Consider the following 121,410-nt stretch of genomic DNA (forward strand, 5'->3'; position numbering starts at 1 on the left):
AGTTAATATGTGGCGTTGTAAGATGCTTTGTTTTGGTAAAGCTCTTATAATATAAAAGCAAGAGAATGAGGTAGAAGTACTCCTTGTTAAGAGGTGATACATGGTGTTGTGTCATTTTCAGTGTGCTTTTAATAGAACCTCTGAGGTGACAGATCACATGCACGCAGGAGGAACAGATGGTCAAAATGCTCCAAAAGCTCATTTTGTACCGTGGCCTCATAGTGGTTTAATCAAGCCCTGTATTTAATACTACTATCTTTAAGCAGATGACTAATCACACACAAATACAGACCCATAGTAGGTTTTAAAGAGACTAAGAAGCAGCTAAATGCAGATATTATCATGTTGGCAGCGTTGTTTATCCCATGATAAACATTTTCACATTTAGGAAAAGTGCCATATGTTGTGAAATCTCTCTAATCAGATCAGACGATTACAACAGTTATGACAGAATTGTTGTCCAGCAGCAGTGGTCAAAGAGCACAAGCGTCACTACAACCATTCAGCTGATATAATTTGCTGGTGGATACTCTAGAGAGAGATAAACAGGCTGTGTAATTACTCTCCAGTGACAGTGTATCATTGTCACTGTCAGCTGGCCGTGTAATGGAACCTCAGAGCTATAAAACACACTGATTCACCCCACAATTCACTTTACACCACCAGGCTGCCAGCCTTTAACTCACAGCATCACTGTGGCGCTCTGTGGTTGCCTAGCAACTAAAGGAAATTGGAGGTGCCTTTGAATTAGAGAATTTTTAAGAGGTGATTTATATGAGGACCTTGATGATAAATGTGTCCATAAATCTGCTACCTTCTACCGGCCCTTTCTATTTGTACGTCATCGAGTTCTAATTCTGGTCACAGACACGGCAGCCGCAGAGCTGCAGATCTTTTCCCCGCTGTGGAAAGAGACGAGGTCTCTGTGCTGGATGCAGGGTACATTTTAATGTGATGGTGCAAGAAGCAGAGGAGGGGAACATGGCCTGTTTCCATGACACCATAAACAAGAAATGGGAAGGGTCCAGAGCAGCAAGAGGAATCAGCGTGGAAGTTACTGGAGAGGTCAGGACTTTCCCATAATGTGAGTTCATGTGCCCAAAGTGACTAAAACACACAATTACACGTATTTAAAAACATTAAAACACACCCAACTTAAAAAAATATGTTTATTAATCTGCCATCCTTAAATCTATTTCTGTCCCCACACTTCCCACTCCCTCTTTTGTCGTCCTGGGAATGAGAATAAGTGTTCCTCTCAGAAAGCAGGATTGAGGCTGCAGCAGTCCTTTTGGTGGCCTCCTCCATGCAGGTCCCATCTCCCGTGGTCACCATGCCAACCTGTGTGAGGAGGAGGCTTATCTGCCGGGCCCAAAGAGACTTGATGAGGTCCTGGGATAATTAACAGCTCATTATGGAGCCCAGTGAATGGACCAACGAGCTGGAGGAGCAACGAGGGAGAGTGCGGTGGAAAACACACAGGATCTGAGCACACACATCAAAGGGAAGCGCTCACTTCTTAGATCACATAATACAGCGGAGAGAGGGAAATATTGCCCTCTATTCACACCTACAAATATAGCCCATAATCCCCATTTTTAAGCCTATGTGTGTGTGTGTGTGTGTGTGTGTGTGTGTGTGTGTGTGTGTGTGTGTGTGTGTGTGTGTGTGTGTGTGTGTGTGTGTGTGTGTGTGTGTGTGAGTGGGTGGATGGGTGCATGTGTGTGTCAGTCATCTCTGCGTCACACAGATCCGACTGTTTTCGCTCCCCTAGAGGCCTTAGTTGCTCCACAAATGCGTGAAACACAGTTAGTCCTCCCACACACACACACACTCACACACACACAGAGAGACATATGTGCACATAACCTCACGATTACACTTTTAAAAGTTAATCTCTTATAAAGTATGGGAACACTGTGTGAGCACCAGAGATCCTCAGTTAAGCTATCTTTCTATCATCCTCGGTCTTGTTTCTGTATCTCTCTGTGCCTGTGTCTCTGTTTTGCATGCAGGCGGGCTCCAGTCACGCAGACTTAACCATGTACACCACTGTGCCAGGTGACCCATATTGCTGAGCAGCTGAGTCTAACAGTGCTTCATTTTGTGTGTATTTGTGTATCTGGATGCTGATATACTGCTACAGCGTGGAAGCTATTGTGTACAAATGATACTTTGCGTATTGTCCATTATCTGCAGGTGATATTTCCTGTGTAGTTTTGATGTGTCAAACAATTATTTTTTTTTGCTTCAGCATTAAGGGCATCAAAACCAACCCAGATATATCTCCAGAAAGCATTCCTGACCACAGCATGGAATAAAGTATGGCCTCAATTTTTAATCAGACTGGAAATATACAGAAATATGCAGCAACCATGCAAAAATGTGTTGAAAACTGTAGTTGCTGTTAAAGATGGAGGTAGTCTGTGACCTCCAGGGCTCCTAACGAGCCCATCAGTGAGAGCACTTGCCCTCATTGCACCCAGCTTGAGCTCATCAGCCTGGCTGCTCAATAAAAGGATCTCCTTTCCCTCAGTTAGAGAGAGGTGTGCAACAGAGAAGACAACACCTTCAGTTGTAACATTGCAATATTCACTTGTTACAACAGCAGAGGGCGCAATTCCTCCATATTTCTTATGATCTCACTGCCACAAGAAAGTGTTCTCTTCTCTGTGATGTCTTTTTGTTTCTGTGAAGTGGTAGCATTGATCATTTCAGAGTGGAAATGAATCATTTTCTTAAAAGGCATGCATAAAATCAGGTTGCAATGCAAAGGCACAGCAAGATGCAGCTTTTCTGTCACTGTTTTTCACCATTGTTTCTGCTTTGTCAACAGTGCAGCACCTACGCCCCCTAGTGATGGTAAAGGAAGGGATTTGTAGCAGCAAAAGTAGTAGTGAGTGTTGTTTTAATAGAGTGTGACTCAGAAACTGTATGCTTATTAAGTTTCTCTGAAGGGTTTTTGTTCTGAGCAAATGCCCCAAAGAAAAATAAAGAAGATAATCTGCAGTTTAAATAAGGTCATCAGCTCTTCAGCTGTAGTTTCCAAGACATAAACCTTTATCTATCTATTTTCCACTAGTGTCACTTTGTGTAGTCAATTTTTGATCTACTGTCTGTCGTCCACACTTTTTAAGACTTCAGTGCAGGAGTGTGCTGGGAAGAAAACTCATACCAAACAACTCTAACACCAGTCACAACTTGATTAAAAAGACGTGTTTAATTTAACAGAAACTGTCAGACAAAGGCACGTAATGCATGAATTTACAACTGATTGATCACATAGTGCACCAGAGAAAGAAAGAGAATGTAAACCTGATCTGTAGTTCTGCAGGTTCCTCCAGTAAGTCAAAACAGGAACAGAATATCATAATACAGTCAGTAGGACAAAAGAGAGACAACATACATGGTTTTATGGCAGACAAACATTAAAAAGTGGGCTGTAGCTTCACATGAGAGCCAGAAAGGCAATGTTCATAAGACAAAAAACAAGAAATACATTAGTCAGTCCAAAAAAAAGGCTCGTAGTTCATCACGCCGAGCCTGTGTTGTGCTCCTCTTTCATCATCAGAGCACTGAAGGCTGTTTGTTGCTCCTTTCAGGAAAGGAAATTGCATTTTTCCTTGGTTAAAGGCCTTGTATCACAGTATGATCCATCACTTCTCAATCACATTATTAGTAAAAAAAAAAAAATGACATAAGACATAAAAAGAGACTCTGCTGTTGTGTTGTTCTGGGTGTGTGCGTGCAGACATCCACTCTGGAGAACGTGTGTGTGTGTGTGTGTCTGTGTGTGTGTCTGTGTGTGTGAGTGTGGATATTAGCACGCTAACTGCAAGCTAATGCAGTGGGAATGAATTTTGGCCCTTGAGAGAGGAGACAGCTGGTCTTATCAGAGCCAAGCAGTGGCTTCAGTGGTTATGGATCTCTCAGGCCAAACAGTACTGACACATCCTCACCCACCCCCCACCCCCTCCTGCGCCCCCAGCACCAGCACCATGCTGCTGTAAAACATTGACGTCAAAGGCTCTCTCCGAAACAAAACATTTTAAAAACAGTGCTCTCACAAATCAAAGATATTGCACTTAAAACTTAAAGGAACAGTAAACAGAGAAACGTACAGAGATGACTGACCACAGGGAATGACAAGGCATTAAAGAAGAGAGAGAGGATAAACATTAAAAACGCAGGATGTCGCCTGCCTCTGTGCTGCAGTCTGGACATTAAAGGAATAGTTCAACATTTAGTGGATTGTGTTAATGTGTTTTTCTCAGTGTTAGAAAAGAAGATTGATACCACTTTTGTGTGCATATGCTTCATACAAAGCTGAACCAGAAGCTAGTTGGCTTCGTTTAGCACAAAGGCTACAAACAAAAGGAAACAGTTCGCCTGTTTTGTGCAAAGGTAACAAAATCCACTGAACAACACCTTTAGAGCTTCAGCGTGTCAAAGCTATGAGACACCATGCATGAGGTTTTGTTTGTGTGTGCATTCACATGCAAACATTTGAGAAATAATCAAGTCAAGTTGACCCTGCATGAGAACATACTGAATATTAATTTACCAAATTCTCATGTATTGAGTTCTTTTTCGCTGCATTGTAGTGATAAGGCAATTTTTTTTTAATTTAACTTCTCTTAAATTTACTTTTTGAGATGATTTCATAGTAATGAACAGGGGCCTAAGAACATTAACTGTTATATAAATATTATTTTAAAGGTTAATGAAAATTTTTAGCAACTCACATTCAAGTTCTAGACAAGAGAAAAATCACCAAAAGTAATTTCAGTCTGACTTTAAAAAACAACGACCTCTGTAAATGCATGGCGATCGTGTCTTATGACGATTGTACAACCAATCCTCTCAGACAGTCCTTTCCTGACACCTTACAGCGCCCATGTTTCGGCCATGTTGTTTTACACATGCACTGTTCACGATCAATCAGGCACCAGCAGGCGATCTAAGGCATACTGTAAACGGTCCCAGTTCTTCCAGAATATGGTCAAAAAACAAACTCCCAGGATGGTGGCGACCACATGGTGCCGGCTCTTCATCAGCGGAGCGGCAAACTTGGCAGCAGTGGAGACGCACACCAAGATGACGGTGATGATGGCCAGCATGATGTTGATGCTCTTCCCCAGCAGGACGCGGGCGTCACGGCTCTCGAGCTGCACCGTCTGCTGCTGCTGCTGCTGGAGCTCCAGCTTGGACACTCGTGTCTGGCACGACTCCAGAGCCTCCTGAGGATGAAGAGGGAGAGAGAGAGAGAGAAAATGTGTGAGTTTGGATGTTACCATGATGCTTAAGGAGCATAAAAATGCCCTCTTATTCCCTCAATTACCCACAATCCCCCAAAAGAGTCATTAGTTTACATCAGAGAGACATGGACAGAGGAGAGGCTCTTGGGCTCTGCAAAGTACTAACTTAATAACAATAAAAGTAGCCTTTATAGGAGCAATTCTATCAACTAGTCCATGCAAAGAAAGCTTACTGAACCCCAGTCCTCATTCTGATAGTAAAACTAAACAATATTGATCATTACTAGATAGAACCCATAAACAGATAGGGCTACCAGAAAAGCTTGAGTCCTTTTTCAAGGTTTTACTTGACTCACTATAAAATGAATTAAATGATACATTCATTTTCCTCACAGATTTTCATTTACTATGACATACCTGTATGTCCCGCGCCCTCTCGTGAGCCTGATATGTCACCCTCTCCTCGATGCTGGCCAGTTCCTGCTTCAGATTGGTCATCTCATGTTGGTGAAGCTCTGTCAAGTCATTCAATTGGTCCTCCAAACGTTCAAACCTGTAAGATAAAGCAGAGATGCCATCCAAGATTATTCTTGAAAGGCTGATTCCAACATGCTGTACACACAGATTTCTATTTCTTTATTTGTCCTGTCTTAATAAAATATGATGTAATAGAAACATACCTGTATCTCTCCTCCTGCAGTGCTTGGCTCACAATTCCAAACTCTCTCTTGAATTGAGTCTTAAGCTCCTCCATGTCTTCCTCCAGTTGGTTCTGGGCCTCTTTGATCTCCTTCACCTCCTCCAGGTTCAGGGCCAGTCTGCTCTGGGTGTCCCCCCCAGCCTGCTGCTGGCCCTGGCCTGTACCCGGCACCTGCCCTGCTGGGTTTCCGTTACTGTCCGCTGAAATGGATGCACTCCCCGAGGAGCACTCGTCATCGCTTGGGTACTTGGGCTTACCCACCATGGAGGTGCTGCTGCTCAGCCCTTTTCCTGCACCGTCTGTGGGCAGCTGTGCGGCGGAGTCTAGGCTGGTCTTGAGGTGGGCGATGTTATCTGCACTGCCGAACTTGTTCCTGATGATGTTGGCGAACTCTCTGGGTTTGCTGAAGAAGAAAGGAGGAGAGAGGGAAACTCCTGGTCCGATGGTTTTGATCTTGTCCATGGTCGGGTGTCTGCCTGAGCCTGTCATGTCCTTCAGCAGCTCTCTGGTGGACTCCCTGGGGATGGTGCTGTGTTTGACGGTGGACGTATGATGTGAAGGGCTATGGTGGACCTCACTGTCCTTCATCTTTTTATGATACTGCTCCAGTTTCTTCTGCATCTGGGCGATGTTCTGAGCCGACTTCTGGTTCTTCTTCTCAAACACCTGCTTGATACGACCCACCTGCAGCTTGTCCGCACTGTTCACCAGCTTCAGATACTCAGCCACGTTCTCCTCCTTCGCCGTCTGCTCGATCTTCAGCTGCTCTGTGACTTTAAGGATCTTCTGCTGGAGGTTGTCCATGCAAGACCGACTCCGCTGGACCTCACACCCCGGAGTAGGCTTAGGACCTCCATCGCACAGGTCCAGTTCCAGATTGTTCTCTGAAGAACCTCGACGCATGGACCCAGGGGGGCTCAGAAAACTCCCCTCAGTACTCTGGTCCTGCAAGAGGAAGAAAATAAAGATCAGATTCTGATACTGGATTAGATACGCAGCATTTGCTCTGTTTTTCCAGGAACTTTATAAATGTAATTTATGAGGAAAACAAGTCATGTGGAAAAATCAAATACAGCCTCCAGTTCTGGTTTCATGCATTTCAAAACAGAGTCTAAAGTTGAATTTCAAATCATCTCATATTGGATTCAGACTTCAGTAAACTCTGCCTTGCTTCATACATTCATTTCACCCTCTGAATCTTCTAAACATTTATACTTCTACTTAATGAGATCTTATCTCTGTTGTTCTGCCTCAGCTTTTTTTCTGCAGCCACTCTGGGACCATCTGGGTGTGAATGTAATGCTCTTATTTAGGACATCTGTTGTGTTGGTAGCAAGCAGAATTTAATCCTGTTTGTTTATGGTATAGCAAACACATGACGGATTACAAAATTCAGATAACGATATTAAAGTGTGAGGGAGAACTGGAGCGTGCACATTAAATGTAGGTCACTGAAAATGTCACAAAGATCAGGAAATCCCATTTTACAAAGATTGTCTCTTATCTCAACGGTACATTTACATCTCTCTGATAGAGACTCAACATGAGGCTCCATTTCTGATTTGTGTCAATAGTTCACTGCTGAGTTCTCTGCAATAGATTGGAGGAAGTGACACTGAATAAATATGGCCTAAGTAAGCAAGTTTATCTTCAGTAGTTTCCTCCAAAAAAGAGGAAACTGAGGCAAGTTGAGATGAGAGAACGTAATTAGGTGACAGGGCGGCTTTTTAGAAGCGGGGTGTCACTATAAGTGTTACAGCACAACAGTAACACTGGCCTAACGAGACACCAAAATCTTGCAAGCTGAACACCAGTGTACTGTTAGGAGGTATAAGCTGATAATGCAAAGTGTTGTACAATAAGCAGTATGGGCTTCACAAAGCTGCTCTAATCCTTCACGAATGTTACGCCGCTAGATTCAAGCAAATAAACAGATCACTGCTAACTTAGGCAGAGTTACAGCTCAGTCCTGCTTAGTATTTCTACACAAACACGTAACAGTTACATGCAAGTCAAGCACCTTCATGAATAAAACATGTGTGTAGAGCTCACCACATAGTGAAACTCCTCCATGCATGACTGTCGGGTGAAACTCGGATAGGACGATTATGTGTAACATATATTAGAGGACTAAAACAAAAACACATTCAGCACAATGATTCCAGTTTCAGACAGGCTGGATTTAACATATCCAGTTACACGTGCACATTCCCCACTGCTGTTGTAACTGTGATCTCATACTTAATGAACTAGTCAAACTTGTTTTTGAGGGCGACACTGAGCAAGAGTCACCTCTGCAATCACCGTTTATTTGAACAACACAGCCAAAATGCCACACAGAAACTGCTTTCCTTTTGTTGTTTGATTGCTAATGACATGGCTCAGGAAATGACACACTCGCTCTGTCAGTCCAACACGTTGGAAAAATATCTAAACACTGTTGCAAAAGGTTAGTTTTTTGTGGGTTTTTTTTCTGTCTGTCAGTTTGTTTTGTTTGTCTCATTGTCAGCAGGATTACAGAAATCCACTGACCCGATTCAATGAAACTGGGTGGACAGGCGTACACGTGCCAGGGAAGAACCCTATAAATTGTAGACATGAATAGGTCGCACTTACATACAAGCCATTTTCGATTTCATCTAATGTGAAAAAAGTCACAAATGTGTAAGAAAAGAGTAGCAAATCTGTGAGAAGAAAAGTTTGTCAGAGAACCTCTCCTTTTGTTTCTACAATGGCCCTAATACGCAGTTGTATTTAATATATTCAGATTATTAGTACACTATGGAGGTGGTGGCTGACAGGAGAATTATGGCCAAGCTGTCGTCTCTGATGGACATTTTTTTTTATATATATACTGTATATTCTTGTTGAAATTCTTGTACTGTACACCTTTTTGTTTGCTGCTGTGACTCCATGAATTTCCCCATTGTGGGACGAATAAAGGAGTATCTTATCTTATCTTATCTTATCTTATCTTATATATAAATCTATATGACTGCACAGCTGAAATGATGATACTTCAGCTGAGCACAGTCATGTTTTGACATGATCCTCATAGTTCTGAGATAGACATCCATGAATAAATAAAGATTGCACATGGAGATTTGTGCAGCATAAAAGTATTAATTACAGACCATGTCAGAATTTTGAGCACTCCAAGAGACCTTTTAGTTCTGCTATAGCATGCCCCATGTACATCGCAGTGGTCGCTGGTTCGACTTCCGGCCTCAACCATTTTCTACATGTCTCTACTCCCTGCATTTCCTTCCTCTCTTCAGCTGTCCTATCGAATAAATGTGAAAATGTAAATTGAAAGAAAAAAAAAGACTTACCTTTTTAATCTAGCTTTTAATTTGGAATAATCAATTTTTAGCACTGGACTGCATTATTATTTTAATTATTATTTTAATCATTATTATTTTTTTATCATTGCTTTAACATATATTTATCTTATTTAATTATTTATTTATCTATTTATATCTTGTATTCATCTTATCTTGTTAACTCTACCTTATTTTTAACTTTTCTTTCCACTATTACTTGTTTTATTAATTTTACTGTATTGATTTAATTAAATTTTTAATTATTTTATTTATAATCATGCCTTTTATAATTTTACCATTCCTGTTGTTTTCTGTCTTTGTTATTCTGTGAAGCACTTTGGGCTGCATGTCTTTATGTATGAAAGGTGCTATATAAATAAAGTTGAGTTGAGTTAAATCAGCTGTGAGCATTTCTGTAAACCTTGGTGTTGGTTTTACATGTTGCTTAAAAATTTGAGTCCCATTATTATTGCTCATTACAATAATGAACATTCATGATATGAATTATTAATGTATATTGTGTATCCAGACAGAGAATGCCATGTTTCTTTCTCCAAGCATGCCTTGGGTGCTTCAGCCTCTGTCCTCATCCCAACGTCTCCCCCCTCTCTGGCATCTGTCCTTCTTCCACACAGCAGGACTCTTTGTTTGCAGAGAAAAAAGCGCACTTTGTCATGTCCTACCTCTACTCTGTGCAGGACTCTGATGAGCAAGCCGCTGCATATGGATTCACTGGCCTGAGGTATAGCCTGAGGAGCCCTGTGGCCAATCACAACCCTCCTCCTCCCAGCAATATCTCTTGTCACAGTTGTAATTCATGCGTACACTGTCTGTTTACATGCATACAAACCTGTTTGACAAAAGAGAGAAAGAGGAGCCTAATATCCTCCTTCTCCCAACGGAACCGTTATGCAGTCTTGTGTAGGTTGCTCTTATTACCCAGACTTTTCAGTTTTCAAACCACAAACACAAAGAGCTGCCTGTTCGACCAGACAGCTTAGCCTCATGCTATTTCTGCAGCTCTGGAACTAAGCTAGCTCCTCAGGCGCTTTCTCCCCACACGCCTCGACTCTGAGATGTTCAATAACCTCTCCTGCAACCTGAGGAGCCAAACACACATGCACAGAAGTGCAGGATTATTGATACAAGGTGCTGTGATGTCACGGATACAGGATGAGAGGGTGACATAGATCAAATGGAGACCCAGCAACAATTGATGGATCATTGTTGAGGCCTGCAGGAAAAGCAGAGTCTCACAGGAGTGGGGGATGTTAGGAAAGAGTATTGATTCTGCTTCTATATTCACACATGCACCTGGAGTTGTGAGCGTCAAGCCAAAAATGTACTACACAGCTGTACTGATGGGTGGAAGCTTTTCTTCCAAAAACAAGACAGCTTCTGGCAGGATAAGGCCTGATTCATGAGAGCAGCTCACGTAACCCGAATAACACAACCCAGATGTTGCACACACACTTGAACCCCAAAATGAGCAGTACATCTGACTACTTCCTGATAAAAAAAAATTACATAAAAATTTCAAATGTAATCAGCCTACTTCCATAGCCGCTGCTGCTGCTACTCAAGATTTCTACCCACGCTGACTAACTGCTGGAGCAATCTGAGGGTCTCTCTGGATGAGTGGCTCCGCTAAATGAATTAGCCTCACACTGATGAAAATGTCCTCCCAAATCTGCTGAGGAGCTGGCCTACTTTTCACTTGGTTTCTCCCGAACACTTATGCAGGCGTTCCCCAGGGGTTGTTGAGGTAGGAGGGTGAAACAGGGCGAGGATATAAGGTCTTGGTTGGTTGGCTGGAGATGACCAGGGAGGGGGGTCAGAGCTCAGTAACAGGGGGAAAGCTGCTAGAACACAGCAGATGGCAAAGACTGTTAGTTAGGTGAAATGCCCTGAACTGAGAGGTTAACTATCTTTCAGCTTTTTAAATTATTTTATCTCGTCCAGAAGTCTTTCAAGGCATCTGAAAGGGTATGCAAGGACGCACATGCATGAGTGTGAGTGTCCATGCAGGCCCACATACCACAGAATTACGATAGAACCCATGTTTTATGAACGTTTTCGATCCCACAATTAGCTTACCCTTAGCATGTATTATACTTTATTAACATGATATACTTTATTATAAGACAAGAGATATCTCAATCCCCGCTTATATTTTATACCATGTTGAAAGATAATGTACACTTTTCAAAAAGACCTAAGGTACGTCAAAGTGTATTTGATTTCCTGATTACCGTTGAACTAAACAAATTGTTTCTAAAGTTTCCATGATATCACAATAAATGTTGTTATTTTTTATCTTTGATATATAGCCTTTTTGTCACATTTATTACAGTATTTGGCTCAGCAATGAAAAACTTGTGCTATTGTTATGGTTATTCTTGAAGCTCTTCCAAGGACTCTTCAGTTTGTGTCACCTTTGGCGACCCCTGTGGACAAACAAACTCAAGTGCAATATTTCCCCGATCTATTTTTAACGTGCAAAAATTACTTCATCTCAGTTCATACTTCTCTTCTTACATGTACAATACACCTTTCTACCCATCTTCCCAGTTCTGTTCTGTACATTGTTTATACTTAGGCTACAAGTCTGTGCACATTTTTCACCGCGTCAATGGTTTTGTAAATATTGTAAATTTACTTATTTAGTTGTGTATATACGTCGTAAGATATGCTTATTTTTACTTCTTTAATTTTAATTGCTAATAACTTTTTAATAATTGCTATTTTATAGGATCTTGTTTGCTTTATACTGTTTTGCACTGTCTACTTTGCTGCTGTAACACTTAAATTTCCCCGTTGTGGGACGAATAAAGGATATCTTATCTTATCTTATCTCTGATGATTTTGTCCCGCTAGTGCGAAAGTCATGTTTTTTTTACAAAATATTTCATCCTGCTTCCTTCTAACAATCAAACATATCAACTATACATCTTATCAAAGGGAAATAGAAAAGCTGGTAGGGCATTGTTTTGTTAATCCCTTTGTCTGATGCCTAGCCTGTGGTGGCAGTGGCAACAGTCAGTAATATTATCTACCTGTCATTGCCTCCCTGCCATCCACTTGTGCAGCAGCTGAGCTCAGCCTTTGGTATTGTTGATAGTTTTGGAGGTACAGACGGACCGGACCCTCTGCTCCCAATCAATTCACCAAGACTCACGCCAGCCCCTTCTGATGGTCACTTTTCAATCAAACCAGCACTCCACAAGATTTATTCACGTAACAGTATAGCACTGTTTTCTTTAAAAATGCATGATTACAACCTAATGAAGAAGAAAGTGTTGTCGACTGGTCCACCTTGTTATGTTTCCAGCATGCTTTGTGCAGTGAAGCAGTCTCTTGATTCTTCAAACGTTATTTCCAGGTTAAAATACTGTAACACAATTTAATACCAACAGTATACTCTTGCCAATTTTTGTTTTGTTTGCATTTATAGGCCATAAAGGAATCTGTATTTTTTCCATTCTGTTTCATGACCTGCTAAAAACTCCTCACAGGAGCCTGGAAGATATTTAAAGCTCTGCTGTTTGTAAGATCCATCTGTTTGTTCATATTAAAATCTGCTTCATCACTATTTATGTAAGAAAATGTTGTCTTTACAAATTAGTGAGCCAGACTTACTCCCACTGCTGTTTGACTCACAAGCTTAGTGTGTCAGTGGAGCAGAAAAACTGAGACAGGAAGAGAGAGAGAGTGATCCACAGAAACCAAAACAAGAGGATATGACAGAAAAGAACAAAAGGAGGATGCACCCAAACACATCACAACAGGGACACACTATCACAACAACAATATCACGGACCTACAGGACATTTTTATGCCCCCCAAAAATGCCTCTCTCACACCTCAGCCCTGCTTGAACCCCCTGTCCCCCCCACGCTGTCCTACATTAGCACGCAGCGTCTGTCCAACATCATGACCCATTTTAATAAGCCCTGACCTCGCCAGGCAGCATAACATAAAGAGCCCCCCTAGCATTAGCCTCAATCTTAACCAAACAAGGGAGAGCTGTGTGCACTGCTCTGCAGGAGAAATCCAAATCCCAAATCTTGGGGCTACATTTCAGGGGGAAGGGAGGGGGGGTGCAGATAGGAACTGCAGATGCTGCTTATCTTGCACTGCAGTGTGCTCTCTCCTGGATCAATGATCTAGTTAGGGATTCAGTTTTTCATGCAAAAGTAGACCTTATGCTGGTCTGTTTGCTGCAGCATCAGAGCAAGGCTGGAGAACTCGCATGAGGAAAAAGCACAAAAATGATTTAGATAGAATAGTTTAGAGAATAAATGTTGGTTAGTAGATTGTCCAGACACTGTCCCCATTTCTTGATAAACAGGCTGTCCCTCCCTTCTAGAGGGGGGGCGTTATTTAAAGCACGCACATTTTCTTATGCAAACAGGAAGGCATTGTCCCCGCTACGAGGAAGTAATGTTTGTAAGTACTCACAATCGCCGCTGTGATCTCGGGTGAAAGCACCGGTTCACAATGCAGGGTCAGGTCATGCAGCACCACTCAGCTACAAGCACAGGTGTTAGAAGTGATCTGAAGGAACTGTACCAGAATGAAGAGGCTGTAGACTTTCTGTGGTTCATAGGGTGGTGCTTATTTAGCCTTCTTTCTGTCATGGCCTCTGTGCACCCCCAAATAAACACACATACACACACACATACAGGGCAATCGAGCTGGCATCCTCATTGAGATGGAACAAAACCGTCCCTTCAGCAGAGAACAGAGCCACAGAGGGGAAGAAGCCTGCGGTGCTTATTGGTATTCCCTCCAGCTGATCCTCATGGATACAGACACTCTCCCACTCAGAGCTCACACAGGGAAATGGGAAGAAACCCAGAGGGGAGGGGTGGAATATCTTTGATTTTTGTCAGAAAGCTGACCCAACATCTCTTCCTTTTCATCTGCATCGCACAGCTGCCCTGTGGTCACAACTTTGATTGCAAAACATTTCTCTAGAGGCCAAACTAGTGCGCCATGACAAAATAAAAGAGTCAGAAACTGACGGAGGAGTTTGAAGTCTTGAGTTTCCTGAATGACTAATCACTGGGAGGTCAGTGGAATGAATTGCTTAAGACCTATTTGCGATTATCTCATAGATGAGCTGGTCCAAGACTGAATCAATAGCCCATTAACACTCCCAGTGTCCGCTCGCCCCCGTGGACTGGGAGAGTACTGAATGGGATGCAGTTAAAGATAAACGTGCATCTATATTCAATGTGATGATTCAAAGAGAGAGTACGAATAAAGCCAAGAAGAGAGAGAATAAAAAAGGGGAAGTAGCTACCGTGAAATGGTTCAGGGTGTACAGAACGAACACTTCTAAAGGCTGCTAATTATACTGGTGTGATGGCTCAAGTGTTTGACTTCAGTCTGCTGACACAGAGCCACCACGGGTAAAAGACAAGGTTCATGTGAGGACAGATGATTCAATGAGATATTACATGTAGATCTCAAAAGAATCAGCTTTCAATGAGGGTCAAAGACACTTTGTGGAAGTGAGCCACTCGAACAAAGGTATTGCATCATCTCTGGACTCTAACCCACTATATCTGCTTCACAATGGCTTTTTCAGAGACAAAACTGGAATGTCATTCGCAGCCAAAGAGAGGAGAAAAAGCATAATTACACAGCTCAGTGGTGACAGACCAGCCAAATCGACCAATATGTGGCTCCATTATATTGTGTTGGTGGTTACATTACGAGAATGTAATTGCTTACTTGAGAAGCTGGCTCAAATTATTTGTGTACACTTCTTTTGAGCTCCACTCTAGGGGAAAATGTATTGATTGCATTAATTCATAAGAGTTACATTTCAATCTAAAATATTTGCAAACCCGCACAAGATCTGAAGGGGAGTTTCAATAGAAGCTAAACAAGAGAGTGGATCCATACCTCCAGCTCCAGCTCTACCTTTGCAGGCTGCAGGTGACACAAGGAAGACAGCCTGGAGGCTCATGCATACACAAGGAAGAGAACCAACCTGCTGCACCAAACCTGACTGACTTTCTGGTTGCTCAAGACTGACGGTTGATGAAGCATTCCTCTCCTCGGTGTCACTGCGTCTGAGAGCAGCTGGACTCAGGCATGCTAAGCTCAAGCCTCAGCAACCTTTAGGGGATTTTTTCTCAACATCATACATTAGTATTACTGAATGATTGGATGGTTTCTCCTGAAACCTGTCAGAGGAAGGTTGGAGGGTTTCTGCGGGGGTTGATTTTGTTCTCATCAACATCTGAGGATAGAGGGAGCCGTGTGGTACAGAGTAGAAACGCCATGGGCAGATTTATTTTTTAGGATGTATAAATAACAATGTATGACCTGAGTTGGATTGCTCAATGCTACAATTTGGAGAACTGATGTAAACAAGTACGGTAAAAGGGCATTTAAGTAGCTGAGTTTAATCCCCTGTCTGCTTTGTGGTAAATACAGAGCATGTGATTAATTAGGTCTGATTAGCGCAGAGGATTCTTTTACAAATTATCTTCATAATAACATTTTATCACGGGAAAACCTTCAATGTTTAATGTGATCCTCCCCCAAATATCAGTGCCCAATGGTTAGCATAACTTTGTTAACCACCATCATATGTGCCAGATAAGATTTGGTCAGGGGATTTTATATTCTGAAAACATTGCACTTGATTGAGTGATCTGAAAAGCAAAAGTAAAACCATAAATACCAGGACTTTAAGGTGCCCTCTGTACATGTAGTTGTTGGATCCTATTGACTGACTGATAAAGGTTGAGGCTGTTTTATTTACTTCCCTTGGACTGTATTGTATCAGTTGGTTGATTAGCTGGAGGGGAAACTCCAAGAATCCATACAGTGTACAAACAATGCTGTAAAAACAAGCCTATATGGATTATTAACTAAGATATACAGTTTGAAAACACACAATTAACTGCATGGGAATACTGACCTGCACTATCATGAGAATGGTTAGTTTAATCTTCTTATATTTTATCTCATGTGGTGTTTAGTCACTGCCTGTAAAATCTCTTTAAAAGGTTTCACCACAGTTTGACAATGTGTTAAATTTGATTCCAGCCAAAACATTAATCAGGGCACAAAAGAATGATTTGAGTTGATTTTTAAGCCTCAATCCCCCAAAATACTCCAGATCCAAATCCTCCCGTGGGAAAATTGTACTTGTTTTTGGAACTTTGGAAGTGGGGCTTTGGTTTTAACACAACAAAAGACTTAAATGACAATTAGCCTACCTGAGATTTGAAAGCTTTTATTAGACAATCAGTGGTGGACAGAACCAAAGTAAATTTACTTGAGTACAGTACTTAAGTAAATTTTTTGAGTATCTGTACTTTACTTGAGTATTATTTTTTGGGGGTACTTATTACTTTTACTCCACTACATTCAGAAGACAATTATTGTACTTTTTACTCCACTACATTTCTATCAATGCTCTAGTTACTCACTACTTTTGCTTTGAAGTCAGCTCATGAATTTCCTTCTCTTTTCTGAAATCTGATCCCCTAAGACAGTAAAATGTGTTTGTGTAGTTCTGTTTGTCTCAGTGGTTTAGTCATACCTGTATATCGTGTGTCTCCACGGTTGAACGTGGAGCAAACACAGAGCATGTTTAACTCAGATCAGGCCGTTCATTTAGAGGTGGTAATGATGGATATAATTCTCCACCTGAGCATCCATGTCCATATCTTCAGCCCGTGTTAGAGGTTTTTAAAATGAAGAATGATATGTATCGTGTGAAATGTTCTCCCTGTTTCCCACTCTGCCCAAACATACATAAATTCACTGTCCAACCAAAGAAAGAGTAACATTTGTTTCATTCCAGATGAACATTTCAAACTAAGGTGTTTGTGCTTGGAGTAACTTAGTTTCTGTTTTTATTCCATGGAATAGTTTTTAGAGATTTCAAGTAATGGTTTCTAGATAAACATGATGTAACCGAATGTACTCCTGTGTATTCTTGACTGCAATTTTGTATTTTGAAAATACAACGTTTTGAGATTTTTTAAAGAAGTACTTTGAATACTTAAGTATTTTTAAAAGCAAGAACAACTTTCACTTGTATTGGAGTAATAGCCTATTTGACCAGGATGATCTATACTTTGACTTAAGTAATGAAGACATGTACTTTGTCCACCACTGGTGACAATATATAGACCTAACATGTAGAACAATGTGTAAACTCACCATTCAGATAACTCATATGGTACATAATTAGGGTTTGGAGACACTGTCAATGTAGACAAACAGATTATGTCCCGACTAGGGTTTGGTTTTTGGCACACAGGACTGAGTTTACAGTGACAGACGCTTGGAAGTTTTAGTAGATTTACAAAATCTGACTCAGACTCATTCCCCCGCTGTTTGCCTCTCAGGCTCTTTGTTAAGATGAAATGTGCAGCTCTACAGCAGCGCGTGCAGCTGTTGGTTTCACATGACGTGTTCATCAATAGACAACAATGTGTCGCTGGTACAGTCCGGGACGTGTATGACACAACGATGCTGCAACTGACTCACACTCACTGGGAGTACTCACCATCCGGCTGCCGAGGTATTTCTCTACTTCGGATAAACTTCGCACGGACACGGTGGCGCTGGGCATAATAATCCCGGTTCAATGCTTGATCCGGAGCAGGGACTTCAGTGCAGGACCTGGACTAGTCTAAAACTCACGCCCGATCTCGTATCCATGTTCCTCTCCCTCTTCTCTCTCTCTTTCTTTCTGCCCCTCATACACACACATTCACGCACACACACACATACTCGTACACTGGCTGCCCTCTCCAACATACAAAAAACTATGTGTGATCCTAAACTCCTCCTCTTTCAGCCTGCTGAGCAGGGAGGGGTTAACTCTTTCAACACACGTGCCTGTCAGAAGCAGAGGAGAAAACTGTCTCTTTAATTACTTTGTGATCCGAGATAAATTATGTTTCATTAAATGTGTTGAAGAGTGGTTTAATTCATAAGTAATAATTAATCACTTCAAAAACAATACCATAAATTATCGGTCAACCCATTTTTATCATCAAAGAAAAATACCAAAGTGACCCACTGACATGTTAAAGAATCAGGTCATTTCACAATTTCCATAATGTTGAGTCTCCTGAAGCTTTTTACTTTTTACTCTATGAGTGGGAATAAGAACTGAATGTTCTCCATGTCATTACACTCCTATTTTTATTTATTCATTTATTTATTTTTATATATTTTATTCTATGTATTTATTGTTATTTACAAATTTTGTATTTATTTTCTGCTATTATTATTATTATTATTTATTTTTTTTAAATATATTTTATTCTATGTATTTATTGTTATTTACAAATTTTATATTTATTTTCTGCTATTACAATTATTATTATTATTATTATTATTATTATTATTATTATTATTATTATTATTATTACTATTATAACATATATATATTATTTTTTACCTTTATTTTTCATTTTCCTGTCTGTTTTACAACCTCTGTTAGCTCTGAATTACTACAATATTAAAGCTGCTGTGAGGAACTTTTGTTTTGTATCGATTCTGGCACCCCTTGTGGACAAAGTGATACCTCTTATCTCTTGTCCTAAACATGCAAAAGTAGTGTTTTCAACAAAAAACTCATCCTGTTGTTTTTTTTTACTAGTCAACTTTATCAGGCAATGTGATTAGTTTCCATGAAAACAGTCAAATAAAGGCTTTTTCTGAAGCAAGATGTCCAGCATCTGGTCTGACACCTACCCCCTCAGGGCGGTTTCAGGCATTAAAAATGACAACAGAGAAGGTGTCAGTGTTGTTGCTGATGGTCTCGTTTGCTATTCAAGGTCATAAAGAGGCATCAGTATCATTTTCAGTCTGTTTCTCAGCCAGTTCAAAACTCCTCACTGGGCCTTTAAAGTACTGGTACATGAATAATAAAAATAAGTAATTTTGGATGTAACGGTGCATTCAAGTGTAGGCACAGTTTTGATTTGGGCCCAGATCTATAATACTACTAATAATAATAATAATAATAATGTCTTTATTTATATAGCACCTTTAAAAACAAATTTTTACAAAGTGCTTTGACAAACAAAGCATGGTTCAATAACATAGCAAACATTTCGAACAACAGGGAGGAGGAACTTTAACAATGCAAAACAAAATGCAACGCAAGAGGTTAAAGGGAATACACGTCAATTAAACAGAATGAAGTGGTAAGAAATAGACCAGTAAATTGTTGTTGAGAGGTTTTTCAAGGATAAATAAATAAAATAAATAAATAAAAATAAATAAATAAATACAAATGTACAAGTAAATAAAAGCATTAGTCTAGTTTGAATGTCAAATAACAAATTTGTAACATGTTCATTGTCCTTTTTTACTTGTATTACTTTCATGACCATTGTTTAAGCATCATTTTTATTCTATCTTATTCTATCTTCTTATTTTGTAATTATTTTATTTTATTATTCTGGTATTTATTTGATTTTATTCAATTTATTGATCACATTCTTCTATCTTGTTTTAGCCTTGTATCATTTTATCTGTTTCTTTTGTTTTCTGTCTGTTCTTTTGTGGAGCACTTTTGGCTGCCTGCTTGAATGTATGAAAGGTTCTTTACAAATAAAAATGAGTTGAGTTGTTCATTGGATGAAGTAGTTTCCTGCAGACACATAACTGCACTTGAAGAAAGAGTACAATATGTCCCTCTGAAACATGGCAGGGTGAATGTAAAAAGAGTCATAGCATATAAGTATTCCAGTTTAAGTACATTCAAATCCTTCAAAATAACAGTTCTTAGTGAATGTACCCATTTATATATACAACAGTAATCTAAAATAAGTGATTAGGAGTAAGATTAAGAATTTCAAAATAGAGCTACACACATTGACAAAAAACTATGTTTTGGGAACAAGACATCCTAACAGTAGTAATTGTGCAAACCATGAAGAATTAAATACTTTTTGTGAAATTTGAAAATGATAATCAGTACATTTATGCTGAAAAAAGGCAAAATACTGCATGTAACGCTGTAAGGACAATGTGATGTGTCACCATTTTTGAACAAATGTCTACATGTACAAAAGGAGGGTGTAATATTGTACAATTTTGTCCAATACACTTCATAACCATATCACAATGTGAGTCTGTTAGACTGTAGCTGTCGTCTATATCTTTTCATTTCTTTCTTTCACAATTATTTTTATTAATTTTGTAACTACAGTGCATGTGAGCATTGACAGTGTAGAAAAGTAGGTATAAAGAGTCTGTGCACCAATGACAGTATTTCAATACAACACAATACAACAATTTTACTGAACATCTTTTCATTTCATTGATTGAAAACCATCTATGTTGTGTCACTGTGTTCTTCAGTACTCCAGCTTTAATATGTGCATGATATCCTGAAAACACTGGAACCAGTTAATTAGGCTCTTTCTGCCGTTTTAATTTTATGCTCAGATGTATTAAAGTCATGTCTGCTTGAGTAAATTAGTCATTGTAAGACATCTGTCCTCTTGTTTTACAGCAACCTCACAATTATTTTACTCAAGCCGTCTAAGCCCAGAGAAAGGCCATGGGAACAATCCAACTGGCCCTTTCCCTCACATTCATTCAGCTTTGGAATGAGCTAATCCACCTAGCTGTGAACACAATAGCCTGTGTTGCATCACAAAACGCTTAACATTTACAGTTATGGACACAAAAAGCGAATTGTTCAGACTTGTGCCGTGAAGAGAGCCCTCTATTGTTCATACAGCGAGCGAGCCATACATTGGCGTACACTAAACTCTGTGGTTCAAAGAAGGCAAGACAAGGGATGTAAGAGTCACATAAAGAAGCTACTGGATACACTGGACTTCTAAAAACAGCAGCAGACAGAATCACTCATGTGGTCATCAAGTTTTAATGTTTCCATCAGTGCCTTTAATTAGCCGGACACATTCTCAGAGTTACTACAGTGAAGGAATGCTCACTGTCCTCTTTTCACCCAGATCCGCAGAGCCCTAATGAAAAATGGATCGCCCAATAACACACACTGTAAGTCTAGTCCCTTACAAAAGCACCCTGCGACAACTTCCACCTTCACGTCACCTGACACGAAACCCAGCAATAAGTCCCAGGGTTAGGATACAGATGTTGCATTATTAATTCAGAAGGGACATGTAAACAATCTGCTGTGTTTGAAGAAGTGTTTGTTACAAGCTGCATGCTTACACAGTGAATTATGGTTTATTTAAAGTCAGAGAAAGGAGTTTTACTTTGACATGTTATCCAGTTCCCCTGAACTCATCCTTAAATCATATGTTGGTGTGTTTGGGTCACTTTTGGTGCTACCAGGTTACTTAACTGGGTCAACAAACTCTACAGATTTAGTTCTCTCCGTCAGCGGGGTACAGAGAGGGGCTTTGCAGGACAAAGGTAAAAGGTGGATTAGCTGCCTGCGCCTTTAATGAACAGCTACTTATCCCCTTTAAACATTTTAAACACTGCTGTTGTATGTCTTAAAACTTCACAGATTACCTAGAACATAACTTAGACTTTTTTTACATTAATTTCCTTTTCTTAATCGATGCAGTTCCTCAGACCTGAAAGAAGATTGACCACTTAAACCACTTATATTTGATTCATTTCAATATATCTAGGGCTCCTCAGCTGCTGACATAAGAAAAAACAGTTGTACTTACTGTCAAGAAAACTTGCTTGCAGCATGAATCATCAATGTCCATCAAGAGGGTCGATTCCCTCCTACCAGGTTACTCTGTGCAGCTCAGCAAACTGTACTGATTCTGTTCTCTGTAAAGGAGGGAGCTTTGCTGGACAAAGGCCAAAGGTTGATTAGATTGTTGTGCTGGTCATGTAATTTCACTAACCCTTTCAATGTGTTGAAAAACACATTTTAAGTCTGTGTCCTCAAACAGTTCTCTCAATTCCAAAGTGATACTTTAATTTCACTGTTAGTGTTCATTTGTGGGAACTATTTTAAAAAATTGCTACTGCTCATTCTAGCAGCAGTCCACTTCATTCATCACCTCTTCTTTGGTGCAAACGAATGCAGCTTTTCACGTTACAACACAATCAATAATTATTAGAATGCTTGCTTGCTCTTTGAACCGTCAGTTTAAGTGAAATGTGTTAAAATTTGCTGACTTGTGACTATAGAGTAGACGTTCATTATATCAAAAACTGATACTTCAGCATTCTTCTTAATTTGATGTGGTGATATGGGAATTGGTTTCAGCTATTCTGACCGTGAATCATTACTGAAGTCAGCTGCATGAGTAAAGAAGAAACACGATTTAGAGAAGTGTTTTATTTTCAAATGACTTGACCATCATTTTCCATCCACATAACTCCATCCAAACATGGGATTCCTAAATTACCAGGTGCTGCCCATTTAAGCATTCTTGGTTCATTCTATACACAAATGTATGTACACGATTACTTTAGATCCACATGTCAAATATTAAACAAGTCGATGCTGCCGGATCCTTTGGATTGGCAAACAAAGAAGAAACAAAGGTTTTAACCTTTAGCAATAACAACATCTCACATACCATTTCATATTGACACGTTTTTTTCCTCATAATATTAAGAAAATAAAAAAGCATGACCATGTAATAAAGCAGTGAAAAACAAACCATCCTGTTTCTTTCAAAGTACAAACGAGATCCGCAGAAAAAGGAAAGGCTTGAAGGCGATGAAGCATAAAATACTATGTACAATAAAAAGCACAATCTACTATGTAGGCTTTAAGTTCATTCCTGATTGGGCATGTATTGTCCTGCTCGTTTGCCTCCGGAGGTGGTTTGATTCTTCCTGTTTTATGAGTCGTCTACTGACTGGGAACTGAGGAGTCAGAAGGAGCAAGGTAAGAGCGAAAAAGAGAGTTCCTGCAGAATGCCGTGTCTTTGATACAGTATGTCATGACCACTTGGTGATCGTTTTGAGAAGTCCTCTGATTGGTTCGCTTCAAAAGTTTTTCATAGTCCAATGTTGGGATGAGAAATGGCAAAGCGTCAGACCCCGGTGACCGCCTGGCTGTTATAGTCAGTGGACTCCATTTTTAGGATGTAAGGGATGATGCTGTCGATCTGCACGTTTCCAATGAGACCTGCGAAAAACAGCTCCTCGGTGACAGCTGCACTGATCAGCCTGAGGGCGGGGAGACGCAGCAACAGCTTGGACAACCTGAGAGTGATGAGACACCGAGTCAAAGCATGAGTATTATACACATACATGTATATCATCATCACAGATCAGTCTTGCAAATGTAAAAGCACGATACTGATAAACAAGCAACTCTATGATGTTTTGCACAACAGACTAAAGCCAACTAACCGATAGGAGTCTTCTGGGTATGTCCTGGTAACGTAGTCCTGCAGCTCCATGTAGGCCTTCTCTTGAAACCGCTCGATCTGCGGTGTGTTATCTATGCCCGGGTGATCTGGTGCAAAACAACATGAAAAAAGACAGATATTAGTCAATGCACTGTCAACCACTTTAAAACTCTGTAAGTATTCTACAAGAAATTGATATTGTACTGTAACGTTCTGTGTAAAATACTCCATAATTCAACACAAGTGACTGGACGTGAACGTGCGCCTTTCTGTAAACGTGACAACCTCTCCTCTGACTGTTTGCTGTTTGTTTTGTTAAGCCCATCAGCTGCTCAGACAGTGTCTGTGTCTGTGTCTGTGTGTGTGTGTGTGTGTGTGTGTGTGTGTGTGTGTGTGTATGTGTGTGTGTGTGTGTGTGCGTGTGTGCGTGTGTGTGTGCGTGTGTGTGTGCGTGTGTGTGTGCGCACATGCAACATAGAGCACAGTGACCATCATGGGAGCAGACGAGCTGGAGCATGACGAGCAAGCTGACTTTGAACTGGTGGCGAAAAAAAAACCTAACATCTGCTGTAGAGGAATATATTTGATCAGGTCTGGTGACCGGGAAAAAAGAAAGAAGTGCTGTGTAAAACCATAGACTGTATAAAATATGAACGTAATATCTGTGATGTCACCCATCTGTTCGGGAGTGCTGTTTTGAAGCCAATCTGCAGCAGCAGCCATATTGGAAATGCAGAAATCAACCAGGCATAGTGTGACGTAAAGGGGCGGAGTTTGAGCCTCTTCACCAACAGCTATGTGTATCTGTCCGGGAGGTCAGTCATGTCCTTATTTGGGCAAAAACTCGTAATCTTAATATCTTCTGAACTGTCGCAGTGTGTGCCGATAGAGAAACTAGCTACGTAGAGCGAAGTCATTTTTTGAACCAGGCTGTAAACATGTTTATTAATGCTGCATAGATTGTCTTTTTTGAATTGGTGTCTATGTGGTTTCCGGTGTTTCTGCAGCCAGCCTCAAGCAGATTCTCGATGAATTGCAGTTTATAACACTTCTGCATGGGCTTCATAGTTTGAGACCGGAGGTTGCCGCTTGCGTATAACATGCAAAGTTAAAGTCACTACTTCGTGTGATATCACGACCAATTTGTAACGACACCTGAGAAGTGTCACTGCTGTTGCATTGTGAGAGAGAATTCCTTTGTTAAGTTTACAGACTGACACTGTCTCTGTTTGCACTCTGCAGAAATGCCTTCATTTCTTAACAGGGCTGTGCAAACTTTGTGTTTACAGAAGACACACATTGCTGTTGTCGTTGCCCTTTGAAAAGAATGCTTTTATTTTCAGGGGGACAAAATGCATTAAAGTGTTCCAAAAGTATTAACTTAATATTTGTATTTGTGCTAACCAAAAAATGGACACACAATTCCATTTATCATACCGCAATCAGATATCATAATAGCATTATCCATTATAACTGCAATCGCACAATTTCACCACATCATGCAGCACTCGTCGTCTAATTGGTCGCTGGCAGTGCGTCCATCTGTACCTCACAGCTACAACTGCTACTGCTACTGAGCTCAACCACCATGCCAGTAGCTAGAAGGAAGGCGGACAGATGGTACTACACAGAGCTTCACAGCTGCACAGAAACTACAGAAAGACAGTTTCCTTCTGGAACACCCCCGAAATCAAACTGTGTCTTAAACACAATGAGACTTCTATTCTGGATGTTTTGGCGATTTAGATGTTATAAAAGAATAAAAGAAACAGAAAATTACACACCAGGACTGAAGAGAACAACGGCTTTGAGGTAGGCATATTCGTAAGAGTCTGGGGCCAGCTTGATCATGCTGTTACAGAACTCCTGCATCCTCCAGATGTGCTCCATCACAATTTTTACTCGATCTGCAGACAGCTTCTCTGCAGGAACAAAAGAGGAACGTTTAGAGGGATCAAAATTAGAACAGTATTTCAAACTATTGAAGACAAAATGTGCTTCAAAATAAACATGACAGATCTTAATGAGTGCATGGCAGAAAGTATTTATCACTTAGCAGATTTCAAATTCAAATTCAAATAGCTTTATTAGCATGAAAGTGAAAACACTATTGACAAAGCATAAACAAAATCACATCAAACTATATATACAATCACAAATAGAATCAACAAGAGTTTACAACAATTAATATCAAAGCTTATTAAAGTTGAAATAGTATATTCAATATATTTAACTATTAAAACAGAATGAAAACAATAGGATGATTACAGTGTTAAACAATAGAGAATAGGGTTAGAATCTCTCTGTGGTGTATGTACAGGTCTGAGATGATGGTGCAGGGATGTTCACGGGGGTTTGGAGCTATTGAACGCTCTCTTCCACTCTCAGCAGCTGATATAGCGTGCTGCAGTGGTACCTCACCCAGCAGGTACATCTGTTTGTGTTGGTTGTCAAAAGAATGAAATTCTTTGTATGTTTGTGAATTAGTGGAAAGAATGTGTCTCTGATGTCCTGGTATAGAGGACAGGTCGTTAAAAAGTAGAGCTCTGTCTCCACCTCATGCTGGGTGCAGAACTAAACACTTAAAGGGCTTCTGAAATTGTATGCATGTTACACCTTGCAGGCAACCACAGCAGAGGTCTCCTACCTTCCTGTAAGCTGGTCTGCAGATGGCTGATAATGGCACTTAAGATGGTACCAACATTCATAACGTTGGAGCACTGTGCCAGACCAAGGGCAAACAGCTCATTCCAGCAGGCTTTCATCAAGTTAATGTCGTTGTCCTGACCACTGTAAAAATTAAATTACATTAAAGTTTAATTCATTACATACAGTGAACTGTATGGGCCCACATGTAAAACCTTATTGGACATGCATTGTATAACTGACATGATGTGCTATGACACAGTCTAAAGCTACTTCTTAAAAAGATGTATTCATGAAACAGTAAAGACTTTGTGACGAAGGCTTACCCGAGGGTTTGAAAGGCAGGAATAGAGCGAGCCCAGTGCATAGAGAGGAAAAGTAGCCGGGAAGCTGATTCACAGATGTAGTTGACGTTGAGGTATTCTGGCACAGGCAAAGGCATCATTAGCTGCAGGTACACATTGTGGAGTGGAGGGAGAAAACATGAAGCCGGTGTTAATGAGATAATGTGTGAAAATGTGTAACTCAGCGATACATCAGCAGCAATCTCTGTTGGATCGAGTCCTCAGGGTCAGTGCCTTTGCTTTTACCTTGAAAGGGATATGGTTGTCTGAGAGCAGAGGCCCCTCTAACTCCACCACAGGACCCGTCTGGTCCCCTGACATCAGCTGCATTTGGGCCTCCAAGGAATCTCCTACTGAGCCATCACCAGGGTGCAGGACTTTGGCAAGGTTGTCAAAAGCTCTATGGTTGTACAAGATTGAACAAAAATGTCCAGTAAAAGATTGACATTTGATTCACTTCCTGCAGTTCAAGTAGGAACAGGACATACAGGATACAACTCAAAGCACTGCAGTGCATCCTTGTCATAAGGAACATTTTTGATGACTGTGAGCAAACCTAATTAAGTTCTTAAGAGCCCAGTCAGAAACCACATGGCCCTACAGGAAATTATATTAAAGCTTTGTGACAAACACAAAGTAACGGCCCCTGGGTTTCAGTACAGTGCTCCAGTAAATCTCTAATACATGTATCAGAAACAACTGCTGGTCAGTATGTAGCCTCAGGATACTCCATAACATCCCACTCACCGTGTGATATCACCTGCAGTTTGCTCGTCTCCCTGGATGTCTGCTATCGAGCTGTCCCCGTTACTAAGAGTTTCAACACCCATCAGGTCATTGCCGCTGTCACTCGCCTCTCTGGCCTGTTTAAGTTGAGCGAGGGACGTCACTACATTTGCCAGCGTGCCGAGGTCACCTTGAGATGGGTCATCCTGCTGAATGGGTCAGAGTAATAATCAGACATGAACTACTTCATAGACAGGTCACATGTTTCAATACATAAACCATATGTTAACAAGTGATATTCAATTTCTCAATTCTAAATCAATGTGAGAGTGTGGGATGTACTGCTCAGGGTTACTCTTTGTTTAAGAGTCTTGTGTTGTAGTCTAGTTTTCTAGTGATGTTTTAGAGCTATATAATGTTTTATGGTGAGCTTCAAAAGGAACTGTGGATGTAAATTCATGTAAATTGTAAAGGGGGCAGCAGTAGCTCAGTCCATAGGGACTTGGCTTGGGAACCAGAGGGTTGACGGTTTCAGTCCCAGCATGGACGAAGTTTGGCAAGTGGCTGAAGAGGTGCTGGTTCCCTTGCCTGGGCACTGCCGAGGTGCCCTTGAGCAAGCACTGAACCCCCAACTGCCCGGGGTGCGCTGGTTGATGGCAGCATCCTCACCCTGTCATCTCTCCCTAAGTGCATGTCCACTGCATGTTTGTGCATAAAATTGTATGTATATACCAAACAGTGTGTAGCATGACCAAAAAAAAAATAACACTAGTGGAAAAAATTGAGTGAAGATATGGTTCATTTCTGTTTTATCTTTGGCTTGCTCTTTATTTGATTTTTGCAATCCCCTCCATCTATACCTTTAAAATGTAATCTTATGTGTGCTCATGGTCCTCTGCAAGGAGACTCTTCCTTATTGTTATCTACCTGCTGCTGTTATAACTGCTATTCAGCCTCCTAGGTGTTTTGTTGTGTACCTGAACTTACCAATCATGAATTGGTTATGAATTATCATGTACCCTCCCCCCAGTGTCATGTCCAGTGTTGTGGTGTCTCCTATTATATTGTATTTTTTTCTTTTCTATGTGTCTGTTTATGTCTTGTCTTATGTCTCTGTGAACTTGCACTTTTGAAAAATCTAAATTTAAAAAATATATATAATAAAATTAAATAAAATGAAATCTTCCCATGTTCTGTTGTATGTCTTAAGTTCCCTAAAAAAAAAATAATTGTAGAGCTAAATTGCTGTAGAACTATCCAGTATGTTTTGTCTACTATACATGTTACATTCTGCTGTAGAATAAATGCTGACTGTAAAGTAAGTGCTCTTCCTCAATAAAGAAAGAATAAATAAAAAATAAAAAAAATAAATTTAAAAATATACTGGGGATGCACCGATCAGATCCTGGTATCAGATATTGGCTAGATCTGACTCAAAAAGCAAGATCGGATATCGGTGACAAGGGGCCGATATATAGTGCCGCTCCATATGGCAGATCATCTCAGTTCTATGCTTTTCTGTGTTTACAACAGCCATGTGCGTCTCCCACGCCATCAGCGCCAGACGGTCTGTGCATTTTTGCCCGGTGGAGCATGATGGAGGATAACTACAAAGACTCTGCAGTTTAGGTGCATGCTTCTTTTGCTAACAACTCCGCCGGAAACTTGCAACATATGCAGCGGTAATGTTCCGACGGATGGCAGTCGCGCTGAAAAATCTAATGGAAGCCTAAAGGAAGAAGTTTACATCAGCTGTAGCCTACTGCAAATAAGCAAGAAACCTTCTATTAATGGATTCAAGGTGTGAAAAAACTGACAGGTTTTTGGATTTAATTGTTCCGACAAAGCCAGAAAAGCCTGAAGTTGCCAAAACATGTTTCTATCCTCACATTAAGGAATAGAGATTGTTAAATCAATACCGGGATCGGAACGGCTATCATTGGTATCGGCAGACACCAAAGCCCAGGTATCGATATCGGTATCGGGAGTTGGGACCTAAAAAGTGGGATCGGTGCATCCCTAAAATATACCTATCAATCTGATGCGTATGTACCTTGCCATTCAAAGCAGTGATAACATCCACCCAGGCTACATTTAAATGAAGTGTTATTTTTCTGCATCTGTGTTACCTTGTCAGGAGATGCTGGGATCAATATGGTGTTTTCCAGCTTGGTGAAGGGTTGTTGGATGTTGAGCAACATGCTCGACTCAAGCAAACTTGTAGACCTGAAGTGAGAGGGTTCACATTTCAGATTACGTGAAGTCATGTTATACAATAAAGTCATTACTCAAACTGCAATTAGCCTTTTCTATTTCATTCAGTCTAATCCAATGCTACAAATGCAATCTCTCTTAAGCTTGTATTGATCAGATAGAGACAATGTAGAAGACAGCTGTTGATTAATCTCAGCTGTCATTAGGTGAAGTAGTTGGAAGTTGAGTGCATTTGACTATATTAGCTGTTAGCGTTTTCATTCTCCTTGTAAATATAAATGGGTAAGAATATGTAAGGACCAATATGTATGTAATAGATAAGATAGTAAAATAGTGCATTATATTTAGGAAGTAGGATGTACCGAGCTGTTTCCTTATCAGATACAAAAGTGGGTGTGGCAGCCAGAGGACTACACAGGTTCTTGCGGATGTAGATCTTCTCAGTGGAGGCCGCACAGTTGACAGATTTCTCTCTGGTGGTAACTTCTACAGGTTTCCTCTCACACTGCACAGCTGAAGTGAAAAAAAAACAACAACAAATGCATCAGACTTTTTTTTTGAGTCCTAAATAGAATATTTCAACAACTGCATAGATTAACGAAGTCTCTCACAATCCTGTTTCATCCCCAAAGCAATGCAGCGCTGTAGTCGACAGTACTGGCAGCGGTTTCGGTGGAGCTTGTTGATGGCACACTCTCCAGAGCCCCTGCAAGAGTACACTAGGTTCTTTCTAATGCTGCGTTTAAAGAAGCCTTTGCAGCCCTCACAGCTTACAGCCCCGTAATGACGTCCTGGGAGAGAAAAGAGAGAGAGAGAGAGAGAGAGAAAAAGGGTCAAGTTAAGGAATGCTTACTCATGTGCCTTACTGTGAAATAAAAAAGTTAAACTTAAATTAAACTGAATTCCTACCTGATGCTTTATCACCACAGACAACGCAGTACTCCACAACCGGCTTCACCATAGACTGGTCCGACCCTTCAGTCACAAACTGATAAACAACCCAACACAATAGAGTAATTTAATACACTGCAATAAGTAGACTGACTCAACGTGTTCCTGCTTCAGTCATAAGACCGTTCAGTGATTTGTTTGTCAGAGCTGGCAGGAAGAAGTCACTAGCATTCTCTTGTAATACCTGAATCTGCTGCCCTGCAAGTTCAGGTGACGCAAACAACAGCTGGTTAACTCCAGATCCGTCTGGAGAAGCGAGGATGACCTTGTTGGGTGAGCCTTCCTGCTTGGCCAGGATCACTTTCCCACTTGGGGAATAGTCTGCGTTTGCGAGGATAAACTGCTGCTTTCCTGGCGACGATGGCTCAAGTGCTGTGACGATCTGGATCTTCTGACCGGTCTGCTGATCAGTTACAATCTATGAAAGATAGGAAATCAAAACATGAGGGTGTGCTCAGTGTGTCAGATGAAAATGGGATGAGGGGAAGTTGCGGTACTGCTACAAAAAGTGAAAAGTAAATACAGGAACAGTGTTTGTCATTTGGATACAAGACGAAATTTCACAAATACAAGACAGCACTTTGTTTTTCTGTCTGGATCCAACTACCACGTTTACTTCTGTATGTCATTTTTCAGGCTTTTTTGCCTTCAGTGACAGGAGAGCTCAAGAGAGAATGGAAATGTGGGGAGCGGGGAAGACATGCAGCAAATAGTCATAACCAGGAGTTAACCCAGAAACCACTGCGAGAAGGACTACAGCATCTGTACATGGGACATGCACTTAAACCGCAAGGCCAAAAGGTACCCCCCCCCCAACTACAACAGTTATATCTAAATTATGTGTATGAATTTACAGTCTGTTGTGGACTAGCTATAACATCACCTGGATTCTGTGTCCTAATGCCATGCTGTTGTCGGTCGACAAAAGTTGTATCCTTTGAGTTTGTCCATCCATTCTGATACTGTACACCTTCTTCTACTCCTCTTCACACAAGTGCCCCATGAAGCTTGCACACCTGTACAGAGAGCACATGGTTTACTTCATGTTTTTATCAAAGCAAACGTTGGGGAAAGTGAGGGATAACTTCTGACTTTAATATTGACTCAATTATTCTTGCGTGCATCAAATAAAATGTGTACTACTTTCCAACATCCCTACCCTGTCTTGCATGCATCTCCAAGCCCATTCTGTCCTGCTGAATCATCAGAACACAGAGATAACTATAAAGCCTCACTAAACAAACAGCTATTAATGCAGCTTTTCTGAAACTGCCTAGAGAAGTGAACAGTGGGACACTTTTAAACAGATATGTGCACACAGGTACACTTTTAAGTTGTTCAGATGATTCACAGTATATGTTGAATTTACTCAAACTACAGTGAACTGGCTCAAGGCTGCGCTGGTTATAGCATGTGTTTTACAGGGATAATAAGAAGATGCAGAATGTCACATGCATAACTTTTTAGCAGTTTGACTGCATGATTAAAAATACTTGCAGTATTTCATAATACTTTTACCCCATGTGTAAACTCAACTCAGCTTTATCTATAGAGCACCTTTCATACATAAAAACATGTAGCCCAAAGTGCTTCACAGAATAACAAAGAGACAGAAAACAACGGCAATGGTAAAATTATAAAATGCATGATTATAAATTAAATACTTAAAAAAAAACAAAAAAATTCAATACAGTAAAATTAATAAAATAAGTAATAGTGGAAAGAAAAGTTTAAAATAAGGTAGCGTTAACAAGATCAGATGAATACAAGAAAAAAATAGATAAATAAATAATTAAATAAGATAAATATATGTTAAAGCAATGATTCAAATAATCATTATTAAAATAATAAAAATAATAATGCAGTCCAGGGCTAAAAATAAATTACTCCAAATTAAAAGCTAGTTTAAAAAGGTAAGTCTTAAGTTTACTTTTTAAAACGACACATTTGTATATGCTGATGTGTTTAAAGTTACCTGGAGCTCGGACTCCAATTGTTTCTTGTAACTGCAGTAAATCTTGAAATTACAAGAAGACCACAAACAGTGAATAGGTCTTTAAAATCAGTGGTGGACAAAGTACACAGCTTCATTACTTAAGTCACAGTATAGATACTTCATGTCAAATATTACTCCAATACAAGTGAAAGTTTCTCTTTCAGATTATTACTTGAGTTAAAGTACTGAAGTACTTGCTTTTAAGTTACTTAAGTATTCAAAGTACTTCTTAAAAAATCTCAAAATGTTATATTTTCACAATATACTGTACAAGTGCAGTAAGGGCACATTAGGTTACATTATGTTTATCTAGAAAACACTACTTGAAATCTCTAAAAACTATACCATGGAATAAAAACAGAAACTAAGTTACTCCAAGCACAGACAACTTAGTTTGAAATGTTCATCTGGAATGAAACAAATGTTATGTAGCTCAACACACTTTCTCAGGTTGGACAGTGAATGTTTGTATGTTTGGGCAGAGAGGGAAACAGGGAGAACATTTCAAACGATATGTATCATTCTTAATTTCAAAAACCTCTAACACAGGCTGAAGATATGGCCATAGGTGCTCAACTGGAGAATTATAGACATAATTACCACCTCTAAATGACGGCCTGATCTGAATGAAATTTGCTCTGTGTTTGCTCCACGTTCACTGAGACAAACAGATCTACACAAACACATTATACTGGCTTAGGGATCAGATTTGAGGAAAGAGAGGGAAAATAATGAGCTGACTTCAAAGGAAAAGTAATTAGTAACTAGAGCACTGATAGAAATGTAGTGGAATAAAAAGTACAATAATTGTCTTCTTAATGTAGTGGAGTAAAAGTCAAAAGTTCCCCTGAAAAATAATACTCAAGTAAAGTACAAATACTCCAAAAATGTACTTAAGTGCAGTACTACAGTAAATTTACTCTGTTACTATCCACCACTGATTAAAATACTAAATCAATGTTACATTAATGTTTTCCCTCCTGTTTACTCCTCCATCTCTCTCTAAGCAGAACGATATTCGTTGTCAAATCTAATCGATGCTTCCAGATGATATTAGGAGCTAATCAAGCTTTAAAAAGACCAACGCTTAGGATGTCAACATCTGGTTTTATCACATTGTGTGTCATAAACTAATGTTCTGTTTATGGCCTGAGCTAACCAAAACTAGCTAGGAGTTAGCTCGAATGTGTACAATCGGTGGCCTTGTTATATCGTTGAAATACCGCTTCGATTTATAGTAAAGTGCTGGAAAAATGAACGACAAGGCTACTAGTAGCACCATCAACAAGGTCTTGACAGCCAGCTATTTAAAATCGATACGGAAGATAAAGGTATTTCTTTTCCTGTGGGTGAAAGGTCAACATTGAAGGGTTAAAGCACGCTAGGGTTAGGGCCCGGGATGCCGCAACGCAGATTCAATGGCGGGACTACGCTAACGAAAACTGGACATAATTTGCACCTTTTCTTTACTTGGACTACAACACAAGAGGGATATTTAATAACACACATGATGACTCGGATATACTGAACTTCACTGTCACGTTCTGGCTTTGATAAAAAGATGCGAATGATGAGTTTCCGGAGACTAGCTAGCTTTGCTCGCCCAGCAGCTAACATTAGCTAACTAGCATGTCCGTTTAATACATTAATGCAACCTTTCTATTGGAACAGCGTGAGTAGAATATTCAACGCATGTAACGTGAGAGGTCTGAAGTCGTATAAGCGTATAAAAGTTGTAACATACCCTCTAAGTTGATTTATTGAAGCGCATAGCTCCCGACGATAGTGCTAGCTAGCTAGGTTAGCTGTTTGCTAGCTGGTAGCTGCTGCCCTGCCGTAGATCTGCTGAACACTCCCTCTCTTCCTGTCTCACTGGCCCTCCGTGGCTCCTTCACCAACCGTTTATGCGTCCACAAAACTCAATATGTCTTACCTTCCAAGCAGACGTAAGCTCAGATGATTTATAGCCTTCAATAAATAAATATTTTAACTGTTTGGTGCAGTAAGTGGGAGGGTCAGAGTTCGTGACCTTTTTTTCATTAATATACAACTCGTGCACATGCGCAGTTAGATGTCCTAGTGTTTCCCTCTTTCAAAATGCCATTTACTTCAGCTGTCAGAGGAGTTCAGTGACAGTATGGTGTGATTGGATCATTTAACCAATGAGTTGCTACATCTCTGGATGTAATTTATTAATTAATTCAGATTGCTAAGAGGACATATTTTAATATACGTTTTTAAACTTATATGATTAACAATGCTACATGAACTAACTGCACTTACTGGTATTTTATGTAGCAATTACCACATTTTACCTCGAAATGGATAGGCTTTTTCAGTGGTGGACAAAGTACACAGCTACTTCCACTTGGTCAAATATTACTCCAATACAAGTGAAAGCTGTTCAGTCAAATTATTACTTGAGTTAAAGTCCTGGAGTACTTGCTTTTAAAAATACTTAAGTATTCAAAGTACTTTTTTAAATATCTCAAAACTTTTTGTTTTTACAAAACACAAGTGCAGTAAAGAATACATAGGAGTACATGCTGTTACATTATGTATTTTTAGAATTCATTACTTGAAATCTCTACAAACTATACCATGGAATAAAAACAGCCGTTAAGTTACTCCAAGCACAGACAACTTAGTTTGAAATGTTCATCTGGAATGAAACAAATATTATGTAGCTCAACACGCATTCTCAGGTTGGACAGTGAATGTTTGTATGTTTGGGCAGAGTGGGAAACAGAGAGAACATTTCAAACGATATGTATCATTCTTCATTTCAAAAACCTCTAACACAGGCTGAAAATATGACCATGGGTGCTCAGGTGGAGAATTATAGCCATCATTACCACCTTTAAATGAACTGTCTGATCTGAGAGAAAGTTCCTCCGTGTTTGCTCCACGTTCAACCGTGGAGACGCATGATATACAGGTAGCTACGGCTAAACCACTGAGACAAACAGAACTACACAAACACATTTTACTGTCTTAGGGATCAGATTTCAGAAAGGAGAAGGAAATTCATGAGCTGACGTCAAAGTAAAAGTAGTGAGGAACTAGAGCATTGATAGAAATGTAGTGGAGTATAAAGCATAATAATTGTCTTCTGAATGTCGTGGAGTAAAAGTCATAAGTATCCCCCAAAAATAATACTCAAGTAAAGTATAGATACTCAAAAAAATGTACTTAAGTACAGTACTACAGTAAATTTACTCTGTTACGGTCCAACACTGGCTATTTTTTAAATCACAAAATAGTACAACTAAGATCTGCTTTTGAAGCTATTAAAGTACAGGAAAGTGAGTCTTTTTGTAATATACACTCTTTTGCATCTAGTAAGTGCTTTTCCACTTTTTGTGCAACACTAATATTGGTTTATCATATTTGTAAAGCCAAACAAAACAACGAGCAGAGTATAACAAACATTTATTTCGGTGATTAAAGTTAAACAGTAAAACTGACATTCATGGAAACTTACTAAACAGCATTTACAGTGATTTATATTTACAGATGATGTATGTTGTGACAATCCATCAACAGCAATTTAAGTTACTTAAGTGCAAAAAATAAGAGTAAAGTTTGGTTCAAATGGAAAATTCCCTGAAACACCATTAAATCTCTTGGTTAGAGTCATTGAACTGCTAAATTAAATGTGAAGACTTAAACAAACATCATGAGTGCACATTGTTATCTACAGCCAGCCTCAAGCATTAAATCAAGGAATTATCTCAATCAACATCAAACACCTATGATGTCTTTTACACTCTTAAAAACTATTTTGTTTAACCCTATAATATGTGCTTAATAAAATTTAAGGTCACTGTAAAACAAAATAAAATGTGACAAAAACTAAATCTACAATGAGTACAGACTATTTTGGGGGTTTAGCAAAAAAAAATATTTGAAAAGATTTGATGTAAACATACAAAACATCAGGTAATTCTGACCTTCACATGAGGGCTCTTGATAAAATGTAGAAAGTTACATCTTTATGCTCATAAAATATATATAATTATACATTTGGGTGTTATTACAGTGCAACTTATGTGTCACCTGATGCTTTGTTCAGAATTCAGAGAGCACTGAGGTAAAACATTTTCAGAGCCGGGGATAAATAGTGTGTTCAACAGCTCCACACACTGCAGATTGACATCAGAGCACAGTGGCTTCTTTAAATCTGTCGATCCATCTGTGTAGAAAAAAAAGATGTCATAAATATGTGCATAAATCTGTGTTTAAGTGTTTAAGTGCAATAAACCTCTTTGTATTCCATACCTCTGTGCTGTTTGGACGTCATCAGCTTTAAAAATGTAATAGAGTGTGTTTTTGTGGTAAAGCTTAAACTGCAACTTCTGTGATGAATCATCTTTCAACAGAAATCCTAACAGGGGCTGACTCTCTAAAGCTGCAACATCCTGAATGAAGACACAAAAGAAGAGAGCTGTTAAAAGGACATGAAATACACTTCTGTTTGTTCAAATGTTACACAACACTGGTCTTTACTTTAACACAAAGTAACCTTTACCTCACTCGCAGCATATGTGTACAGGACCTTGTCTTTGATAACAAACCACAGCCTCTTAGCCTGTTTCTTATTGCCCTTTGACCTCTGCAGATACCCACTCATGGATGAGTCTGTGTTCGCAGACACCTGAAAACAGTAAACCCAGTCTTATTAGATACGTCATTATCACCAACACAGCTTCCGAGCCAAACAAAGCATTAGTCACCTCTTTGAGGGCTGCAGGTATCTTTTTCTGCTTTCTGCTGAAGGTAAAGGTTGCTCTGCTTCCAGGGGAACAAGCTGCTGACAGGGCTTGCTCACCTGAGTAACAGAAATGTGTAACAGGAATTTTAATACTTAAAATACAAGGTGAGTCTGTGTCAAATGTATTCTTATTTTTTATGCATGCTAAACCTAAATAATACGAGGGTGACCAGTTAGAACAATGTTTGAAGGAAGACTGACTTACTTTTCTGCTCCTGAAGAGCAAGGAAACACTGATCACACACTCGTGCCAGCTGGTTCTTCAAGTATTCGAGACAGTGCTTGTTGGAGGAACAGGACTGGCACACCACCTGGTGGGATGATAGAGAATAGAATTATAATTTACTTCTTTTACAACAGTGATTGTTTGCAGCCCTTGATGGTCTTTAATCTACCCTACTTTAAAGCTAATGTGAGGAATTTTCAGTTTGTGAGAATTTTGGAGTCTCCTGTGGTTTTGCTGTTAGTGTTTTTTGACCTAAAAATCTCAACCTGTTCTCTATGAATATGCCATGGGATGTGAAAAGTGCTGTATCAGCGGCATGCAGTTATTCACATGCTGGTCTAACACCTGCCACCAGTGGTTTCAGACATCTAAAATGACTACATAGAAACAGTCCCTTTTTAGTTTGCTTTTTGAGGTCATAAAGAGACATGAATATAACTTCAGTCTGTTTCATAACCAGCAAAAAATCCCTGACAGGAGCTTTTGAGTACAGTTTTTTTCATATAGAGATATGTTTATTGATTTTACTTTTTCTTTCAAAAACAAACAACACAGGGACAGCTCCCTTAAAACAAACAAAAGGACGAACAAAAATTAAAGAAAATACTCGGTTCACAAATCCAGCAAAAAACTGACATTTGAGAGGGGACCTGGGTATGACATGATCCTACAAACATATGTACATATGTAGTCCTACACAAACCCCCTAACAAGAAGAGAAGAAACGTTCACTCCAATATAGGACATAAAGGGCTCCCGAGTGTTATGAAATACATAGTCTTTAGAATGCAACACACACGTTAAGTAGTCAAGAGAGACAAATTCAAGGATTAATTTATGCCACTGTGTTTTATTAGGGACTTTGTCTGTTATCCAGTTCAAGAGTATGCACTTCCTTGCACAAAATGTTAACATATTATAAAGATGTATTTTATATTTGTTAGTAACATTTCGATTTCATGTTCCAAGGAACATACATAACGGGTCGTTTTCTAGATTAGTGGCTAAGATATTAATCTTGACCTATGAGGTGCCAGAATCTTTGTATTTTCCAGCAAGACCAGAGGCAGTGAGTTAGAGTAGCTACTTCTGTTTTACACTTCAGGCAAAGGGGGGAACAAGCAGCATTGAATTTATGACGAAGTGAAGGGGACACATGAGCCCTGTGTAGTATCTTAAACTGGATAGATTTAACTCTATTGCACACACGCAAAGTTCTCACACTTTGCCAGACATCATCCCAATGGTCATCTGTAATATCCACTCTAAGTTCTCTCTCCCACGTCCGTCTCAAGTGAATTGTACCTCCAGCACCATACTCTCTCAGTACATTGTAGAACAACTTTATAGAGTTGCTCTGCCTTGATAAGAAAAGCTGTTTATTTGAGTACAGTTTTAAAAGTCATCTTATTTGGAAGAGTGGGACCTTTTTTTTTTACCAAACCTGTCACCTTACCTTCCCGCAGGCTCTGCAGTGATGTCGCCTCCATGTGAGGGTGAACTCACAGGTGCAGATCATACACATAGTGGTCCGGGGGTCAGGGATCCATATGGGAGCTTTGGATCCCAACAGAGCACCATCATCATAGTCCCTCAGCTCCATCTGGATATCAAAGGGGGAAAAAATGGATCAACCCCCACAGTTCCAGCATGTGCTTTAAAAACAGATTTGTTTGTATTCAACACAACAAGAGAGCCTAGCACACCAAAAACAGGAAATGTGTGAGGTTATTTTACCTCCTCTGGAGGCTTGCCAGATATAAAACTGATCTTCTTCCTGGTGTAGTCGGTGATGGCTGTTGAAATGGCTTCAAGCCATCCATCACGCTCTGTGGCTGAACTGTAGAAAGAAACAAGGTGTTTAAACACACCTACACAGTTCTCACAAACCTACACACTGTTAAGACTGTTCAGAAGTGTTTTATAAAACAACACATGTTCTTAAAGCACCAGGAGATATCTTCTGTTTCTGATCATTACCTCGCTGAGAGGATAAAGGAGCGCTCCACACTCTCTATGTTCAGCTCGTTCTGATAGGCCTCCTGGTTTGGTTTGCTAACCTGTAATTATTTTCATTGTAAGCGGGGGTGGTAGAATGGAAAATGTGGTAATATATATTTAAAAGATGGCTTCAAAGTTGCTCACCTTCATCCCAGCCAGAGACAACATGTTGTTGAACTTGTACTGTCCCGATTGAACTGGAGTGGTGTACAGCAAGGTGTCGTTAAACTGGGGCAGAAAAGATGGAGAGAGATCATTTCTTTTCTGTCTGTTCTGTCTTTTCTAGTATTCATCAAGGGAGCATGGAGTCAGATTATCACATAAATAATGTCAAAAGAAATTAGCGCATATATGCTCAATTTGCTGTAAGCCTTCACCAAAAATTTGACAGGGTAGCATTTGTTGTAAAGTGCATCCCATCCTAATCAAAACTTTACAGAACACATTTGGGACTAAGACTTTGTTCTATAAGAGTGAGAGTGAAATGAAAAGGAAGAAGAGAGAGAGATTTGTTGTACCAGGAAGAACATTCTGGGCTGCATGACCTTCCTGGACAGTTTCTTCAGGACACCCTCTTTAAGAAAGATCTGAAACATAAAAATGTCATAAAACACATTAAATTGTGTGTGGTGCAACTTGAGTATTTTAATGAGCATAGTGGCAAAGTTTCTTTAAATAATGCAATACTTATATCCTACAGTAAAATATGAATTTGCATGATAGTAATAATAAATGCAAATGTGCAACCCCAATTCTAGAATAGTTGCTAAGTAAAATGTTGACAAAATAGATTCTGATGTTTTGCAAATAATTTAAACCCTGTATTTAATTTAAAATAGAGCAAAGACACCTTCAAAGATACCTGAAAAATCATGTGAATTTGTTTTATAGAGAGAGCAAATAAAACAGTAAAAAATATGAAGCTGTAGCAAAATCTCTCCAGCCTTACCCGCCCTGGCTGAACTATCTCATGGTGTCCGTTCATACTGCACTGCACCTGGATCAGCTTCTGGAAGTTATCCTGATGTGTAAAGAGTAAACATGATCAACACACATGAAGCCTTTTATAAAAACGTTGACAGAATTGTTGTCGGCTCTCACCCCTTGTTTCATGATATCATTTGCATGATTGGCCACTTCCTTCACAATCCCAAGAGCAGCTAAGAGGATAAAATGTAAAACATGCACACAGTTATGATATTGTTTTTATTTGACTAATGCCCTCAGGTGAGTGTACAGCATACATTTTTATTAGGCATTACCTTGTGTGTCTTTGTAATCGCCGGAGTCTTCGGACAGATTCTTCAGATAATCTGGAGCACAATGACAAACATGTAAGAGTTGGGGTCAGCGGTCCACCCAAGCAAGTGAAGACTACTGTGTACATTGGGTTACAGGGGCTCAGTGTTATGTAGTGGATTCCTGGTATGTACGTAATCTGGAATTAAAATCCTGGATAACAAGGTCTGCAGGTGCTTACATAATACAATTACACAAGGGTGACACCAGGAACATTCTTCACATTTTGGTAATGAGGGATTGACGCTGATGTATTAGACTCATGAAACACTAAGCTCCTTCATGTTAAAGCTCCTGTTATGTCACCAAATCTGATGTGGGCTGCACTTCAAAAAATCTTATTATATGAGGACTGAGGAGGCAAGACAGACATTCCCAACTATGTTTGGTTGTTTTATGGACACCAGAAGGCAGCATGACGCCTCAGATAAAGCATCAGAGTTACAAGCAGAGTATAAGAACCCATATTACAAGTGAGGTAAAGAAAGCTAGATTTTGTCATACAGATACAATAATATAATGCTGAAAAAAGACTCTTTTGCTGCTGTACCTGTGAGCAGCAGCTGATACTGAGGAATCCTCTGAACAGGCTTCAGGAGGTAATGCTTCAGAGCCAAGTTAGCACAGCGTGGACTGGTCTGGGAGGAAAAAAAAGAACGTGACTTAAAAGTGACCCAATTTATAAAACAAACTCACAAACTCATTCATAAACAACTTCACTGACGAACGCTTTCAGACAATGAAAACAGGTTGAGCGAGCCTCTTTACCTCAAATTCCCGTACCACTGCGCCAAATGCTTGGTTCTTCTTACTCTGCTCTTCCAGTAAGGCCACATTCTTGTCGAACTCACGGATGTACGTGGAGTACATCTTCAGATAGGGCCCTTTCTTCAGGAAAATGTCTGCCAGCTTGGCATTCTCATCCCTTGCACAAAGAGAGAAGCAGAATAAGATAAAATAGACATCAATATGAGAGGACACATGTTAATAATTCATATATTTTAGCGGGCGTCATTTCTAATAATCATTTTGGACTGATTCAGGAGACAGTAGCCAGTTAAGAGTGTAGCGTTGAGAAAAAAGGAGACAGACTGGTGGCAGTGATATGTTTTGGTGGCTTTTCCAGTCACTATAAGGTGTGAGTTATGAGTAAACGTAATTTAAATCAGTAATCATAATCTACAAATTAAGATAGAAAAATAACAAACTCTCCCCTCTGGATTAACACTGTCCTCTGATCATAGTGTACTATGCAGCTACGTTACACAACATACATGATTAAGTAGACTGGTTCAATGTCTGCAGGAATGTGGTTTTAATTAGTTACATACTACAACACCAGAAGTATGTAGACACAAGTGTGTTGACAACCGGGAAGTATACCCATACGTGTCTGTTTAATACTTCAGTCCACAACATTGGGTGTTAACACGCTACTATAAAAGCCTCCACTCATAAAGCAAGACTTTCCACAAGACTGTCTCCAGATCCGCCACAAGAGCAGCAGTGAAGACAAACACTAATTCTGTGGGATGAGAGATGGCACACATTTTGGTGTATTTCATCCTAAGAGTGTAATGAGGATGGAGGACATGATGGAAAAGGTTGAGGAGAGAGATCTGTGCAAGTTTGTCCTCTTAAACCTCAGATAAAATGTCTGTTTGGTCATGCAAGTTCAGGAAAGTACCTTCCACGTCATCTCAAATATCCTTTTGAACTATAAGATCTTAGATTAGTCATTGAGCTGAGGCATCTGGCAGCATCAGTGAAAAACAGCTCCAGGAAAAGAAGGCAAATAAGTCCTTATTCATACATTTCTTTGTCTACATAGCCACGGTGTATAAATGCTCTATCATTGTAATAACTCTACCATTTGGCGACTCTCTCCTGCAGCTCTCTGAGCAGGTCCTGGTTGAGCTCGTATAGCTGTGGAAGGTAGTACAGGATCTGGTTAATAAGCCGCTCCTCAATCACGGCCTTCCCACTCTGTTGAGACGCTCTGGACACCGCGTCACGAAAGTCCTGTGGGTCAGATGCAAAGACTGATAAAGTCAGGTGGACAAACAGGAAACTCCTCGTGTAAAAAATGTAGTGTTTGCTCAACAGTGTCTGGTTGAATTTGTTCTCTTTCAGAGAATAACAGGCCCAGTATTGCATCTTAATGAACTCCAAAAAAATACAAGCTTCCAAAATTGTCCACTATGCAAATCATGCAAGATGGTCCCAAAAACTATGAATGAGACAGGCGCTGGAGGCTTAACAAAAAAGATAAGGAAGAAAAAACTGCTGACACACACATCTGACTCACATTAGGCATTCTTAAATTTCCAGTATACTGTGAATCAGGGCTGAAACAGCAGAGCTCAGAGCTAAAGGAGGCTGGTTCTGCTTCACTTTTTTGATGATGTGGATTTTTTGTGGGGGGGGTTATGGGGACACATGGCAAATTTAGCTGCTCACAGACTCAGCACCGTGTACAGGGCTCCTGTGGTTTACATGTGTGATCTCTTCCTACCACAACTGCTGACTGTTAAGGAAAGTCACGGTGGAAAGGGGTTAAAAAGGAAGAAAATAAGGAGAACTCATGAGATAAGAAAAGATAACACTGGAGGCATGACTGATTCAACAACAGGAAGTGAAAACTGTTTTTATGTTGGTATCTGGAGCGAAGAGGGTACTATTAGAAACAAGCCCGACACAGATCTGTGTGCCTCACTTTAGATTTTCATTCAGAGAAAACGTATCTCTCTCTGTGAATGAAGAATATTCTCTTGGCCCCTTCATTTCTGAAAGATGATAAAATCAACAAAACAAAACTTTTTCATCACGCCAGAAAGCAAAGCTGGTTAATCTTTCAGTGGCTGGACAGTCGAGATTTGGCGAATTGAGAAGAAAAAGAATAACAGCTCAAAACAAAAACATGGCCACACTGATAAGAGAGAGAAAACCACACAATACATTGCATGTTGTTTTTGATCAAACATCACTGTGTAAAAAGCTGGCTGAGCGCCCGGGAGAGATGAACACAGTATAAGTCACCTTACTAGTTACAAGGCCTGATTCCTCTCAACTCTACAGAGACGTGAGCACTTCCTGTAGGAGCTCCAGAGTGAGGAGTCACTGCTGATGACTCAGTCCTACTACAATCTTCTGTTTATGACCTTTTCTCTTTAGACATCTGCACATACGACTGTAATTATCCTCGTTTGTGAAGAAAATTAAGAAGCGGAAAATTACAGTCGATGCAAAGAGCTTTATCTTTGAGACAACAGATTCCCACCAGCACTGTGAACACAGGTTCACACAGGAGCAGACGGACTGTTATGTAAAGATAATGTGGAGAGTTTTTGCCCTCTGTAAGCACTCTCGCTCTATAGAGCAGCTTTGTCGTTAGTTGATGCCAGTTTTACTCATTTTGAGCATTTGCTAGAGGACAAAAGTATCTGATACGGTACACACTCCCGTCCATGGCTGAGTGAATGCTTAATGAGGAATCCTATAAATGCATTAGAGACATTTTTCAGTCTTTAGATACACAAGTTTGGTGAGAAACACTTGAATAGATCTAGATTATAAGATTGGGCAATCTATAGCTAGCGTTATCAGTAGAAATGTGTCTAAAAATGTTGTTTTTGTCACCTTGAAATAAGCCGTTTCTATTTACATCGGGAGCATGCCTGGCCCATGGGATCCACCACGTTTTGTCAGTAGCCCTGAATGGACAAACATAAGCCGGCTCTCAAGAGGGCTTATCACAGCTTTTGGCAGTTTTTCAGCCATTAAAGGTCCTCCTACATGTTTGTGAAAGGTACTTTGGGAGGTGAGCTATTTGATCCAGAAATTCATTGCAAGAGCCCACAAAGTCTTGCAGAATGCTCCTTTAAAGCTGTTTTACAAAATAATCTTCACAGAGACTCTCTAACTTTCTGAAACTACAAATCTGCTAATTGCATATCACTTCATCTCAACACTGCAAGATTTGAAAGGAGAGACACAGGGTTCATCCTCGCAATCTCAAGCTCTGAGGCTCGGCACTTATCATTCGTGTAACTGAGTGCCACACAGAAACAGTGTTCCAGAAAAGTCTGGAGGTACCATGTGCTGTTATGTCCCTGTTTAAACAATTATGAGTCTCCTCCCTTTCAATGATGGTCATCTTTTCCCTGCTTTGAGTTTCAGCCATTCAGAACTGCTGTCAACACTGCTGCCTTCTGAGGCTGACAAACAACACATCACGTAAACTTGATGTTAATCAGTAATTTTTATCCCCCTTTGTACATGTCCATTTAACATGTGGATCCTCTTCCTCTTCCTCTCTTTGGTGTCAGTATCTTGAAATGTTTCTCTTTTTTAAACTCTGAACAAACATTTCCCAACATGGGGCTGTTTGTAGTTGTGATAGAATCGAAATTCCTTTTCTCCTGAGTTGTTTTTGCTCATTATCTATGAGAACCAAGATTTTGACAACTTCTTCATGGGGTTGTACTCCTTTATCTTTTGATGTTCTGTACATTTAACAGCACATAAAGAAAATCTGAGAGTAGATGGTTTCACTTTGCAGTATTTAAGGAGAATAATGCATGGATTAGGGTGACAATGATCTGATAAAAAGACACAAACACCTGTAACCACAGGGTGTGTTTTCTGCAGCAAACAAACTAGAACTTCATATAATTTGGTGGTTTTGATTTGTCTCAGTAACAACTGACAGAAATAAGAAACATTAGGAGACAACATGACTCCAGAAAACTTTGGTGTTGCCTTCACTGTACTGTTAAAAGTCTGAGGGGAAAACCGTGAAGAATGTGAGTGTTGCGGACGAGACTGAGGGGAGTTGGGTCTACACACAGGGTGTGTCGCGGTTGCTCCTAGCTTAATGAAACACATATGGAGAATGTGGGTGAAGCAGTAGACCAGACCCAGATAAAAATTACACAGAATAACAACAGCTTCTGCTCTTTCACAGAAAACAATGAGCTGTGTTTTTTGACCGTGTGAAGCAAAGGTTGACGTGTGAGGGTACTTACAATATGAAGTAACTTCAGGACATCAACAAACCTGGGAAAAACAAAGAATGAGAAAAGTTATAAGATGCTGTCACTGTTTGAGTCAGGTCTCTTTCACATATGCCGAAACATTTCAGAAAAAGGACCAAAGGCTTTAGCTATGATGTCAGTTTTTGCATTTACGTCGATGCTAGACATCTTTGCTGTTCGTGTCTTGAAAATGATCCCTCCTCCTTGTTGCATGATACTGCATGATAAACATCATCACCCCTGCCGTCATCGCTCTCAGCAAATTTTCTGGAATATTTCCTGCTGCATTCTCACACCAGCCCACCCCAACAGTACACTGGACTTTTAAAAAAAGGACTCGCAGGAAGAATTTCAGGTAGAGGCGGGATGAAAAGTTTGGCTGTTTGCATTCACGTATGCAACCCACTTTAAAAATGTTGGGACATTTTCATGAATTTGGTGCATATGTGAATACAGCATAATTTACAGAGTACAAAAAGAGTCACTACACCACAAGTGCCAGAACGCAACACACGTTTTCTCAGCAGTGTGTTTTAACAGAAATCTCATGTTTCCTCAGCATACAAATAGGAAAATTATAAAGAAAACACCAGCTAAATGTGTACCTAACAACGCTGCCCTTTGTGCTACATATTACGAGTTTAGTTGCCTGATAAATAGTCCATATGAATCATAATGAGCTAAAGCTAACATGCAGCTTATGGCTCTGGCAGTGCTTTTAAGTTGAAAGACTAGTTTCAATGAGTCCATATTTATAGTTTTATGTGGATTATACAGACTTATAAGAACCATGTCTCTGGAATCAGATTAGATTAAACTGCAAGAGATTTACTTGGTTGTCCCTGAGGGGAAATTCGCCTTGGGCAATAGCAGAAAGAAGAAAGCTCAATGCAGCTTGATGTATCATATAACCCACCACAACAAACGGAACTAGCAACCACAAATACAACTTATGAAGAGCAAAAAAATACTAGTAAAAGAAGATTTGATTCCTGTTCAATATAATGTAAAAACATAATACAATATAAAAGACGGTGAGGGCTTAAATAATAATCATGTCATATGAAAGATGCTCCTGCTGATTCACGTTTCTTCTCTACTCATAAAAAAAATCCTTTCATACAAAACTATGTCAACAGCTTAACTCCTAATGATGAAAACAAATCAAATATATTTTCTGATGATTTTATTGATCCTACATTTAAAAGAAAGACAAATAAGGACTCTTACACACTCTCAGAGCTCATTATCTCTGTGGCGATGTGCTGAATCTTGCTCTTCTTCTGTCCACTCTGGGCCTAACAAAAGTTCAAAAACACAGATTTACAAAGCCCTGTAATAAATCACTGTGAAGGTCACAACAAAAGTACACTCAGAAGAGACCTGCTGTGCATCATAATAAATACAGGTGCAGCTAACAAGGTGTCAAAAGGACAAAAAGTTCTGTGTTTCCTCCTCACCGTGTTCTCCCCTGGCTGCTCTGGGTCTCCTTTACTTGAGACAGAGCTGCTGTCTTCCTCGTCCTCTTCATCTGAAGTGTTGGCCAAGATGTCCTCATCTGATGGGCCTTCATCCAGGGGGTTCACGTCCTCATCAACAGAGCTTTTGAAACAAGACAGGATTTTAGGGGTCAGGAAAGATGGAAGCAGATGCAGGGGCATGAGCGCGCTGTGCAGGTGTTTCTGATACACACAGGCAGCTGCAGGCGCATGCTGAGGATTGGTATAGAGCAGTGAGGATGTTATGTACAAAACAAGAATGAAAGAAGATGTGGTTATATCTCTGTCAGCATATAATCTCATGGTGAGTTTCTTTCTGACAGGAGAAACACTGATGGAAGGGTTCTCAAACATTTCCTGATTTCATCAAATCATAAAGAAAAGAACACAGGAAAAAGGAGCACATGACACAACCGGAAAAAAAACATTAAATGATAATCATCAACTCTGATGGGTAAATCTGGCATTGGATTCAGCTGCCTTTCTCAGGTCAGAGAACAGCACTTTGGCTAAACGCTGCCATGTAAAACAGAAAGAGAAGAGCAGCCACAAAGCACTGACTGTCACACACTTTGTTAGTTTCATAATGCAGCTTTAGACGGTGTAGAGATGACCAGTTTAAAGAGAACTGCATCAGAGGGAAACTACATAGCTAAAATGCCACAATTCCCACAGGGAGCTCCACATGTGAAACAAACAGAACCTCCCCAAACAAACCCGCAGCTCACAAAACGCGACCAACACTCAGACACAATCCCAATAATCTGGAGTCTGTGGGTCTGACACACTGCGGCATGTAGTATGTAGCTGTTTCCATTAACAGTGGTAGTCCTCTGTGAGCCGCTCAGCGTGTTTTAAACATGTGATGGCTGCACAGTTAGAACCAAAGAGGGGGTGAAGTGCTAAGCTGTGCTAGTATGCATTACACAAACTGTAAGCTCTTTTTTTTTTCTTTCCTACTGACTTCTGCTCACCGGTCAATCAAAAACAAACCAACACAAGTTCTCAGTATAAAAAGAAAACTGAAAAGTTATCCAAGATTAAAGGTTTCCGTTTAATTGTGCAGTTTAAGCAGCTAAGTGATTTTTCTCTCAAGACTGGATTGGTTCAAACATTATATTAATATTTCACAGCATCCTAAGACCAGCTTTACATCTGTAAATGCAGGAATGTTCTATTATTGTAATGTTGGGCTTCGAGTCTTCTCTAGAAGACTAAAGTCTCTCTAACTCTGCATCACTGACAAACCTGACTGATTAAAATGAGGAGTCCTCTGGTGGCAAAATCTCTCAATTCAAACTGCTGACACTACCATGTGAATATTTGAAGCACAGTCTGATTTTAGAGGGCAAAAAAAGTCACCATTTACCTATAAAGTGTCTGGTATACTAAACCCTTGGAGGGATGAAACGTGACCTTTTCTTATCTGCACTTTGTGAGAGTTGTACACCAAATTATTGAGCAAAATCACTTGTATAAAGAAAAAAGACCATCATCACACAATTTCAACTAATCCCAGTGCTGCTGTCTGCTCAGCTGTACTTGAAGCAGCTTGTGTACCAGACAAATCTGAGAGGATAGAAAACTATAGATTAAAAGATTGATCTGTCATCAGACTATATGATCAAATCCAATTCAAATCATATGGCACCAAGAGGTTTTTAGCGCCTGAATTAAAGGGTTTTGATGAAAATAAATGAACACATAATAATATTAGTAACGCGGAACGATTGCCAAGTAATTTTGGACAGCTGCTGTTTCAACAAGGCTCTAATTCAGAGTAATGGAAACATGGTGTCTGGATGGATGTATTGCTTGCTTAGAATACTTTTTCTTCTCTCATTGGAAAGAATGGATTCTTTATTCCACCTGAAATGTAAGTTTAGGCACAAGTTTGAGAAAAAGACATCTCAAAAAAGTTGAATTTATGTATATCGTTAGTACATAACAGCTGAAATTTGTCGTGTTTTTAAATTTTTTAAAATTTTATCTATTTATTTCTTCATTCATTTTCTTTCTTTCTTTTTATTATTGTTTTATTTTGTTTAATTTGTTTTATGTGACCACTTACTCAGGGGTATGTTTTGACACTGCTACTGTATTGACAAAAAGGAAAATGTATAAATAAAGTGTTAAAAAATTTCCAGAGCAAAAAAACCCCCAAATTTCTACATGGCTCAATAACACCAGAGATTTGTGTCTTACTGATACGAGAGATAGGTTTCAAAACATGTGGGTTCTGTTTTGACACACTGAATGAACTAATTGTTTGAAATTCAAACACTCAGACATTAAAGTGCCCATTTAGTCTCACAAAAGCTGCCAGGAGTCATGCCTTCACACTCTTTCCTTCTGTGTCAAAGGTTGTACATTGTAAGTGTTGCCTCAATTAATAAAATCAATACAACTTCAAGTATGTATTTAAAATGTTTCAGGCGTAATCAAAACTTTAAGTCGACCTATAAACCATCAACACCTGAGTAATTCTGCAAGCACGCGAGCAACCGTACTCGTCAAACTCCCCTGACTGGAATCTGAAACAAAAGACACAATGTGACTCGCCTGTGATCTCACTCGCTCTCTGTAATTAGACTGATCTTTATAAACAACAGCAGCCTCCTGATGTCAGATGTTATCTCAGACAAGTTAACTACTGGGAGAAATAACACGGATAGAAATGAAGCCATCCTTATGTACCTCTCATATTCTGCTGTTTTCAGACACTGTTGCTCTCCTGTGTCTCTCTCAAAGGACATGTATGGCTCCTGCTCCTCATAAATGCCCTCGTCACTGTACATAGAGCCCTGCCAGGCTGCTGTAGTCTGAGCCAAAGAGGCCCGAGGAGATGTCCCTGCCGTTTCCACATTCATGTAGTCTGGTATCTCCTCATAGTGTGACACATTCTCATAGTAAACCCCTGGTTCTGCTCCAGGAGAAAACTCATCTCCGTCCACACATTGCTCCACTCCGATCAGCGGGCAGGAGTATTTACGTTCAGCACTATGATGCTCATGGAAGCTCTCTTGGTCTATATCCACGCTTTGTTCAGTAGGGCTCTGGCCTCTCTTTACTATCAGCTTCTTCACTGAGAGCTTCAAGTCCAGCAGTTTCCTGAAAGAGTTCCTCTTTTGTCCATCTGAGCGGGGGAGGTCAGCAGAAGTGAATGACTTGGCTCTCTGTTTGCCCAGGCTGGACCGAGCAGGTTTGATGGTTTGAGATCTCAGCTTTCTGGTCGTTTCCTCGACTGGAGTTGGAGGAAGCTCCCTCGCTAATCTCGCCTTCAAACCAGGATCCCGTAGAGGATGCATCAGCCTTGTCTCATCCTCATCTACTTTTTCTTCCGAGGATTCCTTCTTATGCATCCATGCCATCGGGCTGCTGTGTCTCTTTGGCTTCTTTGGAGCCACTTTGGATGTTACATCCTCTGCTGAAACACTGATGGTCAAAGAGCGGCTGAGCACTGCCTGATGGAGCGAACTATGAGTGTAGTCTGCCACCTCATCGTGCATGTCTTCCTTCTCCGTCTCCACCTCTTCATCCTCTTTGTCGACAGATACCTCCATCTCCTGGATGCTGCTATCCCAACCCAGGTCTTCCTCCTCCACATCCTCTGGGGGCTTCTGAGGAGCAGAGGTCGGTGCTTTCTCAGGTGCAGACAGAAAAGGTTTTTTCCTGGGCGGAGGGGCTGGGGCAGTGCAGGCTCTTCTTGCAGACAGAAAAACTGCCTGCTTGTTATCAACAGGTTCAGCGACCGACGGTGATGACACCTTCATATCTCTCCCTTCCTGGCTCGGACTCTCTTCCCTCTCCTCATCCACCTTTTCCTGACGGGTCAGCACAGCCAGCCTTGGTTTCCGTGGTACAGGGACAGGGACGGGCTTCCTAGAGGTGGCTATGATTGCTTTGGGCTGGGGCACACATGATATTAGCCCAGAGCCAAGAGCATCATCCTCTGGTCCTCGCCCAGCTGCACTTTGAGGTATTACGTTACCGTTTGCCTCATCGCTCCAGGTTCTGTGAGGAAGAGATGGCCTGAGGGTCACTGTATTTACGTCTCTGTTGAGATTTTTGTCCAAAGTAAATGCTTCTTTGAGCTGTTTAATGTTTGCGTTTACCCCGTGGTACTTGTTTGTTTTCTCTCCTCCGTTATCCACAGAACCTTGAGATGAGGTGAGGAGCTTTCGTTTTTCTTCAGTTTTACCCTTTTGCAACACCGTCACGTCCTTCTCCACTTTGTTGACTGATGTTTTTCTAACGCACAAGCAGTTTTCCTCGCTACACAGACAAATAGGAATAATATAATCCCAATCTGGCTTCTTGATTTCTTGCTGTATTCCATTTTGAGAGTTCAAAAGACCCTCAGTCCTCACTGGGGTTTCTCTTGCAGATGTTTGGTGTGGGCTCTTTGCAGCGGGTGGTTTAGATTCCACAGCAGGGGAGAGTTTGGAGAGGCAGGGTTTTGGGGCCAGTACTGGTTTCACCTTCCTCTGGGTGCCAGGTGACGGGAGCGAAAGGCCGTCTTTTCTGGGGGTTGCGGGAGACAGGCCGGGCCTCTGGGGCAGGGTCAGCTTTGGTTTTGGGGCCACAGGTGGTTTGACCATGCCTGAGGAGAGAACAGCAACAGAAATGCATTTAATGTAGTTCACTTTTAAACAGAAGCTCTTGCTCAGGCAGAATAAAATATGGATCTAATCTGCTTCAGTGAAAAAAAGCACACTTTGAATATCCAGATGGTACATTTGATACTATTTCAGCAGCCCGGCAGATGTTGCCTTAATGAGAGTCCACTCTTTAACTCACTAACTGGTCCCGTTGTAGAGACAGATTAGTGTAAAACTGCTGTAAAGCACTAAACCCCCTCTTCAGGGGGTTCAAATATCACAAGGCATTTGTTTTGCCACTCAACGCAACAGCACAGTAATCCGGCTAATGGTCCAAGTCAACAGGCAGCGGAGGGAGGAGAGGTGGAGCAGATGGGAGATGAAAAGTGGGAGACAAATGGAGGAGGGGGACAGGAAAAGTGTCACGCAAACTAGTACATCTGGCTGAACTAGTGTCCAAAAATCTCCTGTGGCGGACAAACAGTAAAACTCTGCTCCGCTGACAAAGGGTTTTTGTTCCCCCCTCATCATATCATCTTTATATTCTTCACCTAGCATCAATTTTAGACTGTACAATTTTAAAAATACTCATTACGTCCTTGTATTTATTTATCTTTTATTTTATTTGTTTGTGTATGTGGGTACATGTGTATGTATGTATATACATATATGTATATATTTTATATTATTTTTTTAATTTGTTTTACATGTGTGGATGTAAGATGTGTTTAGTCCTCTATGTCCTTTCTTAATGCACCTGAGATTTTTGTGTGTGCTGTATTGTATTTATGCACATATATGTGAAGATATGTGTCTGAATGTTTATAAATGTATGTCTAAAGTTGTTGAAAATCAATAAAAAAAATTGTTTTTAACATAACAATGTGAAAAAAAACTCAATAATGAAGTTTGAATTGGGGATTCAGACTTACAGGGAAAATACTAAGGTATACAGCCTCGCAACTTAAAGGGCAGAAGCTCCACTTGTATGTCTAGAATATTAAAATAATACACAACAACATGTTCTTGTTATTTACCTTCACAGACACTCTTATCGTTTAGTATTTGCATTTAAAAGAGACACAGACAGAGCCATGAGCTGCATGTTAGCTCCAGCAACATTAACTTCATCTGTTGCTTCACACTTCTCAGAAATGCTCCCAGAAAACAACAAAGTGATTACACAGTTTAATTTCTTGTTTTTTTGTCTAAGGTTAGAATAAAATAGTGTAGTCATTTGTAAATATTTGACAAGAAGATTTAACGAGTGAAGTTTTCAGTCACTTACCTGAGTTCATCATCGCGTCCTGCAGCTCGTCTCTGTTTTGTCAGTTCTTATAATTTAGTCCAGTAAATACTACTTCAGCCTTTGTGTCCACATACATTGTAAAAATTCCACTCAGATTTGGTGAAATGTCGACATTTTCTCCGCCGTAGTCGGAGCAGTACACTCAGTTTAATGAGAGTGGAGCCTCACTGGCTGGCTGCCAGGGATATGAAGCAGCCAGCTTCCTTTGTGTGTCCATAAACACACCACTAGGCGTCCTCGTGAGGTGCAAAATGACAAAATACATTAAAATAAAGTGCAATTCAGTGTAACATTAACTAAGACAGGCGTTTCCAAAGTGTGGGTCGCGAGATGTCTTCCAGAATGTTTTTATTTTATTTTATTTATCGAATATATTTATTGTTATTATTATTTTTTATTATTATTTACCTTGTTTTCTTATTTTTATCTTTCTTTTTTTAACTGTTAATCATCATTATTTATTTATTTATTTTTATTACTATTTTGGTATTTTTTTGTATTTATTTTTATTTTGTTCTCTTTGTTGGTTTTGAATTACTTATATATATTTGTATTTATTATTTAAAAGGACCATGCATATTAATGAACACTTCTGTAAATATTCCAGAATTAGCCAAAAGGCTAGTTTACACCCATAGTCCCTTGCCAGATGTTAAAAAGGCTCCCTAAAAAGATCAAGATTAAACAAAGAAAAAATGGAGTAAAAATAAAATCAAAATTAGAAGGTAGAGGAGAAACCAAAACACAAACAAACAAACAAACAAACAAAAAAAAAAGAGAAGAAAAGAAAATTACAAATATCACCATACCATTAAAAATGACTAAAAGCTACATATGAACATGATATGACAGTCTTTGAGAAAGTGTCCATGGACATACAATACGTGGATATATTATTTGTTAACTTGTGATGAACAAAGAAATACTTAAAAAATGCAATAAAAAAGTTGAATGTCAGAAGTTATCTTAAAATAGTAAATTGTACCCATTATAATAAAAAATATTGACAACAATAGTAGCTACATTTACAGTAAAACCTTGAAAATAGAAAGTGTAATGAGTTTTCTGCCTTTCTTTGTTGTCAGATTACTCCTATGTTTATGTTTATGGTTAGAGAACAGTTAATTATCTAAAGCATCAGTAGCAGTAGGTTAATTCATAACAGCACAGGAAACACACCCACATCCTCCTATATGTAGGGTAATTTTCTGCAGACCAGCTAAATTAAGCCACATTAAATTACTTTGAGGGACTGTGGGGGTCGCAAGTTTTTGGCACCTATATTTTGGGGGTCACGGGCTGAAAAGTTTCGGAACCCCTGATAAGACAAAAACATGGAAAAGAACAAAATACAACTACTTTTAAGTTTGACTCTCTCAGTTCTATCTAATCAATACGTATTTCCTGCAGTATTCTTCTGTAATGACATTTATCCAGAAATATACAGCTCTTTACACAAACACATAATTTTCCACATACATCATCATCATCATCATTTCTTATTTTAACACCACAAGTATGACTAAGATGCCAGAAATATGAGTGTGAGCCAGCTATGCTTATATTCGCTGTAAAGTTGAGGAAGTTGAAGTCACAAGACGTCATTTATCACCTCTCCTTGTGGTGTAACTGTCATCTTTGATAATCAGATACTGTGACAGGAAACAGGTCAGACTGACAGGAATGATCAAGATGAGGAATCTCAGATATTTCAATTATTATTATTAAAATAAATTAAATCTTATTAAAAAAATGTAATCTGCTCATACTTAACAGAAAAACTATAAAGACAGATATTCCCCATGGAGATTTACATAAGAGAAGTCCATTACTCTCAGAGCCCTGAAACATCAGCAGTCACTATCTCTGACAACAGATCTGTAGACTTGAAAAGTTGCCAAGGTACACTTTATACTGCCAAACATGAAAAACATTTTGTAGCTCAGTTACAGATTTGACTAATGAGTGTTGCAGAAATGCAGACTAAGCTAATTCAATGATTTTAGTTTGAATCCACATTAACCCTAAGTATTAACCCACAGCTGACACAGATGGAAACTTGAATTCTACACATAGACTCATACAGATATAAACTTGTCACTGGAGCAATGTGTGAAAATGGGAACATGAGGAAGTGCTGGAGTGGTTTTTGGTTTGACACAAACATCGCTTTGTTTGTGGCGTGATCCTTGATTGTATTTTCTGCAGAGGAGAGAAGACAGTAGACAGATTATTAGATTTGATGTTTAAATTCATAAATTGGCTTCCAAGTTATGAGTGGGAATCCTTGTAAAATGTATATTTCCTCACACACCTCACATTGCCCTTTTTCTTTTCCACTGAAGCAGCCATTGTAACATCATGTCCCCCTTTTGGTAATGAATCTTGTGAGCTATGTTCATCTTTTTCTGCAGAGGTTTCCGCTGTATCACTACAAGAAAAGGATAGACAACTAAGTTAATGTTAAAATGATTCAACGTCATAAACACAATTTTGGTCTAGAGTATGTTTTGATAAAAGCACTTCTCTGATTTTTTACATTTAGCTTATTAGTGGTTCAACGACAACCTTTTTCCACTGTTTACTGTTCATTCCCTGTACACTCACACTTGGTGAGTTATGAAGGTGAAATGCATAGATGATTCTCTTGGTACATCATATCTACACTGGGTTTGATGCAGCAGTACCTGAACTTGTAGTCTGTAGGGAGGCTCAGACCTAATCTGTAGTCTCCCCTGGTTCTGGAGATTTGATTTTCAAGGTCCCTGACAGAGTGGCTGTGATCACTGAATATGAAGCCCACAAACAGCAGCTTCCATCTAATGTACATCTGCAACATTAACACAAAAAAAATTAACCTTTTTTACATTATGTGTGCGAATGTTGCAGTTTTCACAATGAGCTACAGTTAGTGCAAGACTGCAGAGAAATTATTTGATGTTCTTTTCTTACTCCTCATATAAGTCATCTGGTTATTTTTAGATTTCACAGTAGGGGAACTTATATTGTGTTTATGCAGCATCCTGTCAATCACACCAGCTGATGTTTCACTTCCTGAGTATGACACCTCAGCCAAAAGTACTTACATTTGACTGAGGAATCATCATCTTACAGCAAAAACCAATGACCCTGGGCCTAAGAGTTTGAGGCCCCTTTTGTAATAAGGAAACATCATTCCTCATTGTTTGTCAGTTTACTGTACTTTTATAATAAATGTATTTTACAGCACCTTGCTTCAGTCTTGCACTCCATTCCCCTTTTACCCTTTCACTACTTGAGGTAAGCACTTCTGCTGCCACCCAGTGGGTGTCAAGAAAACCTGCACTGAGTAGAGCCTGCAGCTTCTAAATTGTATCTGCCTGCAGTGGATTTACTGACCAGGACCATGCCAGGAGCAACATTGTGTCTCTGTTGCAGCAGGATGTTACCCTCTTCACAGTCAGGCCTCCTTGTTGACATCTCATACCGCAGCAGGCGGTATGAATCCATCTGGCACTGAATTAAAGAATACCAATTACCACGTTTACAGACATAGAAACTGCACAACATCCTTTTGTCTTTGAATGACCTATTATGTTTTAAGCTTTACAAAGCTGTGTTGTTCTCATACAGTTTGAATCAGTAATTTTAGTAAACTTAATGTAATTCAATAGTCACATGGCCGCCATTATCCTCTGTTGTCTTGCTCAAGGAGAAAAGCATTAAATGGGGGGATCATTTGAAAATCCTTATCATTTTAATGCTTCCTGATTAACAAGCAGCTGTAAAGTCAATTGATGGTGAGAAATTGGAGCAGCATCAGGCCCATACTTCAAGGAAAAAACATATATTTGGTAACCTTTAAGCTATGGTAAGACAGCTGCTAGCATGCTGATATTCAGCTATTTCAGAAACTAACATTGCACTGGATAGAAGGTGAATTCTTAGCTTATATTTTGTCAGTTAAGAAGTAATGCCTTTCTTATTAAATTGTGTTACACTACCAAACAGTAACATGTGATTTCAGCCATTTTCTAGCTAAGTCTAATATTAGCTAAGAGGCTGCTGAATGCTTACAGTGCTTGAAGATTTTTTATTAAAGCTGGGGTTGGTAGTCAGATTTAGATACACTTTTTGTTATACTGGTTAAAATGATCTTTATGTCCTGATGGCAATCAATACATAATTTGTTCTTAAAAAAGAGTGAAAAAAAGCTGCTATCTACAACCGGAGTAAACCTAAGAAAACACCAACCAATCCCTGCCATTAGGAGCCAAAATATGAAACCAATCAAATCAGCGTTTCGCCTGTCTCCTGCGCGTACATTTCATGTTTGTTTGTGTTTTTGAACTTTCACTACGATAATGTTTTGGTGTTTTCTTACCGCTGAGTGAGACATGAGTTAACGTAGTGTAATAAAAAGACGTGCTGAGGACCAGTTTTGAATCATTCACGATCATATGGTCGCGAATCAGCGGCGCTCGTGCATGTGAGCCGAGGCGTGGTTTTGGAGGAGCTCCAAGGGGAGGGGGTTAAATACTACAGTCAAATTCATGCTAGTTTTCCGTGACTACCAACCCTAGCTTTAATAAGCTATCAAATATGTGGTTTTATCTTGAAACATGAGCAGATTTTTACTCTAATTTTAACTGTTAATTGTCATTTCAGTGGCTGAATACAGATATGGTGAAATGATAAAGATCTGTCTGATACTCTTTATGTACATGACATGATAACTGCATTTAACCTTCCACCCATGTCAGGGATTTTAGAGGAAAATGGCAGCTGTGCAGAAAAACTGAGTGAACACAGTTATTTTAAATACATTGCATCAAAAATTAATCTGACTGTAATGATCATTGGATGGTAAAAACAATGGTAAAAGAAGAGTACACTTTGGTGTCTTCTATTTTTATCTCTATGTTTTCATTTGAGAAGTTCACACCTGAGTGCATGGCATGGTTCTATGCTTGTTCCTCCTCTTGTACACCTGCTCCAGCACAACCTGGTGTTGCTCCACATGTGCTTTAATTGGTTGGTGAGGTGAAGTCACACAAACCACCAGAATCTGTTGACTGTACAGAGGCTGGCCCATAATGAAGGCATCGTACTCCAGGTCCGTCAACGCTGGCATCACTATAGTGCTGCAGCAGCAGCGCTTGCGGCCCCCCTCCCCTCTCAGGGCAGCTCTCAGCAGAGCAGGGCACACTGTGAGGGGGCAGGAGGGGGTGATCGGTGTAGGAGATGGATTGCATGAGACAGCAGAGGGCTGCAAATCTGGACTGTTTGGAATAATCACTGCCCTGGTGGGATGGGAAAGATAGTGGAGCTGTCATAAAAAATCAGTTTCTCTCGTAAAACTGAAGTTAATATCATTTTTGCCATAATTTTAAAAAGTCCTGTTACTGTGCTACTGGCTGCCTTTGTTCCCTTACTTAAAGTCCCAGCTTCATACTTCTTAAACATTAACCTACCCATTCTCATGTCTAACATCATGCACATACACATGGTCTCAGTCTAGCAGAGCTCAAGTTCTTGAAACTGATCAATAAACAGTGTGTTTTTGTCTCCATCACAAAATCAATCACAGGGTTCTGTTTAAGGACATACTGACATACAGACAAACTGATAGATCCATAGATAGACAAGCACTTTACACACATCTACTTAAATTAAATATGGCTTATTAAGTAATTAAATAAAAAATACTTCACAATTTGTTTTCTCTATGATCTGTCAGCCTGGTTATCACTTGTGTACAGCTAAATGATTTGCAGGAAATAACTGATTGCACATTATCTGTCCAATTTCCTAGATAGGGGTTTAAATTGGTGTTATTTGTAAGTTAAACAAACATACAATAACTCTACCATTCAGGGGCTAAACAAGCTGGTGAACATAACATAAACATGCCATTTGCTGATCTGATGGTCGATAAACTTCTTCCTACTCCTTTTCGCACATGTAAAGTAAAATGTTTCACTGCTTGCTAATGGAACTGATTGATTTTGGGGTTTTTTGTTTAACCATTTCTTCTTTTTTTGCTTTTACATGATCAAAATAAAGACATCAAATCAAATCAAATCAAGTCAAATAAAATCAAATCAAGTTGCTTATTGATTTGTCCAGCTCTTACCTAGCAACATAATCAGTCTGTTAGAGTTGTGATGTTAATGTCTTTGCTGGTAATGAGGCTATGGGAGCACTGGCAATTGAAAAATAACTATATATACTATATATGTAAATAAATAAATTACATAATTTGATACATACGAAAATCAAATCCGATTTCAATGACAAAAAGTTATCTCTTTAGCCTACAGCTACATTTTTCAGACTTTTTTTTTTCAATTTGTTTGTTAGTGTTTTTTTCTCACCAAAACCAAACTGATACATCCCTGGTGACACTAAACATGTAATATTCTCAGCTTTTCCAAAGCTCCTCCAGATCCACAGAAGACATTAAAGTAATTTAAGAGTACTTCTTATGATTGGTAGATTTAATTTGACATGTAAAATGTTTGGACTGGCCCACTGGACTCAAGTCAAACATCCTCTGTATCACTATAAAGTGTGCACCTTGGCAGCTTGACGCAGGTGTCCGCAGGTCTGTCTGCTGGTACTGACAGATGTCTGTGCAGCTTCTGTAACTCATTCCTGTCATCCTCGGGCTGGACTACTTTAGCATCTGCCTGCTCAGGTGGGTTCACAGAGGGCAGAACAGCTGACTGTACCTCCCTCCTCAGCCTGGTCCTCAGCAGGGCATCTGGCATCCGCTCCACGCTAGGACACTTGATCCCTGAAGGAGAGGAGGAGGTCACTCAGGAATGCACACAGATACCAAGTGACACGAGTGACCGTGAACAAGATCCTGATGGAACTATTCAATAATGTTGAGTTTGCAAGATGGGGAGATAAAGTAACATTTTGCTTCATTGGGTCAGATTGTGTCAACTTTTGTTTGTGCTGTTCACAGCTATGTACCAACGGCAACGCAATAATAATCCAGCCAGTCCTCCACAATGTTGCGTGCTCTCTGCTGAAGTCTCTTCAGATCCCTGCCATTGTGCCCTGCTCTTCTCCACTGTGCTGACGGCTCCTTCACCTCCTCCACCTCCCTGACCATCTGGAGGGGAGCACATAGAAACATGTCCGACATCATTACCCCCATGCTAGATTATGAGATATAAAATGACTTCAGGCATTAGGCAAGCTGTTTTACACAAAGTGACAGAAAGGCATCAAGGGTAATGCTGCCAACTAGTAAACACAGGACCAGTATCAAGCATTGTTAGCATCAATGGCATTGATTTGTTGTGGTTGATTAATCTATGCCAGATCATTACAACTGTAGAAATGAGAAAAAGACGATTTTTCGATGTTTCACTCATAACCAAACCCATCTTAAGATCCAGAAACAACAATGTGTTTCAATGTTTAAAGTACTTTTCAAGTTTGGGATTGAAGTCTAATCAATTAGTCTGTATCAATAAGTCTGATAGTCTATGTCAATTTTTCAGTATTATACTCTACAACATTGTAATCTTGAATAAAACATCTTTATTCATAGTGTTATTACATTTTAATTCACTCATAGTTCCAATTTCTAGCCTTATTACGCATCATTATAGGATGACAAATAAGTCTCTCACAGGTATAAGTGTCAGGTTCGTTTCGCTCCCAAGGATCACAGCAGGGGATTTTGTCTCCATCCCCAGCAGCAAATCTTGAGCAAAATCAAATGTGAACCTCTCCTTTGTCAGCAAACATGGCTGCCAATGCAGAGACATAGACACTATGGATTATCATTGTTTGTCCTGTATTTATTACATTGTTTTTGGTCAAAGTTCTGCTTGTTTGTCTGTATCTCACCAGTCTTTTTGATCGGTTATTGTAAGGCAGGGCAGAGAGAGGTAGTTGAACACGTTCACCATCACACTTGAAGCAGATTATGGCAGAGGTACCACTAAACAGCCTCACAGTTATGTGATCTGACACCTGAAAGAGAAAGAAAAACACATTTACAAGTTTCCTCCTAATGGAAACGAAAGAAAACTATCAGTGTCTTGAGCATTCATGACTTGTTGTGAATTCCTCTGTGACCATGTCATCTGCTATGGATATGTTATAAAACCTCTCTTGGTCCTGTCGGGGACAGTTAGGGTTTGTTGATCAGCAGGTTGTGCGTCATACCTCGCATGCCCTCATTTGTTCCTCTTAAATGTGGCTTTTCCCATGTGCACATCCCAGAGTTATCTTACATGACAGGCTGACTCCAGATTCTTAGTCCCTCTGACTCGTCTTGTCACTAAATATATTTCCAGTTAGAGGGTTACCTGAGGCATATTTTCAGCTCTGCAACATGTTGCTGAGCTGAAGCAGAGCAGTTTAGACACTGGCCCACTGTCAATGATTTAAAGGAGTGTAGTAAAGAAATAGAGAAAGTTCTTGGCTTATTGCTGTTCAATATGGGCATACTTTTAGTTTTTAATACTGAATATGTCTAAGAAAAGAAGAAAATGCAGTACAGGTCTTAAAAGTATATTTGGGCATCATGGCTCTGTAAAACCCAACTGATGTTTTATCTCAAGAAAGATGGCCTCATAAAACTTTGATGCTTTTAGTCTTCCTTTTTACTACTTTGCCATCTAGTATTCTGTTTTGAATAAAGCAGATTTTAATTTTACTGAAGTTGGTAAGAAAAGTTCTTCTATTGCTGGTTTCAACAGAGCCAGTGAGGACAGAAGAAATAGTGAAATGAAAGGTGACTCATTCCAAGGTTAGTCTCTTCAGGAATATTGAAATGTTTAGATGGGGCCTGAGTTTAAAAAGGTTAACTTATGATTTGTTTTATAGATCTTACATGGCATGTTCAATTAATTACATCAACATGTTTTTCTGGTTTTGTAACAAGCTCTTTCATTAGCTTCGGGATTTTAAATAAATCTTACAGTCCTTACATTTAGTGTCAGATCAGTTTATTGAAATATACTAAAGTAGCTTTACCTTTAAAACAATCTTCTTCCTCAGTGTGTGGTACTCCTGCCAGCTCCACTCTTTAGTTATGTTTCCATACTGGTCAAACATGAACCCTCCATCCTGGTCCCACATGGTTTTAATTGCAGAACTGAAGACACACAGAGGAGAGTTAAATTTTACACCTCAGTGAAGATGTCACATTTACCTAATTATAGACTGATGTTTCAAAGTGCTTTATTATAATGATGATGATGATGATGATGATGATGATGATGGTAATTATTATTATGATGATTAGTAGTAGTAGTAGTAGTAGTAGTATTATGATGATGATGATTAGTTGTAGTAGTAGTAGAAGTAGTAGTAGTAGTAGTAGTATTACGATGATGATGACTTATTATTAGTATTATTATTAGTAGTAGTAGTAGTAAAAGTAGTAGTAGTAGTAGTATTATGATGATGATGATTATTAGTAGTAGTAGTAAAAGTAGTAGTAGTAGTATTATGATGATAATGATTATTAGTAGTAGTGGTAGTAGTAGTAGTCAAAGTAGTAGTATTAGTATTTTTAACAACTTTACATTGACAGATTAAAAAAAAACGCCCTTGTTTCTTATAACAGGGATAGGAGTTGTTTATGTTAAGCATTAGTAGTGATGATGTACTGAACTCTACTTCTTTGCTGGTTGTAGCATAGCCAAAATTTGGAATCAGCATTTAAAATTTTGAATTTCTGATTTCGAATAAATCATTTCTGAATTGGTTTCTAATTCTGACTGCCATCTTTGGTTGTTATAACAGCTCTTTGGAAAACAACAGGTGATGTCAATAACTCTACATGTTTATAAAGTCTATGGTCAGACCCCAATTACACCTTCATTTCTCAGAATCATGTGATTGTTATAGTTCTTTTTTGGATCTTTCTCCACAGCCACAGGGGACACTGAACACCTTAATTATTCAGACTACCTTGCTTTACTCACCTGAGAGGGTGGGTAATGCTGCCGCATCCAAATGCTGTGAGGGTAGCCATAATGACGGGACACTCGCTATCACTGAACACATTGGTGTAGAAACCTCCACAGGGCAGACCTGAGTGGCTCTGACATACAGCCATACAACCTGAGCGGTAGCTGAGGGGACAGGGTCAAAGATCCAAGGGTCAGTTGCAGTGACACACTTCCCATAAGCTGTACACTGAGTTTGTTTCTCAGACAGCAGAGAGAAATATAATAGTTAGGGATAAATAAAGACAACGAGAGAGGGGTACTATATGAACGAGGTGCCATCATTGGTCTTGTAGTGAAGCTTCTGTTGAGGGTGTTTCTGCTGCTTCACTTCTGGTATCTGAGGCATCCCACTGACAAGAGCAGTGGGTCGGGTCTTTGTCTTTGCTCTGCTCTCCTCGACTTTTGCATCACCATAGTGATGGAGTACTGCGAGCGGATGCTCCTGTTGTGCTGTTTGAAGTTTCCTGTGTAACAAGAAAGTAAAATGTCATGTTAAAATACCTAAACTCCCAAGCTGTATCTCTTTCTTGTAATGTTAACTAAAAACCATGCAGCCTCAAAACACAACTGAGAGATTTAGTTTCTACAGGAAGAAAACAGCTGATGTGCTGAGCATGGAGCCTTTCATGTATCCTCTTCGTTTTCCATTTTTACCGTTTTAGTTCAGTGTATTAGCATGCTTACTTTTGATAATTACCTTTTAATCATAGACTTGCTAATGTATAAAAAATGATGGTCTGAAAAGTGTAAAAAAAATTAGGAAGTAACTTAGCTCTACTTTCTTGCCAACGGCTAGCTATGTGTAGGGTTGCCAACTGTCCCATATTAGCCGAGACATCCCATATGTTGGGCTGAATTGGTTTGTATCATACAGGTCCTCAATTGTCCCGTATATTTATTATTAACTCTTGTAAATACAGCAGACTGCACTCTACAGATCCTAGATCAGATAAAACAGCAGTGGATCATGTGCCAATCACACCTGCAAAAAAGTGTGGAGAGAATTTTCTCTCTGATGGCCATTAAATGGTCAGACTCAAGAAACAGATGCAGCAGAGCTGATCAAATATGAACTTCAAATATCTGTAAACTGTGACTTGACATGTAAGGACTTCTCTCTGGCTGTGCAAAAGGACAAAAGACTGCTTGAGTCAGTCAAGAGCAGCAAAAAGTATCCATGGGAAATGTAAATTTGGTCAGTCATACTCCTCTTTAGCAATTAATTTTTAATTTGCCTGTTTTTTGATGTAAAGAGCCAAATTGTGGTTTCTTTGAGGTTTATTCATGTGAGGTTACATCATGATACAGTAAGGATTAAAGGGAATATACACACTTTCTGCATTTCCAGTTGAATCAGAATATGAATATACGCTGAATTCACACATCATGCTCACACCACCATGGCACCGTGCACCTGTCCCTTAATTAGTAGTGAGAAAGTTGGCAACCCTAGCTATGTATGACTCTCTGATAGCAAGAAGAAGTCTGGTTGTGTAGAGGACGTCTGTTAAAAACAACCCTAGTATCCATTTGTTTATTATCTCAGAATATATTTCTTTTTTATTGACACATTACCAGTTTTGAGTCCCCTGCAAATAGAAAAACATCGATGGGTGATGTCTCAGTGATGAAATCCACTTTGTATATGCACTAATAGTATAGTTGGGGCTTGTCGTGTCTCAAGGTTTTTGTCCCATCTCTCAGCCAATCAATGTGACAGATTTTTCATCAGAAAATATTGGAATTCAGGTAACTTTCACTTAAAGAAGGCACTGTATGAAGGGTTTGGTATTACTAAAGTGATTGGAGTTAATCCTGGATGGAGACATGCATGCTCAAAATCAAGAGCCAATCTATCTTGTGAATAGAAATTTTGATGCTTAGTCAGAGAAACTTTGACCAGCCGGTGGCTCCGGATGAAAAATTGGGGAATTATTACAGTAATTGGGGTTTACCTTCTGGGCACCATGAATATTATATCAAATTGTCTGCAAATCCATCAAACGTTGTTTTAAATATTTCAGTCCAGCTCGAAGTGCTTGACCAACTAATGAACAGTCATTGCAAACCCTGGACCAAATTGCTTATCAGATAAGACATTTTGCGATGTAACCCTCATTTGACAGTCATTTGCTGAAGGTTAAATGTAGCAGCAAATGTTAACAACCCACTCAGGATCTCTTGCCGCCTGGAGCCGCTCCACCACCCACTGACACAAACTGATCCGCTGAGGCTCATCACAGGAGGGCTGCTTTGGCTGGATGATCCAACCTGGACACAAATCACATCCAGCTGAGGCAGCAGGGATACAGCAGTGCGCCAGTCAACTGCAGGCACAATGCTTCAGCTCCATGTCTTACCTGGATCTTTACAGCTGTCTGAGGGGAAGGAGAAACTGAAGGTTGTAGAGTTGTGAGCTACAGGAGAATGAGACAGTAGGAATGAATGTACCATAAATTAATCACATGAGCTCTTATTTTACCTTTGTATCCCACTAAAAAATCTCTGTAACTAATTAACAGACAGGGATACATCTCTCCCCAGTTACAGGCTGTTTTGTCACATGTGGTAAACCATCCTCTCACTTTACAAGCCTGCAGAACCAAAGCTGTCCTGAAATTAGTCTCTAAAGGTCAAGAGAAATTCTTAATGGTTTTTCCTTCTCATTACTCTCAATTTTATTGTCTCTGTGGCAGATAGTTAAAAAATGGTTGGATGTGAAATTCATCTGAACATTATTTATATCATGTCTTATTCATAGTTTAACCTTTTTGTAACCAAACAACTCTTGCATGTTCAAAGAAGGCCAATTTTGTAATGTGTAAGTGCTATAAGAGAAGTCTTAATAAATAGATTAATCAATCACTGATTGAGACGTTATGGTCCATCTGTTAAAACCAAGTGGCAACCTCCGGTCTAAAAATATGAGTCCAATGCGGAAGTGCTAAAAACTGAAGTTCATCTAGGATCCGCTTGAGGCTGGCTCCGGAAGTACTGGAAACCACATACACACCAATTCAAAGAAGCCGATCTTTTCAGCAGAAATAAACATGTTTACAGTCTGGTACAAAAGACGAGTGTAGCCTAGATAGCTCATTTCTCGATCTGTAGCTGTTGGCTAGGAGGCTCAAAGTCCGCCTCTTTACGTTACACTGGCTCGACAGCAGCAATATGTTTGCCGCCGGCGATTGGCCTCAAAACAGCGCTTCAGAAACAGATGGGTGACGTCACGTATACTACGTACATATTTTATACAGTCTATAGTTAATACCTACTCTTGGGTTGCCAGGTTGTAAAAAAAAAAAAGCAACCACTTACAGTGCAATTTGCTTTGTCTTTGAAAATAAAAAAGTCCTACAATTTGTTGAAATCTTTATTTTGTGCAGTTAAAGTAGTGGAATAACTCATGACATTGATTAAAGACTAATTTCCCAGCTTCAAAATCATAACCAGACAAACCCCTTGTTGCTAATTAATCAATTACTGATTTGGGTTTAGATGCTCCGCTGCAGGCGGCTCCTGCAAATAAAGGGTATAATTCCTAACCTGGCATTTTCTTCACATAATGTGTTGCTTTTTTTTGGGATGCTGAAAAGTTGAACAACCCTTAAATACAACTTATATACCTCTAAATGATATCTATCTTTTCTACTGTTTTCTGCAAACAACAGTCAGATTAAAACTTTGCAGTGATAAATACTCATTGGTATTAAAAGTTATTAAACAAGCCTGAGTTCACTTTTTCATCTTTTAACAATTAGCTGAAGACAGTTGAAAATAACTAGGATGGTCACTATGCTACAGTTTGTTAAGAGTTGATTTTGCTTGGAGATCCGGTGCGTCTCAGGAGAGGACATGAAGTGTCAGGACGTTGAGGAAAACCTCACTGCAGCACAGGGACAGTTTGTGCCTTTTATTGAGGGTGCAAATAAAGTCAGCGACTAACGTTTGATGTCAGTACATCTTCTTCAGAGTGCTCTCTGAAGAAGATGTACTGACATCAAACGTTAGTCACTGACATTATTTGCACTTTCAAATTGTGTGCTCCAGTGAGTTTTTCCTCAGTTGAAAATACTTGAGGTTTGTTTTTATCTGCAGATGAGTGCAGATATCTGTCGAGAAGTTACGTGATTTTTGGTGTCAAAGTATTCTGTTACGCTTGAAGTCTGAATTTGTCCAGTGGTGTTTCATTCGACTTTGGTTGTATGCAGGAAAACAGTCCCTGTGGAGAACTCATTGACTGTTGCAATCCCAACAGCTATACACTGATCTTGCTTAAAATCTACTTTTTATAATTGTCTCTCAACTCTAACTCACTTCTCACCTCACAAGTTTCTGCTTGGATTGTAAACACGGAGAGAAAGTTTCGGCTTGAAGTGTTTTATCTCTGACCGCTGGCTACAACAGAAACCCCTGAGGGTTTCCTTGACCGCTGTTCACCCTCAGAGCATAGCCAATGGATTCTGAGGTTGAAAGTAGCCTTTCATATGATATTGATTTTTAAATTGACGAGTACTCAACTTTAAAAAAGAGATTAGTTTACCTGTATTGGGATTTTGTTTTCGCTTTTTCATGTGTGGATTCGAGGTAACTTTTGGTTTTATCACAGCAACACTAACACTTCCAACAGCAGAGCAGGCCTCCCTCTTGTCCTTGGCAGACATCTGACCGGATCCAGCCTCATCCAGCTCTGGGGGACCTTTGAACTTTCCTCGCCTTTCAGTCTGCTCCTGGCTTTCCATCAGAACTACCCCTGCAGTCAGGTCCTTCCAGGAGTAATTCAAAATATTAACGATTCCCTGAGGAATATGCCCCTCTTCTGCCCATTTATGTTGTGAGAGCAGGAGAGCTAATTCATTTAACAAATGAGGGGCTGCTTGCTTGTAGGCATCCATCCGACTGTAGTCTTTTATTTTGAAAGATGTCTCAGGTTTATCATCTTCGCATGTTTCAGGTGACAGTCTTTGAGGAAGCTCATCGCTATTAGCTTCATTGTCCACATTTTCTGGACTACAATGAAAAAACGAGAACATGTATTAGTCAGATAAGATACGACAATACAAGACTTACAGTAGTTGGCATGTTGAAATGTATGGAAGCCCTAAGCACACATGCATCCACACAGTTTATAGCAAATGCTTCTTCCCCTGGGGTCTGAGTAAAAACTTTCAAATGACTGTAAAGCAATGGAATGTAGATACCCGAAAACAGGTGAGCCTTGACCAGCAACACAGCTTGGTGTGATGGTCAGGACTGCTGCCTCATAGTGATAAGGTCATAAGTTCAAAGCTGGTGCATGCGTTGGTGACATGTAGAGGGAGATGGAAAGGAGAGTTGAGAGAGTGAGGCAGCAAGAGAGAAAGGAGAGATAAAAGAGAGAGGATAAAGGAAACAATACAAGGATAAATTTCTCTCCAGCTTAAAGAGGGTGAGGAGGGTAAACAAAAAAAAACATGACAGGAGAACACTGCAAAGCAGGCCAGTGGCGTAGTTAAAGGCTTGCAGGCTCATAGCAAGATAGTTCAGGGTTGGAAGCCTAGATAGAGCCTCTGACTGACTCCCCTAGATGTCTGAACCACGCTGTTGTGATGCCATTTCTTATGGGAAATAATTAAAACCTCAAAGCCAGAGGGTTCAAAGTATGTATCTTACACAAGGTAAAGATTGAATGGGTTGACTTGCTCCTACTTGAGTCTGAACAACACTTCTGAAATGCCATTATTTAAAGAAAAGTGTAAAAACTATAACATGAGAGCACTACTTGGAAGGTCAGTGGTGAGGTGGTTAAGACTGCTGCCTCAAAGCAAGATAGCTCAGTGTTTGTTTCTTGGAAGTTGCCTTCTGTGCAAGGTATGTGAGGAGAGATAAGACAAAAATGATCAGATCTAAAATTACACCACTATCATGTCCAGACTGAAATTAACCTATAATCATCGGAAAACAGGTGTTGTTTTCTCATGATATCCAGATAAATAATTTGAGAAAGTCCACAAAAGACTAAGATAATAGCATATATGAAGAGTTCATTTGCAAAAATAGATAATCCACTTTGAAAAGATTAAAAAAAAATGTTTCAAAAAACTTATTTTTCTATTCCTAGCTTTAGGTATTATCAATCAATTGAAGTTGGGTGGCTTTGAATAAGTCAAAATGACATTGCTAATCAGATGTCTCTTAAAAATGTGACTTTATTAAAAAGAAATTTGTTTTTTGAAAATGTATAAAAACGGATTATCTGTTTCTGCTAATGAACTCTTCATATGTCCCCTTTTGGCTTCCGTAGAGATGTAACTACCTTTGTATATTATTTTCCATATGCGCCTCTCCATTTTCCATATTTAAGCACAGAATGTTGCTTCCTTTTCGTTTCCTTTCGTTTCGTTTTCTCGGCTGCAGAGCAAGAATTTGCAACATTGGTTAAATACTTCCTGTTTCGTTTAAAAAGTACTTAGCATAATTACTAATTGGCCTACCTGATCATAGAAATACAAAGGAGCAATCCTGGATGGAGAGGTCATTATTTCGTCCCGATTGAATCCTCTTGTATGTCCTCAGGAGAAAGATGCAGATAAAACGTACAATGCGTCTTGAAAAAATATGGACAATTACAAACTTTAGTGCGCGTGAATCCTCCTTTCACCTGTGCTAACATGCCTGTGCGCTCTTTGTGCAGGGCTTGTTGCTAGGTGACACATTTCTTTACACTCGTGTGCGCAAACTCGCGATATGAACTGTTACAGATTTGCATGAAATAAAAATGCAATTACACACAGCATAACTTACAATAACTGATATCCTACACTGGGCACACAGCTGGAGTAACACAGTCTTTACTGAGGAGCTGTATAGTCATTCACAGGTGTGCGACAGGTAACCTGAGACTCTCTCTGTGACTGGATGTTCAGAGGAAATGATGATACCAGCAGGCAGTGCAGCTTTTGCAGGTCGTGTATTAGGACATGATGGTCACATAACCAAGCACAGAGAGATTACAGTGGCGTTGTGTTGCTCTTCTATTACAGTTTGTTCCCAGATGGAGAAAAATATCTGTTTAGAAATAAAAGTTTTCGCCTCTCAGGACAGAGGAGGATCGTCTTCCTCTCCACGGTTCAAGTCTTTACACAGAGATGCTCTAATAGCTCATTATTGGCTCAGCTTCCTCCAGCACACTTTTCTGCTTTGACCACTGGAGGCTCTCAGCAGCTTATGCGTCACTTCACCTCTCAGTCGCTGATCATGGCGGAGCTACAGCTACAGCACGAAGTGCAGCCTCAACTTCTTAATGGGGACGACTTGAACGAAGAGAGAGAGGATGCAGACGCTACAGAATCAGTGAAGAAGAAGAGAAGAAAGAAGAAGAGGAATAAGACCACGGGACCAGGTAAGAAGCATCACTTTATGGTAAGAGAACCGTTCAGGAGAAAAATAGCGCAAAATTGTCTCCTGTAGTACTACTAAGAGATAAAGCATGAGCGTCAAATATGCGGGACAGGAGAGTTTCAACCTGTGAGAGGATATTTTGCGTCCACCTGTCCCAACTCTGCAGCTGCTGCACCTGAGAAAGCTCATCTGGAAACGGGACAAGCTCCTTAAAAAAAAGAGAGTTGACTTTAAAACTGATTGAAAACTGTCATTTGAAGATAGGAGTGTAATAAAATTGTAGTTTTACTCCAGATTAAATATGTTCCATCCTATAAATCCCCCTAAGCTGCATGAAATTATGTAATGGAAGTATCCACAGTTTTAGTGCAATAAAATGACAGCCACTCATGCAAAATACATCATGATTATTGCATCCTTGCTGCCTGAAAATGCAGGAAAATAAAAGCTCCAAAAAGATTGAGTTTTTTTGAACATGCCTTAAGTTAAGTAAGGTCAATACAGCTGTGTCTTTCAAGGTCTAAATGTCATAATGCTGCATGCTACATATGCCCTTGAGCATATTGACTCCGTAGGTATAGAAAGAATTTATGCACACACTCTGCCAAGTTTAGTCCATAGTGGATGGTGCACTTTCTTGAAATGACTTTCTCAACCTGAGATAATTTACTCACTCTGCCTGTGCATGTGTGTGTGTGTCTGTGCTTGCGTGCGTGTGTGTGTGTGCGCGTGTTCACCTGCACATGCATGCACGAGGGTGTGTGACTTTGCAGCAGGGACAAATGAGGCTGAGGGGGATGGAGGAGAAGCCGGAGGTGTTGGTGATGTGACAAAACAGTTGGAGCAGCAAACGCTGGAAGACAAAGAGAGGGAGGAGGATGGAGAAGAAGGTACAGTTACTCCTAAGCAGCAGCATCAGCATCATCATCATCTGCAGTGGTTACTGTGTTGAACTTTTAGCAACCTAAAAGTGCATGGTAAAATTCAGCGGGTCATATCCGCAATGTGATATCTGATTTTCAGTAGCACACTGGGAATCGTGCCCGAGCCTCCTGTCTTGTCGATATTTCTCACTTTGCAAACTGTATTGAAACTAATGATGCTTTCAACAGATGGTGAAGAGGGAGAGAACTCAGCTGGAAAAAAGAAGAAGAAGAAGAAAAAGAAGAAGGGATGTAAGACAATCCTTTTTCTCAGTGCAGAAAATCAGAGTCAGGAGTACTCCATTGATCCTGCAGGGAAATTATAGCATTACAGTGAGGGAGTAGAAGTAGAGCAGGCAATTATGATAAGTATAAAAAACAAAACAACAAAGGTGTACCAAAGCTGAAGTAGAGATAGCAATAGTGATAATAATTGTGATGGATAAGATGCTGCAAAAAATAGCTGCATGTGTGGCAGCTTGAATAGTTATTGCATACCCCCCCATACTGAGGCTTATGCACAAGAAATGTGACACACGTGTAAATGTTAATGGTTCCGTTTATTGCATAAGGACAAGATTATGCTGCACGTAAAGTGGTATGAGTAGTTTTCAACCTCATGCACATGGGGCATGTAATAAACTGTAGCCATAAACAATTACAGTTATAGAGAGTGATAACTTAATAAGTAGTAATTGTCCATTTCTGCATCACTGTGTGACATACAGCTAGTAGAAATCAGTGTGGTTAAGCCTACAATAGATTACTCTTTGCAGTCTTTGCATGGGACTTATCACGTTTGAATTTAGATTGTACAGATGTACTAAAAAGCACAGTTTTAGCATTTGACTATGGTTTTGAATCCTGACATGACTTCATCAGAATCATTTTAAACCATCTAGCTAATATAACAGGTGCACAAGAGAATCTGGACTCAGTTAATTAGTGTCATGTTTGTAACGTAACCCTTGACACAGAGCTGTAGGACAAAATGCTCCAAGACCTTTTATAGTGAGCAGACAGCACAAAATTAATGACATCACATTTAACTTAAGGACATCATTGGGATGCAGTGATGAACCCCAGTGTTGCAGGGACGGGTTGAACTGAACTGAAACTGTGCTACCTTAACATAATTATGACTAATTATATGATACTATAAGTGCTTTATGCTTTAATTCAATGGGTTTCTTTTACTCATGGGTGTCTGAGTTAATTAAATCTGTAAGTCAGGAACTGCTCTGCATTCTCCAGCTAAAATTTAAACGTTAATGTCATGAACATCAGGAGGATAACTTGTGTTTTCTTTCCTTTGCTTCTCCTCCTCTCCTTCTATCTGGGCCACAGTGAAGGGACAGACTGACCCTCCCTCAATCCCTATTTGTGAGCTCTATCCCAGTGGAGACTTTCCAAAGGGAGAGGAGTGTGAATATCCACCATCGAAAGACGGGTGTGTGACCTCCACATCGTCCCTCACACTCAGCAGTTGTCTTGTACTGTGTGACATGCCTTGTTTTAATTCAGGTCTCTCTTCATATTGGACAACATAATCAGGTTTAATGTTAGAGTATGTGCTCTGAATTAATCAGTCATGTCAGATTTGGCTGCGGTTAGAAAGGATCAACAGCACTTTCACCTGTGCAGAGCTCCTACAAGAGTGTGTCATATCCTCACAGCAAACATTTGCATAATGAGAAAATAATGAGTGCTCCTCTCTGTGGTGTGCTTGTCTACCTCCCACCAGGCGCAGTGCAGCGTGGCGGACCACCAGTGAAGAGAAGCGGGCGCTGGACAGGGCCAACGAGGAGATGTGGAGTGATTTCAGGCAGGCGGCCGAGGCACATCGGCAGGTTCGCAGCTACGTCAGGAGCTGGATCCAACCAGGGATGACCATGATTGACATCTGGTGAGACATGCAGTGAAACATTGTCCTTGAGCTCCTTTTGATTGACTTTAATCTTGGCTGCTCAAACCTACATAGGTTCATTTAAATATGAAACTGATATGGCTTGAGGGAAGAGGCTATTTTAGAATGATGAAAGAAAGCAGGAGAAAAACAGCTTTGTGGTTTCATTCTCTTCTGGATGCAGAATCTGCCCTGAAAACAGTCCCATTGTTCCTGTCATCCTTTGTCCCTCATGCTGCTCTCTGTTTCTGGCAGTGAGAGGCTGGAGGACTGCTCCAGGAAGCTCATCAAAGAAAACGGGCTTAAGGCAGGCCTGGCTTTCCCCACCGGCTGCTCCATCAACCACTGTGCCGCCCACTACACCCCTAATGCAGGAGACCCCACTGTGCTGCGCTACGACGATGTCTGCAAAATCGACTTTGGAACACACATCAACGGTCAGAGCTGCTAATAACTTTTTAAATGCTTTTGGAGTTCTGCTGTGCCATTTCACTCTTGGCATTTATTAAGACGTACAAAAAATTATGATTGCATTATAATTCCATCAGCCTGAAATAAACTGATCTTCTAAGTCAATTAACTTCCTCTTTTTGAAGATGAATTCCTGCTGAATATTTCTGCAAAATGATCACCTCACAGGAACTGTGATTAAGGCACAAAACCAGAGTGGGTGAAGGGCTCTTGTCCACAGCCTCCTTCCCTAGGAAATACAAAAGCCTGAGTAAGGAGCTGAGTATAGGAAAGGTTTGCATAATCCAACCTTTTTTTTGCTCCTTCAGGTCGAATTATAGACTGTGCCTTCACCGTCACTTTCAATCCAAAGTTCGACCGGCTGCTGGAGGCCGTGAGAGACGCAACTAATACTGGGATCAAGGTAACACAGCTCTGACCACCCGCACATGCTGCGGACAATAATAACTGATATCCATATAAAGACATTACCAAAATCAACATTAATGAAACCCTTTAGAATAATACAAAGATGAGATGCTAGCTCTGCCTGGCTCTAAAGGTTCATTCAAGGTAATCATGGTGGTTGAATGTGACCTGATGTCACACAAACATGGTTGGGTATTGATGAATTCCTATCGATGAGACTCACAACTTTGTATCATACATAAATTGAGGCATATGTATACTTACTTTTTTTTTAATCATATTTTTATTGGGGTTTTTTTCAAATTAAAACAAACATGCAAAAAAACAAGAATATAAACAGGGCAGCTCAGAAATTTTACAAAAGGACACACTACTAGGAAATAAAAGATACACAACATATGTTACAGGTGGACCAAGAAGGTGAGAATGTAAGTTAGTCGGTTAGGCGCCCCTCATTCACATTTGCAGACAGGACAGTCCCATTACGGCTATATTAAGGGTAAGGTGCAGTCATTGATCCTATGTGTCCTGTTTGACAGTGTCACTTCTGTTAAGGAATCCCACAGTTAATATGTTAGCTAGGTTGGGATCAATATACTGTAGGTACAGATCCCATACCTTGTAAAAGGTATCAGTTGTTGAGTGCAGCATACATGTAAGAGACTCCATGGGCATACACTGCATGATCATTTTGTGCAAGTTTTTCTTCGTTGGTGGCTTCTCCTTAATCCAGGATAACAGAATGCTTTTCCTTGCAGCATATGCTAAAAGGTTGAGGCGTATGTATACTTGATGAGGAGGTAATGATGAAGATTTTATTGGGAAAAATGTGACATTTTTACAGCAGCAAAACCAAGAATAAGAAAAATACACAGCAGCACAGCTTGTGCTTGAAAAACCTACAGTGGCCATCAAGTGCCAAAAGGATTTAAAACCCAGTACACACTCATTGCAGTACAAAGCATATTAAACAAGTATCACACATACACATACAATCTACACTCTATACCTGTGAATATATTTTTCTTCCTGTTCAGGATTTTTTTGTGTGCTTCCCTCTAAAAGCTTATAACTCAAACACATCACAATGGAAATGACAATTATCCAACATAATCCAGATCGTCTGTGAGTGAGGAATGTGATGCTGTCGTTTGTGATGTCTGTGTTAACACCTCTCTGCCCCAGTTTGCAGGGATTGATGTGCGCCTGTGCGACGTCGGGGAGACCATTCAAGAGGTCATGGAGTCGTATGAAGTGGAGATAGATGGGAAAACATATCAAGGTGATGTCGGGTCATTTATCACCTTTTCTTTCTGTTCTGACTCAGTGCTGCTTCCTGTTTGTGAAACCTCTGTGTGTGTGTGTGCTGCTCCTGTCTTTGCAGTGAAGCCAATCAGGAACCTGAACGGTCACTCCATCGGACAGTACAGGATACACTCTGGGAAAACAGTCCCTATTGTGAAAGGAGGAGAAGCCACAAGGATGGAGGTTTGTGCAGGTTTATTAATGCAACTTCAAACATTATTTGAGCTAAAGGAGGATGTGAGTATATTCTGGAGTGGAAAGCTACACCACAGCCTCCTTTTACCAAAGAGCCTGAAATTAAACCTTTATTAGCTGCTCGACCTTGCGTATAAATAAACCCTTTTTAATTCTTGAGTGTAATTGGAAGAACATGCGGCTGGTTAGGGTTACGGCAGGGTGTGGAGAAGTGTTCCATCTCAGCGCTCTAACAGCATCTTAGTCACCCTCGTCAGCACTTTAATTACACCTTTTAATGGAATTACCAGCCGCATAGAGGAGCAACACGTGTTCGAACTCCTCAGCTCCTAATTTCACTGAAAAAGCACTGAATCGTGGACATCCAGAGTTCATTAACATGCTGCTTCTTTACCAGGGAGGGACATGGTTTCCCTCTTTCTTATACACAGAGAACACAGAGATCCATGCACCCGCACAGCTGCAGCACACTGTATTTGGACAGAACTGAGCATTTTAATTGGCAAGTTGCTGCATCAAGCTTTTTTTTTTTTTACCTGAGTGAGGGATGGGGGGGTGCTGCTGATCAGGCAGTTTTGCGTGTTGTATTTTTAGCTGAAGTGTGTTGGTGTAACAGGGCCATTACCCTCTTTGTGATCAGAGAATGCACGGCTGGAGTGGCAGCTGGGCGTGAGACGGGTGCTGCTAGCACTTTGACTGATTATCGGCGCAGCGAGAGAGGGTGTCGCAGTGTTATCAGCTAATACCACAGGGACTCCAACAACAGCCGCGCGCTGATAGAGACACAAGAAGCCAATGAAACCCAGCCAATCAACTCGCACAAGGCGCTGCTGCAGAAAGGACACCGCTGTCCTTAATAGACTGCACATGAATTTATCAGCCGCTGGCATCTTGAGCTTTTTGTTAAATTTACTCTCAGTCCCCCTGGAGAGGTTTTGTCCTTTCAGTAACATCAAAACGCATGCAGCCTGCACAAATGTGAGGGGATAGTTAGATTGCATGACATTATCTTACATTACTCCAGAATGAACCTCAAAATAAAACTGTTTCTCTTTTGTTCAGGAAGGTGAAGCTTATGCAATTGAGACATTTGGCAGCACAGGAAGAGGAGCAGTCCACGATGACATGGAGTGCTCACATTACATGAAAAACTTCAATGTTGGACACGTACCAATAAGGTTGGCTCTACTCTTTGATATCATTCATTTACTGAAACAAAAACAAGATGTGATTTTGACTGGCTGATTTTATTCCTGAAGCCAATCTATAATTCTAACAATGTCACATAGGCCTGCACACTGCTTAACATCTCTCCTGTTAGTCTCACTCTCTGCTGTCATTGTGCTGCAGACTTCCAAGGGCTAAACATCTGCTGAACGTGATCAATGAGAACTTTGGTACTCTGGCATTCTGCCGCCGCTGGCTGGACCGCCTGGGCGAGAGCAAGTACCTGATGGCATTGAAGAACCTGTGCGACCTCGGCATCATAGACCCCTACCCTCCTCTCTGCGACATCAAGGGCAGCTACACGGCCCAATACGAGCACACCATCCTTCTCAGGCCCACCTTTAAAGAGGTTGTGAGCCGTGGCGACGACTACTAAACATGCGCCAAAAACTGGAGGCGAAACCGGGAGGAGCATGACAGCTCTGAGACAACAAACCTCTGCAGACTGACAGCAACTTATGCAATATTTCTCTGATCTACATTTCCACTGCTTCTGTACCTTTAGGTGATTCTTTTAGCAAGAGCAAAAGACTAGTGTCATGGCAGTAGCTTGATAGTATTTTTTTTTCAACAGGATCAAGCCAATAGACAAAGGACATATCTTTGAGTAACATACTAACGTAGTGCTGTTATTTTAGTCAGATGTTTATGTGCTGCTTTTAGAACAATATGCAAAAGAAATATATGCAAAAGGATCATGCAAAAAATATTTTGGGGAACTCCTCGGCCAACAATATTATGCTTTATTGCCTTGTTAAGACCTTGTGAGGGAAAATACAACTGCTCTGAAATATTTATATTTCTATATTTCTTTGCTCTATTTTAAGTTCAGGCAGTTTTATAAGAAATAAATTGTTATAAATCTTGCTTTGAAGGCTGTGTGTATTTTTTTTAGACACTCATTCACATCAAGAATAACTGCTGATATATAGATGCATTTCTCTGTTTTTACCGAAGGATGGCGGTACTAAAACATGGGTCATACATCAGTCAGCCGTCTCTAGAAGCTAAGATGTTACAGTAAGACACATCAGGCTATTTATAGCCTCATGCCTCAGAATAATGGTACCATGGAATGTGATAGACTTTTCCCATAAGCATGAAGAATGAGCACACTGATGTGTAGTTGAAGCAGTTTAGATTAAAAAAAGGGGAACATACAGGATACACAGGAATAGCAATCATCTCACACTGACAGCATCATACATTCATGCTCCCCTAATCACCAATTTGTCCTTTACAAGGAAACAATCCTTCCCATTTTCTCTTATTTTGGTAAAGTCTTTGGGACAAGGACACGGCCGGTGATGTCACAGTTGAGGAATGCATCATGTCTCCTCACAGTTTGTCCTTCTCCTTGGAGACAGCAGACCCGGACTATTCTTAACTGGACCCAACTCAAAACTGGCCTGCGGACCGTGTATCTGATCTGTGATGTCAATGAGTACCCAAGCTTTTAATACATATTTATTTTGGGGCAGCAGGAGTCACAGGCCAAATAGAGAAACATATGTTCAGAGAGGGTGTGTGCTTCTTTTCTCTCTCTCTCTCACACACACACACACACACGCACACGCACACACACACACAGGGTCAGTATCTGAGAGACCGACTCTATTGTATCCTTGCAGTGGGTCGTATGAGGACAGCAGAAAATCCTCACAGAATCAAGTCTGACAACGCTGACAAAGATCCACTCTTGTAACTGAAGAAGCTATAAGAGAACAGTCAATCTTGGGTGTTTAAGCCGCTCGCATGTACTTCAGACCCTCCTGGAAAGTGTGTTTTGCACTTGTCAGACAGCAGGCTGGCGAGTGTGCCAGAGCAGAACGGAGCAGCTCAGATTAGCCCTCCTGATTCCTTTAATGTCTTTTTTTTTTTTATCCCGGAGTTTCTTGTTCTGACCTGCACAGTCCCACACTCCCTGCCAAGGACATCAAGCATATGCACGCGCGCACACACACACACACACACACACACACACACACACACTCACACACTCACACACTCACACACTCACACACTCACACTCACACTCACACTCACACTCACACTCGCCCACATTCTGACTTTGACTCTTCGCGATTTATCTCAAATATCTGTGAGACGAGGAGAGTGATTCAGTCAGTGCCGTCACAGGAGTCCAAAGTAAACATCTCTCAATGAAACAGATACAGTAAAATGTGACTGCAGCTTGGCTCATCAACTCTGACAGCCAGGATATAAAAGATAATTGAGTGTTTAATACGCATTCCAGATTGTTTCATAAATAACTGGGAAAGACTTTTGAGCTGAGGCACATCAGAAAGAAACACAAGAATGAAACTATTCCAAGATACAGTTTTTATCTTGGTTTAAGTCCTATAACTTGTTCTCATTTGTTGTTAAGCTACTGTAGTCCTGGAGAGATTTCTGCTTACAGTTTTTGCTTATCTCTACCATACGCAGTCAACAACCACGGCTTTGTAGTGCTGTCTCTTTTAGGGTCCACTTTAGACACTGATGAAGCAGTGAATTCCCTGCAGCAGGCACTGGATTTGGCTGTCATTTTAGCATACAAGCAGCAGTGCCCTGTCCAAGCCGTCCCTCTGTTTACTCTGTCTCTCCATCTCTTCATCCCTTTCTCCTTTGCAGCCCTTAGCGGTGACCACAGTCTGTTCTGAGTATGTCGAGGATTTTGTGTCCCAGGCTTGACTTCCAGGGTTTAACCAAGCTCTTTGTGTTGACCATAAGCCGGCTGCTTCTCCAGTCCTCGTGACCAGCCACCAGGTACTCAGATCCTGGAGGAAAAAAGAGAGCAGACACTCACTGAATTCAAAGTCTGCAGAGAATGAGACCAAAAATACACAGAAGTAGAAGAAAATCCCTGTAAAAAAAAGAGTGCTCGTTATATAACCATAATAAACCAGTTACACACTGTGCTGCTCTGGCTGGCTGTGGATGAATGTTGCCAGAAAAGATTATTGGGAAAGTGTTAGATGTGAAATAGTCTCATAAATGAGAGGTGGCTTTAATCTCTAAGCTGTAAATGTCCGTTTTAAATGAGTGATGCCAGGACGTTGGCACCCGCTCAAAGTCTCAGCAAGCAGTGACAAAGATCCTCTATTCAGCACAAAGCCGGCAGTTTGTCCACTCCGGAGCTGACTAATTATAAGCTTCTGCACGGTGAGCGATAAAGTTTCTCATTGAGAGCGAACCTGGGTTGAGGATGGGGCAGGTACAGCCCTGTGTGGTCCAGGACTCTGGGTAAAGGGTGACGCTTCCTCTCTGGATCCTCAACTGAGGGTTCTGGAAAAAGACCTTCTTGACCTTTACCTCCACCTCTGCATGGGAGCCTTTATCGTGAGCTGACATCACCCTCACCAGCAGCACTGCAAAGGCAACACAAAAAAATCAACCATTAAACAAATGATTAGGCTATCGATGTAAAATACAATCATCAGAAATGACTTTCAAATTCTCAAACTATAATCCTCTTTCACCAAGGTCAGAGGGTGTTTCCTCCAGTTTGATGTATCCTCATAAGTTTAGTGCTCATAAGCAGAACTACAAAGTCCCTGAAAACTTGTTTGATGTCCTCTGTGACCCCAGAGAAGATTTGGAAGCTTAAAGGAAAATAACCAGTTACCTCATCAGGATTTATTCCCTCATCTTGGGTTTTTGAGACTCTTCAATTTTTGACAGACAGTCATCATTATACACATGGGAGCATAGGATATAAAAGATGAGGACATTCAATAAGCAAGGTGAGTCTAATGCTATCGACTTGCAACAAGGGAGTAGCAGGATGTAATTCTATGCATGCTATATACTTAAGTCAGGTATGTTTTCTGCTGCTGCATCAATTTTAAAATGAGGTCACTAGAAAAGGCTGTGCTGCTCTGATTCCTCAGTGGTATGTTTTGTTTTGGTGTGTGCACATAAGGATGATGGTGACAAGCTAAACATCACTGCAAATGGTTTTACAATATTCCTCTGATGTAAAATATGGTGGTTATGAGCCAAATGATGCAGCAATGTGCCAGAAAACACAGGAGGAAAGATGACTGCACTCGTGTACATATTGATATAAACAACACAGGCTCAAAATGTCCCTCAAATCCAGTCCGTAGATTTTTTCATGAGGAAGGGATGCATTTAACGTGTTTTATTATGGTGGCCCTGAAGGACAAAATAAATGTACAAAAGATGAAACACTTACAAAGTTAGAGACAATTTTACAAACGACGGAACACCTTTACCAGTTCCTGAAACAAATTAACATTTCATTTTTACGGAAAGGGAATGTACCAAATACCGGAAGTGATCCGGAAGTGATCGAGTGAGGGGTCATTTAGTTTGTTTTGATGGAGAGAAACCAAACGGAGATGGACATGGTTTACATATTAGGACATCCTCGGGTCTCAGAGAGAGGTGTCAGACATCATATGAAAAAGCATCATGTCTTCTGAAAAGCTCTGTCATATCTCCGCAAAGCCCTCATCATGTGTCAGAATTCAGATGAAACGGCCTCAGACCACATAGCCTCAGGCTAAACAGAGTCAGGCTAAAAGGAGTCAGACTTAATGGTAAAAGTGTTCCATTATTTGTAAAATTGTCTCCAACTCTGTAAAAGTGTTCATCTTTTGTAAATTTGTTTCCTTAAATGTAAATTTGTTTTGGCCTTGGTAAAAGTGTTTTGCTGATGTAATTTTGTTTATAAAATGTAAAAATGTTTTCCAAAATGTAAATTCGTCTCCAACTTTGTAAAAGTGTTTCATCTATTGTAAATTTGTTTTGTCCATCAGGGCCACTGTATTTTATAGTCCTTAGAAGAGACTATACACATGAGAACAAAGACATTCTCATGTGTAACTCTAACTATAAACAGACTCTGCTTACAACTAAACTCAGCATTTCAAACACCTTTAAGGAATCAATACACAAAATAAGTGGAGCATCCTCTGCCAAATTATCTGCAAAGACCCAACTAAGGAACAGTCTTAACTAATATATCTTGTAAAGAGGTTACCCGAGCTTGTCAAGCATCCGTTGCACTGGTTTAGCATGTATCATATGTGATCGTGGTAGTCATGCATTGCTGATGCTCACTGACACTATTTTTCATCATCCTCATAAATGTCTGTTAAGTTTCCTGTCTGTTTTGTTGATATTACTGTTTGTTTTCTACTTCTTTGTTGATTAAAATTCATGCTTTAAGTCAAAAAAATATTGAAACAATAACAAATCTGATCTGATTTGTTTTTGAATAATAAATAATGAATCAGTTCCCTCAGTACTCACCATAGTCGTACTCTGCAGCACAGAAGAGTTTCGGGCTGCCAAGAGTAACCTCTACACACTCACATTTCTCTGCAAAACAATGAAACATTATTAATGAGATTCATTCAGATCAATTCATCATACTGTACTGCAATCAGAATAGCTGCACATTAGTGCAAATGGGCTGATGAGAGAGCAGTGTGTTAAGTGTAATCTGACCTGTGACTCACCAGAGTGGTGCAGTGCAGAGAAAAGCTCCTCTACCCTAAAGAGTGCCGTCTCACTATTATTGCTGCTGTGTCCCATGTGGCCAGCGGCTGTATAGAAGACCTCCACATCAGAGCTGTGCCGCAGAGGTAAAATCAGTCAGGGGCACAGAGTTAATCACCCAAAATGCACTCTGCCACCACACCATGCATCACTTTAAGTACACATACATATGGATATGGATATAAAATCCTGGCTCTTACCCAGAAACGCAGTCCCCAGTGTAAGGGTCACAATCCCCAGTGCAGTCGCATGGACGGCAGCCGTATTCATGAAGCCCCCAGTATCCCAGCATGCAACTGTCACATTGGAGGCCTCCGACACCAGGCTTACAAGTGCACTCCCCGCTGCTGGGGTTACAGAGAGGGCGACCCCCTGAGGGGACGGAGCCTACAGGGTGGCAGGAACAGGCTGCAGAAGAGACAGAACAAGAGCAGAGCGGTGCGTGTTAACATTTCTGTTTTTAAGTCAAAAGATGCGTAACCTTTTCCTGCAAAGCATATGTTGTACTTTATGAGCACGCAGGACAAACACACTTGTGGAAGCACAGGCAAACATATTTAGATCTTTCACAGCGAACTCCCCTGGCAATATGAAAGTAAAACGTGTTCTATCATCCTCCTGTAACGAGGGACAAGCCGAGAGTGTGTACTCGACATGCTCTGAGCAGCTGCAGCAAAAACAAACAGTAAATCACTCTCTCTCTGCGCTGTCAGACCCGCTGCCTGATGCTCCGCTCTGATGACAGATGGATTTTTTTGTTACAGACTTTGCTTCATCTGTTTCCAAAAGCAGCATGTTTAGTCTTAGAAATGCTGCAGCATGCCTGGTTGGGGGGGAAAGGGCAAGAATGGGAAAAATGCGCTCGCGTGGTCCATGGGAAATTCCTCCATTGTTTGCAATTACTGTCACATTCCAAAACAGTACAGTCTCATCATTCCTGCTGAGGAGCAAGTTACAGTCACCTCACTTTCTAAGCACAGGCAGGGCAGAGACTAAGAGAGGTGCTGGAGAAAAATACCCTTATCAAAGAGATCATTTTGAGGGTAAAAAAAGAAGATCTCTATCAATGTCCTCAATGTATCAAAGGCTTCCCTTCCTAATTGGAATTCCCTGCTGGCATCCATCCACACAGAGTTAGAGCTAATGGAGCTATATACTTAAGAAAAGGGGTTTAAGGGCCTTACGTTTGCAGGAGTCAGGGCCAGTTTTGGTTGACTCGGATCTCTGAAGAAGCCTTTCTTACAGTTCTGGCAGTGACGGCCCTCCGTGTTGTGGTGGCAGTCGTCACACACGCCTCCACTTCGCCTCCCGGAAGCCAGCCACAATCCACGACTGAAGTGACAGCTCTTGGCGTGGCCGTTACACTTGCACTCTAGGTTTGAATGGACAAAAGAAAACAAACTGAGCGGCTCATTCTTTATCTTAAAGATATTTGGATTTCCCACCTTAAAAAAGCTCTAATGATAGCAGTGACAACTCATGCAGCGGCTGACATAAAAAAGGGGAACTGCTCTGTGATTCATCAAGCGTGAGCGTCTAAAGGTTACATGAGATTTATGAGGCTAAAGTCATTCTGGAGATAAGTCTACACGCTGTGTGTCCTACTCTGCATTTGACTCTCTGCCCCATCACTCACTCTGGCACTCGTGCGGCATCCCTGTGATGCCGTTGGCAGCCTGCCAGGGTCGGTCATTGTAGAGAGGAGCACAGCGCTCGCAGTGGTCACCGGCTGTGTTATGTCTGCAAACACACTTGCCGTGGACCTGCCGGACAAAGGAACAGAAGGAAAAATTACTTTTTGTAACTGTAATGATCTTTTATCTTTTTCTGAATGCTGTTTCTTGCACTTTTTGGGAAAATAATTCATTGTTTTCTTGTTGAATTGCAATTTTTAAAAAGGTATAAACACCTGCATAGGCTGAACCGTTGTACTTTACCACAGAAAGCGCGTGAAACTTAACTTTTTTATGAATTAAACCATGCATTATTGCATTTCAACATTAGTAGGGAATTATCATATGAAGAGTTCATTTGCAAAAAACAGATATCTCCGTTTTTACAAATTTTCTAAAAAAATATTTCCTTTTAATATACATTTTTAATAAAGTTACATTTTTAAGATACTGCTAATTAGTAATGTAATTTTGACTTAGTAAAAGCCACCCAACTTCAATTGATTGCTAATACATAAAGCTAGTAATAGAAAAAATCTGTTTCTTGAAACATTTTTAACCCTCCTGTTAGGTTCGTTTCTTAGGGACAACAATAATGTACCCGTGTCAACTTGAATTAAAAAAATGTCAGAATTAAAAAAAATCCCAATTAATATTTTTAAAATATCACTATTGCTAACCATTTAGATCAATATTTAGTGCATTGCTGTGTTTTAATTATCACAGATCATGGTTTAAAGAGGATAACTCACTCATTTTTATGAAAATTAATGTTATGACGTTTTTTATGTACAGTGGAAAGTGATTGGTATGTCACACAGTTACAAAGAAACATTTAATATTTAACAATTTTGACCCCTTTTAGCCTCCTCTTTGACTTCAGGGTCAAATTGTCCCACGAACAGTATCTATGTATTATAAAGATGCAGGGGGGTTACACATGTATGGAATGAACCACTTTCATTTTCTATGTTGTTCATGCTAATAAAGCCAAGCAGAAGAAGTTTCCTAGCGGAAAAAATAATTAAAAAATTGTTATTATTATTATTATTTAACTTTAAAAAGGGTCAATTTGACCCGCAACATAACAGGAGGGTTGAACATTTTTTAAATGAGTTATCTGTTTTTGCAAATTAACTCTTCATATAAATATCATAATAAATAAATATTCAGCTCTGACTGATTTACTGTATATCAAAGAGCCACAGACTGTAGCAGGGAGGTGTCTGTTGTGACCAGTTTAAAAACAATTTGGAATAACCAATCCAGTTGGCGTTGATACATTTTCCACTCAAATAAAGGTTTTAGTTTGAAATCACTGTGGAAGTTTAAATCAATTTCTTTCCTGCTGATTTTCAGTGCTTGTGCACCCACACACGTCTCTAAAACTACCTGATCATTACAACACACCATCGTCTACATGCACAATCACAGTGGTTGCACACTGCCTGTGTAACATGTCCACACCCCCTCAGAGCACTTTGAATTTAAACAATTGGCTCTATTCTCCATTTACAGTAAAGACAATAACATGACAGAGACCGAGGATTGTTGAAGCATTACACTGAATACCATAATGAAGGTTTCCACACACTTAAATCCCTGTAATGGTAGGTAAAGCTGTCGCCTAATATTTAGTTCAGTCTTCACTGCGGTGTTCAGCTTCAGCAGCACATACCAGCACACAGCTGAGTAATGAAGGAGTGGTGGGAACAAAACCCCAAACTATCCTCTCCCAAACTAACAGCATTAAACAGAAGGAGAGAAAATGAGGCCGCCTCTAGACCGCGGTGACACAACATCTCTGCGTTTTCAAAACAAACTGTGCAGGAGCTTTTCCTTGGTGGATTACTGTTCGCCTGAAAGCTGTATGCACATGAAACAAGCAGCACTCACCAAGTTATTGGTCTTCTGTAGGCTGGGTTTGTAGCTGCTGGCTGGTACACACTGCTCAGCATGTCCATTACAAAGGCAGCTACCTTTCACAATAAAGTCATAGATGGCGTAATGATGTGTGGGCAGGGTGGCAGCAGCAGGGTGTTTGGCCTGGCAAGGACACGGCTGGTGCTGCAGCAGACGCACCCTCAGGTTGGTGATCATGAGCTGGTCCTGAGCTGCCGGTCCGTACGGATCCACTGAGTGCCAGGGCGACAACGCTCGATAGATCACCTGGAGATTCAGTGAAGATGACACACAAAATACTGTTTAAAATGTGGCGTTGAACTCTGATAGCCTCTTGAAAGCAGGTGATGAAATGGATATTAGAGTCCCTGATAGACCATGACAGGAAACATAAATTATGTCAGTTTAGCAAATAAAGAACAGGCATCAATCTGGTTTGCCTTTCATGCTCCTCAAATAGCTGCTGTTCTGGGAAAATCAGATGGGTGCCAATGTCAACACTTTCAAGTGGCTCTTACTCTCTCTAGTTAAGTTAAATGATGATTTTATGTATGTGAAAATGCTCTCCATCACAGAAACAGAGAAGGAAAAGGCTGGAAATACAAATAGGATAAAGTTATGAGTTTCACTGAAATAAATCTTATATACAAAGAATGACTAAATCCGATCCAAAATAGTGTAATCTCAACTGTCATTAAAACATTTTATAACAATTTATACAGTCCCAGATTCACTGTAATCCAGTGTCAGTGTATGGTAAACACCTATATCCAAAACGTCCTTTTGTAACATCTCATAAAAAAATGTTTTACTTAAATGTGCCTGTGAATGATGCCTGGTTCTCCAAGCCTAGCATGGCTCTAAATCTATAGCTAGAATCTTCTCCTCTGTTGTTCCCAACTGGTGGAATAAATTACCTAACTCCTTGCAATCCACAGAGTCCCTTTCTACTTTTAAGAGCTGTCTGATGACTCAACTGTTCAAGGAACACTTCGGCACTTAACTCATCAATCAATCAATCTTTATTTGTATAGCGCCAAATCCCGACAAACGTTATCTCAAGACGCTTTTACAAACATAGGAGGTCTAGACCACTCTATGTCAAATTATGAACAGAGACCCAAAGTCAAGACAGGGTAAGACTCAGTCTGTCCCCACCTTAATCCATCATGAGCATTGCACATTGCAATATTTAGCTAGTTACAGTGGTGAGGAAAAACCTCCTTTTAACAGGCAGAAACCTCAGGCAGAACCAGACTCATGTTAGACAGCCATCATGCCTCGACCGAGTTTGGTCTTGAAAGAGGGATAGAGGAGAGTAAGAGAGAGAGGTGATAGTTAACCTGACCCTTCTCCTCTTTTTCCTCAGGGGTAGAATGAATCAGAACAGGTCTAAAACCCAGCTCTTATTGAATATTTAGCACTGATATTGAATGCAGTTGAATGTTGAACGATATTGTTGACTTGAATTATTTGTTGTGATTAGCTGTGGCTACATTATCTTTAAAAAAAAAAAACTGGCACTTTTTCTGGCACTAGATGGCAGAACCTGTGGCCAATCAACTTGAAGCAGTTTGTCGCACTTACTAAGGTTTTTCCCTCCAGTCTAAATTCTTGCTTGTGTTTTACATTGCTTTGGACAAAAGCGTCTGCTAAATGAAAAAGTAGAATTGTAGAAATTTATTTGACTCCATGCTAATTCAACTGAGCTTGTCCAAAAGTTTGAAGTCATTGCCTCCTACAGCCCACATGTAACCTTAACTGAGTCTAATAATATAGAGAGCATGAATGCTGTTTCATACAAGACACATTTTGTGATTTAAACTCACATTGTTAATGATAAACTGCAGTACAGTTAAAAATATTTACAGTGTGGTCATTTCACTAGACAAATAATCGAATGCTTCTAACAGTTAATACAAAGACACTTTCTTGTGATGATCATATTCACTTGTATTCTATATGTACACGTAAGCTCTTTGCTCCAAGGTGAGTTTAAATAAATTGTTTAATGATTGAGGTGTTAGCCTGTTACTGAAACTCCTTAAACCACATTCTGGGCCTGTCTTACATCTTGAGCAACAGAGACACTAATTATATAAAGGGTTAGGGGCTTACACAGATAGCTGACACACTGTAACAGACACATACTTGTTGCAAATAAACTGTAATTATGAGATCTGTGGAAGCCATATATTCATTCAGACATTCAGACAAAATCTCCCAACATAGTCTCAGCCTTTTGGGGCCGATGAGGGTCCCTTTTTTTAAACACAGTTTATACTCAGTTATATCTTTGTGAACAATAGGTCTGCTCATGAATTAACCATAGCTGATTATCTGGCTGAGGCCGCCCTGTGATGATGCAGCAGGTCAGATAAACGCTTTGAGCGGACATCAGAGGTAAGAGTGAACATTGATATTCTGGCGGTGCATGTCAGAGCAGTTTGCGGCTCAGAAGGCTGGCCCGACAAAAAAGGTCTCCCACAGCCGATCAGAGGAGATCAGTTTACAAAGCCTGGTCAACTGTTTGTTCAGTGGGCTGTGTGATATCAGCTTATGGTGTGCTCCAGTGCCAATATTCTGACAACAAGAGCAGAGCAGATGGTGAGTGGTGGCTTGTTTTGATGTGGTCACTCTCAGATGTCAGAAATAACATGGTAAACTTTTCTTTTTTTCCTCAGCACCCCCTCTGAATGATAGCATCCTTTCATATCAGTGTGTTTGGAAAAAGGTTGAATGCATTGACTGTTTGGGCTGGATGGCAATTTTATTGATTCTCTGTGACAATGGGGTCATATTGTTTAAGCGATTTTTGAAGTTCTGTAGTTTAAACTTAAGGATGTAGTCCATTTTCTATCAAAACAAACACAGTAGCTATGAGTTTAAGTGTTTTTTGTTTTACACATGGAACTAAAAAGAACAATGGATGCAAAATGATGCAGTGCATGGCAGTGTGACACAACTTCCTGGACTGAAAGTCTGGATCATTGTAGGAGACAATGTTATTATGTTTGTTTACTGTCATATTTTAAATTGGGTATTTTCTGACACGGTATGGCATTATGGAATTAACCTGATTTTGGATCTACAATTATATGTTGGGCATACAGGCACCCTGAGGGGTGTCAAGAGGTCTGAGCCAGCTTCGGGCTGCGACTCGACACAGAAAAGATTCAATGTGTGAGTCTTAATCCTTGGGAAGAAGTTCTGAGATGAATCGAATGATTAAAGGTTCAATTCGGTTAAGACGAGACCAATTGTGATTCTGCGTCCGACAGGACAGTAAGACTCTGAAAGTTATGGACTTCAGAGCAGTGAAGTGGGCTCATTATTTAGAATAATCCCTCCTAATTTAAATAAATAATAATTTATTATTAATAATACCCAACACTATTTACTATGTACGTTAAGTTACATAAGTACACAGAGAGAGAGAGAGTAGATCAAACATAACTGGCCGCATATACAATTTTAATGTTTGAAGTGTTTGCTGTATGTTTTTGTTGATTGTAACTGTACTGTTTTTTGTTTTTAACTCTGTAAAGCACTTTGAATTGCTCTTTGTATGAATGGTGCTTTATAAATAAACCTGCCTTGCCTTGCCATTTCATGGGTCGTACAGCTTATGTTTGCCCATTCAGATATAAATCTTCACCAGTGATTTATGTAGCCTACACATTTCAGACCTTTCACAGGACCTTAAAAGATGACCATATAAGTATCTTCATGTGTTACTTTTAGGTTGATGTCTATGTGCTGTTTTCATTCAGGAGTTGGACCTTGTATTACCAGGGGCATACTTGTCTAAAAATGTGTTGCTTTTGGTACAACACTCAACCATGGGTGGATCTAAGGAGGAGCATGGTGCAGAGCTCTCTTGATAATCCCCACCTCAAGGTATTTTTGCCCTCTTAATTCCTATTCCAGCGAGATAATTTATCATTTCAGTCTTATTTCAGATGTTTTATAGTTTGCTGTTTGCCTAAAGTAGTGATAAAACTACCTTACTGTCCCTTTGCCAACCCATGTAAGCCTTTTCTAGTCCAGCCCCTGCACTCACCTCTCCTCTGGTACAAGGGAAAGCTCCTGAATACTTTGAGGTGCAGGTAGCTCCATTCTCCAAGCCTGGCGTCCCCTCAGCCAGGCCAAACATCTCCTCACAGTCTTTGGCAAAATACTTAAGTGTGTTCCAGGTGTGCCCATAGTCCTGGGATCTCTCCAGCACCATCGCAGCAGGGCGGGAGGAGCGGAACACCATGATGAGGTGGGTTAGGAAAAACTCTGTCTCCAGGTCTAACTGGAGCATCTCCTCCTTCACTCCCTCCGCAGACTGCCACCAAGTGTCAGGGTTTCGGAAAGGGGAGTCACTCATGGCAGAGGGCGGGTGTGCCTGGCTAGGGACAGCGGAGTTACACTTGCTGCATTTTGCTGCTCGGCAGGAACCCCTGCTGGGGGGCGCAGAAGTCTCTTTGAAGAAGCAGAAGGGTTCAGTGGAGTTGGATCCACACACTGACAAGGTGCTCAGTACTCTTCCCTGGGCCAGGTTGCCCATGCGGGGGTTACAAGCTCTTCTGGAGCAGCGGCTCTCCACAGCTGGACTCTTGGGCTTAGGTGCGTCTGGTAAGAAAAGGACTCATTTATAAACTGCAGTCTTACATAGATATTTATCTGCCAGCATACACAATTTTACAAAATAATTAAAGCTCCTGTGACAATATTACAGTTTTCATTGATTTTGTTGCCCCCTGTGAACAAAGCAGTACCTCTTATTATCTTTGTCAACCTGAAAGTCTCATCCTGTCACTGATAAGAGTCAAACTTATCACTCACTGTGGATCTACGCCTCAGGAGTTGTAAATATATATATGTATATATATATATATATATATATATATATATATATATATATATATATATATATATATATATAACTGCAGTGTGCACTTCCTCACCCCACCTGACTCCTACCTGGTGGGAGTGGTTACAAGCATTTATAAATTACAATGTAAAAATGTTTTATATTGGTTTGGTTTGTTTTACTATGTCAAATAGAGGCATCAGTATTAATTTCACTTTGTTTTATAACCAGTGACAAACTGCTAACAGGAGCTTTAACTTGTGACTCTGAAATGAGAGTGTGATTTGACTCTGCAGGACTTCATTGCAGTGCGTGTTTTTATTCATTTCACTCTCAAACGTGTGCGCGTAAAGGTCTCAGCCACACACGTTTAAACTCACCGGCTGGATCCAGAGAGGCTGCGCACCGAATGAAGACAAGCAAAGTCCACAGTCTCATCCTGAAGGAAATGTTGTGCTGCTACTTCCACATCAAGTCACCTGTTGGTTATTCCATGAAAGCAGGCACGCGCCCCCAAACTGCTTTATCAGAGGATATCCAGACAGAAAAAGTCCAACTTGTTGCTTTTCGACATAAAACGACTTCTCACAAACGCTAACGACGCAAGAAAAACGATGATATGATCTTAATGTGGTTTGTCATGGTGAAGAGATTTCTCTAGGAATGACTCGTACTATCGGACAGCTCTGCAGTCATTATCCGTGTGTTTTTTTTCATCCCACGCACTTCAGAGTTCAACTTGTTATGGTGCGTTCATTGACACTTGGGAATATGAAGAGGTTAGCACCGCCCACTCCATGTTCCTTCTCAGACCCCTCCCATCCTGAGTCCTGAAATCAGGCTTTTCAAAGGAAGAAAACCATCTTTGGTAGACTTTGTGGAGTGTCGAATGAATTCCTTCATACTTTATAGTAGTTTTTTTTCTCTTCAGGAAATTATTCTAATGTGATACTTTTGATTTATTTTCAGATCTACATCTCAGAAATGATCATTTTTATTTCTCTAAAACTTAAAGGTGAATATTTTAACCTCCAGTCTCAAACTATGAAGCTCATGCAAAGTGTTATAAACTGCATTGAGAATCCGCTTGAGGCTAGCTGCAGATACACCGGAAACCACATTTTTATTTATTACTTTATTTGACAGGGGCCATGCAAAACAAAAACTGCCAAGCCAGAGTTAGCTATAAGCTAATTTTCATCTGTGGTCCCTTGGCAGGAAGATGTAAACAAATGTACAATACAAATGATAAAAAACATACTGGCGTTTAAAACAATACATAGGCTACTCAGCACTGTCCATCACTAATAACAACACGTTTAAAATTGCGTTTCATGTCTCTAGTTTAATGCATTCAGATGATCACATGATTGTTTTTCCTTGAGCCATAATTTCAGTTTACTTTTAAAAACACTGAGGCTTGTACAGTCTCTTATGTGATAGACATAAGACACCAATTCAAAAAAGACGATCTTTGCATCATTAATAATCATGTTTACAGCCTGGTTAAAAAAACGGCTTGGCTCAGCATAGATAACTTCTCTATCAGCACACACTGTACAGGGGGTGAATTTTTTTCTAACCTGATGCTTCAGAAGATATTAAGATTATGAGTTTTTGCCCAAATAAGGACATGACTGACTTGATTCCCGGTTGGGAACACATAGCTGTTGGCTAGGAGGCTCAAACCCCACCCCTTTACGTCACACTATTCCTGGTTGAGTTCAGCATTTCCAATATGGCTGCCTCCGTCGATTGGCTTCAAAACAGCTCTCAGGAACAGATGGGTGACGTCACGGATACTATGTCCATTATTTATACAGTCTATGATTTTAACTAACAACCTATTTTTTCTCAACGTTGCTCATTATGCACTCATAGTTCTCATTAGATTTAGATTAGAAAATGATTGGCCCATAACTTTAAATGAGACAGTCAAATTGTTCCACAAACCATCTAGTTAGTGACAGGCACGTGTTTCATTCTCCTGCATTCCTGCAACATATCACCGCTTATTTTTAACTGCCACTAATTAACTGTGCTTTACCTGCCTTTCAGACAGACAACAGCCCTGCACCTGAGGGGTCAAACAACCCTTGACCCCAGTAATCATCCAGTGGCACGCCATTTTTTTCAAATTCAGTAATGACATCACCTCATTGAGACATGCTGAGATAAAGAGTGGATATATGATATTACAGGTAGCTTTGCTAGTGGCTAAAATATTTCAAATAATTTGATAGCCTGTGAAAGATGTAAACCTGAGGGAAAAATTGAGTAGACGGGACAAAGACAGGACAGAATGAGTGAAGATGAAAAGGGAACTGTGTAAGTGAGAATATACATCAAACCTGTGAATGCATGAGGTCAAGAGTAATCTGCTCTCACTATGAATAAGACCTGTCATATGAATCATCCTCACATAGAAGTGCGTGCATATGCTAAAGAAAAGTAAGGAAAAGGGGGGAGAGCATTCTCAGTATCTTCCCTGAGGCATCACAGCCCTGACGGATCAGGACATTCCTGGAATACTGCGACTCTCGTCACAGTGACGGCCTCCTCCGTTTGAAGAGGAGAGGGTTCATGTCTGTGTGTTTTTAGATTTGCATGGGTTATTTTGGTTGTCTCCAGATGATCTAAGGGGCCAAGGGGCGATGCACCTTGAGCTGTTCCCTTTGTACATCACTTGCGTGTTTTTCGATCCTTAAATCCCAGGAGTCACCATGAAAAATGCTCCAGGAAGGATGTCTAATCTCGGCCAGTCTGTGGTGTGTTCCCCCGGCTGGATGAAAGAAACGCTCATTATAGACAAATTCCTTTGTTCCCTTTAACTCCAGCTGTTTGTTGTTTTTCTTTGTTCCACAACTCCATATCTACTGAGCCATAACATAAAGAGAAAAAGTGATATTCTGGGAAGAAAGCTAAGTTACTTTCTTGAAGAGATTTAGATTAGAGGATAGATACTGCTCTCATATCTGCATGGTAAATGTGGAGCTAAAGTGAGCAGCTGATCAGCTTAGTGTGGCACAAAGACAGGAAAATGCTGCCTACACATGTAAAGGACAAAATTAACACAAAGTGAAAGTTTCTCAAAGAAGATTTAATGAAAATAAGAAGTTGGATAAAATATGGGTTGGTTTTTTTTGCAGTGAGATCACTTTATTTGGTGCAGAGCATATTAGCCATGTGATGTGATCGTTTTTTAGGTCCTTCTCAGGCTGTACATGAAAACTGATAATCTGCCTTTCTGAGCCTGTTTGAGGAGAATATCATTGATAAAAAATATATTTTTATTAGATTAAAGGCCCACAACTTCAGAGGGTTCTTTTTTGTGTGAGAGAGTTTATTCACTTTAAATGTCTCTTTATTGTGGCACCATGCAGTAGCACATATCAACCAATGCATGGTTCTGAAGGTCAATTTGAGAATGAATCAACCTTCTAAGTCAATTTGAAATCTGCAGGAGAGTGTAGTGATCACTAAAGCTGCACTAGCAGTACACACAGCAAAAATCTTTGCCAATCAGTGATGACGAAATAATCTCTCTTTGAGTTTTCAATATGGCGTAAGCTTGTCTCGGTTACATCTTTGGGCTAAGGTAAGCCCTGTGGATTTAAGGTGACCCTTATGGACAAGGACAGGCTCGCTCTCTCACATCTTTATGCTCAGCTAATCTGACCAGCTGCTGAATCAGGCTTCATAAATACATCATTGATATTCTCAGCTAACTCTTCAGAAAGAAATAAAGCTGGTAAACTAATCCCAAAGTATCAAACTATAACTTTAAGAGGACAGACTGTTCTTTTATTCCATTCAGAAGCTCTAACTTTTAACAGAGATGCTTCCAGTTTGCTTTAATAAATTATTAAACAATGACAGGCAATGACTTTGGTATCTATCTGGAAATACTGCAGTTCTGAATGTGATGTCGAATACACTGTACAGTAAGAGCGGTCAGTTTCATAATACATGAAATCTTGGGTATGAAAAGCTCCCCTCAGGTTAAATACCACATGGCCTGTTACAGCCTGCTGCTGGACCTCCACATTAAGTTCTGCTGCTGTGGCCTCGTCATCTTATGACCCAATAAGATGACAGACATGGGGCCATTCCACCACCGCTGTCCTACTTAATTTCCAGACTGTAAAAGGATATGGTCCCCCCCCACCATGCTGCCATGTCACCTAGTACCTTCAGCTCACTGAACCCTCACAAGTAATCTGTCTACTCTCCTGTAAAAGCCAGACGGAGAGCCAGACATGCTCCAGGCCAGGAGGAAAGGTGCCGTACCCCCAGGCCAAGCATCAAACATGGGGCTCTAAACACCCTCTGTGACTGCTTTCCTTTGCTCTTTGCTTCCAGTTTTATGACGTTTATCTCTGCTATCTGTCTGCTTGTTCGTAGCCATAACATTGCCCTCATTCACATTTCATCGGATGGTTCAATCTCAAGTGACAAAAAAAGGAAACAGGGTCTGTGTTGTGTAAATATTAGTCCTAAAATATAAATGTCCCCATGATGTAACTCAACTGGCATTCATGCTAGAAGTTGTCATATAATACTATGACAGAAACTCATGAAGCATATGACAGGCTCAGGAGATGACTGAGCACAGGCTCAAAATGAAGAGTGGACAGAGAGAGCAGAGTGTGTGGGAGTTAAAGCTTCATAAAAGACAGACAGACAGGATGTGTCCCATTTTAAGGTTTTACTGTTATGGGTGGGGGGACAGTCCATAGAGGGCCAAAGTGAACCTGTGTCATGTCCTGTAAAAGCAGCTAAAACATTCAAAACTGAAACAGTAACCAAGGAGGCTTCATCAAGGCAGATCGACTTTACATATGGATTGTGACAACTAACTAAGTCAGCTGTGTTAGCATGTGAATATGCAATAAAGTAAAATGCTAGCACTGTAATCACTTATTGTTGCCTTTATTTTATAGGACAGCTGAAGAGAAACAGGAAATATGGGGTGTAGAGAGTGGGGGAAGACATGCAGGAGATGGTTGAGCAGCCAGGAATCGAACCAGCAACCCCTGCGACAAGGACTGTAGCCTCTGTATATGGGGCGCTTAGACCACTAGGCCACCAATCCCTTATTCTTGGAACTTATGAAATGTGCAATATCTCTTTAACAGCACTTTCTTTTAAAGTCTGCCTCTGTCGATATTTAAATGATGCCTGTGTTTGAGGACATGTGCAAAGTACAAGCATTTTTTTTATATTCCATAACAACTAAAATGCATACATTTGCAACATTTGCATATTATCACTTGTATCATCACTCTTGATATTAGTGAAGATCTAAATGTTCACATAAGGAATAAGTTAAAGCTCCCTTGAAGAGCTTCATTTTGGTGCCCCCTGTGGACAAGGAGGTAGCCTGCATTTCTTTGGTGATTTTGTCCTTTTGTAATGTGTAAGCAGTGGAAAATCTCATATTGCTTTTTGACAGCCATTTGTAAATCTCCTGTGAATCTTTACTGTGGAAATTTTTTTTTAAAATCTGTTTGGCAGTGAACACTTAATCATTTTGTCTGACACCTACCCCTGGGCAGCAGTTGCAGACTTTAAAAAAAACTACATCTGAATAATAAATCTTGTGCATTATGTTCTGGTTTGCTTTTGTAGCTTGAAAAAAAAGAGGCATAGGCATTCATTTCAATCAGTTTCATTACCCGTCAAAAAGTCACCACAGGAGCTTTAATGCAAGCTGATCTGTTTTAAATCTGAATATGAAATTGGTTGGGATGCTTCACAGTAACAGCAGCTCAATTAAAAATAATTGGTGCACTCATGGTTTTGTCAGTTTCACTCAGTATAAGTGATTAGCATATTCAATTATTTTACAATAACTTCCAAAGTCTCTATGAAGACAACTTTTTATACTTTATAGCACTGGCCTACTGTGTAGAAGTTGGACAATGGGATGTGGTTTGTACAATGTCTGGCAAGGCTTTTTATTATCACTGTGTAGGACTCATCAGGACACACCACACACACTCTTCGAACAGAATAAGGTGCATGACTAATCACTGTGGGTGTACCTCTTCCAAAAAGCCGACATCACATGGGATGATCAATGAGGATTTGACCCTCATTGGAATCTTGGAGAGCAGATGATGACCTCAACTGCAGTTGTTAATCATGAAGATGTCTTTTGGCTGTCCTAAGCTGAAACTTCACATAGAGAAAACAGCTCCATTACAGGTAAAATTACACCTTCTGTGTCTTTAAGTTGTCATTTAACTCACTTAAATAAAGATAATAGTGCAAAAAGCTATGAAACATATGAAAGTTGATGTCATGATTGAGGATAATGATTACATTTGGGTTGTGAGGCCTCCTGTCATCACTTATGATTAAAGCATGTCTTCAAGATACGCCCTTTAAACTCTGCGCCATTCATTCTGAAAGTAGTGTCTGCTGTGTGACCCCCACTATAGGCTATACATCTAATCCCATGTTTTGTAATGTACTGTATGATGGAGCAGATAAACTGTTACCGGACTGTCGAACAGGTCAGGACAAGATGAATATAACTTCATTTTGGATGGGAGGGGGTGTACTTAGAAACAGCCTGACAGTAAGTCCTATTTATCATAACCCTAACCTCACTGAAGCAATTATTGTCATCACTTTTCTGCTCGACAGACTCATTGATTCACAATGGACCCTTCTAAATGATGAAAGAAGTACAGCAAGGCTTTAATGAGATAAAAGTATTGCTACTTTTATTTAAGTGGAATATGCATTTTATTACAGGGTTATTATTATAGATGCCCTAATGGGAAACACAACATTTTAACAGAGCTTTAGGATAATGAGGGGACCATTTTTATCATTGTATAGACCTGTGGAAGCTTAACTCTGACAGAACTCATCAAGCTATGTTAACATGATGACACTATGTATTTTGTATGTATCATCTTTATCTGTAAAGTAACTAAAAAAATGTCCTGATTTAGAAATGTAAAACTATTTCCTTTTTTGGGCTAGCAGAGCACAAACTGCAGTTTGTTTCAGTTTATGTATGCAGACAATCATGACTTTATTAACAGGGTTAATACTACTGGCAGGCTGCAGTATCTGTTCTATCAGGGTAACAGGCAACACTGGTGTTATAACACCTGACAGATTTAATGACACAGAGTAAAAGGTTAAATAACTTGCGTCTTAATCTTAAACCTCCAACAAATCCAAAAGAACAGCATGTTATATATTTTAATTTGATCTTAAGTCCTGTTGTACAGAAGGTCTTGGTAAAATCACTTAATGGTAGATGAGTTGTAGTTAAATAAGGGGTTATGTTTGAATTTTGTGTCTAATATAGACAATAATTTTATCGGAAGGCCTTCTTGTAATATTGTTTTATCCATGATGCAACATTTATTTTGAAGTTACTTTTATTAACGCTTTTCTTTTATTCACTCCTTGTTTTTATTTGTTTTACCGATTTTACATGTTTTATTGTTTTGATTGCTTTTAGTAGTTTCTCTTTTACTCTTTTACTCTTCTGTTCCTTTAAGCTGTTCCTCTTAAATTGTCTTGCGAGTTCAATATGTCTCCCCTTCATGCTTTGTTTATTATTGTGGGTTTTTATGAGATATACCACTTTGTAATATCTGTTTTGTGTTAAGTGCTATATAAACAAAATGTATTATTATTATTTATTTGTTTTTTTACTATTATTGTTATTATTATTATTAGTCATTGATCCATAATTGTTTTAATCAAAAGGAAGAACTAATATACCTTTCCATAGTAGGTTTTTTGAGTCTAACATTTTGTACTTCTTTAGATAAGAGTATACTGCCATCTAGTGGTTGACATTTTATCCAGACTGGCCAAAGTGTTTATTTGAAGCAATTTATCACTGAATGTAGCAAATTTTTGTGAATAACATAACATTGTTCACAATAATAACCTGCTTGAGGTTTGGTAGAAGAAATAATGAATTCGTATTTCTGATTCTCATTTTATTTGATGGCAGTCAGAGGAACTGATTCTACAATTTCTGTCTTCAGGATATTCAACTTCTTTCAGCAAAATTCTGTTCCTCCTGCTTTCAAATTACAGAGTGATGCTGTATTTGCCTCTCTCAAGATGTAGGCCTCACTAGTGTCTGAGATTGTTGACAGTTTCTTTATTTCCTCTCTCCTGAAGAACAAGGTAAGCACTTGCGCTGGTAGAGTTTGATGGCAGAGCAAACAACTTACCTAGCTCTTAGTGCAAAAGTGTTGGATAGAGGAACTGGATTGATCACATCTATTTGTAAGTGTTTTTAAATTTGTATGATCTCATCTTTACGTCAATAAGAGCTGAAAAGATTACAGTGCTTGATTAGAAGTCTTAGTATTGCAATTGGTTTAATTTGTATATTTGTAAATTATCAGATAAACATGCTGACAAACTTTAGGTCACTGGCATTTAATCAAGATTCAAAAGATCAATGTTTGTGCTCTTTATTCCCCTGTTATACTCTCTTTGGCTATCACTTGTCCTGTAGTATCTGCACAGTATTATTATTTGTCCTTTTACTGATTTAATGTAACATCTTAATGTATCCCAGGGTACTGTGTCTCAAAATGTAAAATTTAAACCAGCAACACCCTCCCAAAATGTGCAACAGCATAAATACTAGGCAGAAAGCAGGCAACAAAGTGCCACTTAAAAACGTTTATTGTGTTGGTTGTTGGAAGGCTGGAAAAATATTTAGCTTGGGGACAGAGAAACATCCCTCAGAATAAAATAGATGCTCTTCTTTTCTAGTGGGTACTAAGGTGAAATATGGCAACAGATGAATACAAATGGATCTTAAACACCCATTACACCTGTTTGTGGCTGCAGACAGATATATTAAAAAAAAAAAAAATCCTCATTTACTTTTGTGCATTGCCTTTACACTGCTTGGCAGTACCTGCATCCAAATGGACTTGAATCACTTTGTTACTCTTACTAATCTTGTCTAGATATTTAATTGTGTTGTTCTTGTTCTTGTTCTCGTATGTACGTCGCTTTGGATAAAAGCGTCTGCTAAATGACATTGTAACATCGTAACATAAGGTTATTTAATGTCAGTAGAAGGGTATTCAGACTTGCAGAGTAGGCCTATCTCTCTTTTTTAAAAATTTTGCTCGGTAAGGTGCGCACGAAAAGAGCTACACGTGTTTTACGCTAGCTAGCTTAGACCAATATTGGCGTTCACCTGAATACAAATTCAGGTGAACGCCATTATTTCTTTATTTTGAACAACTTTTAAAAAAAGCTGCGTGAAAATATGACGGTCAATTCGTTTCTTTTACGTTTTTAAGAGCTTCAGTTGACTTAGCATGCTAGCTATCGTTAGCTTAGTGACATAAGCTAGCTAGCTAGCTAACGCCGCACTTTCGTGATTGTTCTTTAAGTTGTTTACTTTGTTCAGAGGTCAGTGAAAACGACAGAAATCATAACAAAGAAGTGGTATCACTGTAGAGGGGTGGAATTCTATCTAAACTGTAGTGACACACACAGTTGTATCGTCCCTTCGATAGCTCAGTTGGTAGAGCGGAGGACTGTAGTGGCTTGATGCTGAAATCCTTAGGTCGCTGGTTCGAATCCGGCTCGAAGGAGACCTGTTTTTTTCACTTTTGGTCCGTAGACCCGCTTTACCACCATGTCGTTTGCTCTACAGTGCCCCTACTTTCAAATGATTGTATTGTCACTTTTTTAAATTGTATTTTTTACGTTGACGTCTGATAGCTGCTTGTGCTTGATGACACCCTATAACTCTTTAGGGCTCTGCTATCCATGCATCTATTTAGAATTTTCTAACAGGGATTGCTGTTCTGAGGGACGCACCATCCCATAATATCTGATTTTAGGTGAAGGTTTTATGAGCATACCGCATCAAGTGAGGACATTGAGATATGCTGTACACCATAGTTCATTAATGCGTATAAAATATGTAATATATACAATATGTAATGAATAATGTAATGTATGTGTATGAATTTTATGTGCTTTGGCAATAACATGTCTTTGTTCATGCCAATAAAGCAAATTTGAATTGAATTGATTGAAAATAGGAATATTTTGTTGATTGTTATAACTGAAAATTAGTCACCATTTGGAAGTTTGCATAGCTTGTCCCCAGTGGTGGACAGTAACAAGAGTAGATTTACTTGAGTAAAGTACTTAAGTACATTTTTTGAGTATCTGTACTTTACTTGAGTTTTATTTTTTGGGGGAACTTATTACTTTTGACTCCACTACATTTCTATCAATGCTCTACTTACTCACTACTTTTGCTTTAAAGCCAGCTCATTAATTTCCTTCTCTTTTTTGAAATCTGATCCCTAAGACAGTAAAATGTGTTTGTGTAGTTCTGTTTGTCTCAGTGGTTTAGTCGTACCTGTATATCGTGTGTCTCCACGGTTGAACGTGGAGCAAACTCAGAGCAAATTTCACTCAGATCCTGCAGTTCATGTAAAGGTGGTAATGATGGCTATGATTCTCCACCTGAGCACCCATGGCCATATCTTCAGCCTGTGTTAGAGGTTTTTGAAATGAAGAATGATACGTATCGTTTGGAATGTTCTCCCTGTTTCCCACTCTGCCCAAACATACAAACATTCACTGTCCAACCTGAGAAAACGTGTTGAGCTACATAACATTTATTTCATTCCAGATAAACATTTCAAACTAAGTTTTCGGTGCTTGGAGTGACTTAGTTGCTTTTTTTATTCCATGTTATAGTTTTTAGAGATTTTAAGTAATGGTTTCTAGATAAACATGATGTAACAGAATGTACCCCTATGTATACTTGACTGCACTGATGTATTGTGAAAATACAACATTTTGAGATTTTTTAAGAAGTACTTTGAATACCTAAGTATTTTTAAAAGCAAGTGCTTCAGTTCCTTAACGCAAGTAATAATCTTACAGAGCAACTTTCACTTGTATTGGAGTAATATTTGACCTGGAGTATCTATACTTTGACTTAAGTAATGAAGCTGTGTACTTTGTCCACCTGTGTAGTATTTTTAGTTTGTATTAATTAGTTATATTAATGGGTTCAAACAGCTGCAGGCTTGATGTGTATTATATCATTATATGCATCCAGGAAAATGTTGAAGTACAGTGTGTACATCAAGGCCCATTAACGTTTGTTCATGCCCATCTAACATGAGCCTGAGCTGTAGGAAGTTACATCGATACAATACTGTTTCTTTTAACAGAGATTCCCCTGTTTAATCATGTAGTAAGGTAACCTACATTTGTTTATATGTTTGAGGTTTGGTTGAAATCCCACTTTACACTTTATTAATTTAAAAGAGTTTGCAGCGTCAACAAGTCAAATCAATAAATTGCATTCATCAATTGTGAAATTAGAGATGTAAGGACAAGTGAATGTGCAGCAACACAAATGATGGTCCTGTATTGTTATTGTAAGGCTGAACTATTTCTGTGCTCAAGAGACTTCTGCCCCCTCTGCTATTATCTGTCATGAGTTGTTTGTATAACCTTTGAATTTGTTGACTGAAGCTGCCTTTGTAGGTCTGTGACATTTACCATTTTATCATCCTCAGGTTTTTTCCTCACAGCACCTCAGGGTGGCAGGGTGGCCTCTCAGCCTGGACAGGTAGGTTTTTTTTTTCTAGTCTCTGTGTATACTTTGTTGTATGGGTGTGTGTGAACATGTTTATGTGATCATGTGGGAAATGAAAAGAAATGTTACTCTATTTTTGTTTTTACATTTTTATATTCTCATCTTTACATCAATTAGAGCTGAAAAGATTACAGTGCTTGATTTATGGATATAAAGTATTAGTATGGGTTTAATTTGTATATTTGTAAATTATCAGATAAACATGCTGACAAACTTTAGGTCACTGGCATTTAATCAAGATTCATAAGATCAATGTTTGTGCTCTTTATTCATCTGTTATACTCTCTTTGGCTATCACTTTTCCTGTAGTTTTGTATCGTCACAGTATTATTATTTGTCCTTGTACTGATTTAATTTAACATCTCAATGTATCTCAGTACTGACTAGAACTAGGAAGAGAGAGCACATCTCTCCAGTGATAGCTTCTCTACACTTGCTTTCCATAAAATCCAGAATAGAATATAAAATCCTTCTTCTAACCTACAAAGCCCTTAAAAATCAGGCACCCTCGTATCTTAAAGAGCTCATAGTGCCCTATTACCCCTCTAGAACACTACGCTCCCAACATGCAGGCCTGCTGATCTTACCTAAAATCTTTAAAATTAGTATGGGAGCTTCAGTTATCAGGCCCCTCTCCTTTGGAATCATCTACCAGTCAGAGTCCGGGAGGCAGACACCCTCTCCACTTTTAAGATTAGGCTTAAAACTTAACTTTTGGATAAAGCTTATAGTTAGAGCTGGATCAGCTCTCAGTTATGCTGCTATAGGCCTAGACTGCTGGGGGAACTGGCGCACTGACACACTGGGATCCTGTCTCACCCCCTTCCCCCCATCACTTACTTTAACTCTGCCTGTCCCATTGAAAGTTAGTAACCATAGACCGTTCTGGAGTCCCTGACCCTTGTCTCGTAGGTCCCTCTGAGTTGCCGTAGGCATCCTCCTGCTGCGGAAGTTTTTCCTCGCCACTGTAACTAGCTAGATACTGCGATGTGCAATGCTCATGATGGATTAAGGTGGGGTCAGACTGAGTCTTACCCTGTCTTGAAGTTGGGTCTCTGTTCATAATTTGACATAGAGTGGTCTAGACCTCCTATGTTTGTAAAAGCGTCTTGAGATAATGTTTGTCGGGATTTGGCGCTATACAAATAAAGATTGATTGATTGATTGAGGGTAGTGTGTCTCAAAATGTAAAATTGAAACCAGCAACACCTTCCCAAAATGTACAACAGGATAAATAATGAGCAGAAAGCAGGCTACAAAGTGCCACTTCAAAACGTTTATTGCTGTGATGTCTAAGTTAATAATGTATAGATGACAATCATTTCAGATTATTTCCATCAAACCAGAAGAAACAACATTTAGACATCTGAGTGTTTGTGGATGATTATTTAAAACATTTAATATCCAACTGGTACAGTGGCTGAGGTAGTCATGTGACAATAAAAACTAAATCAGGCACATTTTCAGGGACAAAAAGGGTTAGATAAATACATCTCTGGTGCTCGGTGGTGTAGCACAACGTCAGCATCCAAATAACTACTGGGGAAATGCAGTGTATATAAAGTAAACCTGATTCTTAAAACACCAAATACCTTAAGGATTAAAAATGTTATATGTGTTATATCAGAAATCAAAGCATGAATTTAGTCCACAAGGGGTCAAAGTAACATTTCATCATTTCAAAATAAATCTATCATTCAGATACAGGTTGGTTTACAGTCAAACCATCAAAATTTTCAATAAAGGTTGGTTTTGAGTTTAGATATCAGTAAAAAAATTGGAAATGCTTTCACTCATGACGAACTCTTTTTCTAGGGGAAGATGGAGGGTCCAGAGAGAAGGCCGTAGGAGAGATGGGACGGGACTCTGGGATGTACTCTGTCTGATACTTGTCAATATAAGGTTTGGCCACATTCCACACCTGAAGGCAAACAGAAACATGTCACTTTAAAATCAATGTTTACCTTTGTACTTCCACCCCCGATTCAGCACATGTTATAGTCACAGGAAGAATGCATTTGTTTCCCGCTCTTTATTTTACACTTGCCTTTTGGTCAAGTAGCAAACGGTGAACAGCTTCGATGTCTGGAGACATGAACCTGTCTTTAAACCACGGTCTGTTGAAGGCAGAACAGTTAAGATTCATAGACAGTCAGAGGTAGAACGGGATAAATATTAACTTTCCTGCACATCATTTCAGCAGAAAGAAAGTTTTGTACCTTGGTCACATCTGTTTGACTTACTTGACCACATTGCGCACAAGTTCATAGACCTTCTCCAGCGGAGTGGTTGTACGGAGTGGGCGGAGGAACTCAATGCCCTGACAGGCCGCCAGCAGCTCTATTGCAAGAACTGATCACAGAAAACATCACTCTGAGTGGGCAAAGTGCATCGTCATAATTACTTATTAAATATGAGTTTATTTGCTATAAAGGATTACAGTTTTTATTGACATTTCCCCTTTAATTATCAATATGTCACTCAGAACATCTGATAACCGCTCTTGGATGTGTTAAAAGATAACCCTGGATTTATACTGGAGACATTAGAATGGATTATGCAATGAGGTGGACTGGACCCAATCCCAGGTTCACAGGACACTGGGTTATGTTTGCTAATGATAACACAAATACAGTCTGAGGAAGGTTTCAGCACTACTCGAATTATGTGAACCTCATAGTGAAAAGCCTCTAGATGAAGAGATACTACAACTACTACTAACATTTAATAACAAATAAACATTTTATTTAAAAAGTACTTTTCATGGTACTCTAATAGATGGAAAATGACAGAGAAAATATTCTATAAAATCTATATAAAACATAAAACACATTGTTAATCACAATTTTTATGTAATTTTGGTATTCAGTCCATTGACTGTACTTTAGTTCTGAACCATTTCTGTGTATTAAAAACATCTTGTATCATAAAAATCAGAAGAAGCCATTATATAAATTAGATAAAAGTGCTTGTAGCATCTATTGTACTCAATAAAACTTCATTAACTCTATCAAAAGACTAACAGCTGTACAGCGCTTAGCTATTCCCTTACATATTTCAACAATCATCAAACCTTGCATGTTTTTGTGCTTTTTTTTCTAAGAAAACAGAACCAAAAAAGAGGCGAGAAATTTTTAACAAGAGAGGAATTCATTTGTTAGTTTAGTTATCCATGTAGTTTTATGCATGACCTCTAAATCATTTTATTGAGGTTTCATTCACTGCCATGCAAATCTTTGCTATTGCAGTTCAAATGGTTTGTTTACCCTGGCAGGATTTTCGACACCTACCTTTGCACTTTTTTTTGGCACCATTTACTGGACGATGCTTCCAGTTGCTCTGAATCTTACTGATAATGAGGTCGAAATCAGATCTTTTGAATTGAAAAACTACCGATGCAGGAGTTTTGTATTTGATGACCTATTTTCCCCCTTTTTTTGTCTTTCTATAATTTCTGCATTATTTTGACTAGTTAGTTTGTTTGATGTGAGTGTAAATTATTTAACTTAAGTCTTTCAGTATCTACATTTGAAAGTCATAAATAATGTTTTTTTATAATATAATCACTGTATCAATGTTTTTAGCATTCTATTTGCTCCTGTAAATTAACATTGTAGAAAAAAAGTCTTACCTTGTTCCACATGCTCCACAACCCTCAGAGCCTTCCTCGCAGCCCATCCTCCCATGGACACATGGTCCTCTGTGGCAGCACTGGTGGACAACGAGTCCACAGAGGACGGATGACACAAAACTTTATTCTCAGAAACTAAAAGAACAGAGGTAAAAGTCAATGTTCATGCTCAAATATCATGGGAAAAGGGGCTAAAAATGCTCAGTACAAAATATATATATATTTTTGTACACTAACCCAAGGCAGCAGCGGTGCAATGAGCAATCATGAATCCCGAGTTGAGTCCTCCCTCGTTGACAAGGAAGGCAGGAAGCTCACTGAGAGAAGGGTTACACAACCTCTCGATCCTCCTCTCACTGATGGAGGCAAGTTCATGGACTGCAATCGCCAAGAAGTCCAAAGCCTAACAGAAAGGAAAGCTTAGTGAAAGAGAGAAGAACAAAATCTACAACAGACACTGTTTACAGTTGTCTGATTCAAAACATGCGTACCTTCGCTGGGTATTCTCCATGGAAATTCCCGCCTGAAATGGTCTCTCCGCGTTCAGCGAATACCATCTTTTATGGCAGTTAAAGAATGTAGATGTGATCTCATACCCAATAAAATCATGTGTACAGATAATTCATGAAGGATACAGGATTGTCAGTGGCACTGTTGATTTCTGTATTGATGATGTTCTGGACAAATTTGATTGTGTCCGTGGTGACTCCATGAACCTGTAAACAGAACAGTCAACACTGAAGCATTCATCTCCAAAAGCAGGGGTTAAAGTTTAAGGATGGAGGATGTAAAATCCTGAAGGAGAAGTGCTTTTTAATACAAGGGTGTATACATGAATTTGATCGGAGGTTACCTGAGGACAGCACCTCATGGTGTAGGCATCCTGGACTCTGTCACAAAACCGGTGGCTCTCTGGAAAATCAAACCAACGCCAGATGATACTCATTAAGTACCACATGTTTAAGGGTGCATAATATTACCAAAAGCTATACTTTATTTATTCCCCAGGGGAATTACACCCTCTGAATTTGACCATGTCAAACTATTTATGAGGTGTGGGCAGCCACAGTGCAGTAATCCAGCTCAGAATAAGAAATATTCCTTATTAGATGTTTGTGTGTTGTGTGGGAGGAAACTGTGACATGCACACTCTACAAATTGTAGCCCTGTAAGCCATAGAAGGGGTTTCAGGACCGTCTTGATATGTGGCAACAGTGCGTCCCAGATGTTAAGTCCAGTTGAAATAGCTTGTCGCAGCATTTCTCAAAGTGAATTAGGATAAGATGGTGGGACATTTTGTCAGAAGGAATTTGTACATTGAAAGATGACAAACGCTATAAACAACTATTAATCATGTTGTCGCTAGCTAGCTGACAAAGTAATGACTCTTGGCTCTGTGCTGCTGAGGATGACAAATGATTGATGGCTGGATGTCCTCCTTATTTACAAGTTAAAGCTCCTGTAGGGCTTTTTTAGCTGGTTATCAAACAGACTGAAATTAATAATGTTGCCTCTTTATGACCTACAAATCAAAACAAGACCATCTGCAACAAAATTGATTATTCTAAATAGTATTTTGTAAAGCTTGGAACTACTCATGCAGGTAGGAGTCAGAGACAGTTAGCTACAGTAGGTTGCAGAAACAGACTTTGTTTACATTTTCCACTGCAAAGGTTCACAGTGAGTGACTGTAGAAGATAAGCAGGATGGGCTTTTTAATCAGAAGACACTGTTTAGAGGTGTACAGAACAGATCAGCAAAAAGATTAGAGGTACTGTGTTGTCCACAGGGGGCGCCAAAATCAATGCAACCCAAAAGTTGTTCACAGGAGCTTAAAGTTACTTCAGCACAGGTTTTTTTTTCCCACTGAAGGATGATGAGATTTGAAGACTACAAATTAATTGATCTGGGTTTTTTTTTGTGTGTTGGCATATATTATTGAACTGTATTTCATCATCAGGGATGTGATATTAAAGGGTGTATATGAGCATTTTTAAAATTGAATGTTGACTTTAAATGTAAATGCAAAATGACCTGCAATCTGAGATGGATGGTGATCTGAATCCAGAAGCGAGCGGAAGCGCTGGGCCACCTCTATCTGCCCCGGGTGAGGACGCAACGCGTGGATGTCTGCAGGAGGAGACCAGAAAATTAAGAAGGATGGTACAGATACGAATCTTTAAGTTTAAGGTAAAGTTTTTTGTGATAGTTATCTGTTTTTGTTCTCCAGCACTGCTGCTGCTGCCTCTCACCGCTGTCAAAGGCCTTGGTGGTACCCTTTAGAACCTCCAGGGTCAGAGCAGCAATGATGTCAGCCTGCCGAGCTATTGCCTGGGCTCGCTCCACTGCCTCCGCCCCCAAGGAGGTGATCATCTGGGTCCCATTGATCAGAGCAAGACCCTGCAAGGGAAACACTGAATGTGATGGATCTATTCTCTACTCAAAGATGCCACTATGACATCTATTGTAACTAACATGCCTTCTGTCCCCTTCATCCCTGTGTATCCCTGTGAAGGCACAATGTGTTCCCAATGAACCCTTGGTTAGGATCTCTGATGCTGGCAAATCAAACATGAGCCTGTGTGGTTGTTTTTAAACAGTACCTCTTTCGGCTTCAGTGTTATTGGCTTTAGTCCATGGGCCTCCAGGACCTGGCCAAAGATGAAAGCAGAAAAAACATGAAAAAGGTCAAGGGTCATCAAAAAGCAAACATGTTGTCCTACTGGACACCGCAACCTTTTGCTCTCAAAAGCAAAAGGTACATTTCCTGCTACATTAAGCCAGTGATTGTCATACAGAAAAGGCATGTCTGTAGGATCTTACATATTTGGCATCCGCCCATCCGCTCTTGGGCGACCACATTTTACCCTCTCCCATCAGCCCCAGGGCCAGGTGAGAGAGGGGTGCAAGGTCTCCACTGGCACCCACTGTCCCTTTCTCTGGGACGAAGGAGAGGCAAGAAGCTGAAGGGGAAAAGTGATCAACAGATGGAGATTCATTTTTATAACAGACTTCACTTTAATGATCTGTATAGATTGTCATCATTGGGCCCAGGTCAGCTCAGGTGACATGAAGCTGCTGCTTTACCATTGAAGGCCTGGATCATGGCATGAAGAGTTTCCAAAGAAATTCCACTGTGCCCTTTGGCCAGAACATTGATCCTGAGAGCGAGCAGCATGCGAGTCCTTTCCGGACTCAGCGGGTTTCCAACACCTGAACACCGTGAGACAACATTAAGGGTTCAGATACTAATGCAGGAAATCTAAAACACCTCGTCAATTTCACAAAATCTCTTAATGATTTTGAAACTCTACAAAGTTCAATTACCTGCTGAGTGTGACCGCACTAAGTTCTCCTGAAGCTCCCTGTGGAATAGGAAGTACATGGCCGTCAATCAGCTACTCATTCTTCAACAGAACATTTAACTTTGACCAAAAGAACAAATAATAAAGGTTTCCTTTACTTGAGCTTGCTGACAGGAATGACCGTTCGGGCAAATTTGCCAAAACCTGTGGTGATTCCATAGACAACTGGAGTATCAGGGAGAGAATAAGAGATCATTAACTTCTGAAATGCTGCTGTTTTAAAGTACTCAATAAATCAGGTCAGAATTCTTAAATGTTTTCAAACCTTTATTCTCTTTGACAATGGTGTCCAACAGCTCTCTGGATTGCACAACCTTTTTGTCTGCCTCTGGAGTTAGCTGAACATGTTGGGAATCATTACATTTAGTCAAAGATTACCACAGAACAGGAATTACAACGAAACCAATGAACTGTGATCATTACCTTTATCTTGTAGAGTCCCCTTCCTAAGTTAACCAGATCTGTTGATGTCAGGCTGTTTCCATCCAGGCAGATATACTGCACATGAAGACCAGTGTTACAGACATGTCACCAGTACAGTGTGTTTTAAATTTTAACAGAGGATACTTGAACACTTACTTCTCCAGGTTCTTTGTATGCTGCTGTTCTGTTTCAAATTTTGATTAAGGAGAACAGTCTGAAATATTGCGTCATCCTGTGATGTATTATTTTATTTTTACCCTTTTACACTCCAGTCAAGTGGAAACAATGTAACAACATAAAACAATAATTTAATAGAGATTTTTTTTTACAAATTATAATAAGTACCCAACACACAGTTACCAACTTTTAGGATACAGGTGAGAAACTCCAGGTGCACATGGGATAAAGTCAGGAGACATGGTGTCGCCTTCGATAGCTGTAAATCCAGGACAATAATACATGTTATACATACTTTGCATTTGTTATAAGATATTATAATAACATTTTAATAATGTCTCCATTTGTAGGCACATTACTGACCATGCGCAATGACGCAATTACGGCTATATTCTAAACTTCTCCACTTTTAATTGTGATGCACACGTCTTTTTAATTGCAAAAGGTCATTACCCAGCTCCACGAAGTCATTATCCTCCAGTACATCCTCGATGGTGTCATCCTCGTCCAACAAACCCAAACCCTGGCACCTGCGCACAACAAATCGGGTGTCCTTAACAGCCGCGATGCCGCCGTTGTCCGGTTTGTTCTTCACGTAGCGTTTGAGAGCTTCTTGTCCCAGCCACCTCATCGTGTTGGTGGTGTCCCGGCAGGGCACCGCCAGCCACTCATCCCTGATGTGGACCGTAAAACGAGGCATCGTGCTTTGGCCGGACTCTACTGCAGTGAGTGCTGTTCACCGCTCTCCAAGGTACCACCTTCAGCCGCCTGAAGTTCAACCGCCAATCAGACGCACTGGAGCGGGGCCACGCCCACAGGTGACACACCTCCGGAGACCACTGACCTCCACAGGTTGATCTCAGGGATGAATGTTTGTACGGTGGCCCCAGAGGCGGATCTACAGGGGTGGCATAGGGAGGCAAGTGCCACCCTAAAACACAGCCTTGCCACCCCAGTTTGAAGGATTTAATTCAAAGAAAAGTTATGCCTCATCAGACACTTATGTGAATAACTGACTGCAGTGAATTAGTGATGGGAAGTTCGGGTCCAAAAGAAGAGCCGGCTCTTTCAACTCCCGAACGACTCTTAATTTAGGATCTTTTGTAGCCGTGTATTTTACCTTAACTTTGCAAAAACTAATGGTTTGTGTGTTGAAAACCCTTTTACGTACACTGTTTTACGAGAAACCTTATAATTGCCTTGTTTTGTGCATTTATTCTGTTACAAAACCATTCTCACTTTTGTTTAGTATTTTAATCAAACTTTTTTATTGTACAATTTAACAAAACACTGCAAACATATCCACAGAACAGAACCAGAACCAAACTCAAGCAAACAGAATCAGAACCAAACTCAAACAAACAGAACCAGAACCAAACTCAAACAAACAGAACCGAACCAAACTCAAGCAAACAGAACCAGAAACAGAACCAAACTCAAGCAAACAGAACCAGAAACAGAACCAAACTAAAGCAAACAGAAACAGAACCAAAATAAAGCAAACAGAACCAGAACCAACTCAAGCAAACAGAAGTAGAACCAAACTCAATCCACCAAAAAACCCAAACCAAACGGAAGCAAACATTATTGATGTCCTTAGTTCAGGTTGGCATTAAGAAAAATCAGATGCCTCAGCTTGGATGGGCTGATCCAATTGCTCCTCTCAGTGAGTATTTGCCCTGTCTTCGATAAGACTCTCAGAAGGAACAGATGTAGCCATGATTCACAGCCTCCCCTCCATCACCTCTATCCTATATCCTCACATGTGATTGGCCGCATGGCCGCCATGCTGACCAATCAAAACAAAGTTCTGCTGTGAGCAGAGCTGGGGCTGAACACTGTGAGAGCTAAGCAGCGAAAGGAAAAAGGAAATTCCAGAAAGGAACTCTGAATGTTTGTTTATTTATTCAGATAATTTTAATTATCTTATTGCAGTTATAACAAAACAAAAGAAAAGTGTAGTAGGAAACACATTTTATTTCAGGCACATGAAGGGCCCCCCACCACATTTGGGCCCTAGGTAGTCAGTCACACTTTTCCCCCACGCCCCTGATCTTGTGTGTACTAGATAAAAACTTGTGCGAAAAAGATAATTATCTTGTGTGTACATGATAATATCCTGTGCGCACAATACAGAAAACATGTATATTTTCGGGACTTCAGGGGCTCTGTGGTCCTGTATTCGCAGTGGCGGTTCTGGGGAGGGGCCAGTGCCCCTGTAAAACTGAACCTGGACCCCCCTGTGCCCATGAGCTCTACTCATGTTGAGTGTAAACAGCCAAACAGCTGCTGTCAGTCTGCATTTTGATATCGTACACAGTAGTATATATGTCTAGTATATAGGGATGCACTGATGTTTTGCCAGTTTGTTCTCAGCCGGTCCTCGCCCTTCTCAGTCTCTTTTGTCAGGCTTGAACGCGTCCCTCTGACAACACCCTTGGCCCCAGCCTGGCCCCCCCAGTAAAATTGGTCTAAAACTGCCACTGTGTATTCGTCTTGTCTCTATATCACTGTTTTCAGACAAAATAATTGGTTATTACATAGGAACAGGTGTGAATAAATTATAAAAATGACAACACTCTCATATAAAATTGTAATTTCTTAATTAGGAATTTAAGAACTTGTTTGGTTAACTAAACCAGTATAGCTCCACAACCTGACGCAAAATGAAACTAATCAGCTCCCTAGCTCCTGCTTGATGTAATGCAACAAGCTGTACCTAAACGCACCACAGTAGGCTGCTGCGGTCTGATGATGTCAGTTCACGGGCTGTAGGAGTTTCTGTATCTCCATGTGTGCCGACGCAGCGTAGGCCTACTGCTGGCCGTCAGCGGGCAGGCAGTGGAGAAGAGGAGGGGAGGAAAAGTGTGTTTACACAGACGGCAAACTGCCTGGGGAATCGTAGGGGAGAGGAAGTCAGCCGGCTCTGTGTCTGCCTGCTCCAACTTCCTGCTCAGAAAAAGAAAAAGCCCAGGATCCGATTTCAGAGCAGCACAACTGTGTAGAGAAGCGGTAAGCATGGAAAAACAAGGAATCACACAAGCTTCACCGTGAAAGTTTCGAGGAGGGAAAACACCGAGGCAGACATCGCAGGTAAAACAAATGACATCTTTCTTTGAAGGGCGCTTTGTTGGCTTGTTCAGACTGATACATAATAACTCATGGTTGTGTTTTCAGCGACTGTTTATCCACTCTGAACATGATCGGTCTCTGCTGGAAACTTTGTATCTTTTGGTAAACTCTTTCCATCGAGTGAGTTTTGTTGAAGCAGAACTAGTTCTCAGATTTAGACACAAATGTGCCGTCTTCCGGTCCGAGCAACATCTTGAAAATGAGTCAGTAGGCAGAATAGTGATCCAGACTTGTGTGCGTAATACTTCATGCAACTTTCACGTCCCGGATACAAGTGTAGCTTCCCCTTATATGAGAGGCAAGCAAACAAAAGTTAATGTAAGAAGAGCTTCAGAGTCCACTGCTGCTGTTTAGAGATGCTTTTCTTGTGGGCCCGTGTTGAATTTTCCACCGTCTGCGAACAGGAAGAGAGCAGATTTAGTCATGGCTAAGTAATGTCTGCACACACACTCCATCTAATCTCATTAGGAGTTTCCGTCCAGCCAACACACTGGATGGCTTTGTGCGCACGGAGACCTCTCAGACTGAGCATCCGCAGCAGGGGCTCCTGATCCTGGGAGCAAAACCACCACAATGTCTGAGGTATTCCTGGGCAGAGGTGTATCAGGTCTGTAGGACTTGCTTTGGACAGGTCCACGACTCTTACAGTCACGATCACAATCACACTGTAAACCACTAAAGACTCCTTTGATATTTCACATACATGTGCAATATTGTAAATTATTCCATAACATATCTTATTATTATATTAATCTACTACTTGTGCACTCTGGCTTAGGCTAAGTTAACTTATTTCATGTCTTTAAAAGTACTTTTTTACCTTTCTTTGTACAGATAGTATTTTTATTTAGAACTTTTTGATTTGTGTTTAGGTTCCTATATTTATTGTCCTTACTGTCTTGTTGTGTCCTTACTGTCTTGTTGTGTCCTTACTGTCTTGTTGTTGAGTACCAGTGTTCCATTCACCACGTTAAATTCCTTGTGTCTGCGAGCTCACTTGGTAATAAAGCTTCCTTGAATCTTGAAAGGAATCAGCAGTGAGGCTATTATCACCTTATTACACTTAAGTATAGTTAAACTGTCTGAACTTTGAAGGATCTTCTCCCATACTTCAGTGGACCTCTGAGCAACATCTTGCAAAGATGAATGTTTATGAGTCACAGCATAACTCTCAGCTCAGCAGCCCTTTATTGGCAAGCTTCACTTTTCCTACAAAGTGTTTTAAACAAAAACTGAAATCTGGGTTCAAAGTGGGTTACAGGGTGGAGCCGTGTAAAAGAGGGGGGGACAATGATCCGATCTTGTGACCCTGTCTCCCTTTGGGACCCTGATGGGAAGTGTGGCAGGGACTGGGGAAACGCTCCCCTGCTGTGGGATCCCCTCTCCTCACCATTTGTCCTTGGAAGTAGAATAGGAGGAAGTCCTGACTTTGACAGGTTTGTAGTTTCGCATGGCAGATAGAAAACTCAGGGGAGAGCGAGTGTCGGAAATGAGTACAGCTCTCCTCCTGTCTCTCCTCTCTGGACTGAGATCTGTGGCTGAAACGCCGGTCTGTTATCTTTGTGATTTAGCATCAGGCACCAATTATCCCTGTTACCCAGTGATGAGATTACACTATCAGGTCTGTTAGTATGTGTAGAAACTATAACTGAGCTATATCTTACTTTGAGGAATATATACACTTTTTTTTTGTGACATACCTTACCTCCTGTTTTTAAAACAGATGATGAAGGAATCTGAAGGTCTAAAACTGAGAAAACTGAAACAATAAACATGTGATGACAGAATTCTTTAATAATGACTATCAACTTTATTTATTTTTATTATTTAAAAGGACCACGCATATTAATTAACACTTCTGTAAATATGCCAGGATTAGCCAAAAGGCTAGTTTACATCCGTAGTCCCTTGCCAGATGTTAAAAAGGCTCCATAAAAAGATCAAGATTAAACAAAAACAAAAAATAAAATAAGATCAAAATAAGAAGGTAGAGGAGAAACCAAAACACAAACAAACAAACAAACAAACAAACAAACAAAAAAGAGAAGAAAAGAAAAGTACAAATAGCACCATATGATTAAAAATGACTAAAAGCTACATAAGGACATGATATGACTGTCTTTGAGAAAGTGTCCATGGACATAAAATACACAGAGCAAGACAATCAGGAAACAGCAATAAGGAAATGTTAAAGAAGACACTAGCAGACACAACAGGACAACATTTAACAGTGCTGTACCCATTTTCATCAGGCAGTGACTATCAATCATTGAACCAGCTGCATGCAATTAACTTTGAGCCTCATCAGGTAATTTATCCAAATGTTTTTGTGATGTCTGGATACTTTATTCCCTCTAAAATCCCTCAGACTGCCACTAACTGATATTTTTCTTAGAAAGGTTTCCTGGTAAAAACTATCTGTAGGGAAATAGGAAGGGAAAAAATGGACACCAAAGTAATTCTGAGTCCTTTGGGTGTCTTCATATTGGTTATTATTTTCCACTTAAAACTCTAAATCTTAAAAGTAAATAATCACAATAGGAAAACAAAGCACATATGAGATGCTTGAACGGTTGCCATTTTTGTTTTGGGGGTTTTAGAAATTGCTTAAAAAGTTTAATGAATGACTTAACCTTTCTACTGATTATCAAAATTTTCCCAATTTATCATCTGTCATTCCACTGATGGATTATTCCCTTGAGCGCTACCCCTACAACACACACACACTTACACACTCTGCATATGTGAGCTCCTCTGAGGCAGACAGGAGCTCAGAGGCTGCACATTCCTCTATTAAAGGAATAACCCACCCTGGGCCCGTCATACTTCCTGTGGAGAGAGGGCCAGGTTGGACCGCAGCATATTTCTGGCTTGAGCTGTTGTTCCTCCTTATACGTTTTTTTTTTTTTACACTCTACTGGTGCTGCTACATTACACTTCACTCTTTAACACTGTTCTATTCATCAGCAGTTTACTCTTCCTAACACCACATGTTACAGCTCAAACAAGCCGCTCGCTCTGCAGACATTCACCCAGTTTGGTCAGTACGCTGTAGAAGAAGCTTTCAGGACAAAAAAACAATCAAATTTAGAGAGTGAAGGTCTCAATAAGGAGCAAAGGGCTTATGTCTCCCTCTGAGGATGCTGCATTCTGTCGTAGCATCTCGCAGGTAGCTTGTGTGTCTGTAGTTTTGAGTCAGCTGATGCCTCTGAGTGGCTTTGTTCCACTTTTAAAACAACCGTCATGAGCTTTGACGTCAGATTCAACAGTCAAAATGTTTCACCCCCTCCTCTCTCTCTCTCTGCAGGTATGGACAGTGCCATCACTCTGTGGCAGTTCCTGCTGCAGCTGCTGCTGGACCAGAGTCACAAGCACCTGATCTGCTGGACGTCCACAGACGGAGAGTTCAAGCTGCTGAAGTCAGAGGAAGTGGCTAAGCTGTGGGGGCTGCGCAAGAACAAGACCAACATGAACTACGACAAGCTGAGCAGAGCGCTGCGCTACTACTACGACAAGGTGAACTACAACAGCCGGAGCTTCTCCAACCAGTCACTGTTCTTCTCTTAAAAGCCACAATCTTCCCTGAGAGACACTTCCACTTCCTCTTTCTCTTCAAACACTCAGTAGAAAGCTGCAGTGATGTTGGACTCTAACACAGATGTTTGGTTGCAGTCTCAGACAGTGTGTCACCTTTTCTTTTATTGTAGATTTCTACTTTGCCAACTTCCATGTGATTGTTTTTTTACTGGCTACGAACAGTCTTCTAACGATATGACTGTCCCTTATTTGTACATGTCTTTCAGAAGGTATACATATCAAAGATAGAGCATCATGTAGCTCATTGGGGTATCATGTCCCGTTATCTCTTGCAAGACGCTGTGTACCATTTTCCTAAACACTGTTTCCCTCTTTTGCAGAACATCATCAAGAAGGTGATTGGCCAGAAGTTTGTCTATAAGTTTGTGTCCTTCCCTGAGATCCTGAAGATGGACCCTCAGGCGGTGGAGATGGGTCTGGCATCCGGAAGGTTTCCCCTGCAGGAAGGAGAGGCCTCTGAGCTGGAGGTGGAGGAGGAGGAGGAAGAGGAAGGGGAGGAGGAGGCCCAGAGGAGGACTCTGGCAGCCCTTGGGGCACAGCAGTGTCGGAATGACTACCTCCGCTCAGGTCTCTACTCCTCCTTCAGCATCAGCTCCCTGCAGAACCAGCCCGAGCTGCTCCGCGCTCTGCGGGAGCGCCAGGAGGAGCCGCGCTCCGTCATCCGCTTTGGCACCAATGCCAACGAGAGGAGCCCCCCTCCCTCTTCAAAGCCAGAGTCCTACATCCCTCCTCGGCTGTCCAAACTCCATTCCCCTACCTCTCCTCATACCAAATCCCACAGGTCCACGGGAAGCTGGAGCCCTGCAGCCAAAGAGGAGGAGGAGGAGGACTCTGACCACAGCGCTCAGCCCCTGAACCTCTCCTCTGGGCACAGGGAGCGAGCCCTGCAGCCTCCTGAGAAGAGGAGCAGCAGCAGTGTCAGAAAAAGCTCTACTAGTAGTAGTAGTAACCAAGGAGATGGACTCCCACCCAAAAGCAAAAAGCCCAAAGCTCTGGAGATCTCCGCCCCATCCCTGCTGCTGGCAGGGAGCGACATCGGCTCCATCGCTCTCAACAGCCCCGCGCTGCCGTCTGGCTCCCTCACTCCCGCCTTCTTCACTGCACAGGTGATTAAAGTGAATCTAAACACCTATCATTCCCTCTGAGCAGCACAACACAGTTGAAGTGTGTGAGTGTGTCTGTTCATGTTGAAAGGTTTTCTCATTTAGAGACTGTAAATTATGATTGAAGCACTTTGGGGGACTTGTGACCCATTTAAGTTGTTCCTCAGCACTGATCTAAGTTAGACTGACACCTGAAACTGCTCGAAACCTGCTGTATCACTCTCCAGTTGAGACTTGTCTACACACCCCAAAACTCCCCTTTAACACATTTTACAAGCTCTGTTATCTCTGCTCTCAATTATTTAAGGTGGACTATCAGAGACTCTGTCACTCTGAGCCAGACTGAATTTATCGAGCCTGATAATGATCAAATCTCAGACTAAGGTTTGACACTGTCTGATTCAACGCCCTCTGTGTGGTGACCTGGCGGGCCAACTGGGACTTGAAGGGATTTAACCAGTCTGGTGTCAGTGTCCTTAAAGAGTCACCTGACACAGCCTGGCATGTGCTGCTGGAAACACCAAAGCTTTATTTATTTAAGTAGAAACTTAAGCCTTAATTTCCCCAAGAAACAGAGTGAGGACATCAAAAATATATTATTTTAGGGTTAAATGTGGTGCTCCTGTCATACAGGGAATATGAAGCAGTTTGAAATACAAATTTAGATTCATTCACTGAGTCATTGTCTGTGTTTAGTTTGGGCTTTAACCTTGTAAATCTCTCAAATGGGCAGGTCTGTGAGATAAAGACTGAAATTACTGCTCCAGTGTTTGCAGTAAATAACAGGCTCTGTAGAAATGTTTCCATACTTAATTAAAAATCTGAACGTAAAAGAGCTTGCACATTGAAAATTACTTCATATAATGTCCATATAATTAAGTAGCTTCTTATATGACTAATGTCCGGGCTTCTTGTTGGTTGTTTTTCACATTTTTTTCTACCACAAATCCAGTCAGACTCATCCAGCTGTGACATTTTTTGTTTTGATCTTTGCTGTAACCCCACGGGCCCTGCTCCAAGCATCAACTGGTATTTAATCATCTATCTGGTGTGTGTTTACGTTGGAGTTGTTACAAAGGAGAACGCCTCCGCCACATCAGAGGCACCTCTGCGTGTTGAGAAAGGTATAAACTGGTACACTCTCACTGTGTGTTTGTGAGTGTGTGCAAGAAAGAGAGATCAGAGGAAAACAAGCGATTTACAGAAATCCACTGCAAGTCCAGCCTATGAGAGGGAGGGAAGAGGCCCTAAGTGATGCCATATGCTCCAATAATTCCATTAATAATGGGAGCGAGGCCGGGTCCCTCCGCAACACTGGCTCACTTCTCTGAGGTGACACAGGGGGAAAGTAAGGGGGAGGGGAGAGAAGACCAGGAGAGAGAGGCAGAAATTGATTTCATATGTTTTTTCTTCCACCACCCCCCTCCCCCCAATCAACAACATCCCCCACCGTCCTCTCCTCCACACGTCACCCCTGTATTCTCGGGGAGAAACCACAGACTTCCTTCCTGCTCCGTCAGTTTGTTTTTCCAAATGCCAATACACGTCCATTTACCATTTCAGCATGTTTCACATTACCAAAAACCCTCACAGCAGCAGCAGCACTCTCCAACCACTGTTTCTCCTTTCAAAAATGTTGTCTTCACTGTTTCCCTCTTATTTACACAAAATCTCCCCCACTCTGTTTTTTCCTCCCCCCTCACAGACTCCCTCCGGTCTGCTGCTGGCTCACAGTCCGCTGTTGTCAGGGATCCACTTCTGGAGCAGCCTGAGCCCCGTCGCTCCACTCAGCCCCGCCCGGCTGCAGGGCCACAGCTCCCTCTTTCAGGTAAGAAACACACACACACACAGGTGTAGATGGGTAGAGGAAGAAATAAGGCCAGAGAATAGAAGTGAATGAGATCACAGGGTGTGCCTGTTAACGTGGAGTTTAAAGCCAAGGAGGAAGTTGTGAGCATGTGCAGGTGAGTTTAGCTGTGCTGAAAAATCCCTACTCTTACCAGCAATTGTTTAAAGATCATGACAGGGAGTTTTTGAAAAGATCAAGATCAACCAGTTTGTAAAAGTTCACAAAAGGTTACTACTGTCGTTTTTCTTCCCAGTATAACTTAAATCTACTCTCTGCAGTCCGGGTTGTGCAGGTTTTGACTTTTCATGCAGGTTTTCACTTAATAGAAATCAAATTCAAAACGCAAAAAACAAGATGTGTTTTGTTGAAGAAGCAGACAGCACGGATTGTGAAACTGGTCGAGACTTAGTAAGCAGAGGTGTCCTGTTTCAGCGCTTGTGAGAGGGAGAGGAAATCCTGTGAATACTTCCTGTTTGAGCCCAGGGGAGCCGGTCTGAACAGGGTGGACTGGTTCGAGAGCTGCTCCTCATTTGTGAAACACACTTACACACACACACCACACCACACCACACCCCCACCACAGACACACACAGGCACACACACAGGCACACACACACACACACACACACACACGCACGCACGCACACGCACACACACACACACACACACACACACACACAGACACACACACACACACACACACACACACACACACACACACCGAACCGGATTCCTTTGTGCACAAACACTGTTGACTTCTCCTTCTGTGGTGGAGGTACAGGGGACAGAGACGAAAAGGAAGAGGCACAATGAACTTAAAAAAAAAACAGGAAACCAGCACAGTGACAATGCTGCAGTTCCTCAGCGGAAAGCAGCTTTCAGTCCGCTCCTCGCTAACTCTCAGCCCCTCTCTCTTCCTCCACAGTTCCCCAGCCTAATCAACGGACACATGCCCGTCCCCCTGCCAAACCTGGAAGGAACACCCTCTTCTCTGCTCCTGTCCCACAACACCCACAAATCCTGATCCACCGTCTGAGGAAAAAAAAAAAAAATCCACAATCTTCATCCATCTCACGTGAGAGTTTCTATCACGATCATCTGCAGCAGCGCTCTTCTTTCATCTGATTTGTTACATTTTGCTTCAGAAAAGTCCTCCGAGACAGTATGTGACCTCACTTATTTTTTTTTGCACTTGAGTTGCTTCAGATTCCCGTGGTTGAAAGCACTTGGTAAAAGCCATACGATGAGCTGCGATGTCTGTGAGACTCCTGTGGCTCTTTGTGATAAAGTACAGCACATTTCCACATGACCCTGTCCACCATGGACAGTAGAGACGTGTAGCTAGCTGCTAAAGACTAGCCAGAAGCTGACTCTGCATAGAGAGCTCGTTTTTAATCTTGTAAAAAGCAATCTTTTTTTTAATTTCCTTTAAATGTTCATCACAGCGTGAAACTAATGTGTCGCCTGTGTTGTATGTATTTTGTGCACTATGCTTCTCAGAT

General features: G+C 40.3%; 8 protein-coding genes, 1 long non-coding RNA gene and 1 other non-coding gene across 22 annotated transcripts; 4 read left to right on the plus strand and 6 right to left on the minus strand.

Annotated features, from left to right (window-relative positions):
* Positions 1-3,201: 3,201 nt before the first annotated feature.
* Positions 3,202-18,083, minus strand: LOC117815069 (transmembrane and coiled-coil domain protein 3-like). The gene is made up of 4 exons (XM_034686739.1): positions 17,827-18,083; positions 5,939-6,903; positions 5,676-5,811; positions 3,202-5,240 (listed from the first exon to the last, which is right to left on the minus strand). Exons 1-4 carry the CDS (start codon positions 17,890-17,892, stop codon positions 4,938-4,940), a joined length of 1,470 nt encoding a protein of 489 aa, XP_034542630.1. The 5' UTR covers positions 17,893-18,083; the 3' UTR covers positions 3,202-4,937.
* Positions 18,084-22,566: 4,483 nt separating this feature from the next.
* On the minus strand, positions 22,567-34,551 carry nr2c1 (nuclear receptor subfamily 2, group C, member 1). Of its 10 annotated transcripts, none has more exons than XM_034686017.1 (16): positions 34,230-34,550; positions 32,465-32,506; positions 31,649-31,685; positions 31,373-31,505; positions 30,674-30,907; positions 30,448-30,526; positions 30,150-30,329; positions 29,901-30,051; positions 29,454-29,550; positions 27,346-27,533; positions 26,845-26,998; positions 26,581-26,702; positions 26,256-26,398; positions 25,393-25,530; positions 23,610-23,715; positions 22,567-23,459 (listed from the first exon to the last, which is right to left on the minus strand). In XM_034686017.1, the coding sequence occupies exons 4-16, from the start codon at positions 31,442-31,444 to the stop codon at positions 23,288-23,290; spliced, it is 1,836 nt and encodes a 611-aa protein (XP_034541908.1). In that variant the 5' UTR covers positions 31,445-31,505; positions 31,649-31,685; positions 32,465-32,506; positions 34,230-34,550; the 3' UTR covers positions 22,567-23,287. The 10 variants fall into 10 exon arrangements, with proteins under 10 accessions (XP_034541908.1, XP_034541909.1, XP_034541903.1 ...); XM_034686018.1 differs by having other exon boundaries at positions 27,346-27,530; positions 34,419-34,549; XM_034686012.1 differs by having other exon boundaries at positions 34,419-34,546.
* Positions 34,552-35,900: 1,349 nt separating this feature from the next.
* LOC117814868 (FYVE, RhoGEF and PH domain-containing protein 6-like) lies at positions 35,901-53,431 on the minus strand. Its single transcript, XM_034686418.1, has 21 exons — positions 53,210-53,431; positions 50,018-51,923; positions 47,282-47,423; positions 47,052-47,119; positions 45,813-45,843; positions 42,656-42,807; positions 41,554-41,710; positions 41,336-41,423; positions 40,749-40,799; positions 40,588-40,646; positions 40,436-40,507; positions 40,005-40,073; positions 39,631-39,714; positions 39,466-39,545; positions 39,223-39,325; positions 38,942-39,088; positions 37,465-37,570; positions 37,222-37,316; positions 37,017-37,142; positions 36,767-36,906; positions 35,901-36,680 (listed from the first exon to the last, which is right to left on the minus strand). The coding sequence occupies exons 1-21, from the start codon at positions 53,220-53,222 to the stop codon at positions 36,644-36,646; spliced, it is 3,726 nt and encodes a 1,241-aa protein (XP_034542309.1). The 5' UTR covers positions 53,223-53,431; the 3' UTR covers positions 35,901-36,643.
* A 1,239-nt stretch (positions 53,432-54,670) lies between these two features.
* Positions 54,671-69,903, minus strand: LOC117814340 (uncharacterized protein C3orf20-like). 4 transcript variants are annotated; one of them, XM_034685614.1, is made up of 18 exons: positions 69,839-69,903; positions 69,672-69,750; positions 69,494-69,588; positions 67,742-68,208; positions 65,559-65,615; positions 65,370-65,469; positions 63,459-63,662; positions 63,172-63,321; positions 62,216-62,336; positions 61,082-61,207; positions 60,862-60,981; positions 60,194-60,335; positions 59,789-60,008; positions 58,155-58,512; positions 56,609-56,725; positions 55,918-56,060; positions 55,545-55,661; positions 54,671-55,432 (listed from the first exon to the last, which is right to left on the minus strand). In XM_034685614.1, the coding sequence occupies exons 2-18, from the start codon at positions 69,714-69,716 to the stop codon at positions 55,309-55,311; spliced, it is 2,706 nt and encodes a 901-aa protein (XP_034541505.1). In that variant the 5' UTR covers positions 69,717-69,750; positions 69,839-69,903; the 3' UTR covers positions 54,671-55,308. The 4 variants fall into 4 exon arrangements, with proteins under 4 accessions (XP_034541505.1, XP_034541508.1, XP_034541509.1 ...); XM_034685617.1 differs by lacking the exon at positions 69,839-69,903 and adding an exon at positions 68,400-68,487 and having other exon boundaries at positions 69,672-69,690; XM_034685618.1 differs by lacking the exon at positions 69,494-69,588 and adding an exon at positions 68,400-68,487 and having other exon boundaries at positions 69,672-69,903.
* On the plus strand, positions 69,530-77,879 carry LOC117814343 (methionine aminopeptidase 2-like). Its single transcript, XM_034685621.1, has 11 exons — positions 69,530-70,579; positions 71,352-71,468; positions 71,691-71,753; positions 72,849-72,951; positions 73,246-73,407; positions 73,663-73,844; positions 74,187-74,281; positions 75,472-75,568; positions 75,671-75,774; positions 76,849-76,964; positions 77,137-77,879. Exons 1-11 carry the CDS (start codon positions 70,405-70,407, stop codon positions 77,387-77,389), a joined length of 1,467 nt encoding a protein of 488 aa, XP_034541512.1. The 5' UTR covers positions 69,530-70,404; the 3' UTR covers positions 77,390-77,879.
* A 255-nt stretch (positions 77,880-78,134) lies between these two features.
* On the minus strand, positions 78,135-91,730 carry LOC117814342 (netrin-4-like). Its single transcript, XM_034685620.1, is given in 11 exon segments — positions 78,135-79,793; positions 80,211-80,384; positions 82,297-82,365; positions 82,506-82,618; positions 82,746-82,953; positions 83,730-83,753; positions 83,756-83,917; positions 84,182-84,308; positions 86,115-86,387; positions 90,184-90,740; positions 91,362-91,730. Coding segments are annotated over 11 exon segments (1,908 nt in total). The 5' UTR covers positions 91,420-91,730; the 3' UTR covers positions 78,135-79,650.
* A 7,177-nt stretch (positions 91,731-98,907) lies between these two features.
* Positions 98,908-107,015, plus strand: LOC117814344. Its single transcript, XR_004631563.1, has 5 exons — positions 98,908-99,255; positions 102,552-102,604; positions 104,447-104,533; positions 106,291-106,411; positions 106,505-107,015. It is a non-coding gene; the product is annotated as an uncharacterized LOC117814344 (long non-coding RNA).
* trnay-gua lies at positions 100,505-100,592 on the plus strand. Its single transcript is given in 2 exon segments — positions 100,505-100,541; positions 100,557-100,592. It is a non-coding gene; the product is annotated as a tRNA-Tyr (tRNA).
* On the minus strand, positions 103,886-111,034 carry hal (histidine ammonia-lyase). The gene is made up of 20 exons (XM_034685619.1): positions 110,681-111,034; positions 110,426-110,486; positions 110,207-110,234; positions 110,051-110,125; positions 109,893-109,965; positions 109,726-109,792; positions 109,590-109,627; positions 109,350-109,475; positions 109,086-109,225; positions 108,866-108,913; positions 108,515-108,662; positions 108,297-108,392; positions 107,116-107,174; positions 106,898-106,978; positions 106,754-106,819; positions 106,500-106,665; positions 106,263-106,397; positions 104,875-104,983; positions 104,679-104,748; positions 103,886-104,552 (listed from the first exon to the last, which is right to left on the minus strand). The coding sequence occupies exons 1-20, from the start codon at positions 110,925-110,927 to the stop codon at positions 104,421-104,423; spliced, it is 1,965 nt and encodes a 654-aa protein (XP_034541510.1). The 5' UTR covers positions 110,928-111,034; the 3' UTR covers positions 103,886-104,420.
* A 1,968-nt stretch (positions 111,035-113,002) lies between these two features.
* On the plus strand, positions 113,003-120,993 carry LOC117815080 (ETS domain-containing protein Elk-3-like). Its single transcript, XM_034686754.1, has 5 exons — positions 113,003-113,320; positions 116,667-116,875; positions 117,277-118,062; positions 119,765-119,887; positions 120,834-120,993. Exons 2-5 carry the CDS (start codon positions 116,669-116,671, stop codon positions 120,930-120,932), a joined length of 1,215 nt encoding a protein of 404 aa, XP_034542645.1. The 5' UTR covers positions 113,003-113,320; positions 116,667-116,668; the 3' UTR covers positions 120,933-120,993.
* Positions 120,994-121,410: the final 417 nt, after the last annotated feature.

The sequence above is a fragment of the Notolabrus celidotus genome, chromosome 6 (genome assembly GCF_009762535.1).
Source record: "Notolabrus celidotus isolate fNotCel1 chromosome 6, fNotCel1.pri, whole genome shotgun sequence".
Classification (NCBI taxonomy): Eukaryota; Metazoa; Chordata; class Actinopteri; order Labriformes; family Labridae; genus Notolabrus; species Notolabrus celidotus.

Excerpts from the sequence above, each read along its gene's own strand:
- LOC117815069 (XM_034686739.1), bottom strand. The coding sequence starts at position 17,892 with ATGCCCAGCGCCACCGTGTCCGTGCGAAGTTTATCCGAAGTAGAGAAA. Across the intron at positions 6,904-17,826 it reads AATACCTCGGCAGCCGGATG|GACCAGAGTACTGAGGGGAG; the intron begins GTGAGTACTCCC and ends TTCCTCTTGCAG. Across the intron at positions 5,241-5,675 it reads AGAGGGCGCGGGACATACAG|GAGGCTCTGGAGTCGTGCCA; the intron begins GTATGTCATAGT and ends CTTCATCCTCAG.
- nr2c1 (XM_034686016.1), bottom strand. The coding sequence starts at position 31,444 with ATGGATGGACAAACTCAAAGGATACAACTTTTGTCGACCGACAACAGC. Across the intron at positions 30,330-30,447 it reads CTGTGGTGATAAAGCATCAG|GACGTCATTACGGGGCTGTA; the intron begins GTAGGAATTCAG and ends TTTCTCTCCCAG. Across the intron at positions 26,399-26,580 it reads CCTGCCTTTCAAACCCTCGG|TGGTCAGGACAACGACATTA; the intron begins GTAAGCCTTCGT and ends TAATTTTTACAG.
- LOC117814868 (XM_034686418.1), bottom strand. Across the intron at positions 41,424-41,553 it reads CAGTGGTACGGGAATTTGAG|ACCAGTCCACGCTGTGCTAA; the intron begins GTAAAGAGGCTC and ends TTTTCCTCCCAG. Across the intron at positions 40,508-40,587 it reads ATGATATCATGAAACAAGGG|GATAACTTCCAGAAGCTGAT; the intron begins GTGAGAGCCGAC and ends TTTACACATCAG.
- LOC117814340 (XM_034685614.1), bottom strand. The coding sequence starts at position 69,716 with ATGACCTCTCCATCCAGGATTGCTCCTTTGTATTTCTATGATCAG. Across the intron at positions 56,726-58,154 it reads GAACCATGCCATGCACTCAG|TGCCAGATGGATTCATACCG; the intron begins GTGTGAACTTCT and ends TCTTTAATTCAG. Across the intron at positions 56,061-56,608 it reads TTGCTCCTGGCATGGTCCTG|ATGTACATTAGATGGAAGCT; the intron begins GTCAGTAAATCC and ends TTAATGTTGCAG.
- LOC117814343 (XM_034685621.1), top strand. The coding sequence starts at position 70,405 with ATGCGTCACTTCACCTCTCAGTCGCTGATCATGGCGGAGCTACAGCTA. Across the intron at positions 71,754-72,848 it reads GAAGAAAAAGAAGAAGGGAT|TGAAGGGACAGACTGACCCT; the intron begins GTAAGACAATCC and ends TCTGGGCCACAG. Across the intron at positions 76,965-77,136 it reads GTTGGACACGTACCAATAAG|ACTTCCAAGGGCTAAACATC; the intron begins GTTGGCTCTACT and ends ATTGTGCTGCAG.
- hal (XM_034685619.1), bottom strand. The coding sequence starts at position 110,927 with ATGCCTCGTTTTACGGTCCACATCAGGGATGAGTGGCTGGCGGTGCCC. Across the intron at positions 109,793-109,892 it reads CATTGTCAAAGAGAATAAAG|TTGTCTATGGAATCACCACA; the intron begins GTTTGAAAACAT and ends CTGATACTCCAG. Across the intron at positions 108,663-108,865 it reads TAACACTGAAGCCGAAAGAG|GGTCTTGCTCTGATCAATGG; the intron begins GTACTGTTTAAA and ends TTTCCCTTGCAG.
- LOC117815080 (XM_034686754.1), top strand. The coding sequence starts at position 116,669 with ATGGACAGTGCCATCACTCTGTGGCAGTTCCTGCTGCAGCTGCTGCTG. Across the intron at positions 116,876-117,276 it reads TGCGCTACTACTACGACAAG|AACATCATCAAGAAGGTGAT; the intron begins GTGAACTACAAC and ends CCTCTTTTGCAG. Across the intron at positions 119,888-120,833 it reads GCCACAGCTCCCTCTTTCAG|TTCCCCAGCCTAATCAACGG; the intron begins GTAAGAAACACA and ends CTTCCTCCACAG.